General features: G+C 41.5%; 4 protein-coding genes and 1 non-coding gene across 6 annotated transcripts; 3 read left to right on the top strand and 2 right to left on the bottom strand.

Annotated features, from left to right (window-relative positions):
* Window positions 1-86: 86 nt before the first annotated feature.
* LOC110488224 (gonadotropin-releasing hormone II receptor-like) lies at window positions 87-16,385 on the top strand. The gene is made up of 3 exons (XM_021560359.3): window positions 87-629; window positions 12,036-12,237; window positions 13,080-16,385. The coding sequence occupies exons 1-3, from the start codon at window positions 87-89 to the stop codon at window positions 13,490-13,492; spliced, it is 1,158 nt and encodes a 385-aa protein (XP_021416034.3). The 3' UTR covers window positions 13,493-16,385.
* A 67,860-nt stretch (window positions 16,386-84,245) lies between these two features.
* On the bottom strand, window positions 84,246-109,114 carry LOC110489420 (immunoglobulin superfamily DCC subclass member 3-like). Its single transcript, XM_090228342.1, has 15 exons — window positions 109,096-109,114; window positions 106,469-106,522; window positions 104,321-104,632; window positions 101,659-101,803; window positions 100,745-100,875; window positions 100,224-100,361; window positions 97,870-98,028; window positions 89,771-89,936; window positions 88,471-88,721; window positions 88,055-88,219; window positions 87,058-87,246; window positions 85,884-85,997; window positions 85,504-85,633; window positions 85,112-85,247; window positions 84,246-84,350 (listed from the first exon to the last, which is right to left on the bottom strand). The coding sequence occupies exons 1-15, from the start codon at window positions 109,112-109,114 to the stop codon at window positions 84,246-84,248; spliced, it is 2,214 nt and encodes a 737-aa protein (XP_090084468.1).
* A 22,024-nt stretch (window positions 109,115-131,138) lies between these two features.
* Window positions 131,139-135,156, top strand: ssrb (Translocon-associated protein subunit beta). Of its 2 annotated transcripts, none has more exons than XM_090227420.1 (6): window positions 131,139-131,191; window positions 132,224-132,381; window positions 132,539-132,637; window positions 132,958-133,066; window positions 133,673-133,750; window positions 134,466-135,156. In XM_090227420.1, exons 1-6 carry the CDS (start codon window positions 131,189-131,191, stop codon window positions 134,574-134,576), a joined length of 558 nt encoding a protein of 185 aa, XP_090083546.1. In that variant the 5' UTR covers window positions 131,139-131,188; the 3' UTR covers window positions 134,577-135,156.
* LOC118946547 (small nucleolar RNA SNORA57) lies at window positions 134,052-134,183 on the top strand. Its single transcript, XR_005041418.1, has one exon. It is a non-coding gene; the product is annotated as a small nucleolar RNA SNORA57 (small nucleolar RNA).
* LOC110489419 (uncharacterized) lies at window positions 135,027-143,625 on the bottom strand. Its single transcript, XM_036970818.2, has 9 exons — window positions 143,297-143,625; window positions 140,434-140,636; window positions 139,268-139,419; window positions 137,986-138,075; window positions 137,726-137,900; window positions 137,288-137,539; window positions 136,804-137,182; window positions 135,850-135,998; window positions 135,027-135,651 (listed from the first exon to the last, which is right to left on the bottom strand). Exons 1-9 carry the CDS (start codon window positions 143,322-143,324, stop codon window positions 135,490-135,492), a joined length of 1,590 nt encoding a protein of 529 aa, XP_036826713.1. The 5' UTR covers window positions 143,325-143,625; the 3' UTR covers window positions 135,027-135,489.
* Window positions 143,626-144,179: the final 554 nt, after the last annotated feature.

The raw sequence follows: 144,179 nt of genomic DNA, 5'->3' as shown, positions 1-144,179 counted from the left end.
TTAATTACAAATGAAAACTATTATGATGAGGATAAGAATGATGAAGATGGGGAGGAAAATGACTTAATTATTTTCTTACTTCCAGGATGTCGGATGACAGGATGTTGGGAAACTTGACACTTTGGTCGGCGACTCCAATGTTCCCGCCAGAGAACTCCTCCTTCAACTCCTCCCTCCCTCCGTCATTCACGGACTGGGAGGCACCCACCTTCACCGCCGCTGCCCGCGTCCGCGTGGCCGCCACCATGGTCCTCTTCGTGTTCGCTGCCTTCTCCAACCTCTCCGTGCTGATCAGCGTGGCACGGGGCCGCGGGCGCCGCCTGGCCGCCCATCTCCGGCCACTCATTGCCAGCCTGGCGTCTGCAGACCTGGTGATGACGTTCGTGGTAATGCCGCTGGACGCGGTGTGGAACGTCACCGTACAGTGGTATGCCGGTGATACCATGTGCAAGCTGCTGTGCTTCCTCAAACTGTTTGCCATGCACTCGTCTGCCTTCATCCTGGTGGTGGTCAGCCTGGACCGCCACCATGCTATCCTGCACCCGTTGGACACGCTGGACGCTGGGCGAAGGAACAAGAGGATGCTGCTCGTTGCCTGGGTCCTCAGCCTGCTCCTGGCCTCCCCACAGGTGGGTGTACATACGGTAGCATCTACATCATTCTCAGACTACAGCATAACAACATGAATAGTAAATTAGTAAGCCTTGTATTGATGGCTGATCCACTATCTTACTAGGCTGTTATCCACATTGAATATCACTCCATTTCACTATGGTTTGACTTCACTGAATCATTTTGCGCCCACATTCAATTAGTCATTTGTGCCTATGTTTGTAATGGTTATGCATAACAATGCAGTCCATGACTGGATCACCATTTACGAATATTTTGATCGACAACATTTTTCCACGTGGGTCTTAAACTAAACCATAGTTTCTTAGAGGACTACTTTCTAGCTGATCAAAGTGTCCTTCTACTGGAACAGGTCCAGACTGAATCAGTGTATAGGAGCAATAGTGAAATGGAGAGCTATTCAGTTTGGATTCCGGGCTAGTAAGATAGCAGGGCTGCAATCGATCATAAGTTGGTCACTGTCTTCCTCACACAATAGAGCATACAGTCAGTGATCTGCCAATCAAATGAAGTCCTATGGGTAGGTGTGTGGTGCATTGTGAGGAAATGATCTCTCAGCAAAAAAAAAGATAATTTTTAAGGTTGGTGTAGTCAACTGTAATTCTATAGGACAAACACACCAGCTCTTGATTGTTGGCTGTAATAATGTGAATAGAATGGCTTAGAAGAGGAAGCAGCTGAAGCAGTCGTCAGCTTGGTTACAAAGTGTTTCTCTGGTCAAATAAAATGATCAAATTGGCTGAGGAGGTCAGCTGCATATTGATTATAGTCCCACCCCAATCCAAACAGTAGTGCTGTGAATGATATAAGCCTTTACCCACCCTGACAGGTAGGGAGACAGATAAGGCAGGGAGAGAGAGAGAGAGATTGCTTTCACTGTATATGCAGTGCATGCGGAAAGCATTCAGACCCCTTGACTTTTACCACATTTTCTATGTTACACCCTTATTCTAAAATGTATGAAATTGTTTTGTCCACTCATCAATCTACACACAATACCCCATAATGACAAAGCAAAACAAGTGCAAATGTATAAAAATTAAAAGTATTCAGACCCTTTAATCGGCTATTACAGCCTTAAGTCTTCTTGGGTATAACGCTACAAGCTTGGCACACCTATACTTGGGGAGTTTCTCCCATTCTTTTCTGCAGATCCTCTCAAGCTCTGTTGGATTGGATGGGGAGCATCGCTGCACAGCTATTTGAGGTCTCTCCAGTGACGTTAGATCGGGTTCAAGTTCGGGCTCTGGCAGGGCCACTCAAGGACCATGGTAGACTTGTTCCGAAGCCACTCCTGCATTGTCTTGGCTGTGTCTTTAGGGTCATTGTCCTGTTGGAAGTTGAACCTTCAGCCCAGTCTGAGGTCCTGAGCGCTCTGGAGCAGGTTTTCATGAAGGATCTCGCTGTACTTTGCTCCGTTCATCTTTCCCTCGATCCTGACTAGTCTCCCAGTCCCTGCCACAGCATGATGTTGCCACCACCATACTACACATTAGGGATAGTGCCAGGTTGCCTCCAGACGTGACACTTGGCATTCTTGCCAAAGAGTTGAATCTTGGTTTCATCAGACCAGAGAATCTTGAGTCTTTAGGTGCCTTTTAGCAAACTCCAAGCAGGCTGTCATGTGCCTTTTACTGAGTGGCTTCCGTCTGGCCACTATACCATAAAGGCCTGATTGGTGGAGTGCTGCAGAGATGGTTGACCTTCTGGAAGGTACTCCCATCTCCACAGAGGATCTCTGGATCTCTGTCTGAGTGACCATCGGGTTCTTGGTCACCTCCTTGACCAAGGCCCTTCTACCCCGATTGCTCAGTTTGGCCGGGCGGTCAAGCTCTAGGATGAGTTTTGATGGTTCTAAACTACTTTAATTTAAGAGTGATGGAGGCCACTGTGTTCTTGGGGACCTTCAATGCTGCAGAATTGTTTTGGTACCTTTCCCCAGATCTGTGTATCGACACAATCCTGTCTCGGCTCTCCACAGACAATTCCTTTGACCTCATGGCTTGGTTTTTGCTCTGACATGCACTGTCAACTGTGGGACCTTATATAGACAGGTGTGTGCCATTCCAAATCATGTCCAATCAATTGAATTTACTACAGGTGGACTCCAATCAAGTTGTTGAAACATCTCAAGGATGATCAATGGAAACAGGATGCACCTGATCTCAATTTCAAGTCTCATAGCAAAAGGGTCTGAATACTTTTGTAAATAAGTTATTTCAGATTTTTATGAAGAAAAAAAACAGTTTTCACTTTGTCATTATGGGGTATTCGGTGTAGATTGATTATGATTTGAATTTATTTAATGAACTTTAGAATAAGGCTGTAAAAACAAAATGTGGAAAAAGTCAAGGGGTCTGAATACTTAATAACGCACTGTATATATTCATTCATATGTATTGTCAATTGGTCTTTATAAAGAAAGCATGTGGATTTTCTCAATTTCCTCCTATTTACAGTGCCTTGCGAAAGTATTCGGCCCCTTGAACTTTGCGACCTTTTGCCACATTTCAGGCTTCAAACATAAAGATATAAAACTGTATTTTTTTGTGAAGAATCAACAACAAGTGGGACAATCATGAAGTGTTGACCTAAATGACTAATGATGATAAATACAATCCACCTGTGTGTAATCAAGTCTCCGTATAAATGCACCTGCACTGTGATAGTCTCAGAGGTCCGTTAAAAGCGCAGAGAGCATCATGAAGAACAAGGAACACACCAGGCAGGTCCGAGATACTGTTGTGAAGAAGTTTAAAGCCGGATTTGGATACAAAAAGATTTCCCAAGCTTTAAACATCCCAAGGAGCACTGTGCAAGCGATAATATTGAAATGGAAGGAGTATCAGACCACTGCAAATCTACCAAGACCTGGCCGTCCCTCTAAACTTTCAGCTCATACAAGGAGAAGACTGATCAGAGATGCAGCCAAGAGGCCAATGATCACTCTGGATGAACTGCAGAGATCTACAGCTGAGGTGGGAGACTCTGTCCATAGGACAACAATCAGTCGTATATTGCACAAATCTGGCCTTTATGGAACAGTGGCAAGAAGAAAGCCATTTCTTAAAGATATCCATAAAAAGTGTCGTTTAAAGTTTGCCACAAGCCACCTGGGAGACACACCAAACATGTGGAAGAAGGTGCTCTGGTCAGATGAAACCAAAATTGAACTTTTTGGCAACAATGCAAAACGTTATGTTTGGCGTAAAAGCAACACAGCTGAACACACCATCCCCACTGTCAAACATGGTGGTGGCAGCATCATGGTTTGGGCCTGCTTTTCTTCAGCAGGGACAGGGAAGATGGTTAAAATTGATGGGAAGATGGATGGAGCCAAATACAGGACCATTCTGGAAGAAAACCTGATGGAGTCTGCAAAAGACCTGAGACTGGGACGGAGATTTGTCTTCCAACAAGACAATGATCCAAAACATAAAGCAAAATCTACAATGGAATGGTTAAAAAATAAACATATCCAGGTGTTAGAATGGCCAAGTCAAAGTCCAGACCTGAATCCAATCGAGAATCTGTGGAAAGAACTGAAAACTGCTGTTCACAAATGCTCTCCATCCAACCTCACTGAGCTCGAGCTGTTTTGCAAGGAGGAATGGGAAAAAATGTCAGTCTCTCGATGTGCAAAACTGATAGAGACATACCCCAAGCGACTTACAGCTGTAATCGCAGCAAAAGGTGGCGCTACAAAGTATTAACTTAAGGGGGCTGAATAATTTTGCACGCCCAATTTTTCAGTTTTTGATTTGTTAAAAAAGTTTTAAATATCCAATAAATGTCGTTCCACTTCATGATTGTGTCCCACTTGTTGTTGATTCTTCACAAAAAAATACAGTTTTATATCTTTATGTTTGAAGCCTGAAATGTGGCAAAAGGTCGCAAAGTTCAAGGGGGCCGAATACTTTCGCAAGGCACTGTACATGTATTTCATGCCAATACGCACTGATTTTGAATTTGAATTGAGAAATGAGGGAGTAGATTTCATCCCATGCTCACAGATCAATTTGTGACCAAAAGTACAGTACTTTTGATTTGAGTTCAGCGTTGAAGGCCCCATTGCACTGCACTGAGAGAAAATTGCTTTCCCTCCCCGCATGGCTAGATTTCTGAGTGTTCACTCTTTTGTTACTGTCACAGAGAGAGAGTTTACCACAAATCCAATCCCCTTAATGTCAGCGCCTCGGAGAGATGACATTTCTGGTTGTCAGTGGACACAACCTTGGAGATGCTAGTCAGTGGCTGTTGTTCCAAATGAATAGGAAGAAGGGAACAACACAGAACTTCGGCTGTAGGAGGGAGGGAGAAACACAAGGCGGGGGAGTCAGTCGACAGTGGACAAGGGAGAGAGATGTTAGCTCATTGAAAGGTAGGGTGGGTGGTGAGTTGTGGAGAGATCAATATGGCCCCTTTACCAACCACACATATACACTTGACATGGATGGCCATTCTATGGGAAATACATGTTCCTGGTTAAGCAATTAAGTCAACCCATCTTCTGGTGACTGAACACAGCACTGGTGACTGTGAAGAGAAATAAATGGATTATTGAATCCATCTCATTTACTATGTACGCAGGCACGCACACATACACACACTTTAAATGATGATAATCATGGTGCAGATATTATGTGCAGACAGAAGCCATCTCATATTGAGCGTTTCCATGTTTATGCTTACCAATTGACCAATGATTTTCAAGGATTGGTGGAGTTGGTCAGTGGTTCAATTCATTCAGCACAAAACCTGGTTGAATCAACATTGTTTTCACATCATTTCAACAAACTCAATCTACTGTATGGGATGACATTGAATCAACGTGGAAAACTGAAAGAAAAGTCATAAATTTAAGGGAATTTAGTATTTTTCTTCACCCGACTTTGAACCTAAATCCAATGACATGGTGAGTTTTTGATGAATTCATGTTGGTTGACTTTACCAAATGTACACTGAACAAAAATAAAAATGCAACATGCAACAATTTCAAAGATTTGACTGTTTAATCTGCTACTTGATATGCCATACCTGTCAGTGGGATGGATTATCTTGGTAAGGAGAAATGCTCACTAACAGGGATGTAAACAAATTTTGGCACAACATTTTTGAGAAATAAACCTTTTCTGCATATAGAACATTTCTGTGGTCTTTTATTTCAGCTCATGAAAAATAAAACGAACACTTTATATTTTGCGTTTATGTTTCTTTAGTATACATTTAATTATGTTTGTGCCCAGTGGGAGGTGACTGAAAGCAGTTTTTATTAGCACTTCAGTACAGCAGAACGATGGCAAAGGGTACCCTCCAAGGTCCTCATCAAAAACACTGCCAAAAATAGAATAGCGAAGTGAAGCTCTCCCAGCAGGCAAAACTGGTTGCAGTGACGTTTTTCTGACATCTTCTGTAATGTCATGGTATACTATTTGTAATAGTTGTATTTTCCAGAAAGAAACATCTTTACCTAGGTGTAATACTGCTGCCTTTTCTACAACCAGAAACTTTTTACATTCATAAGTCATCATGATATTTTCTCAACTTTTGTCTGCTACGATAGCTTTAGATATGAGAACATTTTGATGGAAGATGTTACAAGGGAAGGGAAGCTATTATCTCCTGGTTCCCCATGCCATTTGCATTTGTGTAATTATAGGAGATACGAGTGTCCGAGAGTTATGTCTGCAAACAGTGCCTTCAGAAACTATTCACACCCCTTGAATTTTAAATGGATTAAATATAAAAAAAATTCACTGGCCTACATACAATACCCCTGTCGTGTCTTTGGCATCATTAAACTGAAGACTGTTTAGTTTATCAAATCAATTCTCTGTAATTATTATTACGTGATTAACTAATCAGGTAGGTGTAATTAACTAGGAAGTCGGGGAACCAAGGAAAATACACAATTACAAAGTTATAATTTTCCTAATATAACTTTCAGATATTTTAATACCTGATCAATTAGTCTTCTAATTAATGAATTATTCTTTACCTCACGTTAGTCTCATTCCAAACGTTGTAAATTGTTGGTTATCTGCACAAACCCAGTCTTCACTATGAGTCATTAATACATCAATTGTCTCAATCATTTATTTATTAACTAACTAAATAATCACAGAAATGCACACACACAAACAAACAAGTAGATATGGTTACAAGGAAATGATAGGAGAATGTGCCCTAGTGGGCTAAACCGGCATGGCGGCTTGTTAGACAAAGGGACTGAGAAGTGCACGAAAGATAAGATACTACAAAGTTGATAATTATAACAATTGAAATGCTAATCCTTTGCACATGAACGCTCACTCATTCGGGAATAATTGCAATAAATATATATATTCACGCTCAGTGTGTCGTCGTGATCTCTGTTGGAAAGTTAGTTTCTGTTGGAGAGTTTGTCCGCCCTCCCTCTCTCTGCCATGGTTAGATTGGATAGTTCAGAGTAACATTCAGCGATGTTGTTATAGAATAGATGTTTCGCCGGTTGTCGGCCTTCGCGTTCACAGGTACATAATTCCTAGCTGCAGACTAGTAATTAGTATCAAAGATTTGTTCTTATTCTGTCGGTATCAATGGTCTCAGAGTTTAACCACGTGGTATGGTTAAGATTTCAGCAATCTACTCAAACCTTAGCCCTCTCATAATTGAGAGAAGCATGGTCTGAAGGGAATTCCTCCTGGTGGGGGTTATATTCGTAACAGTAGAAAGGGGCTGTCCCATGACGCCAGATCAATGTCTGTGCTCATGGGGCGGGCCAATGACTTAGTTAACTTTAAAGGGAATTGGGTTCCCTTTCATTAAACAGTTTAAAATCACATTACATAAGTTCACAAATAGTTTAATCTTTACTCATTCATTTTATACAACAATTAGATGCAAGCCTCATAACTGAGACTCTTGTATACACAGGGTTATGGTAATGTGGCTGTATTGTCTCTCATGAGTTTCACAAACATTAAACGAAATGGACCGGTCGTAGCTGGATTCTTCCCCGACCGTGTACACCTTTTCCAAAACATGTACATTGCTCATTTCTCAAGTTCTATGCTGGAGAAGAGGTTCCTTTGTTCTCATGTGAAAACTTTATTCTCTCTCTCTATGTCTGGCCATGAGGAAGAGAGTCTCCTCCAGGAATTTACGACCTGAGATAACAGCAGCCTGGGTGTAGGCGAGAGAGAGGGGGGGAAGGCATGCTATACCCAAAGAGGGCCACGTCATGACACCCCATAATGTCAAAGCGAAATTATGTTTTTCAAAATGTTTACAAGTGAAAAGCTGAAATGTCTTGTGTCAATGAGTATTCAACCCCTTTGTTATGGCAAGCCAAAATAAGTCCAGGAGTAAAAATGTGCTTAACAAGTCACATAATAAGTTGCAATAATAGTGTTTAACATGATTTTTGAATTACTTAATCTCTGTACCCCACACATACAATTATCTGCAAGGTTCCTCAGTCGAGAAGTGAATTTCAAACACAGGTTCAACCACAAAGACCAGGGAGATTTGCCATTGCCTCGCAAAGAAGGGCACCTATTGGTAGATGGGTAAAAAAAAAAGAAGCAGACATTGAATATCCCTTCCCTTTGAGCATGGTGAAGTTATTACTTACACTTTGGATGGTGTGTCAATACACCCAGTCACTACAAAGATACAGGAGTCCTTCCTAACTCAGTTGCCAGAGAGGAAGGAAACCACTCAGGGATTTCACAATGAGGCCAATGGTGACTTTAAAACAGTTGCAGAGTTTAATGGCTGTGGTAGGAGAAAACTGAGAATGGCTCAACAACACTGTAGTTTCTTCACAATACTAACCTAACAGACAAAGTGAGAAGAAGGAAGGAAGCCTGTACAGAATACAAATATTCAAAAACATGCATCTTGTTTGCAACAAGGCATTAAAGTAATACTTCAAAAAAATAGGCAAAACAATTAACTTTTTGTCCTGAATACAATGTGTTGTATTGGATTTGCCCCAAACACACATTACTGAGTCCACTTTCCATATTTTCAAGCATAGTGGTGACGGCATCATGTTATGGTTATGCTTGTAATCTTTAGACTGGGGAGTTTTTTTAGGATAAAAAATAAAGGGAGTTACAGTTTTGACTTAAATCTACTTGAAAATCTATGGCAAGTAACAGAACTCAGGATAAGGCCAAGATGCAGACAGCTAGAGTCACAGATGTTTATTGACCCAAACAGGGGGCAGGCAAAAGACTGGGTTTCCTCTATCGTAATCACTCCTCTTTCACCCCAGCTGCCAAACTAACCCTGATTCAGATGACCATCCTACCCATTCTAGATTACTGAGAGAAAATGTATAGATTGGCAGGTAAGGGTGCTCTCGAGCAGCTAGATGTTCATTACCATTCGGCCATCAATGCTCTTTATAGAACACATCACTGCACTCTATACTTCTCCGTAAACTGGTCATCTCTGTATACCCGTTGCAAGACCCACTGGTTGATGCTTATTTATAAAACCCTCTTAGACCTCACTCCTCCCTATCTGAGATATCTACTGCAGCCCTCATTCTCCACATACAACACCCATTCTGCCAGTCACATTCTGTTAAAGGACCCCAAAGCACACACATCCCTGGGTCGCTCCTCTTTTCAGTTCGCTGCAACTAGCGACTGGAACGAGCTGCAACAAACACTCAAACTGGACAGTTTTATCTCAATCTCTTCATTCAAAGTCTCAGTCATGGACATTCTTACTGACAGTTGTGGCTGCTTTGTATGATATATGGTTGCCTCCACCTTCTTAACCTTTGTGCTGTTGACTTTGCCCAATAATGTTTGTACCATGTTTTTGTGCTAGTACCATGTTGTGTTGCTACCATGTTGTTGTCATGTTGTGTTGCTACCATGCTGTGTTGTCATGTTTTGCTGCCTTGTTATGTTGTCTTAGGTCTCTCTTTATGTAGTGTTGTGTCTCTCTTGTTGTGATGTGTGTTTTGTCCTATATTTATATTGTATATATTTTTTTATTATCCCAAGCCCGTCCTCGCAGGAGGCCTTTTGCCTTTTCGTGGGTCTTCATTGTAAAGAAGAATTTGTTCTTAACTGATTTGCCTAGTTAAATAAAGGTTACATTTAAAAAAGACAGGTCAAAGGCAAGCAGAGGTCCGTAATCTAGGGCAGAGTCAATAAGGTACAGAACAGCAGGCAGGCTCGGGGTCAGGGCAGGCAGAATGGCCAGAACCAGGGAAACAGAACTTGAGACAGCAGAGAGACAGGAAAACATGCTGGTAAGACCTGACAAGACAAGACGAACTGGCAACAGACAAACAGAGAACACCAGTATAAATACACTGGGGATAATGAGGAAGATGGGCGACACCTGGAGGGAGGTGGAGACGAGCACAAAGACAGGTGAAACAGATCAGGGTGTGACAGCAATACCTGAAAATTGTTGTCTAGCAATAATCAACAACGAATTTGACAGAGCTTGAAGAATTTTGAAAAGAATAATGGGCAAATGTTGCTCAATCCAAGTGTGGAAAGCTCTTTAGAGACTTACCCAGAAAGACTCACAGCTGTAATCACTGGCGAAGGTGCTTCTACAAAGTATTGACAGGGGTGTGAATACTTATGTAAATTAGATACTTCTGTATTTAAGTTTCAATAAATAAATAAAATAAATCAAACAAACATGTTTTCACTTTTTCATTATGTTGTATTGTGTGTAGATGGGTGCGATTTTTATTTATTTTATCCATTTTGAAATTGAGGCTGTAACACAACAAAATGTGTAATTCGTCAAGGAGTATGAATACTTTCTGAAAGCACTGTAGCTGACAAAGCCAAAGAAAATACGCTGATTAACATTGATTTGTGTGCGTCCTTGTGCATTTAATTGATATTGAGTGCTGGTGATGGAGGAAGTGGAAAACAGCGAGCAAGAAGCGGTGTGTATGACAGTCTGTCATGAATTGCATGAAATACTGAGAAAGTGCAAGAATTTGCCTTAACAGGAAATAATAATACAGCAAAGGGAAGAAAACAATGTTATGCTAATTAAAATATGTATTTTTAAACTATTTGAAACCTAAACGGATTGAAAGTTAATTTCCTCCATTCCAGATAGGAATGCAGGACCAGGGTAAGATGTGAGAGCAATAGGAACCCGATCTATGGACCATAACTGGAGTGAAGATAATGAATTTGTTTCCAGCCTCAAGAGTAACAAAGTATTGGCCTAAACATTCACAAAAGCACCCATGGGCTATCACACTTGTGCTCAGTGTTAAAATAGAGGAGCTGGCAGCCTGTTTAGTTGGTGTGGAGCAGCAACAGTCGAGACAGTCAGTAGATCAGATGTAAAAATCGGTGGTATTTATTTACCGTACAGGTAATGGAGGAGACTGGATCCAGAGGTTGAATTTACAAAATATACAGATGCAGAAACATTATACCAAAATAGCTAACAAAAATATATACTTAATACCTAACTTGTTATATTTATAAACATAAGCATTTCCAATAAACAGGTAAAACACCCCAAAATGGGAGAGACACGCAACCTGTGTCAAAAGTCATGAACATGACTGGCGATCTGTGCTTGTTCAGTACTGTACAAGACAACTGTATTATACTGTATTATATTACAGATTCCTGATACGCTATAACAAGGCAATTTAAAAACGATAGAGATCAAAAAATGATAGAGATGTATCACTTCTATGTCATATCACCTCTGGTCCATAAATTGTTTTGAAAGGAATCATCCTTCTAACAGATTAGAATAGATAGATTTTGCTCTAGATTTCTTAATAGGCCATTCAAAGGCTGCTGAGTGCGTAAAAATGTCTGTCCTATGTTATTATACTTTTATTCACCCCATTAACATGTGTATGTATAGTAATTCTGTACTTCTTAATGCATCATTGCCCTCATAACTGAGCGATCAATTTACCACACCAGGAGACCAAGTTAACGTGGTATTTTATTTCTGATGGGCGCTACATGAATGTACAGCCAGAGAATGGGCCCCACCCTCTGAGGGCTCAATCCGTATAGCGGAAGTTCAGTACTATAGCGCAATTGGAATTTAAAGGACATTTCTGATTGAGCCGGATTATGCATTGTTTACTGTGAATGCAGTCTCCAAGGATCAAGGAACATTGCCTTTAAACCTCAATCACACTATAGCGCTGAACTTCTGTGATACGGATTGAATCGAACCCAGAGTCTCATTCGTCTCTACAGTTTCTTCCCTCTAGGGAGCTTTTCCTTGTCACTGTGCCTTGTATGCGCTTTGCTGGTCAATAGTTCAGGTTGACTTTAAAGACCTGTTGCTGTCAAGGGGGCTTGAAATACATTTTGTATTGATTGATTAATAGACCTTTATCATGATTTCTCACGACCCGTTTGTCTTTCTTTCTCTCATAGCTGTTCATTTTTCGGGCAATCAAAGCCGAGGGAGTGGAATTCACTCAGTGTGTGACGCATGGAAGCTTCCACCATCGCTGGCAAGAGACGGTCTACAACATGTTCCACTTTGTCACGCTTTATGTGTTCCCCCTGTTAGTAATGAGCTTCTGCTACACCCGCATCCTCATCGAGATCAGCCGTCAGATGCACAAGGGCAAAGGTGTGTGTCTGTTTGTGTGTGTGTGTGTTAGTGTAAAAGGTGACGAGACTATGCACACTGCATTCTTTGCTTTCGTGATATATTTGACTATTGGACGTTTCAACAACACATACTTGATTGTCATATTTAGAGCCCAAAGTTGTTACTTTCCACATGATCTGACCAAGAAAATCTCTTATTTTTTTGTACCTTTATACACGGAGCACCTTCCTAATATTGAGTTGCACCCCCTTTTGCCCTCAATTCCTCGGGGTATGGATTCTACAACGTGTCGAAAGCGTTCCACAGGGACGCTGGCACATGTTGGCTCCAATGCTTCCCACAGTTGTGTCAAGTTTGCTGTATGTCGTTTGGGTGGTGGACCATTCTTCATACACACAGGAAACTGTGTGCTTTACAGTTCTTGACACACTAAAACCAGTGCACCTGGCAACCTGTTCAAAGGCACTTCAATATTTTTTCTTGCCCAGTCACCCTCTGAATGGCACACATACACAATCCATGTCTCAATTATCTCAAAGCTTAAAAAATCCTTCTTTAATCTGTCTCCTCCCCTTCATCTACACTGATTGGATTGGATTTAGTGATACAAATAAGGGATCATAGCTTTCACCTGGTCAGTCTATGTCATGGAAAGAGCAGGTGTTCCTAATGTTTTGTACACTCAGTTTTATAATCTCACTTTTTGTACATCTAATACATGAATCAATCAGCCATAGTCAGGTCCTGATCAGGTTACATGGTCAGGAAAACCCAGAGCTCTTGTTATCATCAACATCTTCAACTTACATAGTACCATTCCATATCTCCTCACATACTGTGTGTATCTGTTATCACTTCAGGTGGGGAGCCGTGCCTGAGGCGAAGTGGTGCTGACATGATCCCCAAGGCGCGAATGAAGACCCTGAAGATGACCATTGTGATTGTGGCGTCCTTCGTGATTTGCTGGACGCCATACTACCTCCTAGGCATCTGGTACTGGTTCCAGCCAGCCATGCTCCAGGAGACACCCGAGTACGTCCACCACGCCCTTTTCGTCTTCGGCAACCTCAACACATGTTGCGACCCAGTGATCTACGGCTTCTACACGCCCTCCTTCCGGGCCGACCTGGCTGATGTGGTCGCCTGCTGCTGCCGATCGCAGAACATCTCCCCGAGGTCCTTGGACCGCCTGGCGTGTCAGAGGGGCAGGGCAAGCAGAGAGGCAGAGTCTGACAATCCCAGTGGCGACCAGCCTAGTGGAAACCTCGGGTAGATATCCGTGGGCCTCTTGTTCAACTGCAGTGTAAAAAAATACATATGTTGATTTAACATACAATTGTAAACCAACCAGCTGCAATATGATTGTGAGTTTGCTCAACATTTGGGCATACAGTATACAGTAGCTGAAGTAACATACATTCTCAAGTTGAATTGTATGTTCACTCGACTTTGAATTTTAGGTTGAGTAAACATACAATTTAACTAGAAAATGTATTTAACCTTATTTGCATATTTCCCTGAGTGCCTTGCCTTTTGAGTGAATTGTATTTACCACCCATGACTGTATTTGTTAGCGACAGAGACATGGTTGATGTATTCAATGGTTTTCAGTACTGTAGCTATCCCCAAGTGAATGTCTAAGTGAATATGTCATCTTTAAAATGTAACTATTTATGATAATATATTGTATAAACCCTAACACAATGGCCTGAAACTGTTAGTTTATAGGTCACATCAAGCCTGCATGTCACATTATGCTGGCTTGCAAAGTGGTGTGTAATTCCTGTTGGAATCGAGCCAGAGTGAGGATATCCAACAATTGGAAGTTTTAATAACCCACAACTTCCATTCAGAATGACTGCCGGGGTAAGGAATGTTGATTATTGAGACTATCTAAATCATATAAACTAGAACAGACATCTCAGAAACAGGTGCAATAAGTCCAACTACTAACAGATTAGATTAGTTTAGAAACATTTATGTTATTTATGTTTGTGTAGCATAAGATGAACCAATCAAAGTACATGCAAAAACACAAGTATTGAAACAAACCATTCTGAAATTCAACCTGCAAGAGAGCATGCTGGGAAATATGAATATGTTGGTGTGGTTTTGATTTGTTTTGAGCAAACATGAATTTGTAAGTTTACTCAACAAGCTTTTTCAAATTCAGCTAACTTCGAGCAGAGAGTGTTGAGTAAACACACTTTAACACATTAGATCAGATGCCACTCAACTCACAGAATAACGCTTGGTTAAATTGGCTGGTTTACAGTGTGTGGGATGCAGATTCTTTTACTCCCTGATCTCTTTAGTGTCCGTTTCCCAGACCCAAATTAAGGGCTCTATTCAATCTGTATCGCTGAAGTTCAGCTTTACAGCGTAATTGAAATTTAAAGGCAAAGACTGCATTCACGGTAAACAGTGCATATGTCGGAAATCACCTTTAAATTTCTATTGCGCAATCTGTAACGCTTCAGTGATACGCTTCAGCGATACAGACTAAATAGAGTCCTAAGACTACATAACCAAACACGTGGTCAATTGAGACTCCATTGAAATAGCTTTTTAGTCTAGGTTTTGGCTTAATCTGGATCTGGAAAACTGTCCCTTTGACTATTTCCTGTGTCACATACAGCTTCATAAAGCTTGGTAATGGAAGAATGGATTCTAGAACATTACCTGTATTATTGAGTGGGTCCTGGCAGTTCCACTATGAATGTAAAGACCTCCTTAGACAGAACACTCAAACACTTCCTTTAAACCAGTCTCTAGGGGAATATCTAGTTAACTAGTACCTTGGATTAAGAGTGCAGTTCTTCAATTAATGACTTTGTACTTTGGGATTTCAGTGAAGACCCTGGTTGCAGTACATTCATAGAAAGGACAGCCGTAGAACCCTTTTGGAACCCTTTTTTCTAAGAGTTTAGATATATCCACAGAACAGTATAGACTTCCTAGAGAACTGCTTCGCTTCTGACACTAACCAAACAACTCTTATGTACCCAAGGAGGATCATATTGAACATCAAATATTTGGACCACATACTTTGGGTCTTTGGCCAGGGAGGACAGAACCTTGGGACCTCTTTTGAATTTCTATCCTCTGGATCATCCCACGGGAATTACTACAAGATGAACTAACTGGGCATTGTTGATGTCTCAGCAAGAACCAAAACACTCATTACAACTGATTCCTGAGTAAGAATGTCCACAGGCTTCTGTATGTCTTAAACAAATCCTACTGTATCAAGACAGATTGTTTTTTTGTGATGCAGCGGTAGGCTCAGTTGAACTGTTTCTGAAAACTTCTTAAGTCAAAGGGAAGGCAATTACAATGTAGGTCTCTATGGAGCCAGTGACGTTATAAGATGGACCCAGAAAAACAAATGCCAGTGAGTAGGCAACGGGGTCAGTGTTTAATAAGGAACAAATTCATATACAGAGATTTGTGTTTTCTCTACGTCTTGTGTTGTACTCAGCCTAATCATCTCTGTTTACACACCGGATGTGTTCAACTCTTGTAATCATTCCATGCATGGCTAAAATGTTCCACATAATGTTATTGGTCCAGTATGTATTGTGATTGTTACAGCACGAAAACCCACATGGACAAATTCCGCTGTTTGGATCAGGTTGTCTTATTTTTCCCCCTTTTTTGTTTGTCACGGGAAAAGGGTTTGTTGACAAAAATATGGCAAACAACTACTAAGTGCTATCTCAAGTACTTATTGAAAGGGTCCAGGACAAACGCCATATTCTTTTGGAAACCTTCCGTTGGGTAATCTGAGTACATTCCCACATATTATACTAGCAGTGGATAGACGGTCATCACTGAACTCTATGCAGAGCTGTGACTGTATCCCTGAAGGAGGGATGCAGTTAAGTCCAGTCGTAAAAAACACCACCTCTTCTAGTGTCAACTCTTCTCCTGAACCCTCGAGATTGGACTGGAAATTTCCCCAAGCTTCCTGTTGCTTCCATCGTCGACAACCTCTTGACCAAGAGCGTCTCGATAATCTCAACAGTCTGTTTGATGTCGATGAAACACATTGTGCCACATAATAGCTCTGGGTGCTTCTCCAACGCCTCCGATTAATTCATCTTCAAACTTAGCGATGGCTGCTTGATTCTTCATGATGAAATGCCAGTAAAGGTACTCTGAAACCACCTTCCTCTATTATGTGTCCTTGATTTTCTGTCGGTAACGGTAGCACACAGCGCTCTTGACATCTGGATGTTCTCCAGCATGGTGCAACTGAAAGTGTTAATGTCCTTTGACTGGAAGAGTTTATCCAAGATTTTCCTGACACCCAAATCCAACATTTATTTAGTGTCAGTGTTGAATTTCACAGTTTCTTTGTCTTTGTGACCTCCGTTGTCCACTGCCTCTTCGTTAGTGCCATTGACTGTTGTCTGTAAACGTCACTATAATGACATGTTACAGATCTTTATCGGGCCAGACTACAAACAAAACAAACACAACAATAATGTGGTTTTAATAGTAAGTGCAAGATACAGTGCCTTCGAAAAGTATTCAGACCCCTTAACCTTTTCCACATTTTGTTAGATTACAGCCTTATTCTAAAATGGATTAAATATATATTTTAAATAAATCTACATACAATACCCCATAATAACAAAGAAAAAAAACTGGTTTTATAGATGTTTGCTAATTTATTAATAATAAAAAACTGAAATATGTAAATGTAATTAGTATTCAGACCCTTTACTCAGTACTTTGTTGAAGCACATTTGGCAGCGATTACAGCCTTGAGTCTTCTTGGGTATGACTCTACAAGCTTGGCACACCTGTATTTGGGGAGTTTCTCCCATTCTTCTCTGCAGATCCTCTGAGGCTCTCTGTCAGGTTGGAAGGGGAGCGTTGCTCCACAGCTATTTTCAGGTATCTCCAAAGATGTTCGATCGGGTTCAAGTCGGAGCTCTGGCTGGGCCACTCAAGGACATTCAGAGTCTTGTCTCGAAGCCACTCCTGCGTTGTCTTGGCTGTGTGCTTAGGGTCGTTCTCCTGTTGGAAGGTGAACCTTCGCCCAAGTCTGAGGTCCTGAGCTCTCTGGAGTAGGTTTTCATCAAGGATCTCTCTGTACTTTGCTCCATTCATCTTTCCCTCTGTCCTGACTAGTCTCCCAGTCCCTGCCACTGAAAAACATCCCCACAGCATGATGCTGCCACCATCAAGCTTCACCGTAGGGATGGTGCCAGGTTTCCTCCAGACGTGACACTTGGCATTCAGGCCAAAGAGTTCAGTCTTAGTTTCCTGAGACCAGATAATCTTGTTTCTCATGGTCTGAGAGTCTTTAGGTGCCTTTTAGAAAACTCCAAACGGGCCGTAATGTGCCTTTTACTGAAGAGTGGCTTCCGTCAGGTCACTCTACCATAAAGGCCTGATTGGTGGAGTGCTGCAGAGATGGTTGTCTTTCTGGAAGGTTCCCCCATCTCCACAGAAGAACTCTGGAGCTCTGTCACAGTGACAGAAGTGACCTCCCTGACCAAGGCCCTTCTCCCCCGATTGCTCAGTTTGGCTGGCTAGCCAGCTCTATGAAGAGTCTTGGTGGTTACAAACTTCTTCCATTTCAGAATGATGGAGGCCACTGTGTTCTTGGGGACCTTCAATGCTGCAGAAATGTTTTGGTACCCTTCCCCAGATCTGTGCCTCGACACAATCCTGTCTCGAAGCTCTAAGGACAATTCCTTTGACCTCATGGCTTGGTGTTTGCTCTGACATGCATTGTCATCTGTGGGACCTTATATAGACAGGTCTTACCAAATCATGTCCAATCAATTGAATTTACCACAGGTGGACTCCAATCAAGTTGTAGAAATATCCCCAGGATAACAAATGGAAACAGGATGCACCGCAGCTCAATTTCAATTTCGAGTCCCATAGCAAAGGGTCTGAATAATTATTTTTAATACATTTGCTAACATTTCAAAAAGCCTGTTTTCCCTTTGTCATTATGGGGTATTGTTTGTAGATAGATTATCTATTTTAGGTTAAGGCTGTAAAGTAACAAAATGTGGAAAAAGTCAAGGTGTTTGAATACTTTCCGAAGGCACTGTATATCAAAAGCTCTGGGTTTATCATACACTTTTGTTATCAGTACATACTATTTTAATTATTATTTTTGTTTTACAGATTCGATTTCTAAAGCCTATTCAATTGCTTGAGACAATTTATTGTATTGTTGCAAGCTTGATTTTCCCAGTTCAACAACATCTAAAGAGGATGTCCAGATCAGGTCATCTTGATTGATTGAACACAATCTGTAACAAGGGAGCGGTCGGAATGTACACAATTGTTACCCGGAGCATAATGAGGAAGGGGTAGGGTTTAATGTTTTTTCATTTAGTCCAGGGGAGGGTCATGTAATTTGTAATCTATTAAATGTTATATTGCTCAGGGTTTCAGAATGAGTTGCTTATTATAGTATCTCGATGTGTGCCCGATGATGCCCCTCATCTCTGATTCCCTGCTGGTCGTGCAATATCAAGTGCTCCTAGTGTGGTCTCAATAGCATTATCTATAGCCTATACTATAGGCTATAAGCATAGGCTATACAAAGAACATGCTCAGAGAAGCAAAGAGCAAAGTTATAATTCTAAGAAAATGCACTTCATTCCCAAGTTTTGCGCTGCTGGTATGGTGTACAGTATATAAAACTAGGCTACACTGCATTACACACACTGCAATGGATAGGCCAGGCCTGCCCTGCTCTTGCTGATATAAACCATTTTTAGCTGCCTATGGTGACACTTCAGGAGGAAAGTCAAAGGTTTCTTCCCGAAAATAATGTTTTATATGTCCAAAAAATTCAATATCTGTGTGTGCCGAACTAGGTCTACTGATGTCCTGTTCAGTTTGAAAGGGAGAACACGGAGATGAGAAGGAAGACTGGAGGTAAGCTTGCTACTGCTATAATTCTGAAGCTATTTATCAGCGTTGTTGACCTAACCCTAAGCCATATTTGAGGAATTGACATAACTTGCTGTGATGAGCCAGCTGCGGAGATGGACAGCGCTTGGGTGCTGATAGGAGGCTAATTCATTTAAATAGTCTTCCTTTTATTTTGACTTTAGGCTACTAACCACAAGATGGCTTTGTGTTGGAGCCTATTTCTTCCTATTCAAGAAAGAGCTTGTTGTGTTAAGTTAAAACCAGGGCTAGAATTGAGGAGATATGTGAGTGTATTGTGGCTTTGTTAAAGAAAATGGCTCAAAGCATAGGCCTATCCCTTGTTAGCTTTAAGACTTTGAAAATACTTACATGGACCTGATTATATTAAGCGATCTATAACGACCCTGTAGTCCGCAATGCTTTATGCTATAAACTATGTAAAATGCTGGGAAAGACGTGACTTTGGTTTGTTTCTATGACATTTAGAGTTTGCACTACAAACTTCGATAGACTAGGAGACAAAAAAATGTACTTTGCTTGGGAAGTAATGTGCGATTCTGTCACTATCAATTGACGTTGGACATTTAAACAGGCTATTAAACAATATACTAACCATAAATCAGTCAGGGGCAAGACAGGTAGCCAAAAATGAATTATTTAGGCTATATTATTATTATTATTTCAACTATAGACTGCCATTTAAGAAATCAATTGTGAAGCATTTGTGATATGCTACAGGCTGGCAGGAGCACTCAACATTTCAACACATCAACAACTGCAATCCATAAGGCTATACAGTCATTCTACACTGCCTTTGAATTCACTTTTAGAAACATGAGTTTGTGGATCATACGGTGAGCTATGCATGCCTAGTTTGTTAATTTAGCCTAGCAGATGCTCTTATATTCCCATGCCCTAATCACAGTCAAAACAAATCTATTTTGTAACAACAATATAATGGAGTAAAACAGAATAAATTAGAAAATGATAATTTCCCAAATTACCAAGTGCATATAGGCCTACCTGATGATATGCAGCTGCTGTGTTAAACAACACTTGTGTTTTTCTGTTGCGTTCAATGTTTATAGTTGATAGACAACTTTAGCACTCTTCCAAACTTGGACTATCCTCTTTTTTTAGCAATAGCTTGTTTTGATATCAAAACGTCTCCGGTGCCGATGCTGAAGCATGCGCTCATACGTTGCCATGCTCTGTTGCATTACTCTAATATATTCTGCTCTTCTTCAGTCGTGTAAAATGACCTATAATTGCATGAAATGCGTTTATAAAAGGTTATTTTTTCTTCTCGGAACGCAAATCATATGATAGATTCATGCAGTGCTTTCATTATAATGAATATCTTTTCACCCTTACCCTCGTCGGAGGTGGTCTGCGAATCCACAACCTTCTGGTTACTTTGTTCTTCGTTTTCTAAGCATTAAATGGCAGTCTCTAAAACTGAATTTCGGCACTGGTCTGACCTAGGAGTGAGGGTAAATGGTTGGCATGTTCTCTGCTATCCACTTTATGTTTTCATTATTATTTTGGGTACAGTGGAGGGTCACTTTTTTTCAAGCATTCAGGAAGGGTCGGGAAAAAAATATATTTTTTCTTAAGGGAGTGCCATCCATTTTAATTTCAAAGGGGTCCGATTATAAATAGAGGTATCCATCATTATTTAATGAACAAAAATAAAAAACGCAACATGCAACAATTTCAAGGATTACAATTACAGTTCATATAAGGCTTAATCTATGGATTTCACATGACTGGGCAGGGGCAGGTTATGGTTGGGCCTGGGAGGACATAGGCCCACCTACTGGGGAGCCAGATCCAGCCAATCAGAATGAGTTTCTCCCCACAAAAGGACTTTATTACAGACAGAAATACTCCAAAGCACTGCAGGTTAAGAAGCCAGATGTGGAGGTCCTGGGCTGGTGTGGTTACACCTGGTCTGCAGTTGTGAGACCGGTTGGACGTACTGACACATTCTCTAAAATGACTTTGGGTGTAGCTTATGGTAGAGAAATGAACAACAGCTCTGGTGATCATTCCTGCACTCAGCATGCCAATTGCACACTCCCTCAAAACGTGAGACATCTGTGGCATTGTGTTGTGTGACAAAACCGCACATTATAGAGTGGCCTTTTATTGTCCCCAGAAAAATGTGCACCTGTGTAATGACCATGCTGTTTAATCAGCTTCTTGATATGCCACACCAGTGAGGTGGATGGATTGTCTTGGCAAAGGAGAAATGCCCTCTAACAGGGATGTAAACAACTTTAGGCACAATATTTGAGAGAAATAAGATTTTTGTGTGCATGGAACATTTCTGGGATCTCATATTTCAGCTCATGAAACATGGGACCAACACTTTACATGTTGCATTTATATTTTTGTTTAGTAGAAATAAAGTACAGTCCCTAAATGGGTTTTGAATATTGTCCCTCATTACAGATTTCGTCTCACGGTTCCAATGAAGAGATGCCCAGACTGATATTGTAAAGTGGAAATTCAGTTTAGATCCAGGCTAGAATTGTGATGCTTGATTCTACCAACCAGCCTATGTTATGAGTCCCAAACAAGGTTAGTCATTCAATTAAACTATCAAAATAAAGAAAGTTACACACTCCATATATAAACTCCCAGCAAATGAATGGGTATGTACCAACGTTTGGGCATCACTGTGCCTTCCCCAAGTCATTCCATTAAACATGGTATATTATATGATCAACACAACATGCAACCATAACAATGCTAATGCGAGTTCTGGATGTTGTGTCTCTTTAGTATATGTTCAAAGTATATTAATGTCGATTGAAAATAAAAGTCTATGCTCCATCACAGGAGAACTGCGTACTCTGATTTTGCTCTCCTCAGCGGAACCATCCAATGTTCTATCAGGGTTTGTTACCATGCTTGTTACAAATGTTACATTTCTGATATCATCCCAATGCACCGTATTTCAGCCTGCACAAACCTTGTGATACGTGTTAGCCAATTGAAAACCGAACACCTCATTGATACAACTCTGCAATGAAGATCTGGAGTCTGATTCCAGGCACAATGGCAAAAGTGGGTCCACAAACAGTTTACATAAAAAATACTTTCAATTGTTCAGTCATTTGATGGTGCATTTAACAGTGGGTCAATTACTTTAACCATCAATCATTTAAAAAATGACACAAACAGTTACGGTTAAAATTGTGAGATAGTCATTCATGCTTGGCAAATTGTATGCCTCTTAAGCTTGGTTGAATAATGGTATATAAATGTGCTTAACATGGTCATAAGACAAAACTCTTATTCCATCATGTAACCTTGCAAGGGTTTCACTGTTGAGGAATATTCTCACTTTTGGATGGGATGCATTGGTGAAATGATTTATTATGGCATTATGTCAAGATCTGCCCATCTACGCAACGCGCTCTAAACAACAACAACCTCGAATGTGCCCACGTGTTGCCACTGACGCCATGTGACAGTGCACAAAGAACGGGGTCAAGAAGGTCAGTGTGCAAAATCCACAAAGATCACCGAAAAAGAAACAAAGTGTTGTGTGTCAAAAATGTCAACACAGGAGTGAGAAAGTAGGCTTTCCATGCAATCTGTTTTGCTTTTTTTGGGATACATGAATACATGAAGCCTTTGGAGCTTTCACCAAATTGCACGGAAAAACAGTTAATTACTCTGAACATGAGGCACATTAGTAACATCTGCTGGTCAGCAATGCATACAGTGTCAGCATTTGATGTTCACAGAAGTTTTACGCCCCACAATACTCAAACTGGGGTGCAGCACTTAGTCGTGGGCCTTAGTAGCCTACAGTTAAAATAATATGTTTGCATCATACATCATGCTTCCCTTTTTTGCCTTCAAGTTTACATAGATTTTTAAAACTAAATCTATGGCATTATTTAGGATGTTTAAGACAGAATCTTACACTATACTAAATAAAGCAAATTATTTGAACAACAATGTGCAGAAAGTGTGGTTTAACATAAACTAACATTAACTGCAGATTTTAGAGTGGCCTTTTATTGTTTAATCAACTTCTTGGTTTGCCAAACTTGTCAGGTGAATGGATTATCTTGGTAAAGGAGAAATGCTCAATAACAAGGATGTTAACATATTTGTGTGCAACATTTGAGAGAAATAAGATTTTGGTGCATATGGAAAATGTCTGATCTTTTATTTCAGCACATGCAACCAACATTTAACATGTTGCGTTTGTATTTTTGTTCAGTGTAGTTACCATCTACAGAATTGACTTTCCATGCAATCTGTTGAGTTTTTGGTGATTAGCTAGCACACTAGCTAGCTAGTTTTCTAACCTTGACTAGCTAGCTAGCTACCTAAAGCGGACAAATATGCTATGGTCGCTACTCACTAGCTAACTAGCTTGCTAACATTAGCTGGGCTCAATTTTCTTATCTTCCTTGAACCTTGTTCTCAGGGTATTACGTGAAACACACCCAGCATGTTAACATCAGCTAGCTTGCTAACTAGCTACTTGGGTCAACACAAGCACTATAATTGCCAACTGGATAACACAACAATTAGCTTCTCTACCACAGATTCTCACAAGGTCTCAGACTCCAGAATGGGAAAATGCTTACAAGAAAGAAACAGATTAAGACGGAGACAGTTGTCGATTTCCATTGTTAATTGTACTGTTAAAAAGGGAAGAAAAAGACAATCCCATTTTCTACATTAGCAAGCCATCTCGGCTACTCACCATAAAATACACTACAGATTTGAGGCACCACTAGAATAGTTATTTTTATGTTATTGAGTAGGCCTGTCTTTGTTTAATCTAATTAATCAAATTATTAATCTAACAATAAAAATACTTCTTATTTTATAGGAAATTTAAGGTATTTTTACATCTTGCAATAAATTTGACAAAAGTAGAAGCTCATCTTTTGTTTGTGTGTATTTGCACTTGGGGAAAGGGGGATACCTAGTCAGTTATCCAACTGATATGTGTCCTCCGAATCAGAGAGGTACGGGGGGGGGCTGCCTTAATCGACATCCACATCCACGCTCTAACCATTAGTGCATCTGCCGCCTCAATACTTGGTAATTAGTAATAAGTAATTAAATGACAATTCACTTTAAATAGCTAAATCATGTGTAACAACTAGCGATAACCTTGTACTCATTCAAATAGTATAGACATGTACTCTGTGGTGTATTACTGTGTTTATTTTCTCACTCGGATGGCACTTTCAGAAGCTGAAGATTAGATTGTCAGAATGGGTAATGTACTTTGTAGGTCCACAATAATTACAAGTAAGTACACCTCAAGATACTCTTCATTTTAAATCCTGTGTAGCACCTAGTAATTACATTGTACTTATGCAGATATTACATGTAGTCTGTGCACTAGTGTGTTTATATTCTCACTTGGATGTTGCTTCCGGAAGCCTTAAAATAAATGCCAGGTTGTCAGGATGGGTAATGTACTATATAAGTACACATTAGTTACAAGTGCCCCTCAACATACACTTCTTTACAACTATCTAAATCCTGTGTAACACTTGGTACTTACATTGTACTTATGCAGATATTACATGTACTCTCATGTACTAGTGTGTTTATCCTTTCACTTGGATTGCAAGGAGGTTCAGGTTGTCATAATGGGTAATGTACACATTAATTAAAAGTTATTTTTGTATTATTATAATCTGTGATGACACCCATATGGTAGACCCCAGTCAGTGAGGTTGAAGTATATTTTATCTGTTTTTGTAAACTCAATCAAGTTAACCCAGATGGTACACTTTTTGGGGGAAAGTGCGAGCAACAACATTGAGTGGAGATTGAGTGCGCATTCACGGGTAGGTAATTAAAACTTATTGAGCCTCCAACCTTTGTAAAAATCAAACACCCAGCGCATCAGTCCACAAGAGATTACATTTTGTGACAGTTATTACTGAATCAAATGCAGCTGAGAAGAAACTAAACACTTGTAACAACCTCTGTAATTAGACTGCAATTACCACCAGTTACATGTTGTTATTACAGTGTAACTATGAGTTATTACAACCAACTACAATACGTGCTACAGTGTCATTGCATGTGTAATTACACTGTAATAATTGTGCTAGCGCTACAAAACTGATTCAAATCATCATCAGGCTTTGATGATTTAAATCAGGTGTGTAGTGCTAGGACAAAAACTAAAATGTGCACCCCTTTGGGTCCCCAGGACCAGGATTGAGAACTACTGCCTTAAAATGAAGTGTAACCAAACATTATCTGCATCAGAATACCCTCTGGGTAGCCAAGACAAATTTTCCCGATTTCACTAATATCATCAAAATCAATAAATCACAACACGTTTTGGGGTTCATTCAGTAGTTGTTACCTGAAAAGTTAGACTCAAGTTGAAAAATAATGTTAAAAGTACCATTTATATTCCTAAAACACAAGTTGAAAATGATACAGCTGCTGCTTCCTGTTGTGGTGTATTTTTGATATATAGCCGACTGTAAAAACACAGATTTTAAATGACCAAATGTATTATCAATATGCTGACATAAATCGTGATATGTTGAAGACCAATACATAAAAATGACTGCCTATACACTCGTGTCACACTTTTATTTAACCTTTATTTAACTAGGCAAGTCAATTAAGAACAAATTCTTATTTACAATGACGTCCTACCCTGACCAAACCCGGACGACGTTGGGCCAATTGTGTGCCGCCCTATGGGACCTTCAATCACGGCCGGATGTGATGCAGCCCGTGTTCAGATGAATTTGCACTTGTGTTCAGATTACTGGTATTTTGCTAAATTAGTACCTTAAAAACTGCTCACAAATCAATATTTAGCAAGCGGTCACTGTCACGCTCTGACCTTAGAGATCATTTTATGTCTCAATTTTGGTTTGGTCAGGGCGTGAGTTGGGGTGGGCATTCTGTGTTTTGTGTTTCTATGATTTTCTATTTCTATGTTTTGGCCGGGTATGGTTCTCAATCAGGGACAGCTGTCTATCGTGATTGGGAACCATACATAGGTAACCTTTTTCCCACCTGTGTTTGTGGGAAGTTAACTTTGTTTGATGGTACATTACCTTAAGCTTCACGGTTTGTTTTGTAGTGTTTAGTCGGCGGCATTTCTTAAATAAAGTAAAATGCACGCTCAACACGCTGCACCTTGGTCCTCATCCTTCAACAGCCGTGACAGAACTTCCCACAACCAAGGGACCAAGCAGCGTGGTAAAGAGGACTCCTGGAGGAAGCTAAGACGGAGCGGCAACGTTATGAGGGAACACGACTGGCAAAGAAGCCCGAGTGGCAGCCCCCAAATGTTTTTTTGGGGAGAGCACACCGGGAGTCAGGTTGGAGACCTAAGCCAACTCCCCGTGCTTACCATGTCGAGCATGTGACTGGTCAGGTCCCGTGCTATGGGGTGATGCACACTGTGTCGAGGCTGAGCATTCACAGGCCGGTGTGCTCGGTGCCAGCGTCCCTCATTTGCCGGGTGGAAACGGGCATCCAGCCAGAACGGGTGGTGCCAGCTCTGCGCTCGAGACCGCCAATGCGCCTCCACGGCCCAGTGTATCCGGTGCCTCGGCCAAGGAAGAGGCCTCCTGTATGTCTCCCCAGCCTGGTGAGTCCTGTGCCCGCCTCCAGTCCGGAGCCTCCAGAGACGACGGCCTCCAGTCCGGGGCCCGCTAAGAGCCGCCGCCACGAATAGATGCCCACCCAGACCCTCCCCTATAGGTTTAGGTTTTGTGGCCGGATTCCGCACCTTTGGGGGGGGGGGGGGGGGGTGTACACTGTCATCCCTGACTGTCACCCTGACCTTAGATCATTTTATGCCTCTATTTTGGTTTGGTCAAAACAACTCACGCCCTGAGTTGGGGTGGGCATTCTATGTTTTGTGTTTCTATGATTTTCTATGTTTTGGCCGGGTATGGTTCTCAATCAGGGACAGCTGTCTATCGTTGTCTCTGATTGGGAACCATACTTAGGTACCCTTTTTCCCACCTGTGTTTGTGGGAAGTTAACTTTGTTTGCCTTAAGCTTCACGGTTTGTTTTGTATTGTTTATTTTGTCAGCGTAATTTCTTAAATAAAGTAAAAATGTACGCTCACCACGCTGCACCTTGGTCCTCATCCGTCAACAGTCGTGACAGTCACCCCAGACTGAAATTGATTAGTTTGTTCTACTATAATCAATAGCTGTGCAGATTAATGATTCACCTCAATATTGTAGGGAAACCAATGGAACTGGGACAATTTACTGCTGCTACATGTGCTATTTGCCCTCTTCTAAAAGACAAACCACAACGAACTTGGGTATACTACATATATACCTGTTAACTAATCTCCTTCTGGGACAATGTTTATGGTAGATGGCCAATAAGAAAAAAAACACTTTTGACTGGATAATTTTATCGAATCATCTCTCGTAGGGTAGGTCTAAATAGTGACAAGGGTTGTCTCTTCCTTGAGTGATAGCTTGACTGTCAAATCGGTGTATTTTGTTTGTGGCCAGTTGCTTTTATAAGTTCTGCGACGGTATGATCAAATCAAAGATATGAATCTGTTTAAAGCAATCAATTTATTTTAATCTGGATGACTATAAACTTTTCTATTATCACCACCAATCTGAGGTAAAAATGGTCTAATTTCACTCAATTGTATGACGTGAAATTCAAGCTTGTAAAGTAGTAACACAAACGGTCCACATTAGGATTTTTTTTTGTTGTTGATGTCCACGAACAAACTATTCCAACATTGACATCTCTTTCTTACTCATTTAACCCTTTAGAGAGTTTAAAAATGCTCTCCAACACAATTTAACTGGGCCCGGTAGACTTTCTATAATGTCTATGCAGCAGCCTGAACGTTCGCAGTCCCTACTATGGATCTCGAGCTGCTGACTTGGAGATCAGACCTGGCGCTTTTGGATGATGTTTTAATTCGTTTCTCACCGTGTGTGTCTGTGCCTGTACAAAGAGGGAATGAAGGGGTGAGGGTAGAAGTTAGAGAAAGCAGTGGAACGTTAAAGCTTTCTGTCTCGTTCTCCCTGTCAATCTGACAGAGGGACACGCCATTACACTCTGGGTGGCTCTGATGTGCTGTCCCAGTTCTAAGGGGATATAAATCATTATTATAATCTCTTGCCAAAAATATAATGCATATGTGTGTTGGTGTGTACAGTAAGTGTGTGCGTTTTTGTGTCTGTTTCGGATTGAGGGCTTTAGTACCATAAATCACAGGAATCACTGTAGGCTTGTTTTTGACACAATAGTTAGGAAGCATCCTGCACAGCAACGGATGAAACCGGTCTCACCATGGCCATCCAGTTGAATCAACCCAGGACAGTAAGTGGCACCTTATCTCCAAGGATCTTGCCACAGCCACCCATCACTGTGTGAGACAATGGGCAACAGAACTTCACCCACCGACCTTCACTGCTCCGACCCACTGACACAACTATCACCAACACAACTCCTATGGGGTGTCGGCGTGACCTGAATAAACATCACATCACTCCTAATTTGCGTTTATAGTTATTTCGCTTCCCCTGGTGAAATGCGGCCTTATTCGCTCTTCTCCACGGATTCGTGGTTCCAATTTACGGAGTCAGTGGATGCTACTGAGGGGAGAACGACTCGTAATAATGGCTGGAATGGAGTTAATGGAATGGTTCAAACACATGGTTTTCATGCGTTTGATACAATTTCATTCACTCCATTCCAGCCATTATATTCCATTCCAGCCATTATTATGAGCCGTCTTCCCCTCAGCAGCCTTCATTGGTGGAATTAGATTAGAGTAAAATGGAAGATGAATATAATGTGAAGGCTCTGGAAGGACCTCCTGTTTATACTCCTAATCCAGCCTTAATCATACTTTAATGAAATCAACTGACATCAGAAACCACGGCTAGCTGAACGCTTTATTTTACCAGTAGCGCTGCGTGGGTAAAATCCCTGAGGAAGCCAAGCCATAAAAAAAGCCATATTACAACCTGTGTTGTGATAATTGGGCTGTTTGCTCTATAACCTGTTAGTTCATACGCCTTGCGACCGTGATATATAGGCCTAAGGCCGAGACAATAAGAAGATAAATTCAACCACACCTTTGCTTCATCACAAAACCGGAGAGCAACCTGTCGGGTGAAGTCAACAAAGCATATTGCATGTAACAAACAGTTACATGACCTACATCATGGTCAAGCAAGTTAATGTTTCTGACATTTTATGACCACTAAACAACCTCCACTATTCCAGCACCATTTCAACTTCAACATTTCAACATAATCAAATCACATGTGCTTAGTCTAATACAGTGACAAATGAAATATACCAAAAACTATTTAGTCCAATCAACGTAAGCTAAATATGATGTGGCTGTCTGTGGTTCTGATTGCTGTGTGTGTGCCTGTGTATGTTTGTGTGTTTGCGTTCAAGTGGAAAAACATGTTGACTCACCCTACTTGTAGAGAAATGCTAATGCCATCCTCCTCTCTTTCATGTTGAAGGAATAGTCTATCACTCTGTCATGCGGTACACACTTTCATTTTTGTTGTCCCAAGGCTACCTGGCTAAAAAGCTTGCTCGCTAGCCTAACTTCCTTTCGTGGAACAACGTTAACATTATGCTTCTACATCTAGCTATATATTGAACTTCCATCCTCTCAGGCCGATTGGCGTTCATTGATGCCAAGGGAAGCCAGGCTTCCCCCAAATACTTTCATTTTTTAGATTAAAAACATTAAATAATTTATCTTTCGTCTCTCTGTGTTATCTGATGTATCTCATCAGAAAGCGAAACAGTGCCACTCTGTCTCTGTATGTGTAGGCCATCTATCTGATGCTGTCTGGTCCAAAAGAGTATGACATTGTGCCGCCTGCAGCATTGAATGCAAGGGAAGCCAGCGAGCATTTGGCCTCCTTGATAAAAAAAGAAAGTGTTGAGCTAAACTGAGTGAGCTAAACTGTGAATGGTCCTGGCGCACAAACAAAAAGTGTCAAGGGAAGCCAGTTTGGATTTGGCTTCACTCCAATCACATCGCATTGAGAGCATATGTCACTGACAGAAACTAGTTGTGCATTTTGTTGTGTTGTCCTCCAGTGGCCAGCTAGCTAGCTAAAATTGTCCCTTTCCTAAATTAGCCATGGATAGAGATCGGGATTTGGACTTGTGGGTTTACTTAATTCTCCGTACTGGCCAAAGATTATAATGGTGATTCTGATCCAACCATAAATTAATACGTTCCTCATTACAGTGTTGTTTGCCTGGCTACCCAGGCTCCTTGCTCTGGGCAAACGCTACGCTACGCCACATCCACAGACGTTAGTTTCTTCTCCGCAAAATGAGGTTGGATCTGAGTGCCTCAGATCCATTCTTGATTTTTTTAATGATATTCACACTGAGGTTGAAATTACACTGAAATTGTGAAAATGATGAAAGCCATTTAGTGATATTGGATAACTATGCACTAAAGATTTATTCTACTGAGGCTTTGTGCTCATGGGACACCAGTAGAGCGGAGTCATCCGCATTCAAAAACAAATGACGAAAGCAGGCTGATTTCATATCGTTAATATACAGTAGGAAGAGAAGTGGGCCAAACATGCTCCACTGTGGGACCCTACAGCTAATCTCCTTTGCACTATAATGTTTTTGACATCCACCATTTGGTCTGTCAGACAATGGCCCTGCTGTTAAAACCAATGGTTATTTACCTGTAGAGCATGATACTATGATCAACCGTGTCAAATGCCTTCTGCAGATCCAGCATTACCATTCCACAGAAATGTCCCCTGTCAACTTCAAGAATGATTTTCTGGTAAAGTCAATTAAAAATAGACATGTCAGTGGGGTGGGACTTTCTAAAACCAGGCTGTAGAACATATAAAGTATTATTCTTGCTAGCATATTCCTCTATCTATTCATAAATGACTTTTTCCATCACTTTAGACAGCATGCTAAAAATAGATACAGGTCTATAGTTACCAGTGTCTGTTTTATTCGTGGGGATTCCACCCTGCTCAATAGAGATATTGATTAAATGGGTGACACAGGGGGCATTACGTTCAGCACCATTTAAAAACCTGGCAGGGATATTGTTGAGGCCTGTAACGTTAGAGCAGTTTAGTTCAGACAGTCTCTTGACAACTTCAGCATGAGACACTGCTGTAGAGGAAAACGCGTCAGCGTGTACACCGATCTTGGAGTAATAGTGTAGGACCTGTTAATGATGGCAAAGTTGTTTCCAAATGATTATTTGCCTACTTTAGCAGTCATCGTATGTTCAGGCCAGTATAGTGTCTCCTCATATAACGTTAGCTAGATTGCTAGCTACCAAAGTCAAGCTAGTCTGGTGACTGTTGTTCAAGGTCCAGTCAGTCAGTCACCCAAAACGGACCAAGGTAGCCTACTTAATTTAGCTTGTGTCTCGTCTTTTTGATAATGTTTTTTTTATGACTACAAAATAAAATGCTCAAATAGACAAATTCAAGAGTATTTGCCATTAGGTATTTTCTCAAATGAAGAACTGGCTTATGGTTGGATTAGTAACTAGTAGCTACTAGCCTACCGGCCAGAAGAAAGATAGGATATATTATTATTAGCTAACTATATTATTATTAGCTAACTATATATCATTAGGGGTATGTCCATTTGTGATATAATTCCTAAAAAATAGTATGGCTGTAGAATGCAAGAATTAATGTATAACCACTATGATAGATCAAATTACTTATGAAAGCTCAGGCTGGAGGTCTAGCTGGTTTCATCATTTTGCAAAATAGACTTTAATGATACTGAAATGTATAACTTATTTACATTTTTCTAATGAGTAAACACTCTTGAATGACACATTTTGAAATGTTTTCTGTTTAAAAGGTAAATAAAGAAACCAGACTGCAATGAAAGGTTGTCATTCTTCATAAATTCTCGTCAGTTATTTACATAACATAATAAACATGTGCTCAAGGTCTGGAAGGCTGTGAGAGGAAAACAGTTCATGGTGAAAGTAAGAGTGTGTTAGCTAAACATAATCGGATAGGAAGTATAGTGCAGCAACAAAGTAGTCAAATCAAATCAAATTTTATTTGTCACATACACATGGTTAGCAGATGTTAATGCGAGTGTAGCGAAATGCTTGTGCTTCTAGTTCCGACAATGCAGTAATAACCAACAAGTAATCTAGCTAACAATTCCAAAACTACTACCTTATAGACACAAGTGTAAGGGGATAAAGAATATGTACATAAAGATATATGAATGAGTGATGGTACAGAGCGGCATAGGCAAGATACAGTAGATGGTATTGAGTGCAGTATATACATATGAGATGAGTATGCAAACAAAGTGGCATAGTTAAAGTGGCTAGTGATACATGTATTACATAAAGATGCAGTAGATGATATAGAGTACAGTATATACATATGAGATGAATAATGTAGGGTATGTAAACATTATATTAGGTAGCATTGTTTAAAGTGGCTAGTGATATATTTTACATCATTTCCCATCAATTCCCATTATTAAAGTGGCTGGAGTTGAGTCAGTGTGTTGGCAGCAGCCACTCAATGTTAGTGGTGGCTGTTTAACAGTTTGATGGCCTTGAGATAGAAGCTGTTTTTCAGTCTCTCGGTCCCAGCTTTGATGCACCTGTACTGACCTCGCCTTCTGGATGATAGCGGGGTGAACAGGCAGTGGCTCGGGTGGTTGTTGTCCTTGATGATCTTTATGGCCTTCCTGTGACATCGGGTGGTGTAGGTGTCCTGGAGGGCAGGTAGTTTGCCCCCGGTGATGCGTTGTACAGACCTCACTACCCTTTGGAGAGCCTTACGGTTGTGGGCAGAGCAGTTGCCGTACCAGGCGGTGATACAGCCCGACAGGATGCTCTCGATTGTGCATCTGTAGAAGTTTGTGAGTGCTTTTGGTGACAAGCCGAATTTCTTCAGCCTCCTGAGGTTGTAGAGGCGCTGCTGCGCCTTCTTCACGATGCTGTCTGTGCGGGTGGACCAATTCAGTTTGTCTGTGATGTGTACGCCGAGGAACTTAAAACTTACTACCATCTCCACTACTGTCCCATCGATGTGGATAGGGGGGTGTTCCCTCTGCTGTTTCCTGAAGTCCACAATCATCTCCTTAGTTTTGTTGACGTTGAGTGTGAGGTTATTTTCCTGACACCACACTCCGAGGGCCCTCACCTCCTCCCTGTAGGCCGTCTCGTCGTTGTTGGCAATCAAGCCTACCACTGTTGTGCCGTCCGCAAACTTGATGATTGAGTTGGAGGCGTGCGTGGCCACACAGTTGTGGGTGAACAGGGAGTACAGGAGAGGGCTCAGAACGCACCCTTGTGGGGCCCCAGTGTTGAGGATCAGCGGGGTGGAAATGTTGTTGCCTACTCTCACCACCTGGGGGCGGCCCGTCAGGAAGTCCAGTACCCAGTTGCACAGGGCGGGGTCGAGACCCAGGGTCTCGAGCTTGATGACGAGCTTGGAGGGCACTATGGTGTTAAATGCCGAGCTGTAGTCGATGAACAGCATTCTCACATAGGTATTCCTCTTGTCCAGATGGGTTAGGGCAGTGTGCAGTGTGGTTGAGATTGCATCGTCTGTGGACCTATTTGGGCGGTAAGCAAATTGGAGTGGGTCTAGGGTGTCAGGTAGGGTGGAGGTGATTAAGTACAAAAAATAAGTGGTTTTATTTGCATTGTCATAACCAGCTTTCTCCAACACTGACATTACTATACACAACTACGATATTATAATGTCATCCCCTGAGAGGAAAAGTTGCAGTGTTGCACACATACAATTACACTTAGCAACTCACCAATACATTTTGGCGGAATCTACCGGAGAATGGATCTCCAGGAGGATGTTTGGTGCCACTACACACTACAAATGTGTCTTTAAATAATAATTCAGTCAAACAGATAGACATAGCCCCTACTCATTGATAATTCCTACTAATCAGTTATAGGGCATGGTTTACCACTTTAAACTCTCTGAAAAAAGTAATAGGACATGGGGTGATGTACTGCCAGGAGTTGCTGTCGGTGAGAAGTCGGGCTGCAGAGTTTTGAACCATTTGGAGTTTATGGAAGGAGGTTGTGTTGATGCCAGAGAGTAGGGAGTTACAGTAGTCTAGTTGGGAGGAGATGAATACATGAATTAGGGTTTTAGCACCAGGACGGGAGGGGGAGGACCTGACTGGAGATGTTGCGGAGGTGGACGAATTAGGTTTTGACAGTCTGTCGGATGTGGGGGTTGAATGAGAGGGTGGAATCCAGGATGTTGCCACGGTTGCATGCGTGCGGGGGAGAGAGAGACTTGCCAACTTTGAGTGTGGATTTAGTGCCTTGTCTGCAGAAATAAATTAACAAATACAATGACATTCAATACATCTAAATCACTTTCATACTCTTAACATAATTTGCAACATCTTTTGACTTCTAGAATGTGGTGAAATAAAAATGGCTATTTAGTCCATTTTAAAGATCGGAAAAATGGGCCAACCAGATTTGGCTGTCCAAGAGGGTTGGGTAGACACCCATTCAATATTTATAAGTTGGTTAATTGCATAAATAGTTATAACTAAGTGACTCCAACTGTAAATTAGTTTTTCAATGCGGCATTGATGATGCTGCTGCTAAAACATAGCTAGCCAATTACTGTTTTTGCCAAAATTACACTATGGTCACCAGAAAATATGACATTGATAAAATAATTAGTAGTAAAAAACTATGCAATCATTATGATGTCATCACATTTGATGACAATGTTGCCATTAGCTAGCCAAGTTAGCAATGCTAATGTTAGCTAGTTAAAATCTGGTGCAGTCTCCTCAATTTTAGCTAGCTAGCTAAAGTCATGCCACACTGAAAGTCAATCTGGCGACATAACAATGATGACAAAAAGTTTTCGTATTAATTATATGCCTCGTGTTTCCAAATCTTCATCAGCGCCAATTGAGAGTAACGTTACAACTTTTAGTCAGGCATCAGTCTTCAAAAGAACATTTGAAACAAAAAACGTGGAACCCTTGAATAGCATGTTCTTTACTTAATAAAATAATAACTATCCAGACACTTACTTCTTGAATAGTTGCCGCCACTACCGGGTACAAGGTTGATGGGATGGAGGACCAAGCTGCTAGCAAATCCACATATGTGTGTATAGCCTGCAATGCAGTCCAATGTTTTTTTTCTTTCTTCAATGCAGTCCAATGTGACATCAGTGTTGCCAGCTAATTTTCAGGGTACGTTGCTAGAGGCAGGTTGATTTGTCGGTAAAAGCTGGTAAATGACATTGTGATGTCATTGCGTGACAAGGTAAAACTGCGTCATTATGTAGAATAAACAATAACGTTACTCAAATTGACTGGCCATCTCTGCAAAAAATATGAGTTGACATTTGTTCAGGCACAGACTCTCACTCTTTTCTGTAGTTCTGGCTGTACAATATTGATTGAGACATGTTGATTGATGTTGTAAGTTCTGTTCAAGATCAAACATTCGTGACCAACTATATCCATTGGGTTTGGCTCTTCGAACTGCTGCTGCAGTCAGTTATTCACTAGGGTTAATGTTTTAATAAGTGAATTAAATTCAATCAGAAAAATGTGTAACTTTGGTATAGAATTTTGGAATTTTTGTTTGTGTGTAAAGTATTTGGCAACAATAATTTTAAAAAAAGAACAATAATTTCAGTGGTTTTGTTATCATTGCAATAGTAACATATATCTTTCATGTAAAAAAATATAGGCAGTGTTCATAATGGTAAATAAGTACTTGCTTTGTTTGCAAGGTTTTCCCAGAATTCGGACACAAATTCACATTCAAAGAACAAGTGAGACAGATTCTCACCTTTTTCCACGGAAAACGCAGATATCAATAGCCACAATTGTGGAAATCATAGAATTACATGGATATATCTTGTGTAAAATTTTGAAGTGCACTTCCTTAAATTTGTTTGGTATACAGTATATGTATGGCTTTGACCATGCATTTTTCCAGACAATGTCAAGAATAAGCATGTTCCAGAAAAACGTTCCTCTCTGTGTAAGTTGGTTTTGTGAATGAAGAATTTGTCTTATATATTTATTACAACAAGATCTCTCAAGTGAGCCCACACCTTCCAGTCTGAGTTCTGGATAAACTTTGTGATCATTCCCAAAATGAAGATGAGTTTTCATAAGTGTAGTTAGACCACTGGGAACGGCTTTGATCACAGAAATAAACTCTCTGAAAGGTATTGGAAACCCTTTCAATGTTATAAATTGTTCACATGTGAGAATATTACCCTTGTTGTCGAAAATATCAAGAACAAAGTCAATATTCCTCTCATGCCAGCTGGGGTACAGTTATGCCTGAATTATTCCACAAAATAACTATGTGGAGAAAAATTGTGCAGGAAACATATTTTCCAGGCCGTTAAAGCTTGTTGGTGAAATCTAGCCAATTTAACAGGTAATCTTTCAGGAATATAATTACATTTCAGTAAAATTTGAAGACCTCCCAACTTATTAAACACATTATTTGGAATGAAATACCATATTGAATCAGTAATGATCAAACATTTTTTTAACCAGTTTATCTTGAAAGTGTTATTTACGTCAACAAAATCCAACACTTCTAGACCGCCTTCAGCTCATTTGTTAGAAAAGGACAGATTTTTTTAGTTTGTAAGACTTATTTTTCCAGATGAAGTCAAGAAAGGTCTTATTGATCTCTTTACAAGTAGCTGGATTTACACAAAACGAGACAGTCCCTCTGCCTTGGACAGAAGTACTCTCCCAAGTAGAGAAAGGTCTCTTTGTAGCCAATTATTAAATATATATTTTTAGTTCCCTTAATTTAAGGAGAGAAATGCAAATGTCTGACTAAGTGTTTTTTTGACAGATGTATTCCTAAATATTTAACACAGTCCTTTACAGGAATATTTTCTATTTCTTTATCATCAGAGTCAAATAAACATAAGATTTCACATTTAGAAACATACAGCATTAATCCTGATGCAATAGAAAATGCAGTTATAGCATTAAAGGGCATGGGCGACCTGGTCTTTGTCTCTTAAAAGAGTAGGATCATCAGCCAGTTGGGAGATTTTGATTTCTTTGTTAAAAATAGTTCAGCCATACAAATTTGCATTGTTCAGAATATCTAGAGATAGAAGTTCCACAACCAAAATGAATAAAAATGGTGAAATTGGGCATCCCTGTCGTACACTTCTGTTGATACTGAATCTTTTGGAAGTATTAAGGTTTAGTAGCACAGAACTATTTACATATTTGTAAAACATGCGAATTAGTTTAATAAAATGTTCACCAAATCCAAAAAGTTTAAGAGACCTAAAGAGAAATTCATGTTCAATTGTGTCAAAGGCTTTACAGAAGTCCAAAAATAGGACACACGTATCTGAGTCAATTGCATCTGAATAATCTATAAGGTCCAAGACTAAACGAATGTTAGAGCTTATGTGACGGCCCTTCATAAATCCTGTTTGAGTCTCATTTATAATGGTATCTATTCCTTTGTTTAATCTTTTGGCATAAACCAGAGCAATCAATTTGTAATCAACATTTAATAAAAAGTCTTTAAGGGTCTTTATCGGGCTTCGGAATCAATGAAATAAGGCCCTGTTTCCCCATTTTTTATGCAATCTTGAAACATATGGAAAATCGGGTCTTCTAGTAACCCCCAAAACTGTCTATAGAATTCAACTGACAGGCCATCAGGGCCAGGTGATTTCCCTTTTTTCATTGAATTCAGAGCCTCTCTAATTTCTTCAATTGACACAGGTGAATCAAACTGAGTGGAAATCATCCTCAATTACTGGGACATAATTCTGAATGTGGCAAATGTAGCTTTCACAACCATCTTCCTAACATTGAGAGCTGTAAAGGTTTTCATAAAAGGAATTGACAAATGATCATATTGTAATGGGATCTTTCAATCAAACATCGTTAATTTTGAGTGCAGTTATAGATTTTCTTTTGTATAGTTTCTCTTTTCAAGTGCAAAAAAGTGACTAGTGTTTTTTTCCCCCTCTTCAATCCATTTTGTTCTTGACCTTACAAAGGCACCCTTTGCCAGATCCGTGTAAATCTGTTCAAATTCTAGTTGTAAAGACCTGAACACAGACTCCTCTTCTTCAGATAGATCATCTTTCTTTAGAAAACTGTCAAGCTTGCTCATCTCCTTTTCTCTAAGGTTCTTTAATTGCATCTTCTCTTTGGCGAGTTTAATGGCTACCACTCTGACTTTATATTTGAAAAATTCCCATCTACTTCCATGACCCATGTCTTTTCTTGCAAAAATATCTTTAGCTAATGATTTGATGTTTTCAATGAGAGCAGTATCTTTAAGAAGTGTGTTGTTTCATTTCCAATATTCTCGAGTACCTTTTGATTTTTTAGTAGCTTGTAGATTCAGGGAAATCAAGTGATGATCAGAAAAGGGAGCCAACTGATGATCTACAGCTATAACAAAAAAGGGGAAATTAGGAGTAAATCTATTCTAGATTTACGTGACAGTTTTGTTGGTCCAGGTATAACCCTTAGCATCCGGATTAAAATAACGCCAGGCATCCTCAACACAGAGATCCTTGCATAATGTAATGATAATGTTACTATTTTGAGGGTTTTGACTCGTTCTAGGAGTCATTCAAATCACCTGAAATAATTAGAAAAGCCTCAGTATTTGTTGCTTAAATTCTGTACTTTCCTGGTAAATTGGGTAAAAAGGGTCTTATTAGGAGCATGTGAGTTATGTCCGTATACATTACAGATGATGAAAATAGCATTGTCAAGTTTAACAGCTACTATGACCCATCTGCCGTCTTGTGAAGATGTGGATTCTAGAATGTCACATTTAAACTTGTGAATAAGTGTCAAAACACCAGCAGAACGATTTGATCCATGACTGAAATAGGCCATATCTCCCCATTGTGCTTTCCAAAATTTCAAATCACTTTCACCTGAATGGGTTTCCTGAAGAAGGACCAAATCTGCGTTACTGCGTTTACAGTATAAAAATAAAGCTTTCCTTTTTGTAGGATTTCTCAAACCCCTAGCATTCAGACTAACGATAGAGTGAATTGAAAACAAACTCCTGCATTAAAAAAGAAATAACACAAATTAGATAACAAGTATTAATGTGAATAAAACAAACAAACAAACAGTGAACCTAGAGAGGATTACTCTGACGGAAAACTACGCTCAGCTGAGGTAGCGGTGGTTAACAGAATAACAAATCTATTTACTTCCTTTTCTTTGGTTAGTGTTCATCAGTTGTAGTTCAAACGGTACATTTATTCGTGGCAGTACATTAACTGTACTCATGGTAGTACTCACAGTTCCAATTTGGTTAATGTTAACAGAGTTACCCAGTAATCATTCTTCCTTCGAGAAATGCGTGTGGGCCCTTGAACCCCGCCTTCTGTATAAGAGGCCACAGTTTCTCTCTGGCAGCCTGATCCTGCGGTATCAGAGCTTCTTTGATGCGGAGCTTCTTCTCGTCCAGAAACTTGTTCCCCTTGGCCATTTTCCATATGATGTCCCTGTAATGGCGCATAGTTAAGCTTAAGATGATATTGCGAGGGGGTCCATCAGATCTTCGTTTCCCAAGTCGATGTACCATATCAATCACGTCTCTTAGTCTGTCTTTGATGCACAGAGCCACTTTTCCCAGGATATTAATGACTACTTTTCTAATATCCTCTCCCTCTACCCATTTTTACACCTTGGATTTTCAGATTCCACCTGCGAGAGTACCTTTGAAGTGCAGCTACATTCTCACACAGCTCATTATTTTTGGATGGCATATTCTTCAACACATTCTCTAGGAACGTTATCTTTCCTTGTTCTCGCTCTCACAATTTTGTGTAGTTGATTGACCGTTTGACAAATTAGCGATCTTCTTTGATGTTTCTTCGGTAGCCCGCTCTATGATGGACACTTTGGAGAGTCTTGTTTAGTAGACAGGGACTGGATTGCAGAGAAAAGTTCCGATATGGTAATTTCTTCTTTTACTTTTTTCACCGGTGGATTTTTACTTGGGGTCTGAGGTAAAGAGGTTGCAAGGATCTCATCCTGGTCAGCTTTGTTCTTTCTCTTGCTTGAGTTCGCGGCTTCTTGTTCACGTTGTGGCTAGCTAGCATGTCTGCCGTCTTCTGTGAGACTTGGATATTTCTTCTACTCTTGTCTTTGTCGTGTTCTTCCCATTCAACTTGACAAAAACTAACTATAAACTTGTCCCATGTCCATAAAAAAGTTATAGTTAAGTTGTTTTCAATATTAATAGCCAATATTTGACTGTTAACCACCTAACCTAACCAATGTTGCTTTGAAGAGTGAGAAAACACTCCCTCTCACAGCGACGCCATCTTGGCCACCTTGCCTGTTGTTGCCTGTGCACGAACTGAGCGCCTGCTGGTGACGTCACTCACAATGCACTTTTGCAGCCAGGCATGTATGTTGTGACTGAGTGTGTGACAGAGAAAATCGTTTTTGTGTCATTTAGAGGGAAAATGCAAAAATCACTTTTTTGACGGCACTGGGCCTGGACGATCTTATGGGAAATTGTTTGTTCACATCAACATTTGTAATTGGCTGATGAAGAATTTGTTCGAGGATGTTATCACTTCCGCCTGGTGAAGTTCGCATAGGGCTAATGTGCGCAATGTTATCCGATGGGACCAGCTACAAGTGAAGTAAATAGACAATATTTTTTGCCGGAGAAACTGTTGTTTACATTTAAATGATTGCTTATGTTCGCAAGTATGGCCCCTCGGTTAAAATTATCATTTTGATATCATGGATGGTCAGTCCTTGCATCCATAGCTCTTTCTATGAATTTGAGGGTGGTTACATTTCTCCAGCTCCATCCCTCAGCTTTTTTTCCCCTAAACAGGGGCATTTGCTGCTTTAACAAGGGTCACACTCTCATACATCAGTGAGTTCCATTGTAACATAATTCAACTCTGTAGCTCATTTGGAAGCTCCGTTATTTAAGCATGGAGCTTGCTACACCAGGTTAGTGGGTTCTATTCCCGGGACCACCCGTACATAAAAGATGTGCACACATGACTAAGTTGCTTTTGCTAAAAGTGTCTTCTACATGGCATACTATATTATAAATCGGATGGACTTGGTCCCCTGATCCATACCAGCATATTGGGGCTGCATGTATCAATAAATAATTTATCCCTGTAAAGTCCACCTCTACAGCCACTTAAAAATGCATTGGTACTTTTGATTGGATTGTTGTAGTTGTCAAGGTTAATTTGGAATTAAATGCATAAGGTGTCTAATGTATCTAACATAGTAAAACAATCCCCATCAAAATCCATCAGTTTAAACTAGAGATATCTGGGGTTTTTGCATAGGCTGCTGCATCTCAATCCACTGCTTCCACCTTTGATAGCTTTCCACATCTGTTGATAGCTTTCCACATCGGCCGAGCTACATCAGCGTTTGTCAGACGATAAGGTCTTCTCATGAAAACATCTGTAGCATCCAAACAATTTGGGCTACAAACTAGTGGAGGCCATCACGAGCACGATGGTGTTCTCCATTTTTCTCTATGTATCCCACAAATATCACTGGACTCGTCTGAATGTAACCCATACGAATGAATAGAAGTATGGAGGTTGTTTTGTGCCAATAAAAATAAGGGGTTAAATTTATGTCCAAAAAACTATAATATTTTCTGAGTTCTCTTATATCTCCTAGATATAGGTCCAGTGGTAACCTGTCATTCAGAGCAGGTGGGGCAGAGCCATTTTTAGCAAACATCTTTGGGCTTGCCTGTTTTGCATGTTATTTTAGCATTAATACATGTCACATATCAGTTTGTAAACAATGTAATATATATATATATATATATCTAATTGATATCTATCCATATCTATCCATCTAATCGATATCTATCCATCTAATCGATATCTATCCATCTAATCGATATCTATCCATCTAATTGATATCTATCCATCTAATCGATATCTATCCATCTAATCGATATCTATCCATCTAATCGATATCTATCCATATCTATCCATCTCTATACATCTATACGATATCTATCCATCTATACGAGATATATATATATATATATATATATATATATCATTGAGTTAATAAATCCGCAAAGAAACATTATCTTTTTTTTGTTTTCTTGAAGAAGGGAACTCCAAAATGCAGGTGTTTCAGCCTAGCTCAGTGCTTTCTGTGGTGGTGGTGGGGAAAGCCAGCAGAAAATATTGGCTCAGTGTTCTGTCATTCATGTCACCCCTTGGGTGCTGCCATAGAGTTACATTAGAAGTGCCCACCCAAGAAGGCTCAAGGTCATTGGCCACATATAAAATGACATTAAACCATGTTATATCTACAGTAGCTTTGATTGGACTGATCTTGTCAACATCATACTTTCAAAATCTTAGCTAGCAGTCATCATCATGAATCAAGTCGACAATCTACTGGCAAATCCTTTTTAATCCTCGTCATATGAAGATAAATAATGAAGAGAAACTATAGATAAAACATATCGGTTCTCATCGGCTATTGGACATAAACATTACACAACAATTTGGAAACCGCAAATTCAACAATGAGTGGTTTGGAAGGAATCAGTGGCTAACTGCAATTGCAAAGCAAACATTAGCCTGCTATTCAGTGGAGTGGCTGTGTGGTCTACGATTTAAGGTTTATTTTCCTAGTTTAAAATGATAAATAAACATTCAACATTGGTCATGCTGTCAATGAAGCATGATTTGTGCCGCGCTCAAAACAACAATTAACTCAGAACTGCAAAAACTGACTTTAGTGAGTTCAAGACAACTGGAAACTCAGGAAAAATGAGCTACGACTGGGAAAATACGTTTTGAACTTTCATCCAACTCGGAATAGTAATTTGGGAACTCTGGCCTCTTTCTAGAGCTACCACCTGAAGATCACTGACGTTATCATGATTCAACCTTTTTTTGAAAGCACCATAAATCCAGAGAATTCCAGACTTTGTTGACAAAGTTTGCCTATGAATGGACTGCCGTTGTTTGCCTCACCAAGATTTACATGGAAAATTGGCACTGCATAGGACAGACACATCAAAACCTTATTCCTTATAATACATTTTCTACTGTCTTTTTTGCCATTTATGAACGTGTTATTCAATGTTTCTATGTGTTTCAATGTTTTATACCTGAAGGGGTCCTAAAATTCTAAATCAAATATCTGAATGATCCATGGTATGATCAGGGTAACACTTGTTTTGCTTAGTCTATCTGTAGATGCTCTACAGCAGTGGTCACCAACCGACTGGTCAATCTCCAAGGCATTTCTAGTTGATCGCCAAACATTTCTGTAAAAACCCAAATAGGTGCACCCAATTCAGCTGCCCTGGCACCGGGTAGGCAAAGTGTTTCCATTTTTTACCATTTCATGTGCCTGAAGGTACAAACTCTGCCTTCCCGGCTGCCCAGGGGGAGCAAATCAAGTGCATTATAGGCCTATCTAGGGCTGTTGCAGTGATTGTAGGCTAGGCCTACTATATTTATTTCTCAACTTTCCTAATAATATGCACATTGTTTATCTTTACAACAGGAGTATAGCCTATCTGGCTGGCATAAAAATTAACCAACGGAAAAACGTCCTCCATTCGCTAATTAAGTACATAGAGGTGCATGACAATGGTCCATTCTAAATCAAAACCATTTTTACACATACAGTATATTATTTAGTATATGTAAAGACATGGTTAAATCAAGAACAGTCTGATGGGTGACAATATTAGCCTATCACTTGTGAATTATATACAGTTGAAGTTGGAAGTTTACACACACCTTAACCAAATACATTTAACCTCTGTTTTTCACAATTCCTGACATTTAATCCTTCAGATAGGATCACCAATTTATTTTAAGAATGTGAAATGTCAGCATAATAGTAGAGGGTGATTTATTTGAGCTTTTCTTTATTTCATCACATTCCCAGTGTGTCAGAAGTTTACAAACACTCAATTAGTATTTGGTAGTATTGCCTTTAAATTGTTTTATTATTTGGGGGTGCACGTGTTGCCGCGGAGCTGAGCAGACATTGACAAACCAAGCTCTTCAAAGTTATTCTATTATTACCTAAATAACAACGTTGAAACAATATTCTAACATCGGCTGATAAATTGTCAAGTTAATAAATTGTCATGGCTCCCAAAGAGCCATGGACCTCTGACCGGGAGGCAAGAAGGACGACCAAAACGTTGTTGATTCCCAAGATAACGATAATGCAACAGCTAGCAAGACTAGCATTAGCCCTCATAACAGACGACAGTTCCAGACTGTTGCTCTCGGCAGACTCGCAACATGCTGGCTACTCTCCTCCGGGAAATTCAGGATGGTGTCAAAGGTCTCTCTGAAAATTGACAAGAAATCGGCTGAACTTCATTCTTCCATTGACGACCTGAAATCCTCCATGAATGATCTCCTTTTGAGAACAACTGAGGCAGAGTTGTGCATTAGCACAGTTGAAGATACCATCGCTCGACATGACCAGGTTCTGATACAACTGCAGCTGGATGAAAGTTCATAACAAAGGCCGAAGCCATCTCTTCAACACACCGGTAGAAGTGTTCACTTTTCTCAAAGTACTGAACCGCGTCTGAACCAGGATGGTCTCCCTGGGGGATAAGAAGCAGTTTGTTTGTTTTCTCTTATCCGGGCTGTCCTGGGACTGAACTGCTTATCCGGGCTGTCCTGGAACTGAACCTTCTTGGAGTTTGGAATTCGTTTACCCCGCTATCCGGTCGCAATAATTGATTTGCAGATTTTCAACTAATCGTTTTTTCCCCGGGGTGAGTTCTATTACATTTACAGGAGAGTATATTTTGGTTTAGTCAATATCCACTGGGCGAAGCAAATGAGTGGGCTTAGGCCCACTGCTTTCCCCCCTTTTTGTTTCTCCTCTCCCAAAAAGAGACTCAAGCAGCCCTTACCGTGGGCAGTAAATATTCAGCCATAAATGTCTCTTCACAACATTTGTTTTCAACTTAGAGAGCTCGCAGGTTTTAGTTTACGCCAAGGTTTAGCTAGTAAGAGCAAGATGGAAAGCGAGCAGCAACGTATCTCTACAAGTGTATTCATGTTTGATTGTTGTTTTAGTCTGACAATCTGGGTGGGATTTCTATGTTTATTGTTGTTTCCTTCCTAAAGAGACACATAGGTCACTTCTGTGTTCAAACTAAAGTTTAAACATTTCCTGACTTTACATATGAGAGATTTCCATTCGGTTACACATTTGAAACCCAACCTATGCTTAATCCACTAAAACATGTCACATTCAACGTAAAAGGTCTTAACATCCTGATTAAAAGGAAAAGAGTCTATACATACCTTAAGAAATTAAAGGCTGACATTGTGTTTTTACAAGAAACGCATCTTGCAGCCAGTGAACACAAGAAATTGAAGAGGGAATCGTTAGGACAAGTTTTTGTATCCTCTTTTAACTACAAAGCAAGAGGAACTACAATTTTGATAAGTAGACACATCCCCTTCTGTGTCAGCAACACCATCGCTGATCCCTCGGGCAGGTTTGTTTTGGTGCAGGGGCATATGTTTTCAGAGTCTTGTACCCTACAAGTCCATGCTAGGTAAAGCTCCGCCTTATCTCAGTTCACTGGTCACGATGGCAACACCCACCCGTAGCACGCGCTCCAGCAGGTATATCTCACTGATCATCCCTAAAGCCAACACCTAATTTGGCCGCCTTTCCTTCCAGTTCTCTGCTGCCTGTGACTGGAACGAATTGCAAAAAAATAAAACATAAAAATCGCTGAAGTTGGAGACTTATTTCCCTCACCAGCTTTAAACATCTGCTATCTGAGCAGCTAACCAATTACTGCAGCTGTACATAGTCCATTGGTAAATAGCCCACTAGCCCAAGCTCAAAGTATTGGCATGGCAACTGAAAGCAGAGGAAAGTAAAGAGGACAATTAATGTTATACTCTTATTAATGAGATATCTTTCGACCCTACTAAAATGAATAATACTTTAAAGAAATACTATAAAGACCTCTACACTTCCCAATCAAGCGATGATCTATCAGAGATCGACTCCTTTCTCTCCTCTCTCAACCTCCCATGCCTGTCAGGGGAAGACAGCGAGCGCCTGAGTGAACACTTCTCAGTTCCTGAATTGTTGGAGGCCATTAAATCCTTACCTTCGAATAAATCTCCTGGGGAGGATGGCTTCCCTCCAGAGTTTTATAACGAATTTAGGGAGCTGTTGGATGCGCGCTGTGTTAAGAAGTAGTGCGGGCTTGGTTGGGTTGTGTTTCGGAGGACGCATGGCTTTCGACCTTGTAGCGATGAGACAAGATAGTAACTACTAACAATTGGATACCCCACAATTGGGGAGAAAAGGGGGTCAAATTAAAATTAATTTTTAAAAAAATGGTCTGAGAAGAACAGCAATGCATTGGCAGGGCAATTAAAGTAAAGCCAATATGTGGTGATAATGTATTGGGCCTATAGCTTACTGCACAAACGTCAAAATGTAAAAAGATATATCTGAGCTGTATATCTTGTATTTTGACTCAGAAAGAGATCTTGACTCAGATAAGGTTTGTGACCACCTCTCTAAAGACTATCAGTAACATTTCAACTAACTATCTGCTAACTCTAACCTTACCGCTAATCCTAACCATAAACTTAGCAAGCAGTTGCTTATCAACAGATAGTATGACCATCTGTAGAGCATCTACATCTAGCCATCTATTGCAACCATTGTAGACATGCGTGGGGGAATTGTCAATATAAATATCACTGATTGTGGAAATCAGTATAAAGAATTCAATGACTCACCTGCCTGCAACATGTTTTTAAGGCATCTGCTGTGCTTTTAAGAATCCGTGTGTGCCGATATTATTGGATATTTAGTCACTAAGGCTGCGTTTGCACAGGCAGCCTCATGATATTTGTCCATTAATTGACCGGTCAGATCAGCTCTTTTGTCAATAATTGGGCTGCCTGTGTGAATGCAGATTTATGCTATCTGTCTCAGGTTGCACATTTAATAAGCAACCCATATGTGCATATGTTCAGTGACTGTTACTTACACTCTTAGAAACAAGGGTCCTATCTAGAACCTAAAAGGGTTCTTTGGCTGTCCCCATAGGATAAACCTTTGAAGAACCCTTTTTGGTTCCAAGTAGAACAGTTTTGGGTTCCATTTAGAAACCTTTCCACAGAGGGTTCTACATGGAACCCAAAAGGGTTTTATCTGGAACCAAAAAGGGTTCTTCTACGGGGACAATCGAGTGTATGTAATAAAAATACACCTTTTTTAACAGCTGGTCCTGCTGGAAAATGTGTCCTCAAATAACCTACCCTTTAAAGCTCTGTAAAGAGTATTTTCTATGGCACATTTCATTGGTAATATGCAGGGCGTAATAGCTTCATACTCTCAGATGAGCTAATGTAATGTCATTGAGCAATGTTGAATTGCAATGGGGAAATTCTCCTTGGTGGGACCATGGCTGGGCAAAATGGAACAATTTGGATTGATGAGAGACTTAACTCAAGTGAAAGTGTCCGGGGAAACGAATAAGTGACAAATGCATTTCCAGATACACGCCTCATAACGTCTGAGATGTCATTGTGGGTGCATTGAGTTCACGTTGTCTTAATGTCAGCTAGTCTTTTTTTATATTCTCTTTATCCCTCGAACCCTCAGGACGTGTTGCGCCACAATTTTTCAGCTGTCATGACATTGAGCGTGACATTGAGCTGTGTTCAGTTTCTGGCCTTTTACGGCTGTAAGTGTCAGCTGGCAAGTGTCCTCACTGACATTTTCAACCTCCCCCTGACCCAGTCTGTAATAATTACATGTTTCAAGCATACCACCATAGTCCCTGTGCCCAAGAACACCAAGGTAACCTGTCTAAATTACTATCACCCTGTAGCACTCACATTTGTAGTCATGAAATGCTTTGAAAGGCTGGTTATGGCTAACATCAACACCATCAACCTAGATACCATGGACCCACTCCAACTTGCATACTGCACCAACAGATTCAGAGATTATGCAATCTATTGCACTCCATACTGCCCTCACCCACCTGGACAAAATGAATACCTATGTAAGAATAGCTTTTCATTGACTGCAGCTCCTCATTCAACACCATAGTCCACTCCAAGCTCATCACCAAGCTCAAGACCCTGGGACTAAGCACCTACCTCTGCAACTGGATCCTGGACTTCCTGACGGGCTGCCCCCCAAGCAGTGAGGTAGGTAACAACACATCTGCCATGCTGACCATCAACTCGGGGGTCCCGCAGGGTTGTGTGCTTAGTCCTTTCCTGTACTCCCTGTTCACCCACGACTTCACCCGTGACTAACTGAACAAATCCTCACTATTAGTAGCTACAATTTGATGGGGTGGCAGGCAGCCTTGTGGTTAGAGCATTGGGCCAGTAACTGAAAGATTGCTGGATCGAATCCCCGAGCTGTCAAGGTAAAAATCTGTCGTTCTGAACATGGCAATTAACCCACTGTTCCCTGATAGACCATCATTGTAAATAAGAATTTGTTCTTAACTGACTTGCCTAGACAAATAAAGGTTAAAAACATAGCTTTACTGAAAAAGCACACCATGCAATAATCTGAGTACAGCGCTAAACCACAACAAGCCAAACAGATACACGCCATGTTGTGGAGTCAGTAAAAGTCAGAAATAGCGTTATAAATATTCACTTACCTTTGATGATCTTCATCAGAATGCACTCCAAGGAATCTCAGTTCCACAATAAATGTTGTTTTTTTCGATAAAGTTCATCTTTATGTCCAAATACCTCCTTTTTGTTAGCGCGTTTAGTTCACCAATCGAAATTCACAAGGCGCGGGCAAGTCCAGATGAAAGTCCAGACGAAAAGTCAAAAAGTTCTATTACAGTTCGTAGAAACATGTCAAACGATGTATAGAATCAATCTGTAGGATGTTTTTATCATAAATCTTCAATAAATGTTTCAACCGGACAATTCCTTTGTCCTTAGAAATGAAAGGGAACGCAGCTCGCTCTCACGGCTGTGCACGTGACTTAGCTCAAGGCATTCTGCCAGACACAAGGTTCAAACAGCTCTTATTCGCTCCCCCTTCATAGTAGAAGTCTGAAAAAAAGTTCTAATGACTGTTGACATCTAGTGGAAGCATTAGGAAGTGCAATATGACTCCATTTACACTGTATATTCAAAACGGCAATGACTTGAAAAACTACAAACCTCAGACTTCCCACTTCCTGGTTGGATTTTCCTCAGGTTTTCGCCTGCCATATGAGTTCTGTTATACTTACAGACATCATTCAAACAGTTTTAGTAACTTCATAGTCTTTTCTATCCAAATCTACTAATAGTATGCATATATTAGCTTCTGGACCTAAGTAGCAGGCAGTTTACTCTGGGCACGCTTGAATGAAAATACTGCCCCCTATCCCAAACAGGTTTTAACATCTCAGGTTCCCTGTTTCACACTGAACCGGCTCTAAAACAATGCTGACATAGTACTTCCTATCCTTCTCTACAGAAGGGGATCCAAAGGGTATCAAAAACCTTGTGAAAGAGGAGAACACAAGCCAACATTTTCTGGGGGATTGTCTTTTGCTGCCATTTACTTAAAACCAAAAGTGGTGAGTAGATCTGAAGTTTAGTGTGGTAAGGACTGCATGTATGGAATATTAACAAATAGCACAAAGCCAGACTGATTCCATCTATAGAACAAGTTTTTAAAAAATGTGTATGGGTAACTTAACCAAGATGGAGGGGGACTGACATTTGGAGGTGGCAAAGCTACAGGATTGTTGCTGCACAAGAAACTGCAGGAGGGCTGTCGTCAAGAGATAATTTATAGTCAAGACAGAAGCTCTCTCTTTGAACACAGGTATTCTTAGGGCAGCATTGTATTCTAGACAGGTAATCTAAGCTGTGACACTTAGACATGGCCTCCAGCTTGATGTCAAACCCCTTTGAGGAGGCAGTCAGCCTGTGATTAAAAGTGCTTGTCTCCTTGTTGACATAGATTTGAATTTGAGATTTGAACTTTCCTTGAACCTTTCGGGATTGGGAAATATTTCTCAAGTCATAGATGCCAGATTCCTGTGTCTCTCAGAATAAAAGCCTGCAGATAATTCTGGGACCTGGCATTGATTAATGAAGCATTATAGGGGCTCTGTGTCTGTATACCTGAATACAGTGGGCCATGTGGTGCATTTGAAATTATACATGCTGTATCAAGGTAGAATGGCAGAGTTTAAAGAGCAGGAACTTCCAATCTTTTGTATTTTTGAGGGAAAGGCTTGTGCCAAAGTACCGGATTCGATCTCATGCAAGATATGCACTGAAAGGTGGTGGTGTTACCAGTAGACACATTTTCGGCCACACAATAGCAGTAATTTCTTTCAATATCAGTCATCCATTGGGTATCCTAGGGTCTGTGTGTTTGCATATACAAATGGTTGTGTAATGACTGTGCAAAAAGTTTGTTTTATTCTTGCCAATCTGAATAATTAGATTGCAAAGTCATATTCTGGATCCTATAGATTTTCTTTCCTATAGCGAGGGAATAAGAACACATCTCCATTAAACACCTTTGATTTGATCTGAGAAAAACAGGACAGCTGTTCAATTTAAGAGTATAAAAATACACAAGGTCATTAGGCTCCATCCTCCTACCTTTAGGCACACTCCTACCTTCACTTATAATAACTTTTGAAAACAATGCAGAGTAGAGGAGGGAAATCAATAGGGAACTCTACCTTTTAGAACATACAACCGACTCAACAGCCACAGATCCCAGATCAAATACATTTTATCTCCACACTGTTTTCACAGGACCGGTTACCCTGGGAACCCCATCCTTCACACACCACACACAAACACACACACATTCAGGTTGACAATGAAAAAGCGCTGCATATTCATGATGCATGTAGAGTATAAATGCATCCAGTTATACTCTGTAGCAACATTACGGTTGACTTTCATGAATAAGCCATTGCAAATCCTTACAACTGATTGAGTTGTATTGTTTATTCATTTTTGCAATTAATTAAATACTCATTAATTAATTGATCATATTACTTATACTTATTCATGAAAGTTAAATAATTAAAATGTGATGAAAGTTATTATTGTACAATGTGATTGATCATTCAATATATCTCGTTTTTCTCTTCTGAAAATATATAGTATGAGGTGAATACCCAATTTAGCATAAAAAAAAGTACATGATCAAAAAATGACATTTCAGAACTTGAATCTTGCCTTCCTCAAGCTTCTGAGTCCAGCCTTCCTCAAGAAGCTAAACTGAAGATGACAACACAATAAAATTACCTTCTGAACACAGTAGTTAAGCCCTTTCCTACTGTTTCTGGGTGACCTTTAGACAAAGGACAGAATGTGTTCAATGTCTCGCCTATGATAGGAGTTACAATTCCCGTGCTCATCCAATCGGACATTTAAAGGGATAGTGTTGTTATAAATCTTGGAGAGAGGAATTCCCACCCAGGATAACTCACTTGTGTCACACCCTTATATGTTTCACCTGTCTTTGTGCTTGTCTCCATCCCCCTCCAGGTGTCGCCCATCTTCCCCATTATATTTATACCTGTGTTCTCCGATTCGTTTTGTTTATCAAGCCTCACAGCGGTTTTCCCCCATGCGCCTATCTTTTTCTAGCTTTCCCGGTTTTGACCATTCTGCCTGCCCTGAGCCTGCCTGCCATTCTGTACCTTGTTACACCGCACTGGATTATTGACCTCTGCCTGCCCTGACCCCGAGACTGCATGCCGTTCTGTACCTTTTGAACTCTGATCTGGAATACTGACCTCTGCCTTCCCTTGACCTGTCATTTTTCCTGCCCCCTGTTCTAGTAATAAACTTGTGTTACTTCGACAGTGTCTGCATCTGGGTCTTCTCCTAAAACGTGATAACTTGGACTGAAGGATTCTGGCCCTAACACATGATGTTTGTACCCGATGTCAATGGATAGATTAAAGTAGTGGTCAGAATTCCTTCTCTCTTTACTTTAGAAGGCTGGTGAATGAGTGGTGAATGGTGACTTTGACCTCATTCACATTGAATGGCGATTCTAACCATTGTACCACACATTTATGGTTGTAGCACATCAGATAACTTTAAATCCGATCAAAATGTTCCACAATATTTACAGAACAGTTGTGGCAAAACCACTTACAGGAGATAGTGTACAACTCTTCTAGTAGTCTTTGTCACAGGCTTTCACTTCACCTTAGGTAAAGAAAGCCTGTGGAAGTTCTTGTCAGAAAACTAATTGTATTCTTGCATATGCATACTTGTGTATGGTATCAGTTAGGTTTTACAATTAACACACCAAAACAAGCAAGATTTATATAAGGTAGGTCACAACACCTCCAAAGCTGGAATAATTCCATCAGATCCTGAATGTCCAGGTTACTAACCCTTAGAAGCCTCATCTGCCTGACACTGTGGTCTGTTCATGTATAGCAAAGCCCCCACCACCTGACCCCCAACCTAGTTGTTTTCCAGTGAAAGAATGGGAAAAAAGGAATTTGTCCGAATGGGATAGGGCCAGTCTGACAGCTAAGCCACAGCTTTAGCGATGTGGTCTATGATGCGATTCCTGTCATCAGTGGACACATCTTTTATCGTTAACCCAAAAACATGTCACTGGAATGCACGATTTGAAAGGTATCTTCTCAGTGTGTCACACATCAAACCACGGAGGGGAAGAGGTCTGTTATTCGCCATTGAAACAGGGGTTGGCGCAGGAGAGTTAACAGGCCAAATATGCTTGACACACTGCTTCACCAGTATTGTCAGACCATTTCCTTACCCTTTGTTTGTTCCAGCTACCTCGTAATCATCTCGCCTCTATCAAACCAAATCCATTTTTATTGGGCACATACACATGGTTAGCAGATGTTAATGTGAGTGTGGCGAAATGCTTGTGCTTCTAGTTGACAGTGCAGTAATATCTAACAATTCCACAACAACTACCTAATACACACCAATCTTAAGTGATGGAATATGTACATATAAATATATGGAATAGCAATGACAGAGCGGAATAGACAAGATGCAATAGATGGTATAAAAAACAGTATATACATATGAGATGAGTAATGTAAGATATGTAAACATTATTAAAGTCTCATTATTTAAAGTGACTAGTGATCCATTTATTAAAGTGGCCAATGATTCAAGTCTGTATGTAGGCAGCAGCCTCTCGGTGTTAGTAATTGCTGTTTAACAGTCTGATGGCCTTGAGATAGACTGAAAAACAGCTTTTCGGTCCCAGCTTTGATGCACCTGTACTGACCTCGCTGTCTGAATGGAAGCAGGGTGAACAGGCAGTGGCTCAGGTGGTTGTTGTCCTTGATGATCTTTTTGGCCTTCCTGTGACATCGGGTACTGTAGTTGTCCTGGAGGACAGGTAGTTTGCCCCTGGTGATGCGTTGTGCAGACCGCACCACCCTCTGGAGAGCCTTGCGGTTGAGGGTGGTGCAGTTGCCGTACCAGGCGGTGATACAGCCTGTCAGGATGCTCTCAATTGTGCATTTGTAAAGGTTTGTGAGGGTTTATGTGAGCCAAATTTCCTCAGCCTCCTGAGGTTGAAGAGGCGCAGATGCGCCTTCTTCACCACACTGTCTGTGTGGGTGGACCATTTCAGTTTGTGCATGATGAGTATGCCGAGGAACTTAAAAAACTTTCCACCTTCTCCACTGTTGTCCTGTCAATGTGGATAGGGGGGTGCTCCCTCTGCTGTTTCCTGAAGACCACATTCATCTCTTTTGTTTTGTTGACGTTGAGTGAGAGGTTATTTTCCTGAGGCCACACTCCGAGTGCCCTCACCCCCTTCCTGTAGGCTGTCTCGTTGTTGTTGGTAATCAAGCCCACTACCGTTGTGTCGTCTGCAAACGTGATGATTGAGTTGGAGGCGTGCATGGCCACGCAGTCATGGGTGAACAGGGAGTACAGGAGGGTACTGAGCACGCACCCCTGTGGGGCCCCAGTGTTGAGGATCAGCGAAGTGGAGATGTTGTTTCCTACCTTCACCACCTGGGGGCGGCCCATCAGAAAGTCCAGTACCCAATTGCACAGAACCAGGGCCTCAAGAGCTTGGAGGGTACTATGGTGTTGAATGCTGAGCCGTAGTCAGTGAATAGCATTCTTACATAGGTATTCCTCTTGTCCAGATGGGATAGGGCAGTGTAATGGTGATTGCATCATCTGTGGACCTGTTGGGATGGAATGCAAACGGATGTGGGTCTAGGGTGGCAGGTATGGTGGAGGTGATATGATCCTTGACTAGTCTCTCAAAGCACTTCATGATGACAGAAGTGAGTGTTACAGGGTGATAGTCATTTAGTTCAGTTATCTTTGCCTTCTTGGGTACAGGAACAATGGTGGCCATCTTGATGCATGTGTGGACAGCAGACTGGGATAGGGAGTGATTGAATATGTCCGTAAACACACCAGGCAGCTAGTCTGCGCATGCTCTGAGGACACGGCTAGGGATGCCGTCTGGGTCAGCAATGTTTAAATGTCTTACTCACGACGGCCATGGAGAAGTAGAGGGTGGGCCCGCAGTCCTTGGTAGTGGGCAGCATCGGTGGCACTGTATTATCCTCAAAGCGGGCAAAGAAGGTCTTTAGTTTGTCTGGAAGCAAGACGTTGGTGTCTGTGACGTAACTGGTTTATTATTTTTGTAGTCTGTAATTGCTTGTAGACCCTGCCTTCCCAGTCCTCATGATCAAACAATCTTGAAGCGTGGATTCTGATTGGTCAGACCAGCGTTGAATCGCTCGTGTCACGGGTACATCCTGTTTGAGTTTCCTATAGGACGGTAGGAGCTAAATAGAGTTGTGGTCAGATTTGCCCGAAGGGAGGGCGGGGGAGGGCCTTGTATGCATCGCGGAAGTTAGACTAGCAGTGACCCAGTGTATTGCCTGCGCTAGTGCTACAATCAGTATGCTGATAGAATTTAGGTGGCCTTGTTCTCAAATTTGCTTTGTTAAAATAGCCAGCTACAATAAATTCAGCCTTAGGATATATGGTTTCCAGTTTACATAGAGTCCAGTGAAGTTCCTTGAGGGCCATCGTGGTACCCGCTTCGGCGGGGATATACACGGCTGTGACCATAACCAAAGAATTCTCTTGGGAGACAATATGGTCAGCATTTGATTGTAAGGAATTCTAGGTCAGGTGAACAAAAGGACTCGAGTTCCTGTGTGTTGTTATGATTACACCATGGGTAATTAATTATGAAGCACACACCCCCGCCCTTCTTATTTCTGTTGGCGCAACGCATGAAGAAACCTGGTGGCTGTAATGACTCCGACAACATATGTCGAGAGTCATGTTTCCGTGAAACAGAGAATGTTACAAAAATCTCCGATGTCTTTCTGGAAGGCAACCCTTGCCCTAATTTTGTCTACCTTGTTTTCTAGACTGGACATTGGCAAGTAATATACTCGGAAGCAGTGGGTAGCAGGCACGCCTTCGAAGTCTGACCAGGAGGCTACTCCGTCTACTTCTTCTGTGGCACCAATGTTTTGGGTCGGCCTCTGGGATTAGATCCAATGTCGTATTCTTGGTCGTAATGTTGGTAAATTGACGTCGCTCTTATATCCAATATTTCTTCCCGAAAAAAAAACAAAATACTGCATAGTTTTGTAAGGACTCGAAGTGAGGTGACCATCTCTGTCGACACCGTCTTGCAAACTCTTCACCTGTCATACTCTTCAGATCTTTCCCAATGTAGCCTATTTGACACTTCATATTTATGTTCTGCTTTTTCTCTCTACCTCGTCCCTCTATTCTGTGTGTGCTTCACTCTCTCCCTCTTGCTTTCTCCGACTCTTGTCAAAAATGTGCCTGAACATAGTTCCTAACATTTCTCCTCTGTCTCAGTAAATGTCCACCCTCCCTCAATGTAGGATCCCTGACACTCATTATCACTCTGATGAACTGTCTACCTGCTGTCTACTCTCCTTAGGATTAGGGACAATAATAATAATAATAATAATAATAATAAGGTTGGACCAATGTCGCTAGTTCAATGCCAGTCCATTAGAACTGACCTGTTCACACCTCCCTGGCATTACCATGACAATGCATGCCTTCTTTTAATGAGAAATAATGGTAGCAATGCTATGTTGAAATTCTATGCCAATCTAGTCTTATATTCTTTGAAATTCTTCTTACAGAGTTGCTATGGAAAGTTTACTTCATTAATTCCATCCAGCATCTAGTCTAGATAAACTAAGGCTGAATAGCTAAAAGCAAGTAAAACAAAATGACAGCATGCTTATTTAAAACAAGTATGTCTAGTTGGTGATCAATGCTTAATGCTCGATTGTTTCAACCAGGGTGCAGGAGGAGCATCACAACTAGACAAATAGTGTCAAAATAGCTCTTCTTTGCCATGCCATGTCTCAGTCTCTGACAGCTTGAAAAGGGGCTTTCAGGTTCACTGACTGGACAATTAATAGATCAACAAATGTTGTCGGCTGGCCTTTCTCTCAGCCAATATATTAATGCCTGCTATTTGCTGGTGACAGACCACTAAACCCATTTGCAGGCAATTGGATCCACACAGGGCCGAATAATTCTGTCTGGGTGACATTCTACATCATCCGCAAATTGGCAGTGTAGCATTGATTACATTGCATTATTTACACCAAAACTAACGAGAGGAGTAGGGAAGACCGGGGTCAATCGTAACAGGGGGAAATTGTAACACCTCGAATTTCTCCAAAAAGAAACAAGCTAGAGTGATGAAACTCACTCAGTACATGCCAATTTAGGTTCTCTCCCTGCTTGAAAGGGCAATTGTTGTTTTTTTAGGGCTGAAAGTATTTTTTGTACCGTTAGTATATTTTTTATTCTGTCCAAGAATTTAAACTAGCATAAATGTCATCCCTATATGTTGGCTAAACATTGATATGATTGACATATGACACTATTATTGTCTCTTGCTAGGTACATGAGGTTTTGTCATGGCTGCTAGGCTTGGGTTGGGGGCAATTGTAAGGCAGTGTTAAAATGACACTGAGCCAAGCAGACAAATTATGAAAATAAGTGATTTTAACTTTAAGATTGCATGAATTCTACATTAATTATACAACTACTAAACTTTAAATAACCTTTGTGTCCTGTAGAAGGCCAAATGGGTTGTAAACAGATATGATCAGACTATTCTAGATGCTTTTGAGAGGAACCAAATGGCCATTTACAAACAAGGGTGTTACTGTAAATATTGGTTACGTACATAAAGATTATTATACACTACCAATCAAAAGTTTTAGAAAAACCCTTGAATGAGTAGGTGTTCTCTATTTTGATTATTTTCTACATTGTAGAATAATAGTGAAGACATCAAAACTAGGAAATAACACATGTAGGAACCAAAAAAAGTGTTAAACAAATCAAAATAGATTTTATATTTGAAATTCTTCAAATAACCACCATTTGCCTTGATGACAGCTTTGCACATTCTTGGCATTCTCTCAACCAGCTTCACCTGGAATGCTTTTCCAACAGTCTTGAAGGAGTTCCCACATATGCTGAGCACTTGTTGGCTGCTTTTCCTTCACTCTGCGGTCCAACTCATCCCAAAACATCTCAATTTGGTTGAGATCACGGGATTGTGGATGCAAGGTCATCTGATGCAACACTCCATCACTCTCCTTCTTGGTAAAATAGCCCTTACACAGCCTGGAGGTGTGTTGGGTCATTGTCCTGTTGAAAAACATAGTCCCACTAAAGCCAAACCAAATGGAATAGCGTATCGCTGCAGAATGCTGTGGTAGCCATGCTGGTTAAGTGTGCCTTGAATTCTAAATAAATCACAGACAGTGTCACCAGCAAAGCACCCCCACACCATAACACCTCCTCCTCCATGCTTTACAGTGGGAAATACACACACAGAGATAATCTGTTCACCCGCACCACGTCTCACAAAGACACAGCCGTTTGAACAAAGAAAAATCTCAAATTTGGACTCTAGACCAAAGGACAAATTTCCACCAGTCTAATGTCCATTGCTCATGTTTTTGGCCCAAGCAAGTCTCTTCTTATTATTGATGTCTTTTATTAGTGGTTTCTTTGCAGCAATTCGACCATGAAGGCCTAATTCATATAATCTCCTCTGAACAGTTGATGTTGAGATGTGTCTGTTACTTGAACTCTGTGAAGCATTTATTTGGGCTGCAGTTTCTGAGGCTGGTAACTCTAATGAACTCTACCTCTGCAGCAGAGGTAACTCTACGTCATGCGTTCCTGTGGTAGTCCTCATGAGAGCCAGTTTCATCATAGAGCTTGATGGTTTTTGCGACTGTACTTGAAGAAACTTGAAGTTTTTGAAATGTTCCATATTGAATGACCTTCATGTCTTAAAGTAATGATGGACTTGAATTTCTCTTTGCTTATTTGAGCTGTTTTTGCCATAATATGGACTTGGTCTTTACCAAATAGGGCTATCTTCTGTATACCACCCTTACCTTGTCACAACACAACTGATTGGCTCAAACACATTAAGAAGGAAATAAATTCCACAAATGAACTTAAAGCACACCTGTTAATTGAAATGCATTCCAAGCTGGTTGAGAGAATGCCGAGTGTGCAAAGCTGTCATCAAGGCAAAGGGTGGCTACTTTGAAGAATCTCAAACATAAAATATATTTAGCTTGTTTATCACTTTTTTGGTTATTACATGATTCCATATGTGTTATTTCATAGTTTGTCGTCGCTATTTTTCTACAATGTAGAAAATAGTAAAAATAAAGAAAAACCCTTGAATGAGTAGGTGTTCTAAAACGTTTGACCGGTAGTGCATGTCTTGCAAAATCATTACATATGTCTATGAGAATTCATAAACATTCACTTTTTGAAGTTAAGTGAGTTTATTTGGTCTATTTGTACAATTGTGATCCAACTGTTTTTATGTACAGACCTATAAAATGGTATGAATGGTTAGGAGACAGATGTATGTTTTCTATATCAAAGAAATGACTGGCTTAGTTCAAGTGGTCTCTGAGCAATAGTGTAAAAGACCCAACAAATATTGAATTGCCCCCAGTAACCCCTACCCATGATGGGAGACTCACAACTGCAGATACACTCTGTGGCTAGCAATTGGATGAGGAAGAGACTCAAATCAACATATATATTGTCTCCAGGCATTCACGACTCAAGTCACTTGGTTTCACATTTGTGGCGAGATAGGAATAGGAATACGAAGTGTGGATAGCAATACATAGACTTATTCTACTGTGTGTGTGTGTGTGTGTGTGTGTGTGTGTGTGTGTGTGTGTGTGTGTGTGTGTGTGTGTGTGTATGGCTGTGATCAAGCAGAGCTAAGGCACTGTAGTACCTTTACATGTGGCTAATAAATGTTTTTAGTTTTACATTATTCAGCTTTCACTGCTTGTTTTAGGGTGTTTTACTTAATTGAGTGGTTGTTCCAGTGACTTGTATTCATGGATGCCAAATTTACCACAAATAAAATAATGTATCTTTCTTCTCTCTGTGTCTCATACTTTTCCTTCAATTCACAAGAGGCGGAAAGCATCAGAGCGAGTGAAACCACGCTCCTCTGTCTCTGTTTCTGATGCTGTCTGGTCCCAAAGAGTTTGACATCGGTGCCATCCGTAGCATTGAACGCAATGGAAGCCAGCAAGCATTTGACCTCCCTTGATAAAAAGTGTAAAATCATAGCCAATCAGCATTGAGCTAAACTGTGAATGGTCTTGGCTCACCAACAAAAAAAAGTGTCAAGGGAAGCTTGGGACTTGGACTTTGGTTTTACTTAATTCTCCGTACTGGCCAATGATTATAACGGTGATTCGGATCCAACCATTAATTCATACATTGTGCCCCTGTCCTGAGAGGATGAAAGTTCAATATGTAAGCTACATGTAGAAGACTAATGCTAAACTAGCAAACGTTGCCCATGAAAGGAAGTTAGGCTAGCCAGCAAGCATTTCATCCAGGTAGCCTAGGACCACAAAAAATAAAAGTGTGTACTATATGACAGAGTGAGAGGCATTGATGTTCCGCATTGATGTTCCTCTACAAGTTGGGGTGAGTCATGTTTTTTCTACTTGCACGAACAGACACACGTCAGAACCATAGACAGCCACATCATATTGTCACACCCTGATCTGTTTCACCTGTCTTTGTGATTGTCTCCACCCCCCTCCAGGTGTCGCCCATATTCCCCATTATCCCCGGTGTATTTATACCTTTGTTCTCTGTTTGCCTGTTGCCAGTTCGTCTTGTTTGTCAAGACAACCAGCATTTTAGTGTCAGCTCCTGCTTTGCCCCAGTCCCTTTTCTCGTCCTCCTGGTTTTTGACCTTTGCCTGTCCTGACCCTGTACCCACCCGCCTGATTACTCTGCCTGCCCCTGACCCTGAGCCTGCTTTCCGTCCTGTACCTTTGTCCCACCTCTGGATTACCGACCTCTGCCTGACCTGACCCTGAGCCTGCCTGCCATCCTGTCCCTTTGCCCCTGTTGCTGTAATAAACATTGTTACCTCGACACGGTCTGCATCTCGGTTTTACCTTGATACATACAAAGTTGATAAAGACAAATTAATTGAGGAGAACGCTCAAACATCAGAGAGATGTTATAATGATTATTTTACAAAGTGGACAGCTTGTTTCAAGGTTGGACATCGGTCACTACGGTCCTGTTCAAATACTTTAAAAAACTATGAATGCTTAAACATTTGTTTCCTTGAGGTAATCACAGATCAAAAGTGACTAGATAGGTGAACGTAATGTTGCCACTCAATTGCTTCCCCAATCCAACCAATTCAGATATGATTACTTCAAGGGAGGCCCCTGGCTTCCCAAAAAATTTTATATAAATACAATATGGGGAAGGACCAGGTGGGGGAAGAATACGTGTGAGACACCAGCTATTCAGATGGATAATTGTGAGATGATCAGCCCGGGGTCTCATCCAGTTCTGTAGCTCTGGTAAGAACTTGTTTGCAGCTTCACCTGACACCCTGTCCAATGCAATTTTTGTGTGTATTTTATTAGGTTCTCCATTGGCTGTTGCCAAGGCAGCAGCTACTCTTCCTGGGGTCCAATGCTGTCAAAAGCTATGGAGGTGTTTTCAACATTGCCTGAGGTGTAAATTCTGGCACTTGAGGAGGCCATTAAACTCCTTGGGGTTCTCTGATTTCTCAGGTGCAACTGCTACAGACAATAGCTATGATTCTGGCACATATTAACTTTGCTATCAAATGCAAATGACATATGCAATGTTTGCATACTACGTTTATCAACAGTAGATCTGTGGTCAAAATCTATGAGTAGTATTGTCAATGGCCATGACTGGAATTTTGTTACCCTTTTTGTCTTAAAAATATCTGCACTGTTTCTTCCCTATAGCCTTCTGCTTTCCTGCAAGGTTTTTCCAGGACAAACTTTATGTACAGTGCCCATTTCAGCACATTCCTCCTAAAATTACCATTGTGCATAAAGTTGGTGTCCTGGAAAAACCTTGAATTTACATTTTTGACAAGATAGATTTTCCCCCCATCAATTGCAAGTAGTCATTCCCCTCCATGTGCTGTGAATGTTGCATGCCTCAGGACCAAAGTTGTTCAAAACAGCTTCTGAATTTCCTTGACTATGGCAATGGAGACACAGGTTCTTTTCAGGACACAGCCATCTCCAAATCCTCTCTGTCAAAGCCAATGAGGAGTGAACTAGCAAACAGAGAAAGATGATAAACTCATAAGAAAATTGCTATGTCAGATGAATGATGGAAAATGGCAAAACAAATTTAGCTTGGAGGCAGATGAACACAACATTAGGAATGGGTGTACTTGCTCTAACATAGCTATTGAAAAAAGGATTGTATTGATAGTCTTGATTGCCATACCTGGGTGAATCCCTGTGTAAACGTTGGTAATTAAATAGCAGTTTCACTGTGGACATGCGCCACTGATCTGGGAGTGAAGTGGGGATAGGGAGAGGAGAGAACAATAAACAGAAAAGGGGAGGGAGGAAGGGCCAAGACTGCATCACAATACTTTACAGAAGCTGCATACAATCTACTTGCAACAGCATTTAAATATACAGTGGGAATTGACAGAGGGAAGGAGGCGAAGGACTGTAATGAAGTATGGAGGCAAGGAAAATGGAGATGTGCAAGGACTCCCCTGTTGATTGGAACAGTATAGAATCACACATTAGGGTCTTATCATAGCCTCCTTCCACACTTAAGACCATTAATGATGCCCGCATTCCTTCACAGAGTTAACAAATCCGTCCATTATTTCCACCCATTGCCATATAACAACTGTTATTTCAGCTGTTAATGAGATTTGTGATGAAGGAAAAAGGCGAAATATTTCAAAATGAATTATGATGACCGCTTTTAAGATCTTCCTTCCTGTGATCTCTGACAATCCCTGTAATGATTTCATCCAGTGTTATTTTCCACACCTGCAGATGTGATTTGTAACGAATAACTCACTGTGCGACAGCTCCCTCCACCATTGGGGCATTCTCTCTCTCTGTATCTCTCTCGACAGAGTGGTGAAGCAGACTCATCTACAGAATGTGTCAGTGCACAGATGCCTAATGGTCTCAAAGTGAATTCGCAGCCACCATAAATAACTGCAGGTTATTGTAGACTGTGTACGTCACTGTCTTTCTTTGTGGCTGTGTTTCTTTTCCTGGCCACACTGTCAACAATAACTGCCAGATGCAATAATGTTGTGCCTGATCTCTGACTCAGGCTTGATCCTATCTCCAGTTCAGGTTTTATCTTAAGACCACAGATTATTGACAGAGGAGAAAGACAACAGATTGAAGAGATACTGCAACCCGTGAAGCAAGGGAGGCAATGGTGTGGTGTATAAGGTGGACAGTGCGTTATGCCCCTAGGTTACATTGCTGGACCAGTTCTAAGAAAAAAACTGTATATATTATGAAATTGTTACAGTTGTGTAGTGGCATTTCAGTATTTTCTGCAGTTCAGTTTTGGTTTGCGTGTGTAAAATGGAACCAAAATACTTTCTGTGGTGCCACACAAACTGAATGAAAACCATGATTTCAAATCTATATTCTCAGTGACATTTATTCAGAAACGGAATTATAAATACATTTCCCAGAGCAAGAAACCATCGTTACTAAAGTAGAAGGGCTGCGATTAGATTCCAAAACTACATACATTACATTCAACAGAACAACATAAATACATATGTTTGATATTAGCACATTAACATTTCAAAGGTAGTACAACCTTGTTGCCACATTAAGAAGATTCAAAGAAATGTGATGTATGGACAAGGCGGTAGTCCTATGATTTCTCCACGTTGATGGATTTGAGGACTGGAAAGTCATGGATGTTGTTCAATAATTTACAGCTTTGAGGCCTTCAAATATTCAGGGCTTCAGGGCTGAGTATATTGCCATCTCCTAATTTCACCAACGCTTTGAGTCCTTGAGCTGCAGTGAACCAATATTTTGCCAAAATACATTTTATGTCTGCTTTGGCTATTGTTCACTATTGCACCCTGTTAAAAATGCATAAGAATAGAAAACTGTGAATGAGTCATATATATATATATTTCTATGATTGACGTAATCAGTAAGAAGAAGACTTTCGGTGCAGCAGCACTCTTAAGTACAGACTTCAATATCAGAGATTTGGGCCGGGATTAAGTCCAAGGCGCATTGTCGACAGGCGCACTGCACTTGATTTAAGGTCATTTACATTTTAGATGACTTCCGCAGCATTGTCTTTTTAAGGCACATCGCAGTGCACTTGTCGACAACACACCTTTGATTGAATTCCGGCCTCAGTACAAGCAATGCAATATCGTTGAGTAGGTTTGTAGAAACAGGACACAAGGCGGCTTGTCTACACCTAACATTTAAATGCAGCTTTCGTAAGACGAACCTATCACATTTCGATCACAGCTCAGTGCATTTAAACGTTGTGTCAACATTGTGTACGGATTTCCATTTTGGGCGCTATATTAGTCTCTCGATTGCTAAGACACCTTTAACAAAACTGGGGTGAGCACAGCAGTATTATTTATTCGCAGAACAGTAAGTAATTTCTCATTGCTTTCACACACACACACACACACACAATGAAAATGCTAAGTGCATTTTAGCAAAACAGTAAACCACTCTCCACAAAAGACGCACAACTCAGTTAAGTAAATAATGTCAAACAAAATGAAAACATGGTCACAACTGATACAAATTACTACCACAATGTGAACCTCTTCTGCATGTGTGCAAAACGTATTTTCCCTATTGTCCAATCAGTTATCAGTCCTTATTCATGAATTAAAGTTGTCACCTTTGAGTTGCTGTTTGCAACAATGGACCAAGTAAGAGGTCGAGGGGCCCGTAGAGGAAGAGGGATTCAGATGGGTGGAGGTGTTGATGATTACAGCCCACATGACCAATGCCAGTTGACTGGCATTCACTGCAGAGTTATCAACATGCAGTGTGATGTAGATGAAAACATGTGGCCTGATCGACAAGAACGAATTAACTGAATGTGGTGTGCATTGTAGTTGTGTAGGCTTTGTCATTGCTTTGTTAGCTTAGTGTTTATTCTCTGTATATAAAAATGTACAGCATCATCTCATTGGTAAAGGACAAAATGGAAAAAAGGTCAAATATAAACTGGGTAGTTCGAGCCCAGAATGCTGACTGGCTGACAGCATTGGTATAACCATGTATACCACATGTATGACAAAACATTTTTACTGCTCTTATTACTTTGGTAACTCCAGGTTGTGCTTATACCACAACCCCTCGGGTCTTATTCCTTAAATAAAGCCTTTTGTTTTTGGACGTGCATGCTCGAGTGACATTATTTCCGTATTGATCATCTCTGGTAAAAATATTTTTCAAAATTAGGTACAAAGAATACTGCCAATTGCTTTGATAATGTTTACTTGCCTGTTATGGTGCATACTATAATTATAGTATCAAATGGCAGACATACAAAAGAGGATTAACCATGTTATATCACGCAAAGTGGAACCCAAGAACAGACTCGGAAGAGGAGACTGGGATGAGGTAACCAAGTATTGAAACACAATCACATATTTAGCAGCTGTTATTGCGGGTGTAGGGAAATGCTTTTGAGGTTCTATTAAAGAATAGTATATCATTTTCTACTTGATTACATCACCATTTCAGTTTAACCCATTTTGAACTCAGGCTGTAATGCAACAAAATGTTGAAAAAGTCAAGGGATGTGAATACTTTCGCAAGGCACTGTAAAATGAAGCATTTCTTTTACCCACAGGGTTTATCTCACTTTGGATTGGCTTCTAGTAGTTGAGACATGTGCACAAAGTTAGAATTCTCTCATCCTCACACAACTGACTTAGTTGGGGGTAAGCTTCTCAAAACACGGAGGAAGGTGACACACAAACCAAAAGGTCTGTACTAATTTTTCATCCTCTGCCTGCTGTAAAAAGCTAATTTTTTTTACAAAAAAAAAGTAATTTTGTATGCTAACCACTCATATTTTTTGCGTTCTTTAAAAGCCTTGTAGCACTTTGTCATTTACCTCAACAGTCCAGGCATATGCCACTATCCATTGGTTATTCATGGTTGGTCAAAATAAACAAAGCACCACTTTTGCTATGAGGTTACTGGCATAAAAGCTAGACATGAAGGAAGCTTTATGTTGACATCTGTTCAGTTCTGCCTTAACAACCACTAGCCAACCGTTTGATTAAACACCCTCCCAATCAAAATCTGTGTCATTTTAAGATCTCTGATAAGGACACATTGTACAAACAATGGCGCTTAAGGTAATAGGTTTTAGTGATATGCTAATAAAAGACACCCGTTGCACTGTCGCTGATGTTCTTCATTTGTCAAAGCACCAGAAAGCCAGCATTCTGGAGTCGCCCCTTCACTGTTGAGACTGGCGTTTTTCGGGTACTTAGAGTCGGCCAGTTGAGGACTTGTGAGGCGTCTGTTTCGCAAACTAAACACTAGTGTACTTTTCTTCTTGCTAAGTTGTGCACTTGGGCCTCCCACTCCTCTTTCTATTCTGGTTCGAGCCAGTTTGTGCTGTTCTGTGAAGGGAGTAGTACACAGCGTTGTATGAGATCTTCAGTTTCTTCATAATTTCTCCCATGGAATAGCCTTAATTTCTCAGAACAAGAATAGACTGACGAGTTTCAGAAGAAAGTTCTTTGTTTCTGGTCATTTTGAGCCTGTAATCGAACCCACAAATGCTGATGCTCCAGATACTCAACTAGTCTAAAGAAGCATTAAATCAGGACAACAGTTTTCAGCTGTGCTAACATATTTGCAAAAGGGTTTTCTACTGATAAATTAGCCTTTTAAAATTATAAACTTGGATTAGCTAACACAAGGTGCCATTGGAACACAGGAGTGATGGCTGCTGAAAATGGGCCTCTGCATGCCTATGTACAGTGGGGAGAACAAGTATTTGATAACACTGCCGATTTTGCAGGTTTCCTACTTACAAAGCATGTAGAGGTCTAATTTTTATCATAGGTACACTTTCACTGTGAGAGACAATCTAAAACAAAAATCCAGAAAATCACATTGTATGATTTAAGTAATTCATTTGCATTTTATTGCATGACATAAGTATTTGATCACCTACCAACCATAAGAATTCTGGCTCTCAAAGACCTGTTAGTTTTTCTTTAAGAAGCCTTCCTGTTCTCCACTCATTACCTGTAGGAACTGCAACTATTTGAACTCGTTACCTGTATAAAAGACACCTGTCCACACACTCAAACAGACTCCAACCTCTCCACATTGGCCAAGACCAGGGAGCTGTGTAAGGTCATCAGGGATAAAATTGTAGACCTGCAGCAAGGCTGGGATGGGCCACAGGACAATAGGCAAGCAGCTTGGTGAGAAGGCAACAACTGTTGGCGCAATTATTAGAAAATGGAAGAAGTTCAAGATGACGGTCAATCATCCTCGGTCTGGGGCTCCATGCAAGATCTCACCTCGTGGGGCATCAATGATCATGAGGATGGTGAGGGATCAGCCCAGAACTACACGGCAGGACCTGGTCAATGACCTGAAGAGAGCTGGGACCACAGTCTCAAAGAAAACCATTAGAAACACACTACGCCATCATGGATTAAAGTCCCGCAGCGCAAGCAAGGTCCCCCTGCTCAAGCCAGCGCATGTCCAGGCTCGTCTGAAGTTTGCCAATGAACATCTGGATGATCCAGAGGAGGAATGGGAGAAGGTCATGTGGTCTGATGAGACGACAATAGAGCTTTTTGGTCTGAACTCCCCTCGCCGCGTTTGGAGGAAGAAGGATGAGTACAACCCCAAGAACACCATCTCAACCATGAAGCTTGGAGGTGGAAACATTCTTTGGAGATGCTTTTCTGCAAAGGGCACAGGAAGACTGCACCGTATTGAGGGGAGGATGGATGGGGCCATGTATCGCGAGATCTTGGCCAATAACCTCCTTCCCTCAGTAAGAGCATTGAAGATGGGTCGTGGCTGGGTCTTCCAGCATGACAACGACCCGAAACACACAGCCAGGGCAACTAAGGAGTGGCTCCGTAAGAAGCATCTCAAGGTCCTGGAGTGGCCTAGCCAGTCTCCAGACCTGAACCCAATAGAAAATCTTTGGAGGGGAGCTGAAAGTCCGTATTGCCCAGAGACAGCCCCGAAACCTGAAGGATCTGGAGGTCTGTATGGAGGAGTGGGCCAAAATCCCTGCTGCAGTGTGTGCAAACCTGGTCAAGAACTACAGGAAACGTATGATCTCTGTAATTGCAAACAAAGGTTTCTGTACCAAATATTAAGTTCACCTTTTCTGATGTATCAAATACTTATGTCATGCAATAAAATGCAAATTATTTACTTTAAAATCATGTGATTTTCTGAGTTTTTGTTTTAGATTGTCTCTCACAGTGGAAGTGTACCTATGATAAAAATTACAGACCTCTACATGCTTTGTAGGAAAACCTGCAAACTCGGCAGTGTATCAAATACTTGTTCTCCCCACTGTAGATATTCCATTAAAAAGCTGCCATTTCCAGCTACAATAGTCATTTACAACATTAACAATGTATACACTGTATTTGAGCAATTTGAGGCTATTTTAATTAAAACATTTGCTTTTCTTTCAAACAAGGATATTTCTAAGTGAACCTAAACTTTTAAACTGTAGTTTCTATTTAAAATAAGCCACAATCTAGTTGCAAATCGTAGCCACCCTCTTTTTTTAAATAAATAAACGTTATTAAGTTGTTTTAATAAAATTAAGACTACGTTACCCATCGGGGGACAGGTGGTTGAAGAATGTCTTGCATGCTAAGCAAGGAGTTTAGTAGAAGTATATGTTCATTAAAAAGTAGTTACACCTACGCCCTGGTTTGTCATTATACAAGGAGCAAACATAACATTTTGTCCGATTAGTAGTCGCTATGACGAGACAGAAAATTAAGTAGTAACTCTGCAAATTTCCGCGACGAAAATGAAACATTCTACCACAAGAGTGATAGCAACGAGCCGCAGCAGCGAGTGACAGCAGCGAGAGCGAGTCTGCATTGGAATCTGTTGACAGGCATGCTGATGAGCTACATACCGTATTAAGAGAAATTGACACTCCACCCGTTTCCCGACATGGATAGGCTTAGTCCTCCTATGTAGTCAACAGGCAAGCTATCTGACAATTGGAAACGTTTCAAGCAGAGATTAAATATCTACCTAGCAGCCGGTGGAGCAGGGGAGGTGACAAATTGAAAGCTTCCATTTTTCTGCATGTTATTGGAGAGTATGCATTGGACATTTACAATAGCTTTCAGCTAGATGAGGCAAACTTGACATTGACTGTGCTAATGGCAAAATTTGATGAGTACTTTGTACCAAGCCAGAACGTCACGTCAAGTTTCTCTCTCAAGATAAGAAACAGGGAGTCCGTTTTGACCAGTATTTGACCAGACTGAGCTGAATACTGAGCAAAACGTCTCACTAGTGAAAGACAGGATAGTCTGTGGTATACTTGATAATGTACTCAAGGAGAGATTGCTGTGTGAGTAAGATTTAACTTTGGATAAAAGCAGTGAATGTGTCAAGCAGCTGAAACAAGCTAGCAAGCTAAAGAGCTGCGTAGGGATGAGACGTCAGTGCATGCAATAAAAAGAGCCACACACGCAATTCCTTCCAAACAAAAACAAGCTAAAGAAAGAAATCAACACTACATGTGGGAAATGTGGATTCATCCACAAGCCAAAAAAAATGCCCTGCATATGGCAAATCATGTAACAACTGTGGGAAAAATAATTTCTCAAAATGTTGCAAAGTTGAGGCTGCAAAGAAAAAGGTTCACACAGTCGAGGAAACTGAATAATTCTGTTTATTCTGTGGAAATATGCAATGCAGTAAAGGCTGAATGGATTGTGCCATTGACTGAATGAAACTATAATACCATTCAAGCTTGATACTGGAGCTCAGGTAAACCTGTTGTCGCTGGATGAGTACAAAACACTGAAAGTGAAGAGCAAAATACACCCGGTGAAAATCAAGGTTACTGGTTATACTGGGGAGAACGTACCAGTCAAAGGAAAACAGTTCAAAATACACCCAGTGAAAATCAAGGTTACTGGTTATACTGGGGAGAACGTACCAGTCAAAGGTAAACAGTTCAAAATACACCCAGTGAAAATCAAGGTTACTGGTTATACTGGGGAGAACGTACCAGTCAAAGGTAAACAGTTCAAAATACACCCGGTGAAAATCAAGGTTACTGGTTATACTGGGGAGAACGTACCAGTCAAAGGTAAACAGTTCAAAATACACCTGGTGAAAATCAAGGTTACTGGTTATACTGGGGAGAACGTACCAGTCAAAGGAAAACAGTTCAAAATACACCCAGTGAAAATCAAGGTTACTGGTTATACTGGGGAGAACGTACCAGTCAAAGGTAAACAGTTCAAAATACACCCGGTGAAAATCAAGGTTACTGGTTATACTGGGGAGAACGTACCAGTCAAAGGTAAACAGTTCAAAATACACCTGGTGAAAATCAAGGTTACTGGTTATACTGGGGAGAACGTACCAGTCAAAGGTAAACAGTTCAAAATACACCCGGTGAAAATCAAGGTTACTGGTTATACTGGGGAGAACGTACCAGTCAAAGGAAAACAGTTCAAAATACACCTGGTGAAAATCAAGGTTACTGGTTATACTGGGGAGAACGTACCAGTCAAAGGAAAACAGTTCAAAATACACCTGGTGAAAATCAAGGTTACTGGTTATACTGGGGAGAACGTACCAGTCAAAGGTAAACAGTTCAAAATACACCTGGTGAAAATCAAGGTTACTGGTTATACTGGGGAGAACGTACCAGTCAAAGGAAAACAGTTCAAAATACACCCGGTGAAAATCAAGGTTACTGGTTATACTGGGGAGAACGTACCAGTCAAAGGAAAACAGTTCAAAATACACCCGGTGAAAATCAAGGTTACTGGTTATACTGGGGAGAACGTACCAGTCAAAGGTAAACAGTTCAAAATACACCCGGTGAAAATCAAGGTTACTGGTTATACTGGGGAGAACGTACCAGTCAAAGGAAAACAGTTCAAAATACACCCAGTGAAAATCAAGGTTACTGGTTATACTGGGGAGAACGTACCAGTCAAAGGTAAACAGTTCAAAATACACCCGGTGAAAATCAAGGTTACTGGTTATACTGGGGAGAACGTACCAGTCAAAGGAAAACAGTTCAAAATACACCTGGTGAAAATCAAGGTTACTGGTTATACTGGGGAGAACGTACCAGTCAAAGGTAAACAGTTCAAAATACACCTGGTGAAAATCAAGGTTACTGGTTATACTGGGGAGAACGTACCAGTCAAAGGAAAACAGTTCAAAATACACCCGGTGAAAATCAAGGTTACTGGTTATACTGGGGAGAACGTACCAGTCAAAGGTAAACAGTTCAAAGCACAGCTGGTGAAAATCAAGGTTACTGGTTATACTGGGGAGAACGTACCAGTCAAAGGTAAACAGTTCAAAATACACCTGGTGAAAATCAAGGTTACTGGTTATACTGGGGAGAACGTACCAGTCAAAGGTAAACAGTTCAAAATACACCCGGTGAAAATCAAGGTTACTGGTTATACTGGGGAGAACGTACCAGTCAAAGGTAAACAGTTCAAAATACACCCGGTGAAAATCAAGGTTACTGGTTATACTGGGGAGAACGTACCAGTCAAAGGTAAACAGTTCAAAATACACCCGGTGAAAATCAAGGTTACTGGTTATACTGGGGAGAACGTACCAGTCAAAGGTAAACAGTTCAAAATACACCTGGTGAAAATCAAGGTTACTGGTTATACTGGGGAGAACGTACCAGTCAAAGGTAAACAGTTCAAAATACACCTGGTGAAAATCAAGGTTACTGGTTATACTGGGGAGAACGTACCAGTCAAAGGTAAACAGTTCAAAATACACCTGGTGAAAATCAAGGTTACTGGTTATACTGGGGAGAACGTACCAGTCAAAGGTAAACAGTTCAAAATACACCTGGTGAAAATCAAGGTTACTGGTTATACTGGGGAGAACGTACCAGTCAAAGGTAAACAGTTCAAAATACACCCGGTGAAAATCAAGGTTACTGGTTATACTGGGGAGAACGTACCAGTCAAAGGTAAACAGTTCAAAGCACAGCTGGTGAAAATCAAGGTTACTGGTTATACTGGGGAGAACGTAGCAGTCAAAGGTAAACAGTTCAAAGCACAGCTGGTGAAAATCAAGGTTACTGGTTATACTGGGGAGAACGTACCAGTCAAAGGTAAACAGTTCAAAGCACAGCTGGTGAAAATCAAGGTTACTGGTTATACTGGGGAGAACGTACCAGTCAAAGGAAAACAGTTAAAAATACACCCAGTGAAAATCAAGGTTACTGGTTATACTGGGGAGAACGTAGCAGTCAAAGGTAAACAGTTCAAAGCACAGCTGGTGAAAATCAAGGTTACTGGTTATACTGGGGAGAACGTACCAGTCAAAGGTAAACAGTTAAAAATACACCCAGTGAAATCAAGGTTACTGGTTATACTGGGGAGAACGTACCAGTCAAAGGAAAACGGTTCAACATACACCCGGTGAAAATCAAGGTTACTGGTTATACTGGGGAGAACGTACCAGTCAAAGGTAAACAGTTCAAAGCACAGCTGGTGAAAATCAAGGTTACTGGTTATACTGGGGAGAACGTACCAGTCAAAGGTAAACAGTTCAAAATACACCCGGTGAAAATCAAGGTTACTGGTTATACTGGGGAGAACGTACCAGTCAAAGGTAAACAGTTCAAAATACACCCGGTGAAAATCAAGGTTACTGGTTATACTGGGGAGAACGTACCAGTCAAAGGTAAACAGTTCAAAATACACCTGGTGAAAATCAAGGTTACTGGTTATACTGGGGAGAACGTACCAGTCAAAGGTAAACAGTTCAAAATACACCCGGTGAAAATCAAGGTTACTGGTTATACTGGGGAGAACGTACCAGTCAAAGGAAAACAGTTCAAAATACACCTGGTGAAAATCAAGGTTACTGGTTATACTGGGGAGAACGTACCAGTCAAAGGTAAACAGTTCAAAATACACCTGGTGAAAATCAAGGTTACTGGTTATACTGGGGAGAACGTACCAGTCAAAGGAAAACAGTTCAAAATACACCCGGTGAAAATCAAGGTTACTGGTTATACTGGGGAGAACGTATCAGTCAAAGGTAAACAGTTCAAAGCACAGCTGGTGAAAATCAAGGTTACTGGTTATACTGGGGAGAACGTACCAGTCAAAGGTAAACAGTTCAAAATACACCTGGTGAAAATCAAGGTTACTGGTTATACTGGGGAGAACGTACCAGTCAAAGGTAAACAGTTCAAAATACACCCGGTGAAAATCAAGGTTACTGGTTATACTGGGGAGAACGTACCAGTCAAAGGTAAACAGTTCAAAATACACCTGGTGAAAATCAAGGTTACTGGTTATACTGGGGAGAACGTACCAGTCAAAGGTAAACAGTTCAAAATACACCCGGTGAAAATCAAGGTTACTGGTTATACTGGGGAGAACGTACCAGTCAAAGGTAAACAGTTCAAAATACACCTGGTGAAAATCAAGGTTACTGGTTATACTGGGGAGAACGTACCAGTCAAAGGTAAACAGTTCAAAATACACCTGGTGAAAATCAAGGTTACTGGTTATACTGGGGAGAACGTACCAGTCAAAGGTAAACAGTTCAAAATACACCTGGTGAAAATCAAGGTTACTGGTTATACTGGGGAGAACGTACCAGTCAAAGGTAAACAGTTCAAAATACACCTGGTGAAAATCAAGGTTACTGGTTATACTGGGGAGAACGTACCAGTCAAAGGTAAACAGTTCAAAATACACCCGGTGAAAATCAAGGTTACTGGTTATACTGGGGAGAACGTACCAGTCAAAGGTAAACAGTTCAAAGCACAGCTGGTGAAAATCAAGGTTACTGGTTATACTGGGGAGAACGTAGCAGTCAAAGGTAAACAGTTCAAAGCACAGCTGGTGAAAATCAAGGTTACTGGTTATACTGGGGAGAACGTACCAGTCAAAGGTAAACAGTTCAAAGCACAGCTGGTGAAAATCAAGGTTACTGGTTATACTGGGGAGAACGTACCAGTCAAAGGAAAACAGTTAAAAATACACCCAGTGAAAATCAAGGTTACTGGTTATACTGGGGAGAACGTAGCAGTCAAAGGTAAACAGTTCAAAGCACAGCTGGTGAAAATCAAGGTTACTGGTTATACTGGGGAGAACGTACCAGTCAAAGGAAAACAGTTAAAAATACACCCAGTGAAATCAAGGTTACTGGTTATACTGGGGAGAACGTACCAGTCAAAGGAAAACGGTTCAACATACACCCGGTGAAAATCAAGGTTACTGGTTATACTGGGGAGAACGTACCAGTCAAAGGTAAACAGTTCAAAGCACAGCTGGTGAAAATCAAGGTTACTGGTTATACTGGGGAGAACGTACCAGTCAAAGGTAAACAGTTCAAAATACACCCGGTGAAAATCAAGGTTACTGGTTATACTGGGGAGAACGTACCAGTCAAAGGTAAACAGTTCAAAATACACCCGGTGAAAATCAAGGTTACTGGTTATACTGGGGAGAACGTACCAGTCAAAGGTAAACAGTTCAAAATACACCCGGTGAAAATCAAGGTTACTGGTTATACTGGGGAGAACGTACCAGTCAAAGGTAAACAGTTCAAAATACACCTGGTGAAAATCAAGGTTACTGGTTATACTGGGGAGAACGTACCAGTCAAAGGTAAACAGTTCAAAGCACAGCTGGTGAAAATCAAGGTTACTGGTTATACTGGGGAGAACGTACCAGTCAAAGGAAAACAGTTCAAAATACACCTGGTGAAAATCAAGGTTACTGGTTATACTGGGGAGAACGTACCAGTCAAAGGTAAACAGTTCAAAATACACCTGGTGAAAATCAAGGTTACTGGTTATACTGGGGAGAACGTACCAGTCAAAGGAAAACAGTTCAAAATACACCTGGTGAAAATCAAGGTTACTGGTTATACTGGGGAGAACGTACCAGTCAAAGGAAAACAGTTCAAAATACACCCGGTGAAAATCAAGGTTACTGGTTATACTGGGGAGAACGTACCAGTCAAAGGTAAACAGTTAAAAATACACCCAGTGATCGTGGAAAAGAGTGTGCAGCCTATTCTTGGAATGAATGCATGTTATGACGGCTGCGTGATCCCATGGTGTTTATACTTGCATACTATTGTTTGTACAGATGAACGTGGTACCTTCATGTGTTTGGAAATTGCTCCCAAGGATGAAGCAGACTTGTGGAGGTCTACAATTCTTTTCTGAGGTCTTGGCTGATATTATTATTATTTTTTTCATGTTGTCAAGCGAAGAGGCACTGAGTTCGAAGGTAGGCCTTGAAATACATCCACAGTCCAATGGACTCAAAAAATGTCAATTAGCCTATCAGAAGCTTCTAAAGCCATGACATAATTTTCTGGAATTTTCCAAGCTGTTTAAAGGCACAGTCAACTTAGTTTATGTATACTTCTGACCCACTAGAATTGTGAGACAGTGAATTATAAGTGAAATAATCTGTCTGTAAACAATTGTTGGAAAAATGACTTGTGTCATGCACAAAGTAGATGTCCTAACCGAATTGCCAAAACTAGTTTGTTAACTAGAAATTTGTGTAGTGGTTGAAAAACGAGTTTTAATGACTCCAACCTAAGTGTATGTAAACTTCCGACTTCAACTGTATGTCTCTATAAGAGTGGTATGCAGTGCTTTGGCTGAAGGAAAGACGAGGCAAGGAGAGTGCTGTAGTATCAAATTCAAAGAACATGTGGAGAAATGTGGCGCTATTGTAGGTCTCATACCTCCTGCTGCCATAGCCAATAGATGTGCTGCTGCGTCTGCTCCATACTGCAGCACTGCAGCAGCATACCCCCCCCCCCCTTTTGTTTGATTGAACAGAGGATGGATAGAGCGGTATGGCAAGGGACTGAGAGATTCAGAAGATAGAAGACCAATGGCAATATGAAGATATTCCAAATCTACCATGAATAAACAAACTGGCATCAGATTGATGTAAATCAAGGGCAGGGGACATGAAAGAGACATAAAAGTGCACAAACATGAAAGAGACATAAAAGTGCACAGATAAATAATGTCAGATTCTCCTAATTTTTTTCCTGAAATTGTGGTCAGTGTTTTGGTTTGGTTTTATGACACTGAAGGCACTCAAAGCTCTATGACGCAAAGTGCAGAAAGCTGGAGGAATAGCTTGCACTTGATGGTTTGAAGATGGCCCGTTTTCTCCTTTCCTTGCTAGAGACTTCATGTTTTCTGACTCCTTACTGATTGTGGGACCACCACTGGACACAGTGGGAGACAGAGTTTGAGACTACTCTGTCAACACCCCTCAAAGGCCACTGTGTCCATAGTAACACAATGTCCATGTCATGGTAATGTTTGCATGTTCACTGTGTTGGATGTGTGTGTGTGTGTGTGTGTTATGCTCTATTACATGTAGGTAAGAAATAGCCATATAAGCTTATATATATTTCAAAGATTAAGCTCGTCTCAAGCAAATGCCTGTATATGAGAGAGCGAGAAAGAGAGCGAATGCAAATGCTTGTGCGGCACCACAGAGCCAATGGAATAGTCCCAAAAGGCAATTTTTGAAATACGTATTTGACAGCTCTGCAGTGACTCACGATAAGCGATAGACATGTTTGAGTGTGTCTGCTCTTTTACAAGGGCTCCCTATGAGCCCTTGTGTCATTATCGGTCCCCCGGCGCCGATTAAGCCCCCCGTGTTAATAACGAATGGCCCCAAATAATATTTATCGCCTTGCAAAGGAACTGTAATTGGAATCACCTAGAGACACTGCAATGACTCACTGTCGAAGACTCTTCACAGGCCCTCATTACTGTCAACCTTAATGACTTGTTAACAACGTCCTTCAGATAACCTTTAGCCAGGTTATAAGCTGGTGCTGGATCAATGCAGACCACTGGAACTCTCCCCCATGCTGATGTAGGTCTGGAATGTCAGGTATTCTGGTGCAGTATAGAACCTGCTTTGTGTCGGTGACAATTATAGCCAGGTATCTGGGATTGAGCAAGTTTGATTGAGATACTGTATGTGGGGATGGAACATTGGCAAATAGGCTAACTTTCAGCTGGGAACTGAATGTAAATCAGGGGCCAACCATTCCAACTGGTGGAGAGTGGATATATAGGTGTCACTGGTAGGAAGTAATCTCACTTTTCTGGTTCCACAGATTTTTACCAGGAAAGGAAATTAAACTCCTGCACCTTTGATTATGGGGAGCGCTGGGGATGTAGGCTGTGAGCTGAAACAAAGTTGACTTGTTTGTACACTAAATTCATGTGTACGATAAGGTTTGAGGAAGCACAATATCTCAAATGTCTATGGACATGAAGAAAGATGTGTATATATTACACAGGTGTCACTTTGCATATAAAACATTTCATGCAAAAACGAATTGGCAAACTTTCAAATCAAATTCTAGGTTTGTAAATCGATCAAATTCTACAAACCAAGATCAAATCTAAAACGTTTATTAATGATGCCCCTGGATCCACAGCTCATGGATTATGCACACAGAGGGAACCAAGGTATGGATGGAAATGAACCAAACATGACTGGTGGTCCAATTAAATTACATCCCTAGCTCACCGCAACACCAATCCATAAAACGTACTGCTCTCGCATTGCTTGCTCTCGTTGATGTTTCCTTTGCACTTTACACAGTCCAATTTTTAATCATCTCAAAGGAATGCACAGAATACACAAGGTCCATGTTTCCCAGTGCAATGAAAATAGATTTACACAGCCCCCGAAGATGAAATATCAATGGGAGATAGGAAGTATTGGATATTAGTCATTGGACTTAAAAATGCTGCCTTTTTACTTACATGGTGTTTAAAATGTCTCATCATTTGATAACCTCTTAACCCCTTGCAAACACGCCCCTACTCAAATAAGCTTGAGAGTGACTATCTGCTCCTGAGAGAGATTAATTCTCCACAATGTTTCTCTTGGCACAAAACACAATTTCTCGTGCAATTAGGAGCTGCTAATGTAACACTAAGCATTTTCACATGAATCACAGACCACCACTTTATTTTCCACTTAGGGTGTTTATAAAATACCACTAAAATGTGTGGCTTGATTTCTCTGTATTTAGAAGCCCTCAGAACATATAGGCTTTATTGAAATTATATCATAATAAAAAAGCTGATGCAGTGGGCCTATGGGATACATAAGATATTGTGTTGGATATGGTTTAGGATAGGTCAGTTTGGAACACCATAACACTATTTCATAGACAAAATTCCACAAGTCTCACACAGGCAAGCACTAGAGCACCTGCATTGCGCTCACCTGGCTCTCTAAGGTCCCACGCCTGACTCAGCAGTAGCCTAGTCTGAGGCATTAATTGATGGGTTTTGTCGTCGGCTCTCCATCGTGCTGATGTTGCTTTCACCTTGATCCTTTTTTCATTTGGCAGTGGGCCTGCATGGTCTCCGACCGAGAAAAACAACATCCAACCGTCTGCCAACCGTGAGTAGGCCTATGTCAACCATATCCAGGACTTGGCTTGTGCAAGTGATTTGGGTGATCGAGGTGCCAGGTATGTTAAGCAAACTTTATTTACAGTTTGCTGATCAAAGAGAACAACCGCAACACTTTGACTCTGGCATTGAAAAACATTTGACTTTTCAAAGTAGGAAAATCATTTGCACATCGGAGTAGGCCTGTTGCAGGTGCGTGGGAATAATTGATATCAAAATAGAAACTCGCACACTGCTCTTTTATTCGGTTTAATTATTGGCCTTTGTCAGAGCTTTTCTTTTGTTTCTTTTTCAAAAGTAGAAATAGATCAAGTTCTAAGTTTGTTTGCAGTATTGTTGTTGCTTATTATGTCGTTTAATTAGTAGCATAGTAATGATTAGGGTAACTTGAAAGTCATTTCAGGTCATTGGTGGTTTGACTAGACAACATTCTAGCTGTCCATTGGTCCCTCTAAGGAAAAAAGGCAATGAACTTATAAAAAAAAGAAAATGAAAATAGCTTTCGTGTTGTTTTTCCTAAGGGGTGATGTTTTGGGTCACTAAGACCCCCCTTTAAGCACTACATTTTTTGAGCACATTCAATCAGTATGAACAATCAAATGGACCATGACCAGCAGTTCAGCATCTGTATTATTCCAAGGTAGGTTGCTCCCATTTTGAAAGGCTATTAATCAAATCAATCATATGGGAAAGCTTGGCTGCAAGTACCGAATGCTTGAAACAAAAAAAATCTTTCAGTATAAGAAAATGATCAGGAATCAAGGTAAGACCCAAGTGCAGACTGTGTGAAGTTACAATGCTTATTGTAACCACAGGGGCAGGCAAACGACAGGTCAAGGCAGGCAGGGGTCAATAATCCAGAGGGGGAGCAAAGGTACAGGACAGCAGGCAGGCTCAGGGACGGGCAGAGCGGTCAGGCGCAGGGTCAAAAACCAATAGGACAAGAAAACTGGAGGCTGGGACAATACAGGCGCTGACAGGGCGAACGCTGGTAAGCTTGACAAATAAGACGAACTGGCACAGACAGACAGAAAACACAGGTATAAATACCCAGAGGATAAGTGGGGAAGATGGATAACACCTGGAGGGGGTGGAGACAAGAACAAGGACAGGTGAAACAGATCAGGGTGTGACAAAAGTTGGAACATAATTGTGTTCATATGGTGCATGGGGTTCCAATGGTACATTTGTTATATTAGCACCCCCTTCAGATCAATTTCCCCAAAATGTAGGAACTCCAGTTGGGGTCTCAACTTACTGTTGCGAGTTAGAATAGTAGAATACACATGGTGCAACTTCAAAATTTGGTTTTGCATAAGCAGTTTTACTCTGTCAGTCACTGGTAGTCAGTCAATTAGCCCAGGCCAGCTAATTTATTTTTATTGCTAAATTAGTTTAGCGGCCAGCTATCTAAACTTGTTATCATGGTCGAATTAACGGCTGGGGGGGCCCCCATTGATTTTGTTAGTCAGTCTCACTATTGATACACCAGTGTGTCAGTCTAAGTAACATAATACAAAAATCCACATCAAAATCTGTGAGTTTAAGCTAGAGATATCATGTTTTTTTTTGCAAGGGCTGTGTCTCAATCCACCACATCTGCCTGTGTCGGCCTTCCGCATCAGTCGGACACCTCCATCAAAGTTGCCCTTCCCTGTACTAGCCTATGATATGGGAAGAGGGGGCAAGATAATGTTAATGTCAGTATGAGTCAGCATGACTGATGTTATGATAAAAAAACGATATAATTAAAATAAAATTGCATCCACGTGAAAAAGACAAAGAAAATGACTGGACACAAATAGGTTTATTTGGTTTAGGCATTGGAATCTGAGCATGGAAGAAAAGAGTAGAGGTACAGACATATTAAAAGCCTTTTAAACAAATACATCACCATATGTAGAGACTAAGCTGTATTACCCCATGTGATAATTCCAGAGGTTTGTATAGAAATGTATGAGTTTAACCCTGAGAAAATAGAAATCTTATAAGCAGCCATGGGTAGCAAGACTTCTAGTCAGTTGTAACCTACCAGGGGGAAGAGGAAAAATAGGAGCTTTCATATTTCAACTATGTGTGCGAGCAGATAGCAGCCTTAGAATGAATGAGCAAGAGTTGACACACTCTGATGCCTCTTAAAATGTATCGGGCAATTGAGCTCCTGGACACTTTGTATTTCTCTCATCCACCATGGATGACCAGAATACCAATGAGGGTAAAGCAGGCAGTGTAAGAGTGCCTGAGTGAGTACAATAGTGTGTGAAACTTGTGTATGTTTTTTTTTCTTGAGTGTTATGTACTAAATAGTCTCAAGAAAACATTGTGTCACCAAGATGGCCGACTTGTTCTATTTTTTTTACAAGGTTAAGAGATAATGAGCCAGACAGCTCAATTCATTTAACTTCTGTGTGAATATGGTGACAGAAGCACGGGATTCTCGAGCTGATTTATGTGATTCTGTGTCTTGAAATAATTAAATAAATACATCTGCAATGACGTTTGCTTTTTGTACCACACGGCCTGTGAAATGATCATGCAGAAAATGAGACAGCTCGGTCTCCGTGTGTGGCTACAGCTTTCAAACACATTACGTTAGTCACCCACTTTCTTTCTTGGCCCTGAGACAAGGACACATCCTCGTCTCTAAACAGTGTCGTATTACAGTTTCATGTTATATACTCACCAGAGGTATGGTTTCAGAAAGCAAAAGAAATCAACTTTAAAGCATTGTTTTTTTTTCTCATTGGTCCTAGCAATCAGTTTCTAGTTCTCTACATTTGTTTTGATTTGTTTCTATCCGATGGGCCTCGTGGGCAGATGAGTATCACTTTGTAAGGCTTTGCCAAGAAAAAACTTGAATTTGTTTAAAAGCTCTGTTAGGGTACACGTTATCTTTAAAGTATTATGTTTTCTCACCAAAATCCCACCTTCTTGCCCAAAACCCAACACGTGTCCGTGTTTTTCTCTTCATTTCTAACAAATTGTTTTACATCATCCTTACATTTCTACAAACCAAAAAAATGGGAAAGGGGTTACGATAAAAAACTTTTTTTTTTTTAAATTCACATAAAGTCTCAGTTTTGGTCACTTTTCCTGTCTACAGCAGTCAGAAGAAAATGTTGAGGAGGATAAATACATTTTTAAAAGAAGAACCAGCAAAGATTTGTATTAATGAGATATTTAGTTCTGCCGCTAAATGGCTTCAAACTAAAAATAAAAATAGTTTAAAACATCTCCCAGATCACAACACTTTTTTTTTCTTTCTTTTGATATCACATTTGTTTCACCCCTTTCAATTCTAAAATAAGAAACGAGACCTGGAGTAAAAGTCTTTGTCAGACTTTTATACTGCAGTGTTTTTGCTAAACCTTTGACATGAACCTTGAGGACTGTAGAGCTTTATTAGGAAACCACCTCTTTTGGTCCTTTTCCTTGGAATATGGGAGCCACTGTGGGCCTATACAACCGTTTTTATTTTGTACCAATATACCCTGTTAAAGACTTTAATAACAGTTCAGTTGCATGTTTAATACAACCAAGTGCGAGTAACAAGCACTTGTCTGATACTTAGACCTAAAATAGTTATGTTCTTTGGTTTATCCCGTTATCTTCTGTTAACAATTTAAAGCTGTTTTAGATGATTCCTGTTGGCATATTTTGCCCTCAAGGTTCACAAACTGTCACAGAGTACACACATATACATACATACTGTCATACATACACGGATGATCCTGTGCTTTGGTCATGAGTAAATGTCATCAAAGGTAAAGACTATGAATGTTAAAATATGTAAAAGGTATTTGGTCACAATAGTATTTTTCATAAGACAGCTAGTTATTTGGCAATTTCAACTCTACTATTAGAAAGAGAAAGTAAGTACTCATTTTTGTATCAACATAGAACATCTCCTTGAAAATATATCCCATTTTCATTTGGTTACTCTTTAAAGGTTAAAAGTCATATTCAACAAAATGTGATAGTTCCATGTCAAAAGGGGCAAGCCAAGAAAGCCATACAAAAGGACTTGCTTCTATTAAACAAGGCTAATTCACGTATCCTATAATGGCAATTAAATCAAAAAGAACGTTTTTGGCTTAGGTTCAGTTAAAGCACTCTTCATACTGGCTACCCCTTAATACAGGAACAACAAAAAAATCTGAAAACAATGGCGTAGTTTATCTCTTAAAGGAAGGTTATGAAGGAAAAAAACGAAAACCATTACAAATTGTACATCTTTGGACATCATTCAGCTTGGTTTTCATATAAAAACTTTTTGGGATAGGCTGACGAGGTGTTCTATAGTGGAAAGTAGTGCCATGTCCATGCCAGGTCAGTATCTCCATTAAACTCCCTGGAAACAACATTTTCAGCCGTCGGCTCAAAGCACCCACAAGTTCCCATGGAAACCGATTTGGCATCTGGAGAGCCAACCAATCAGTATGGCCTAGAACAATCACCTGTTTGGCTTTGTGTCGGAGACCTTTCGAAATTCCATCGGGTTTGTGTGGACAAAACAAGCAAGTGAATTTACCCTTTTTTTAAGGATGACCACCTCTTGTTTTTTTTTGGAGGACTCTATGAAAAAGGCCAGAGCATATCTAATTTCCTTTCATAACGGGGCAAAGGATCGTAGATACATTCTTTCGGGTCCATGTTTTCCATAAGGTACCATCCAATCTCACAAATACATCTTTGGAGATGGACATTGGTACAACATAGGAGGTGTTGTCGCAGGTATGATCACCAAAACGGCATGCCTACATCTTGAAGGAAATTGACGGAGAATTACCAAACCTGTTGGACCCCCTCAGGCTTCGAACTGGACGGAGTTCTGCCTCAGCAGGTCCCTGGTAAGGACAAAGGCTTGTGCTCGTGACAAAGGATGGAGTGGGTTTGGCTAAGGCAAGTGGACAGGGTGTGGGGATGGTAACGCTCAGCCACTGCCACAGTTTGGCTCTCCATGGCAGTCATTCAGGTGGGCATCCTGATGCTGGGCGGTGGCTGGCACGGGACTCTGGCATTGGCACAAAAAGTGAGGGGGAAGGGGGGATCAAGGGTATAGGATTTATTTTGGGGTTCTGAGGTAGGCTTGCTAAAGCAGCATCCATCAGGCTAACGTTAGCCTCAACTGTGACTTGGACAATCACATCAGACTGAGGTAGCTATCTTTGGAGGTAGATTTTGGTTAGAGTGGTTTGGGTAAATGTGGGGGAGGGTTGTGGTTGCCTTAAATGGTTCCTCCGGACATTGAGGCTAGTATGGTGATAAAGACAATCAACTCAATAAGGCTATTAGCAAGGCCGCGTCGTCACTTGTGTCTATTAAGTATTGCAGAGCTAAGGCTAATTAAAGATAATGTAATGTTCCCTGACAAGAAGTTAGCAGGAATTCTCAGTGGAGTTTAGAACACTTAGTGCAAAGATTTCCTAAGTGGACCGGAACGTATATAGAGATCCTAAAAGGCCCCAGTAAGTCATTATATTTGGCATCAGCTGGGGCCTTATTAGCACAGTGTGAATGCATGTACTGTTACCAAGGGGACATAATTGAAACAGAACATTTTGGTTATATCTGCTCCCCTTGGCAAGATAAGAAAGCCCAACATAATAGGACGGCATCTGTAGGAGGAGGCATTTCTCAAGGCTAGCGTTCTGAATTCACATGTGCACGTGCACAGAACAGACTTTGGTTTAAGAGGAGGGAAGGCGAGAGAGTACAGTGGAAACATGGAGCCTTTTTTTTTGTTAGCAGCAGCAGGTTTGTTGGTGGATGGATAGAACTATGGCGGACCCCTGGCATCACAGGACACTAGGGTGGCGTGTGGATGGGGATTTGGTTGGGCAGGCGAGGTGGAGTATCCATCAAGAGGCAAACTGTTGGGATGGAGGGTAGGTAAGGGTTTGGGGAGTTATTGGCCAATGTTAGCCTGTGCCCATGCCAGGCAGACCAGACGAGTGCTGCTCGATGAGGACCTGGCATTGGGCCGGACGCACCGGAGCCCCCCCATGACAGGTGGAGTCACGACTCTGGAAAAGAAAGAAAGACAAAATACAGAGTGTCAGTCTATCATTTATTCCTCCTTTTGTCCACTGATGATTGCTTCTGCATTGTTGTTGACCAATCATCTTGTTCACAATTTCTACTCCTGGACTTAGTAACATCGATATTGTTCAACACAGCTCTGGGGATCCAATTCAATCAAATAAAAAAACGAAGTGCCACGTTAACCCCAAAGCTTTTGAAAAACACACCCTAGTCTCTAGAACACCTTGAAGTAATATCCTTTTTGCTTGACGTGGTAACAATGTTTCGTTCAGTGGTAAAAAATCCAGGCTTGATTGACTAGAGCCCTGAGGCTTGTAATCTATCATGGGGTCAGAAATCACAGATGGATGAGATCTAGATCTCAGATCGAATAGTTGGATGAGCTTGTGACAACAGAGAGATGGGAGTGCGAGCATGATCGATCAATTCATCCTGAGATATCGGATGTCCTGAAGGTGTCAACTTTGTTTTAGAAACTGAGTTACAACTGGAGGCCAAACTACTGTGACGTCAATGCATGTGTCCTGGCAACCCATATCCTGCAGCTCTGATGTCATCGATGATTCAATTATAAGACTACGACCTCTATTTAGCCACCTCCTATCTGTTACAGGGATGAAAATAGCCAATAGAACCGTGGGCGAACAAAACGAATGGCCACATTGCGTGAGAGGTTAGCTTAGTGTTTGCTGTGCAGTGAATGAGTCAGTATGCCAATGTCTCAGCGCACCGGCCCTCCTACCTGAGGCACTAACTCCAGGGTGACTTCTACAGGACGAGTGACCCCCTCTTTGGGGATCCCGTTTTGTCCCAGCTGTCCCCGGTCCTCCCCTCTTGGAACAGACCAGCTGTACTGAGTCCCTTTACTGCAGAACAAACTGGGGACATTAATACATTTCAATATAACATGCATACAAGTCCACTGTAAAAAAAACACACACGGCTTCACAAATACAACTAACATGTAATGTACCAAAGTTGACGTTCACAATCTCACACTGACAAGATAAATCATAGGCGATCAGGATATATCTAAAGTTTACCTGGCCTTAAAAACCCAATCTTATAATGAAAGTACAGTACTAGAAGCAAAGCAACACCTAGTGGTTCCCAACAGGTAGGGCCCCTCCTTACCTGTGACGGTATCCAAACATGAGGAAGAGTACACAGAAGATGATGCAGGCCATGCCGATATGAATGCCCACCACTATACCACCCATCGAGCCCTCGCTCTCCTGTCTACAGGTACACTGGTTCTCCCCACCTGCAACCAAGAAACACATGATGAGTACATCCATACATTCATTAGCCCGCACAAATACAGAGCCAGAAACATTATGAGAAAACATATTCTATCCTTGTGGCAATGCCAAACACAAGTCTAACTAAGAGATTCACCCCCAAATAAACTTAAAGCAAAAAGGACAGAAGATTACCAAATAATTAATACTTGTCTTGAAAATAGTGTTTATTATGCAGTACTGACTCGACTCTAATATTTATTGGAAACTCACCACTGGTTTTGGCACTGCTGCCTTCTTCTGCCAGTGACACCAGCCTCTTGGAGCAGTCGCTCTCGCCGTTCCCGTTATAGGCCACTAGTTTGACTTCATACACCGCGCCGGTTTCTGCAAGAACAAGTCATAAGGCGACAGTGCCACATTATAAAATCCCTTCGACAATTTCGAAGGTCATATTTTTTTTAAATGGGGAGATATTGAACAAGTTTTATTGACTGCTTGCACGATATAAGCCAAGCTATTGATTGGGCGATTGAAAGAGATTGAATTTTGGGAACATGTCGTTTTTCACTCTTCCCTGGAATGTTCCTTTCCCCTAATGCCTCCCTCCCTAACCCACTTACAACTGTCTTTCCTCTCACTCTGTCATCTCTATCTTGATATCTCCAACATCCTCCCATGTCTCCCTCTTTTAATCTCTCAATATAGATTTAGTCATTGCTACAGTATGAGAAAGCTTATGCAATGCAACGATGCCGATCAGTAGTTGACACCAACCCATCCAGTAATTTTCCACTAGGTGGCTTTACATGTAACATCTCTTTTTTTTTTTTTACAGATCCAGCAAAACATGTCAGAAAAATAAACTAAAGGAACATTCGAAGGTCTCCTTTTCACATTTCGTGAAAGGATATTACGTTTATCTTCCATGCGCATGGTAATTAACTCGCTGTCTCATGATCATTCAAATATGGGGTAATTGTTATTCTCGGCACCACTACAACCTTTTAAATCCAGCACTGGCCTGAAGATAACCTCATTGGAAAATCAATATCACATTTCATCTTCTTCAGAATTTTCTGACATTCAGTTATAGGAATAAAACATGTGGCGGCAGTGCAGGAGTATAGGAGTATAGGAGTATAGGAGTATAGGAGTGATTCAAGGTCCACACATGAAAGATTGGACCCCAGATGGGTGGTTAAGAAGACTGCTATGAGGGGAAAGAAATGAAAACTGCTGTATTACACGAGGTGTAAGGTCAACGTATTTGAATGATGACAAAGTCTTTAAAAATTATTTTCAATTGTAACACTTTTTTATAATTTAATATATTATTATTTTATACCATCAAATATAATAAATGTAATCTCTCACTCTCTCTCACTCTCACTCTCTCTCTCTCTCTCTCTCTCTCTCACTCTCTCACTCTCACTCTCTCACTCACCAAGGCGGGAGATGGTGTGGGCATTGACGTGGCAAGGGAACTGAACTGGCCCCTGGAAGTCGGCATGGGGGACCCTGCGGTAGGTGAGCCTGAAGCCCTCTGCCTTGCCAGGCTTGCTGGGGAGCTCCCATAGCACCTGGACTGCAGTGGAGTTCACCACCTTGGTGAAGAAGGTAGGGGGAGAGGGCACTACAGGAGGACAGATGAAGATTAGAACATTGGATGTGAAAAATAGAAATGAATGAATGATTGAAAAGGTCAGCGGAAAGATAGAAAGACGATAGAGATGGTTAGAGAAGCAGTTTGAATGAGAGATTGTGTAGTAATTCAATTCATATAGAGAGAGAGAAAAAGAGAAGGGTGAGGATGAAATGATGATAGAACTCAAAGAGATAGTAAGACAGGGAGGAAAAACAAGGGAGTGTTTATCAGTGACCGTGGATGATTGGAATAGTATATGGGAAATGAAATAAGTGCACAGACGTGGAGAGAACAGATGAGAAAAGTGGGATGTGAGATGTAAAATTGATGAAATTACATAAAGAGGGGGAAGAGGCGATAAGCACCTTTGATCGATCACAGGTTGTAAATAACCAGGCAGACTATCAGACCGTAGAACCATTTAAAAAAAAATCTCAATCTTACCCCAGCCATATTCTAAATCTTATACTAGTCTAGCTACATCATCCTAAGCACTCTGCTGTCCGCTTTGTGCAATATACATGGAGCTACTGTATTTGGGGTAGGGGGAAGTACAGTTTGACATTTTCTCCCATAATATAATAGATGTTTAATTATTAGTAATGTAATATTATCTATGTTTAGGAATGCCTATAAATGTGAGTACATGTTTTCAAATGTTTGCAAATAATAAAATACTCATTTATTAATAGTATATGTACACTATAGGTATCATACACCGTTTATAAATGGTTATTGTTGAAAGTAATTATGAAGTGTAACTGATCGTAGCAATAGCATGTTCCTGGTGACTTACCGCCCCCTAGTGTTGTGGCCACCACAGTGCTGGACTGCTGGCTGGCACCCAGTGGGGAGTAGGCCTTGAGGTAGATGGAGTAGGTGGTGGCTGGCTCCAGGTTGGTGAAGTCATGCTGGAAGGTGGTTTTACTGACTGCCTCCTGCAGCTCTCTACTGTCTGGCTCTGGGGGGAACAACAAGCAAGTGTTATCATTAGGGTTAGGTTCCATTGCAGCAGGCACACTCAGTCAAGTGCAGCTACAGTGTTTAAAAGAAAACAAAATACTATCTCAATTGCTTAAACATCTGTCCTTAGTAAACATATCATTAGGCTGGCTTTCACCTGGCCAGGTATTTTACATCAGCACAATGGAGGAGAAGAGGCTAGCTTTGCTTTGAACGCTGACAGAGTATCACACAAAGACTCTCACTCACCGCTGATCTTGCGGATGTGGAGCACATAACCGATGATGCCGTCGGTGAACTCTACGGGCGGCTGGATCCAAGCGAGCTGCAGGGCGCTGGGGGAGAGGGCGGTGGCCGTGAGGCCCTGGGGGGAGTCGGGCAGATCCTTGGCCAGGGACACGGCCAGACGGGCGCTAGCCTGGTTGGTGCCGGCCATGTTCTCAGCGATGCACTGGTAGATGGCCTCGTCCTCCGAGGTGATGCGCGTCACGGCCAGGGTGCTGGACGATGGAGATTAAAGATGATTTTTTTCATCATTTATTTGAGTTAGGACATATTAAAACATTGGTATATTGGGTAAACAACAAGGGTTCGTTTCTAACAGATGGGTTGGTTGGTTGTATGAATATGCATTCAAACAAATATTCAGATATACAACGGAATTATTTGTGATTCAAAACATAATCAGGCAGCTAATGAATCCCATCCTCTCGTGTTCAGTGCAAATGCAGAACTTCAGCCTACTTAACAGAGAGATATGTCAGCCACTGTCGAACAGTGCCACCTTGAGGTGGAATATATGAACTGCTCTTCTGTAGGTCTGACCAGTCTTGATGAGAATGATATCATACCAGCACTAACTGATTTATATCAATTGAGAGAATGGGACCATGGTCCCAAAGCGTACACATCATTCAGTTAAATTGGTAATTCATAAATAATGTCTCGGATATGTCAAGGCAAAAACATTAAACACAGGATAATGGAAAGATCAACATTATTTAAAATTAGATTTTACACATATTTCACAATTTCTGATCATGGACTTTAGCCTAAATCAACTGCTAGTATGTGGGAATAACAAAATCATCTCTATTGCTGCCCAACAAAAGTAGTTTGTTTCTGCTTTCAGTGGACAACCTTGGTTCCAGAGAATCTGGATATTGATTTGGGGGTCTTTACGATTCCCCTTGGAAAAAAATCTACAGGAAACGCTGATTTTACAGATTTAGCGTCTATTGTCGACAAACGTTTTACTTGCAATGATTTTGATATGTGTTTGTTTTACATACTTAAGCTGAATGCACTGACTGTAGGCCTAATTCACAATAGATAAGACTAAATGACAAAAAAAACATACATGTAAACCCAGGGGTGTATTCATTATATAACCTGCTTACCGTTTAAGAACGGAAGCAAACACAACAAAACAAGAGTTTATATTGTACAAATTCAGGAAGGCCCCTCCCCGTTTCATTCAGTTTGCTTCCGTTTAAGAAATGTTTTGCAACAGAATCGGCGGAATGAATACACCTCTGGTGTACAGTACCTGTTGTTGTTGGTGAGCTTGACATTGTCACCGGGCATCAGGATCTTGCCATTCTTCAGCCAGATGAGGTGAGGCTCGGGGACGCCCTGGGCCACACAGGTGAACACAGCACTGCCTCCCGCTGGTTTTGAGACAGACTGCGGCCACTGCATGAACTCAGGGGGAGCTGGTGGGAAGAGAATTATGTAAATTCAGCAAAAAAAGAAATGTCCTCTCACTGTCAACTGTGCTTATTTTCAGCAAACTTAACGTGTAAATATTTGTATGAACTTAACAAGATTCAACAACTGAGACATAAACTGAACAAGTTCCACAGACATGGGACTAACAGAAATTGAATAATGTGTCCCTGAACAAAGGGGCAGGGGGTCAAAATCAAAATGAACAATCAGTATCTGGTGTGGCCACCAGCTGAATTAAATACTGCAGCGCATCTCCTCCTCAAGGACTGCATCAGATTTTCTGGTGTTACCCCACCAGAGATGTTACCCCACTCTTCCACCAAGGCACCTGCAAGTTCCCGGACATTTCTGGGGGGAATGGCCCCAGTCCTGTCTAGTCCAGCAACGGTGGGTTTGTGCCCATAGGTGACGTTGTTGCCGGTGATGTCTGGTGAGAACCTGCCTTACAACAAGCCTACAAGCCCTCAGTCCAGCCTCTCTCATCCTATTGCAGACAGTCTGAGAACTGATGGAGGGATTGTGTGTTCCTGGTGTAACTCGGGTAGTTGTTGTTGCCATCCTGTACCTGTCCTGTAGTTGCCATCCTGTACCTGTCCCGCAGGTGTGATGTTCTGATACCAATCCTGTGCAGGTGCTGTCACTGTCTCCTTTTAGCGCTGCCTTAGGAGTCTCACAGTACGGACATTGCAATTTATTGCCCTGGCCACATCTACAGTCCTCATGCTTCCTTGCAGCATTCCTAAGGCACGTTCACACAGATGAGCAGGGACCCTGGGCATCTTTCTTTTGGTGTTTTTCAGATTCAGTAGAAAGGCCTCTGTAGTGTCCTAAGTTTTCATAACTGTGACCTTAATTACCTACCGTCTGTAAGCTGTTAGTGACCGTTCCACAAGCATGGGAAACAGTGTTTAAACCCTTTACAATGAAGATCTGTGAAGTTGTTTGGATTTTTACAAATTATCTTTGAAAGACAGGGACATTTCTTTTTTTGCTGAGTTTATTTGTTGTAAGTGTATTGTGTATGTAAGTGTATTGATTCATCTTTGTATCAATTGCATTTGCTTGTGATACTATGTAACTTTGCATGAAAGTAAAATATAGGACTAGCACTTTCAAAAAGTCAAGAGGGGAGGTGGAGGATATGAGGAAAATGGGAGGAGGCCCATAAGAGAGGAGAAGAGAGGAGAGGAGACGAAAGGAGAGTAAGCAGGTTAGTGATTTGGAGTGATGAAAAGGTTGTTTGGAGAAAAGATAGGAAGAAGGCAGAAGAACAGTTGTACAAAAAAAGAGGAGGATGACAATAGAGGAAATATTTTGAGGGTGAAAGTAGAGAGAGGGAAAACGGCATTGATTAGAATGACAAGGCCTTTTGGGGGAGAGCATTGAGTTCTATGTGCTGTCAGTCTCATAATGAACTATAGAGGGCAGTACTGATCATGTTTTTGGGCAGCTGTACTATCATATAAAGGTGGTTATGATCATTGCAGTCCTTATAGTAAGGACCTTGAGAAGTGAATGTGATTTGATCCTATCTCTAGACCCTATAGTTTTATACAGTTTCCTCTAACTTGGTAGAAACACAGCTCTCAAATCTAACTATCTAAATACACAGTAGGTCCCTGAGTTTGTCCTGACCATGTGACCTGACCAGGAAACACTTTGTCCTTAGTTATTGTAGCCTATAGCATACTACCCACATTACATATACGTCAATGTGTATCAATACATACAAACATCTCTACATCTACCACAACAGATCGATAAAAACATTCCCAATGATTTCCCCTCCTCTTCCCGGAGCTTGAACTTAACACATGGAGAGCCTAGACTTCCAGAGGACAGCCTAGCCTAATCTAACCCTAACCCCAGTTCCCACTTCTCTATCCCCCTTTGACCCTGCCTGGCCCTCTGGTGTCCCCGGGACAGATGCAGGGTTCGTCGTCCCGCCTGACACCAGGCTCAATAGCAAACAATGGGACATGCATATATGTAGAGACCCCCAGCCCCTTTTCCCCTAAGCATCTAATTGATCTATTGACACTGACACCCCCTGAGCCCCTGTCCTTACCCCTCCCTGGCTGAGACCCAGAGAGACTGGGCCTGGGAAGAGAGAGAAACAGGGTCCAGTGGGAGGTAGAGAGGGAGGGAGGGAGGGAGAGTATGAGAGAAGACAGAGAGAGAGTGCGATAGAGAAGGGAGAAATATAGAGAAAGGGAGCGAAAGAGATGGAGAAAGAAAGAAAGAAAGAAAGAAAGGGAGAGAGATGGAGGTAGGGATGGAGAGATGAGGTTGTGAGTACTGGAGGGTGTGTGTGTGTGTGTGGGGGGGGGGGGGGGGGGGGGTCAAGGGTCATAGAGACACCCATTAAAATAGAAGACCATTAATCAATGGAGGCATAGATTTTATATTCCCCAAACTGCTTTCCCTCTGATGGGCCCCAATTTCTTTAAACATACGGACACCAATACAGATCCCCAGGATCTATAAAAGGCTTGGAGGGAGTTGTTGTTGAGCAATGGCCGTCAAAGTGTCTTTTGTCTTTTGCTTGTTTGTTTAATCGGTAAGAGGAATGTTGAGGGAGATGTGAGGACATAGAGAGACATTAAAAGAAATTGAATTGCAAGAGAACTCATGGAAGTTAATCTGAAGTTCACTTCAGCCTGTCTTGTAGCTAGCTGCCTGTTTGAGTTTGTCATTAAATCTAAGGCATTGCCAGCTGTAGCACTGAGCACTGTAGCATTTAGGTTAATGGCCTTCAAATATGTCTACACTATGTTTTTTCCATTATATTTCACACCGAATTCTCACAGAGCTCTAATGGATGATGTACAATAACTTGAAATTGAGAGTGACTATATCATGTCACTACTATGTCATGTCACTACTATATCATGTCACTAGCCTGATGATGTATCATTTAATTATTGGAGATGATAGCATGCACTGGTTTCAAACACCCAGCCTGCTGTTGTTCTGTGAAAGGGTTGAGTTTATGTTAGGAGAGATGATGACAGCAGGGAGGGACTAGTGAGGGATAAATATTGGGCCGATTGTTGGGAGGGGCGACTGGAATGGATGTCTGAAGCACAAAGGGGGTGTTTTTTGTGTGTGTGTGTCACGTGTGTATGTGTGGCGGTGAATGTGCGCGCATGTGTGTGTGTAACTGTGTCATCAGTCTACACCCAAATAGCCTTCTCTCGCCAAGACTCCAGGTACACTTCACACTTCAGCAAAACAAAATTGGTTTAAGTGGAATGTAGAAAAACTCATTTTCTCACTCTTTTTAATACATGGTCTGAACACCCAATAGAGGTGGAGCCAAGGAGAGAATTGCTGTCCATCCCTTCAGCTGATCAACTGTGTCTCTCCAGCTGAGATCTAACTGTCAGCTTCAGTGTCCATACATCAGGCCAATCCATAGCACGTATTGATCAATTAGACTTTTAGCAGAGTCTTAGACCTGACCTTGAGTTTCATCACCAGGGACATTCCTCATCACCTTCCTTGCTTTGTTTAGCTTTTTTGTCTTTTGTGGTAGGAGTATATTTTTGAAATATATCACGTAGGTTATGTTGTTACTAGTTATAGTTTCCTAGATAGTGTGAATCAGAGTTGTATAGAGATCCTTATACAGTATGACTTGAACATGGCCCTCGCCTCAGTTACTTCATATACATTGTGTGAAGTATATTTATCAAAAAGTAACTGATTTAGTTCTAACACAATTTATTTTGTAAATCGGGTTTTGGACTATGTTATACATGTTTACATAATGGACACAATTTGGTATGTTTCTAACATGTGTTTTATAGTCCGCTTACAAAGTATGACGGTGATGTTTTTAAGTTTCTACATTCTGATGTTTATTTTTTTCTAATCCATGCGGTGTGTTCTGTCACTGAAGTGACACATTCATGAAATAATGCCCTATTTCCAAATATGTATGTTCTACTTTCTGACATATATCCCGTTTGGTTCTGACACTCATATCTAACATGAGCAAGTCCCCCTCAGTAAGCTGACAGCTGTGGGATATGCATTTTAAAGCATTTCAACGATTCCAACCTTCTCCACATTTTTCATATCAAAATGTTCTACCCCAAAAAAAAGTCTATGGATGAGGGGATGGTTATAACTGGCGCTCCATTCAGAGAAAGCAGTCATCACACAATGGCCTGGCACCCTTTGTGTCCCCCCTCACTCGGTGTGTCCCCCTGAACTCTGTCCCCCACCTCCTGACCACCAGCTGTGACAAGAACAACTGCCCCCCCACCCCCACCCAAACACTGCAGTAACGAACGACAGGGGGTGGGGACTGGGGGAGTGGTCACCTTCCTCCCTCTTTGGGGATGCATCTGTCTTACCCTCCTCCACCCCCTTCTCTCTCTCCTTCCATATCTGTCCAGTCCGGTACAGTGTCCCGTCCTCTCTCCTCCCTGACTTTGACGATTTTCCTGTAGCAGGCCCTCCAGGACAGGGACAGGGGTAAGGGATGAGAGGTGATCCCTCCCCTCCCCTCCCACACACAATGACCATCTTCACCTTCTGCTCCTTTTTTCTCCCTCATTCTTTCTCTCCTCTCTCCCATTGTTCAAATCTCTGGCCTTGCATCTGTCCTGTCCTATCCTGGCTGTCCTCCTGTCCTGTCCATGACCATGACCATGACTGGTTCAAGAGCAGAAGGGAGAGGGAATTGGAGTGTCTGTCATGAGGACAGTGTGTGTGAAAGAGCAGACCTCTATGCCCTCCAATAACCTTTAAGCAGTGCATATGGCTAAGGGTTTCCAACTTTAAAGTAGGACTTTCAACTTGTGTGGAGTCTGACATCATAATAACAGCATGATATCTCAGGGTATTCCATATTATTCTATATTATCAGACTTGCCTTATTGGTAGAAATAGGGAACAAAAAATAGATGAATGAGCTAAAAATAGATGAATGAATTAGTCCCATGGTCATTGCTATTCTATATGATTTGTGCCTAACCAATATGTTTGTATTATTATTATTGGGTGCAGTATGGCAATTCTAAGTCCATACTATGGTGGTGGATTGTAGCTACAGTATCAAGTATCATAGAAAATATTGAGAGGACATTCTAGCTGAATATACCTCGAGTATCACACTTTGAAAGGGACTAAGATTTTAGGTCACTTTGGGCCTCCATTTGACATTGACAATGTCCATGGACCAATAATTTCACCCATTTCATGTGACCACCATCCTAAAAAGCTCTTTGTTCTTTTTTCTTTAACAAATAGAGAGAAATTAATTAATTAATTAATTAATACATTAAAGACCACCTCGTCCAGGGCCAATCCACTTGTGAAAGACTGATAGGGAGAACTATTGATTGACCAGGTCAAAGAGGCTGACACAACATGGATATGGGAGAGCCTTAACAGCTGGGTGCAAAGTAGAGTGATTTAAATGGAATACGGGGGTGAAGGGATATATGGATATCTAGGTTACATGACTAAGATGTAGGCCTACCTTCTTTTAGTTTTTTACTTTCTAAGTAATATTTTGCTAGCTTGGTATCAGGTAACATTTTGCTAGCTATAGGTTACATTTTGTTAGGTATTATGTAAGGTGTTGGTAGCTAGGGATTGTAACTGTTTGCTTACTACTAGCTATTGTAACTAAGCAAGCAAGCCTTGTCGAAACCAGAACGCCCATAAGGGCAAATCAAATCAAATCAAATCAAATTTTATTTGTCACATACACATGGTTAGCAGATGTTAATGCGAGTGTAGCGAAATGCTTGTGCTTCTAGTTCCGACAATGCAGTAATAACAAGTAATCTAACTAACAATTCCAAAACTACTGTCTTGTACACAGTGTAAGGGGATAAAGAATATGTACAGAAGGATATATGAATGAGTGATGGTACAGAGCAGGCAGGAGCCTATCTCCTGTTTCTGTAGCTTGAGGCAGCTTTATGTATAAGTACACCCCCTGGGCAGGACGCTAGCCTATCACGGGTATTGTCACTAGGTATTGTAATAAGTCCTTCAAAACAACTATATTTGGCTAAATCATTAAGGAAAAGCTAAATACATTGTAATATACTGATTGACTTTGAAAGTGCAAATGCATTATTAGATATATTACATCAACATCAATATATTGCATATACAGTATCAGTTACATATTCAGTGGCAATTATTGCTTCTAGAGAGGCAGGGGAGAAAACGCATGATTACATTCTGATATACAGTGCATTCGGAAAGTATTTAGATCCCTTGACTTTTTCCAGATTTTGTTTACGGTAAAGCCTTATTCTAAAATGTATTAAATTGTTTTTTTTCCCTCTGATAAATCTACACACAATACCCCATAATGACAAAGAAAAACTGTTTTTTTTTACGTTTTAGCAAATGTATTAAAAATGGAAAAATGAAATATCACATTTACGTAAGTATTCAATCCCTTTACTCCCTTTACTACTTTGTTGAAGCACCTTTGTCAGTCTCTGAGCTCTATGGACAATTCCTTCATGGCTTGGTTTTTGCTCTGACATGCACTGTCAACTGTGGGACCTTAAATAGACAGGTGTGTGCCTTTCCAAATCATGTCCAATCAATTGAATCTACCACAGGTGGACTCCAATTAAGTTGTAGAAACATCTCAAGGATGATCAATGGAACCAGGATGCACCTGAGCTCAATTTCGAGTCTCATAGTAAAGGGTCTGAATACTTATATAAATAAGCTATTTCAATGCATTTGCAAAAATTACAAAACAAACTGTTTTCACTTTGTCATTATGGGGTATTATGTGCAGATGAATGAGAATCCATTTTAATCCATTTTCTAATAAGGCTGTAATGTCACAAAATGTGAAAAAAGTCAAGGGGTTTGAATACTTTCCAAATGCACTGTAATCCTATCCATAGTTGTTTATGGTAGGGCAATTTTTTTCTTATTATGTTGTTGGTCACTCACATTACCCAGAGATGGTCCTTAGTATATTGGTCAACCCTTAGGATAGCCAATTAAAATGGGGGAGAGTGAAATATGAGGAGGGTGAACATATGGACAGTTCCTGGGTGATGGATGGGCCTGATGGATGAGGTATTGGTAGCAGTGGACACACACACACACACACACACACACACACACACAAGTCCAGCTGGAGACCAGTGTCAATGTTTAATTACAAGTGGGAACTCAGGGTCTCTCTCGCGCCAATAGTATCACCAAAAACGACCAACCCCCATCCCCACCTGCACCTCACCCCTCCCTTCAAAGCTCTAAGGGGGCCAAAGGTGAGGTGAAAGGGTGGAGCTTGGGTATCGACTCCTCTCTCCCAAACTCACCCATTTTCCTTCCCTTCCCTGGCAGAAGTCATGGCCAATACAGGTCATGTGATGGCATCAGCAAATCCCAATAGCCCAAAGCTCAAACCCTACACCCATACACCCCCACCCCCATCACCACCACCACACTTTCTGGACATGGACCCCCCCATCCCCTATCCTGCTCCTGTGATCACGTGTATCTGTCAGTGTCATGGTCAGTTGATGGTCATTTACTGACCCAGGATAAAGCTTTATCAATGTGATCAGCAGCACTGGGTTGAAACGATAGAACCATTGGCTAAGGCTCACTCTGTGACTTGTAAAGCTATTCTTGGAGGATATCACTTACTGTATAAATGCTTAATTAATAATTTAAACTTTACTTTGACTCAGGCTCTGCCTCTTAGTGAGGTGAGGCAGGTACAGTATTACCGTTTGCATACTATTGTGTTGACCTTAACTGTACTCTCCTGGCTCTGATATTTTATTTTCACATTGTCATGTTCAGCACAGTGCTAATAACATTGGTGGATGTGAAACTAGGCCAGCTCAGTACAACCTGGCTCGGGTTACTTCGGCATAGTAGTGTGAAAAGGGTTAGGAGGGAGCTCACCTTGCACCACCAGTCTTCCCAGTGCAGTACGCCTCATCCTGGTCCCGGGGCGGTTGGCGGCGCACACGTACACCCCTGAGTGCTGCAGCGACACGTCCGAGATCATCAGGTTTCCAGTGCCCAACACCTGGATGCCCTCCACCCCGATGGAGCGCCCATCTGGAGAGAGCACACACACACAAAGGAATAAGACATAGGCCAACCAACATAATACAAAAAAACACAGGGTTTAATGAAAATCAAGTTTGAAACCTTAAGTTTATAGGAGGGTTGGTTGTTTAGCAACAAAATCAACGCGTGCACAACTATGGGGCAAAACAGGTTTGGCTTAGATTGTTGACAACATGTAAACTAGATTTCATATCCAATGTTTATTAAAAACATAAAGTTGTACAATGAGCACTTGTTGTCTCAAATACAGCATTACAGTTGTTGGTTAGCTAGCTTTCACATTTTTGCCATGTTAGCACAGTCAAAACACCTCAAAACAAGATATGGTATCAAGAAGAAGATAAAACTAACTAAAACGAGCCACTTACGATTCCCTACACGGCAGTTTATTGTCATTGTTGCTAGCTATCTGGCCATCCACAATCACAACAACAACAGCCTTCTGCCCCATTGAAGGGGGCACATTGTTTTCGTGACGTTCTCAGCTCACTCACCTATAGAGCAATATAGTGCATAATACGCAGAATAGCTAATACAGAGATCAACTCATTGTTTAGCTACAGTCGTGGCTAAAAAATTTGAGAATGACACAAATATAAATTTTCACAAAGTCTGCTGCCTCAGTTTGTATGATGGCAATTTGCATATACTCCAAAATGTTATGAAGAGTGATCAGATGAATTGCAATTAATTGCAAAATCCCTCTTTGCCATGCAAATGAACTGAATCCCCCAAAACATTTCCACTGCATTTCAACCCTGCCACAAAAGGACCAGCTGACATCATGTCAGTGATTCTCTCGTTAACACAGGTGTGAGTGTTGAGGAGGACAAGGCTGGAGATCACTCTGTCATGCTAATTGAGTTCAAATAACAGCCTGGAAGCTTCAAAAGGAGGGTGGTGCTTGGAATCATTGTTCTTCCTCTGTCAACCATGATACCTGCAAGGAAACACGTGCCGTCATCATTGCTTTGAACAAAAAGGGCTTCACAGGCAAGGATATTGCTGCCAGTAAGATTGCACCTAAATCAACCATTTATCGGAGAGGAGAGCGGTTCAATTGTTGTGAAGAAGGCTTCAGGGCACCCAGGAAAGTCCAGCAAGCACCAGGACCGTCTCCTAAAGTTGATTCAGCTGCAGGATCGAGGCACCACCAGTACAGAGCTTTCTCAGGAATGGCAGCAGGCAGGTGTGAGTGCATCTGCACGCACAGTGAGGCAAAGACTTTTGGAAGATGGCCTGGTGTCAAGAAGGGCAGCAAAGAAGAATGTTTCCATTACATTTTTCTCTCCAGGAAAAACATCAGGGACAGACTGATATTCTGCAAGAGGTGCAGGGATTGGACTGCTGAGGACTGGGGTAAAGTCATTTTCTCTGATGAATCCCCTTTCCGATTGTTTAGGACATCTGGAAAAAAGCTTGTCTGGAGAAGACAAGGTGAGCGCTACCACCAATCCTGTGTCATGCCAACAGTAATGGTTGTTGATGTGTGGGTTTGCTTCTCAGCCAAGGGAGTGGGCTCTCCCACAATTTTGCCTAAGAACACAGCAATGAATAAAGAATGGTACCAACACATCCTCCGAGAGCAACTTCTCCCAACCATCCAGGAACTGTTTGGTGATGGACAATGCCTTTTCCAGCATGATGGAGCACCTTGCCATAAGGCAAAAGTGATAACTAAATGGCTCGGGGAACAAAACATCGATATTTTGGGTCCATGGCCAGGAAACTCCCCAGACCTTAATCCCAGTGAGAACTTGTGGTCAATCCTCAAGAGGCGGGTGGACAAACAAAACCCCACAAATTCTGACAAACTCCAAGCATTGATTATGCAAGAATGGGCTGCCATCATGTGGCCCAGAAGTTAATTGACAGCATGCCAGGGCGGATTGGAGAGGTCTTGAGAAAGAAGGGTCAACACTGCAAATATTGACTCTTTGCATCAACTTCATGTCATTGTCAATAAAAGCCTTTGGCACTTATGAAATGCTTGTAATTATACTTCAGTATTCCATGGTAAAATCTAACAAAAATATCTAAAGACACTGAGGCAGAAAACTTTGTGGAAATTAATATTTGTGTCATTCTCAAAACTTTTGGCCACGACTGTACTATCATTAACTCAGTGTGGTATAAATTAAGGCTAATGTATGCCATTCTGATTGTATGAGAACAGTTGTTACCCAGCCTGCTCCAGGACACAATGGGCCGGGGGTTCCCTGTGGCAATGCACTCCAAAATGGCTGTCTGGTGGACGGTGATGGTCAGATTCTGGGGCCCAGAGAGGATAACTGGCTCCTTGTAGATCCTGGAAGCCTCACCTGTAGAGAGGGAAAAAGGACATGAACAAAGAGAGAGAAGATAAGACACTACTGTTAAACAGGTTCGTCGGCTGAACCAGACCGACCATGTTCGGACTTTGGCTTTAGCCTATAGGGATTTTGTCAACATTTATGTGATTAGCATAAACGTGGCCAGTTTAATATTCTTTATAGTGTCCAAAACAACTAAAATATAGATTGAAAAGCTACGTGCACTATTGACAGGTCCCTCTAATTATATGATCTATACTGTAAGGGCTGGTTTCCCAGGAACAGATTAAGACTAGTCCTGAAATAAGATGCGCTATCAATGGAGAGTCGCCATTGAGCATGCTTTTTAGTCCAGGACAAGGCTTCATGTGAGTGGGGTCAGTACCACTCACCGGTTACATTGAGCACAGCCTCATGGCTGAAGCGTGTGTTGGCGATGTTGGAGGCCACACAACGGTACACCCCGGCATCAATCCGCCTCACACCAGTCACCTGGAGGATACCCATTGGCAGGAGAGTGTACCTGGACAAGGGAAGGGGGAAGGGGAGAGGGTTTAGAGAGGTGTGAGTGCACAGGTAGATGTGACATATAGTTCGGCTGAGAATTTTAAAGTTAGCTTCTTTTTCAAAATCTCTGTCTGCAGCATGGTAGCTACATCGCTAATGTAGCAATTTATCTTGCAGGGTGACACCAAGCGCCAAGTTCATTAGCAATCATCCCAAAATAATAACATTATGAACCGTGTGTGTCTGTGTGTGTGCATATGAGTGTATAGGCCTATATACACTGAGTGTCCAAAACATAAGAAACCCCTTCCTAATTTTGAGTTGCAGACCCTTTTGCCCTCAGAACTGCCTCAATTTGTCAGGTTTAGACTACAATGTGTTGAAAGCGTTCCACAGGGATGCTGGCACATGTTGACTCCGAAGCTTCCAACAGTTGTGTCAAGTTGGCTGGATGTTCTTTGGGAAACTGTTGAGCGTGGAAACCCCAGCAGTGTTGCAGTTCTTGACACACTCAACCCAGTGCACCTGGCACCTACTGCCATACCCCACTCAAAGGCACTTAAATCTTTTGTCTTGCCCATTCACCCACTGAATGGCACACATACACAATTCATGTCTTAACTGTCTTAAGGCTTAAAAAATCCTTCTTTAACCTGACTCCTCCCCTTCATCTACACTGATTGAAGTGGATTTAACAGGTGACATTAATAAGCTTTACCGTGGATTCACCTGGTCAGTCTATGTCATGGAAAGTTGTTCGTAAATGTTTTATACATTCAGTGTATTATGATGATGTTACCTGTTGTCGGTAGTAGTGAGTGGGGTTCTGTCCCTTTCCCAAGTGATGTTGGCCTCGGGCACACTATTGACCTGGCACTTGAAGCGAGCCACACCGCCATCGTCCACTGACATGGACTCTGGGTGTGTGTGGAACTTAGGGAGGGCTGAGGAAGAAAGAACAAAAGTTATATCTCCATTTAACATTTATTGACACGGGATATTCGAATTGAGAGAAAATCTCTCTTTTGCAAGAGGAGACCTGGTCCAAGATGAGCAGCAGAGCCTACAATATTATACAAAAATATATATCTATAAGATGTACATATAATTAATATGCACATGCACAACATATGAAAGTCGTTCATTCGGTCACGTGTGTGTGTGTGTGTGTGTGTGTGTGTGTGTGTGTGTGTGTGTGTGTGTGTGTGTGTGTGTGTGTGTGTGTGTGTGTGTGTGTGTGTGTGTGTGTGTGTGTGTGTGAGAGAAAGAGAGACAGCGAAGGGAGAGGGAGAGAGCGAGAGAGAGAGATGGGGGGGCTTTGGGATTTGTGTGTTGAACAATATGTGTAGGACAGTTTGTGTCTGTACAGAATGCACGTGTTTATCTTAAATCATGTCTGAACACAATGCTTTGTGTGCGTGTGTGTTTTGTGTGTGTCAGTACACTTAGTGGGGTGTACCATTCACCACCCACAATGTCACAAAGAAACACAAGAGATGAAAAAGTCTGAGGTGGTCTCAGGTTGCCAGATATGCAATTAAGGTGTTCTCAGCGTGGAGCATCATGTATAACAGTCTATAGATTCCGATGGGGTTTTGGGTTGCCAGGTATGTGACAATGGTGTTCGCAGTATGGAGAACAGAACAGACTCTCCTGTTTTGACAGAAGGGGGACTACATGTAGTGATCTCCTATAGATAAGACAAAAGCCAGTGTTTGGCCTCCACTGTTTTTATGACTTCTGAGTAAAGCAGGGACATATAAATAATGTCTGGTAAAATGACTGTAGCATTACACTGGAGTGAATGGGAGGACCTGGTAACATTCACTGCTGGTTCTCTCCTAAATCACATTCAGAAGGGAATATTATTGACTAATTGTGTGTTTGTGTAGCCAGGCTACACATTGAACATATTACTCATTGTAAAGCCCTGTTCACATTACCCATAAGCACTCCGTTACGAATTTCATGCATTTCAATGGGGACGTCCACAACGGAGGGAAAATGAAACGCCCCCTTGCGTTTGACGGCTCCGTTGCGAGCGAGACGTCGCATACTTTGACATTTTCCAAACTTTGCTTCGTCTTCAATCCAGCCAGAGTCCGTTGAAGAACAGAAAGTTACCAAACCACAGCAGATGGTGAAAATATTTGGTTTTCGGCGATGTCTTTCTGGGATAGCTAGAAACATATAAACCATTACCCATTATATTATATGACTGTTGCCTCCCGTTTAAGTTTATTGTGATTGTAATTATATTTTTTTAAATTATAATTATTAGGTGGAGGTCGCTAGCTACATTGAGGTCCTGAGTGCTCTGGAGCAGGTTTTCATCAAGGATCTCTCTGTACTTTGTTCCATTCATCTTTGCCTCGACTAGTCTCCCAGGCCCTGCCGCTGAAAATATCACCACAGCATGATGCTCCCACCACCATGTTTCACCGTAGGGATGGTGCCAGTTTACTTACAGACATGACGCTTGGCATTCAGGCCAAAGACTTCAATCTTGGTTTCATCAGACCAGAGAATATTGTTTCTCATGGTCTGAGAATCCTTTAGGTGCCTTTTGGCAAACTCCAAGCAGGCTGTCATGTGCTTTTTACTGAGGAGTGGATTCCTTCTGGCCACTCTACCATAAAGGCCTGATTGGTAGAGTCCTGCAGAGATGGTTGTCCTTCTGGAAGGTTGTCCCAACTCCACAGAGAAATTCTGGAGCTCTGTCATAGTGACCATCGGGTTCTTGGTCACCTCCCTGACAAAGTCCATTCTCCCCCGGTTGCTCAGTTTGGCCGGGCGGCCGGGCGAGTCGCCACCATTCTTCCATTTAAGAATGATGGAGTCCACTGTGCTCTTGGGGCCCTTCAATGCTTCAGACATTTTTTGGTACCCTTCCCCACAATCCTGTCTCGGAGCTCTACGGACAATTCCTTCGACCTCATGGCTTGGTTTTTGCTCTGACATGCTCTGTCAACTGTGGGACCTTTTTATATACAGGTGTGTGCCTTTCCAAATCATGTCCAATCAATTGAATTTACCACAGGTGGACTTCAATCAATTCGTAGAAACATCTAAAGGATGATCAATGGAAACAGGATGCACCTGAGCTCAATTTCGAGTTTCATAGCAAATGGTCTGACTTAAGATAGGTAATCTTTGCATTGATACAGTCTTTAAAATTAGTTATTTAGCTACTGTATTTCTAAGTGAAATTAGCACAAGTAGTGATTGGCTGGTGGAGAGCAACCATGCCAGAAAGAGTAAATTAACCATTTCCTTTAATACTCAATACTATCATGTCTTGTGTTGTGTATGGATAGATAGGTGAAGTGTTTTCGGTTTATTGTACTGTATGTGTATTGACTGTTATATATGCCCTCTACATAAGTGACTGTTACGTAGGTCACCATTACATAAATAACACTAGTGAAACATAAAACAGTATGTAAGGCAGGTGAACTCACATGCCAGCTGAACCCGGGCCTTGCGGCTGACCAGCATGCCAAAGCGGTTCTGAGCGGCGCAGTCGTATTCTCCAACATCTGTCTCACTTCCGACTCTGTCTAGTCGTTTCTGGAAGCTCTGGATGAAGAGGGTCCCATTGGGCAGCACTTGTACACGCTCCCCCACAACTACGGGCACCCCGTTCTTGCGCCACGTGATCGAGATGGAGCCCTCGCCCTCTACCCGGCAGTCCAGCATCAGCGGCCGATCCCGCACAGCGATGACGTCACTGGGCTCCAATAGGATCGCCAGCTCCTTGGCACCACATACATCTAGAAAGGGGCGTGAAGAAGATCATTGGCTGTTAAGGTTGAGAACATCAGTGTTGGTTCATTTTGTAGACTAGTACAGTGGGGGTGATGCTATTGCATGTGTCTAATCACCCACTATGAGTGAATTCACTAAGGAACTTAATGTTGGCTATATATAGTAGCTTACCTGTTCACCCGATCACTTTAAGATCAGTTAAGAGGACCAGTAAGGGAGATTGATACTCTGACCCTATGGGACAATCATTAAAGGAAAAACTTCAAACTGAATTTGTAAACTATACCTCACAGAACTTTGTACTGGGGCATTGAACATGTCATGGCGGGAGCCTTGCCTGTCTCTAATACATTCATACACCAAGATTCCTATCCCATTCCCTATGTATCTGTGTTTACAAGCAAAGTCTGAGACGCAACAACATAAAAGGGGACCGGAATAGAGATGGACAGCCACGTTCGTCAGGGGACGAACTCTTCCAACCCCAAAAACTGCCCTTGACACTCTACACTGGCCAACTGATTGATGGCTGTGTTAGTTCCGCGTCCAAAACACTTTTACTGAAACCGGCCACAATAATAGGGCTGAATGCCGGGGAGTCATTGAGCCAAAGAGGGCAGGAACAATGGCTGAGATGGAGGCAGAAGACTAGAGAGGGTTAGTGGGGTCAAGTTAGGAGAACTTCTATTGAACCAAGCGCAGACCGGCAACAATGGCGCAGTGACGACACTTACACTTGTTTTTACCCTACCTTCCGACAACCCCCTAGAAAGTCCCATCACCATAAACCTACACCCCCACCCCCTATGGGGGCCATCTGCCCCTCTTATGCCCCCCCCCTGCATCCCTGCCTCCCTTTCACCAAGGCTCCGGGGTGACTTTCCCATGCCACTGGATCACCCCATTCGCCTCTTGAAGTTGACCCCACCAACATGGCAAGTCTTCCCAAAAACCGCTGTCCCGCCCTGACCCCTTAAGATGGCCGTTCCCTTTCTCCCAGCTGTTGAAGTGGGGGAGGGAAAGGGAGTCAGAGAGTGACACACCCGAAAACCCTCAATGCCCCCTGCTCTTGAACTTGCATGATAACCCGCACCATCAAAATAATGGAGAACTTTTGCATAAGTTTATCTGAACTGAATAGTCATTTACACCATTAAAACTGTCTACACTGTATTTCTGATCAATTTGATGTTATTTAATGGACCAAAAAAAGGCTTTTCTTTCAAAAAACAAGGACATTTCTAAGTGACCCCAAACTGTTGAACGGGAGTGTAGCTCTCGCTACTTTGCACAGAAGGATACCTGTTTTCTAAGGGTACCTTGCCAAGCCTTAAAGAAAAAACACTTTTCATTAGTCCACTGTTGATAGAGCCAAACAAAAAAATGTGACACCAGCTGTCATGGTTTTCATTTTGCATCATCATGATGTTGTCGCCGGTGATACTTTGCTTCATGCAAAACCTTTTGGGACTGTATCAACAGTTAACTAATGAAACAAATACCAAACTATATATATATTTTTGGTTGTTGTATTCCACCCCTTTTTCTCCCCAATTTCGTGGTATCCAATTGGTAGTAGTTACAGTCTTGTCTCATCGCTGCAACTCCCGTACAGAGAGGCGAAGGTCAAGAGCCATGCGTCCTCCGAAACACAACCCAACCAAGCCGCACTGCTTCTTGACACAATGCCCATCCAACCCAGAAGCCAGCCGCACCAATGTGTCAGAGGAAACACCGTATACCTGGCGACCGTGTCAGCATGCACTGCGCCCGGCCCGCCACAGGAGTCGCTAGTGCGCAATGAGACAAGGATATCCCTGCCGGCCAAACCATCCCCTAACCTGGACAGCGCTGGGCCCCATGGGCCTCCCTGTTGCGGCCGGCTGCGACAGAGCCTGGACATGAATACAGAATCTCTAGTGGCACAGCTAGAACTGCAATGCAGTGCCTTAGACCACTGCTCCACTCGGGAGGCCCTCAAAATATAGTTTTTGAGTGGATTTTCCATTTAAGCTTCTACAGGCCCAAATTGGTAAGGTCAGGTTCCAAGTTCAGCTCAGAACAACATAATGTATCACATCCAGGCTGCATCACATCCGGACATGATTGGGAGACACATAGGGTAGCGCACAATTGGCACAGCATCGTCCGGGTGTGGCCAGGGTAGGCAGACATTGTAAATAAGAATTTGTTCTTAACTGACTTGCCTTGTTAAATAAATAAAAAATAAATACAACATATATGGTATTCACACTTTTCCCACATTTTGTTATGCTCCCGCATTAATTTAAAATGGACTAAATTGAGATGTTGTGTCACTGGCCGACACACAATACCCCATCATATCAAGGTGGAATTATGTTTTTAGAAATGTTTACAAATTAATAAAAAATTAAAAGCCGAAATGTCTTGAGTCAACAAGTATTCAACCCCTTTGTTATGGCAAGCCTAAATAAGTTCAGGAGTAGAAATGAGCTTAACAAGTCAAATAAGTTGCATGGACTCACTATGTGTGCAATAATAGTGTTTAACGTGATTTTTGAATGACTACATCATATCTGTACCCCACACATACAATTATCTGTAAGGTCCTTCAGTCGAGTAGGGAATTTCAAACACAAATTCAACTACAAAGACCAGGGAGGTTTTCCAATGCCTCGCAAAGAAGGGCACCTATTGGTAGATGGGTAAATGTAAAAACAGCAGACATTGAATATCCGTCTGAGCATGGTGATGTTATTAATTACACTTTCGATGGTGTATCAATACACCCAGTCACTACAAAGATACAGGCCTCCTTCCTAACTCAGTTGCCGAAGAAGAAGGAACCCGCTCAGGGATTTCACAATGAGGCCAATAGTAACTTTAAAACAGAGTTTAATGGCTGTGATAGGAGAAAACTGAGGATGGATCAACAACATTGTAGCTACTCCACAATACTAACCTACAGAAATTACTGAGTGAAAAGAAGGAAGCCTGTACATAATAAATTATTCCCAAACCTGCATTCTGTTTGCATTCTGTCCAACAATGATCAACAACCAACTTGACAAAGCTTGAAGAATTTTTTTAATACTAATGTTTAAACATTGTACAAAGCTCTTAGATAGTTACCCAGAAAGACTCACAGCTGTAATTGCTGCCAAAAGTGATTCTAACATGTATTTAATCAGAGGTGTGAATGCTTACGTAAATTTGATAATTCTGTATTTAATTTTCAATACATTTTCAAACATTTCAAAGAACATGTTTTCACAATGTCATTATGGGATATTGTGTGTAGATGGTGGTGAAAAAAATGTATCAATCCATTTTTATTTCAGGGTGTAACACGAAGAAATGTGGAATAAGTGAAGGGTAATGAATATTTTCTGAAGGCACTGTGTCAGTATAATGGACCAACATATTTTAGATATATGGCTTTCTAAACCCAGTTCAAATTGCTAGGCCACAGCCCAACTTTGCACTGAATAGCCACCATAATAATATGCATCTCTATACGCATCGACAAAGAGATTGATCAAGGGTCCCCTTCTTTTGTGTCCGGATAAACGTATTCACAATGCTCTAATCTGGGTGATGTGATGCCTTCAAGGCAGCAATGCAATCACTATGGCCACGGCTGCTACATATTGCTAGCTAGCGACAAGAAATTGGGTGCTAGATTAAGGCCTTTGAAGTTAGCCCACATGTGCTCTCTCTCTCTAAAACAGTCAAATGTTGACCCAACTATGCTACTTATCCATTATTACCACGTGGTCTGTTCTTATATGGATATGTGATGGAGTGCTCAAATTAGAGGATGAATTCAATTTCAGAGGTGGGGGGTCCGAAAATAGTTTTTGGGGGTTTTCCTGAGCAGCAGGGATCCCCCACTCTGTCCTCACCCTGGAGGCTGTGACCCTAATCCTTCAGGGGTCATGAGAGAGTTGGAGAAGAGTTTATGGAAGGGAGGAGGGGATGGAGGGATAGAGGGGACACTTGGATCCGGCCACCAGGTCTGTCACATTCACCCCCCCCCCCCCACTCGGTAACCAATGTCTCCTGGGCCGCTGGCCCTGAACTTTACAAGCTATTGTGACGTGGACCAGTGATCTTCTTAGCCAGGCACCCACACCCCAAAAAGAGAGGGAGAGAGAGTGAAAGGGGGTCCTGAGCGCCGGGATAAGGCAAACCTACGCAAATCCCCTCATTGATTGCGTTATGCTTTCCTCTAGCATTGCCTTCCCTGTCTCTCTCTATATCTGTTTGAGTGGCAGCCAGCTACGGCTAGACTATGACTGAAGAACCAGTATATTAAAACTGGGCCCTGGACCAACCTTCCACACAAAGTACTATAGGCTTTAATAAGGCAATAAACATTCTATTGAATGGACTTGGATGGAGTGGTTGGCTGAGAAACTCCTGCTTTACAGGGCTGTAACAGTGCAATGAAGTTTTGAGGCAAGGAGAGAAAATTTGGTCTCACATTCGTAATCAGGTGGCATATTTGATCAAAAAAATACACTGACTATTGGCCTTAGTGTTGTAATCAGTAGTGCATCAAATGTAGGCTGCACTTGTGCTGAAAATGTCTAAAAGTAGAAAACACATTTTTAAGCTTGCAGGCATAATGACTTAAAGCCTGCAGGCATAATGACTTAAAGCCTGCAGACATAATGACTTAAAGCCTGCAGGCATAATGACTTAAAGCCTGCAGGCATAATGACTTAAAGCTGCAGGCATAATGACTTAAAGCCTGCAGACATAATGACTTAAAGCTGCAGGCATAATGACTTAAAGCCTGCAGGCATAATGACTTAAAGCCTGCAGACATAATGACTGAAAGCTGCAGACATAATGACTTAAAGCCTGCATACATAATGACTTAAAGCCTGCAGACATAATGACTTAAAGCCTGCAGACATAATGACTGAAAGCCTGCAGACATAATGACTGAAAGCTGCAGACATAATGACTTAAAGCCTGCAGACATAATGACTTAAAGCCTGCAGACATAATGACTTAAAGCCTGCAGACATAATGACTTAAAGCCTGCAGACATAATGACTTAAAGCCTGCAGGCATAATGCTTTATAACTTTTATAATGTCTGGTAATAAGTCTTGCAATATCTTATGTGGGGAAAAGTATAACAAAATATACTGTATATATATGTTCGAAGACTGAATTGTAACCACTTTCTTTGGCCACTTTGTTCATCCTCCACAACTGATTATCATTTCAATTTCTGTGGCCAAAAAGGATGAAAAAGAGTTAGAAAAGCTATTGAAACTATCCCCCTTTCCTTCCTATCCAAAAAGTAAACCCGGGCTTTTGTGTGGGATTACAAATGTATTCTATGCACCTTGAAAAAATCCTCCCCTCCCCTCTCCCCATTAGATCCATTACAGCAGTGGGGGAGCCGGCGTAAACAATGCCTGAATGCAGAGCTAGGGAGCTAGGAGGAGAAATCCTGAAGGAACGGGGTGTGGAAAATGGGAATCGCTGGGAGGTGTGAGGCTCAGTACCCAGCGGCAAGCCCCTTTGTCTCGCTAATGGGAGTTAAACTCTCTCCCTCGCTCCGTATCCCCATCTCCTTTTAGTGGTTATGCAAACATGCTATTGTCGCGGGCTACCGGCTTGCGAGGCGGGGGCACCCAAATTGCTCAAGTGTTTTGTTTAAGGATCGTCATTATCTGGCATATGCCAAGTTCAAAGTGGAGTAAACACGACACCACTGTTTCCGATGTTGAAGAGGAAGTTAAGCATGTGCCACCCATGTTTGGACTCCTCCCTCACAGATGTAAATGTGGCAATTAACTAACACTGCATGCAAATTACTGCACTGATTTTGATTGTAATGGCCACATATTGTCCATTCATTGGGAGAAGAAAACAATGAATCAGCTAATTTAGAGCTTGGCTTTCTTAGCTGTGGGTTTGTTTTCATGCCTGGAGACATTAACACATTTCATTGACAGCCTTACATTTCAGGCTATTTGCTTGTTTGGATCAACTACATAATCCAGGCCCAATTTGAAACATCTCCACCTCAACTCAAAGAGCCATGAAATCAGAACGGTCTCTTTTTTAGAACTATTGATCCTCTCAGTTCTTATTTATATCACCAGAGAAGGTCCCCAGAGGACAAAGAGGAGAAATGACCATCTGCATTTGGAGATTGGATTGTTTCTGATGGGGATGGACAAACACACCGGTCTTAAAAGGGCCTGGACAAATTTCGGCCTACTCTGGACCCCTTGTTGGATCAATAAACAATAATCTCCAATGCGATGGGGTTGGAGACCTCACTGCTTCCCCTCCCGTTTTTAATCACTTGGGTGTGGGCCAGCAGAAGGGGACACAGTTTATTCCTAGTATCAAGGAAATCTCATTAAACAGAGAAAGGCATTGTGGGCCATGGTGGGTCCTCCTAGGACATAACATAATAATCTACACAGAGGATGCTATCTTTTAAGGTCCTACCACACTGAACCTGAAGGCTTTCGTTAAATCGATCTACTGGTATATCTGCAGTACCTGGGTGGTGTTCAGTTGGGCACGCTGCAGCAAAACGCTTTGCAACGGAAAACAAAAACAAGCGTTTATTACTGGATAAGTTCAGATAGTCCATGAAAGTTCGGCCCAGAGTTAGCAAACTATTGTCTGCTCATTGATAGGGTCATTAATGCTTCTCTTCACCTTTTCCATGTCTGAATGTCTGTTTGAATTTAACACTGGCTAAAGTTTCTAGAACCTCTATGGTCATTTTGAGTACAAAGTCTTCCATTTTGAATTTGATACCACAGTCACGACCACTGGATATGGCTTCAGAAAATGGCACCAAGCAAGGTACCATGTTGGTACCGTGGTAAATGTCATTGACAAGTCTGTGCTTTATTTACCTAAACGATGGTTTGGGACTTAATGAAAACCTACAATGATGCAGCCTTTTAATTCAAAACACCAGCTCCTCTGTAAAGGTTACCTCACACTCAGGGTGTTTTAATTAAAATAACGGATGTGTGTACTATACACTGCCGCTCGGGTTAAACATTGAGCATTGGCCTCCCAAGTGGCACAGGGGTCTAAGGCACCGCATCACACTGCTATCCAGGTTCGGGCTCGATCTGTAGATCCGGGTTTGACCCGGCCGTGACCGGGAAACCCATGAGGCGGCGCACAATTGGCCCAGCGTCATCCGGGTTAGGGGAGGATTTGGCCAGCTAGGATGTTCTTGTCCCATTGCGGTCTAGCGACTCCTTGTGGCGGCCGGGCGCACGCACGCTGACTTCGGACGCCAGCTGTACAGTGTTTCCTAAGACACATTGGTGCGGCTGGCTTCCAGGTTAAGCGAGCATTGTGTCAAGAAGCAGTGCGGCGTGGTGGGGTTGTGTTTTGGAGGACGCACGGCTCTCAACCTTCGCCTCTCCCGAGTCCGTACGGGAGTTGCAGCGATGGGACAAGACTGTAACTACCAATTAGATATCATGAAATTGGGGAGAAAAAAATAGATAAAAAGTACCCAAAAAATAATAATAACATTGAGCATTAATACCAGAGAGAATTAACTAACCAGGTGCTCGATCAGGCCGCTCATTTTCTGGCCGACTATTGATAAAAACCCAGGCAAAGAGCGATGTCTAATGTCCCAGGTGCCCTTGATGATAGACACACACAGAAGCTGAACTGGAACATCGGAGTGTGTCAGACAGTGTTCTGTGTTTGTCACCAACTTCAACTGACTGTTTGTCTCGTAGTTCTGTATAGAGTACCTGTTTTGGTCTCATTAATTGCACACCAAAAGCAAATGGTACAAAATATAACTCTCGTCAGATAATGGCTTGGATGGCTAGGCTAGGTGAACTCACACCATTAAACACTCACACTATTTAAGCACCTAGAGATGTAGGATATTGATTTGATCACCCTGTTGCAGGACAACTTTCCTGCAATTCAGGACATGTAAAACGTGTAGTTTATTTGAAGGTTTAAAAAGGTTTCTGAAGTATGTGATTTGCATTTAGAAATTTCAGACTTGATTTTCCTAAATGAAAAATGTATCAACCTCTACAACAATGTCCATTGATTATAATCTACATTTCCTGTTGCTGCAGGATTATTTTCCTGCCGTAGCAAAATGGCTCAAATTAAGATCCTACATATTTATGGATTGTGACATGCTAATATCATTCACTTCCATTCCGAATTGATCTTAAAAATAATGGTAGGTTGTATTTTGAGCGGAACATCCCTTTAAGAGATTAGTGACACTGGTTCTACATCTGCTTTACACAGCACAGTGGTAGAAAACCCACACACCATGTCATCAGCACGCTATCAGTGTCTCTGTGTCAGGTTTCACACGAGTCGCCCTGCATGCATGGGTTATGGGGTGGGATTAGCTCTGTCAGATCTGTGCTGCGATAGGCCTGTCACGTTGGCCCCCATAATTGTATCTTCAGCAGGGGAGATCTGCCATGTATTACCATAAGCCCAAAGAGGATAGAGATGTTTCCCTCCTTTAATGCTGGATGGAGGGATGGAGCAGTGGCCCAGCACAGGGTTATTGTCCCTGTGTGGATTACACCAATGGGGTGTCTTGTTGGACTTGGAGGGGTCCTATGGTCCTATCCCTATATCTAGGTACCTCTGGATGGTGTGTGTGTGTGTGTGTGTGTGGGGTGCGGTGGAGGGGGGGAATATGTGATGTGGACATGGTCCCAGGCAGCTGTGGGAGGATTACCCTTGACGGACACACACACACCCTTTTTAATAAGGTCTCTGGGCCAGACTCACAGAGAGGGAGTGGGGCCAGTGTTATGGAGATGACGGTGTGTGAGGGTCAGGTCACTACTGGGGCGGGGTGAGGCGCCTGGCCATTGTCTCCCTGGCTTTTCTTGTTCCCCCATTACCAACCACTCTATTGACCAGAAGGGGACCCCAAAGGTTAAGTCCCCCACCCTACCCCACCACCCTAGGTCACAACAACCCCTCTTTCTCCCTAAAAGGTCATAGGTCCCTCCCTAAACCCCTTTCTCTAGTCCAACTCTCCCACACACCTTCTGTTCTGCTCCTTCACTGAGTTGTTGTTTAGACTGGATACTTACTATATGTTGCCAGATTTGATTACAATACAAAGGACCCCAACACACTGGGCCTAGGGCCTATTTTAAGTTAGGCCTTAACTTTCTAAATCATATGAAATTCTATATCTTAGTTTCTTTATATGAAGTCTTCATATGAGTTGTTAGGCCTATTCATGTGTTTGTTTGTTACAAACTTGGGGGGACATTTTTAAGAGGCAGATGATTTTTTGGTATTGTTCTAAAAGGAGCTGAAATGAACTTGACTTTGATTTGATCATCACATTTTAGGGTTGAGGAGAGTTGTTTCCTATCTGTAATTCCAATGTGGTGTACTTGTTAGGCAAATTATATATGGGCCTAATCAAACTACCCTTGGTCTCTTCAACTCATTTGATATCACCAGATTTGGTTTCGATATTTCTCGATTGACTTGAAAAAAGGTAGCAAAGTTGGAGTTGGAAGATGAACTCTACGTCAGCAATGGATGGAAGGGGAAGTGATCATATTATTTTGTAGGCCTATAACTGAGAGGGAAAGGTTGTATCGAAAACGTTTTCATATTATCACATAGGCCTACCTTAGCTCCAAAATAAGGAGAACACACGTGTGTATTCAATGTTCTCTGAAAAGGAACATATTACATTTTACCCTGAAAAGAGCAACATTGTTGTAACCGGATTAACCATACATGAACAGATAATGTTTTATATCTACGTGTAATAGCATCGCATTTTAAATCAAGAGAGAAAATACTTTGTCTAAGGAAATGTAGAGCCGACATAAAGAAAATGCATATGCTTACACACGGCCATTTAAACAGCATAACCAGATGTTGTTCAATGAGACAAGCTAAACAATGAACAAAACATTATTTCGATTCGACATTATGCCGTTTCCATGAATTATAGGCCAACTGTTACGTCCTAATTTATTAAACACATAGACAGAAGAATGAACCGCTGAACCATTGTAGGCCATCAATAGGTCCCCAGTCCCCCACTCCATCAAAGTTGTAGTGCAAAAACAACAAACCCATATAACCGCATACATATTATAATAAAATGCATACTTACTCAAACAGATATAAGCCGCCAAACATGTGAGCAGCATCCCTGGCTTATTCATTTTTTAAAAATAAAAAAACAAGTATTTTGGTCTTGCTAAAATGTCTTCTGACCCCCCCAACATAAAAAAATATATATATTCCAATTGCTGAGATGTGTCTTCTTTCAAAGCATTTGCTGAGATATGCTCTTTGGAGAGGTTGCAATAAATTGGATTCACTTTAATTAAAACATTTCTACTGTTCTTTAAAATCCCTTGGCCAGCATATTGGCAGGAGCTGGCTACTGGTCACGTCCAAAGCTACTTTCAGAATAGTATTTTGTCTATTCAGGAACCACGGAAGGGACAGCGGACATTAGGTATGTAGCGTTATTGTTGTCCCCGCTGACACCTACGGTCAGTGAATGGACATTGATACAACAGCTTTCGCCGGCGCTGGCAGGTTGGTCCCCACTGAACCAATCACAGACCGCGGGGCGTTCGAGGGGAGGGGCGTTTTGCATGATTGATATTCATTTGAATGGAGGCCTGGCCACTTCTCCGCTCCGCTCCGCTCCGCTCCGCTCCCCGCTCCGCTCCGCTCCGCTGCTCTGTCTTGATGTCACATAACAGAATCACCACCGACAGCTGTGGCCAACCTGGAGAGCAGTGAGGTGTCATGCGCTCTGTTTTCCTCCACCATATATTGGTGGCACAGGTCTTTTGACAATATTTTCAGCCTGCAGATATACATTAATGATGTGGTTATAATGCATAATACGACTTAGAATATGACTATATTGTAATATGTAATAAGGTGAAGCTCATAGGTTTATTTTAATTTGTGAAAAACAATATCAGCAGGATGCATATTTATTGAGCCCTTTCACATAATCCCTTTAATGTTGTGCATTGCCATCATAAACCATAAGCCATATGACCTCAACCAAGTCCTTCTCTGAGCAGATCCTGTGACATAATAGTCATACAGACCCTTATCCTGGTATATGTCCTATGGCAAGAAATCTCATGACTGTGTGTTATGTAATGAAAGGCGAGATGAACACAGTGCAGTCTAATATACTGAACAAAAATATAAACGCAACATGTAAAGTGTTGATCCCATGTTTCATGAGCTGAAATAAAACGTTACTTCTGCACCGCAGGATCCATGGATCGAGCCCACGTTACAGCTCTCTCTCTCTCTCTCCACATCAGTCTGTTAAAGTAATAAGGAAAAGACTGTGGCACTTACACAGACAAATATTTTTGGGAAAAAGCTATACAATGTGTGAGGGCTGTGTTAGGCAGTCTGTGGGAGGTGTAACCAGTGGGAATTAAACCATGTCTCCCGGTTGCCAACCCAACCTGTTAACCATTAGAGAGAGTAAATCATCAATGTTTGAGGGTGACATTTGGTCTTAAACAAGGCTACCTCATCACAAGAGCGTGATTCCAAATGACCTCCGCTACAGAGGTACTAAGGACAGTAGAGAGGACCTCTCAATAGGGGTTTGAGTTGGCTGTGAGCTAGTGGTAATGGAGCTGTTTATAGGTTTCCTTGCAGTGAGGGGAGGCTGCATTAAATGCCCTTGGCCATGGCCGTCGCCAAACGAGCCCCCGGTTCCCCTTATCCCATTAGCTCCATAATGGCCGCCTGGTTACCCATGGACATCAACCACCCAAGACACGGCCTGTTCACTTTTAATGTTCACTTTTAATGAATGTCCACGTAACATGCTCCATGACACTAATAAGAATAGAATATAAACAAACATGGGTACGAGGACCCGTCACGCACCTATACAATAAACACAACACTGACAATAAACAATCTCTGACAAAGACATGAGGGGAAACAGAGGGTTAAATACACAACAGATAATGAATGGGATTGAAAACAGGTGTGTGGGAAGACAAGACAAAACCAATGGAAAATGAAAAATGGATCAATGATGGCTAGAAGACCGGTGACGTCGACCGCCGAGCACCGCCCGAACAAGGAGAGGCAACGACTTCGGCAGAAGTCGTGACATTTAATTTTAGATTTGTCTGTATTGTTGTGAATTGTTAGATATTACTGCACTGTTGGAGCTAGGAACACAAGCTTTCCGCCACCCCCACAATAACATATGCTAAATATATGTATGCAACCAATAAAATGTGATTTGATTTGATTTCAAGATCACAGCGCTCTAATCCGTGCTCGCATTCAGGCGGCAGGCCCCCACGCGCATTTCACACTATCACTTTCACAAGCTGTTGACTCCATTCTACACAGGCAAAAAGAAAGAGAAAGGGGGAAGGAAAAAGGTAGTGTAGGTGAGCAAGAAGAGAAAGAAGGAGCATTGAATTGAGGGAAGGAAGAGAGAAGAAGGGAGCCCAGGCCACCATAAAAGCCCAGGAGGGGAGAGAGGCACACAACTGTAAAAGGGGAAGCAAAGAGATGACAGGATAAAGGAGCTTGAATGAGAGAAGAGAGAGACGACAGGGTAAAGGACCTTGAATGAGAGAAGAGAGAGATGACAGGGTAAAGGAGGTTGAATGAGAGAAGAGAGAGATGACAGGGTAAAGGAGCTTGAATGAGAGAAGAGAGAGACGACAGGGTAAAGGAGGTTGAATGAGAGAAGAGAGAGACGACAGGATAAAGGAGGTTGAATGAGAGAAGAGAGAGACGACGGGGTAAAGGAGCTTGAATGAGAGAAGAGAGAGACGACAGGGTAAAGGAGGTTGAATGAGAGAAGAGAGAGACGACAGGGTAAAGGAGGTTGAATGAGAGAAGAGAGATTACAGGGTAAAGGAGGTTGAGTGAGAGAAGAGAGATGACAGGTTAAATGAGGTTGAATGAGAGAAGAGAGATGACAGGGTAAAGGAGGTTGAATGAGAGAAGAGAGAATAGTGAGAGAGGAGGGGAGAGAGGCAAGAGATTGGAAAAGAGGGGAAAGAGAAAGCAGTGAGGGACAGAGGGAGTGTAGGAGAGAGAGAAGAGAGAATGAGCCTTGAGGGACAGAAGAGCGAAGGGTGAGAAAGAAGAGGAAATAGGAGAAGGAGGAACAGAGCAGAGTAGAGGGAGAGAAGAGGCTGCTCAGAGAGGAGTGAAAAAATGAAACGTTCTCAACAAAGTTTTAAAGAGGTTGAAAAATGTCACTGCATTTGTTTATTCATAAAACACACTTAATACAATATAACTCATACAATGATGAAAAGCATCTCATATAAATACAAGCTAACACATCAGGTGAATTGTCAGAGAGCTACAGTGCAAAGATGTGTAACCAATACATTAAAATGCAATGTCTTATATAAGCTAGCCTATATCTTGTACATGTGTAACCTACAGGTGGATTCAAGTGAGGGGTTACGACAATGGGCATGGCACCTTTCAATTACAGTAACTTTAAGCACAGACCATCACTGAGATAACTTTAGGGGAAGACAGGTTCAAGTTCAAGTCCACTATGTGGCACAAAAATATTAAACTCTACAATTGAATTCCATTGTAATAGCACATTGAATATATTGTAATAGCACGAGACACAGCTTTATGTAACTGAGCCAAGATCTAACTGTAAACTCACTCCACAGCTAGCTTTAAATGCCAATGGAGCAATCCAATTGGATCTCTTTGTACAGCTCAATCGGTTCACATGTTGTCAAGTGGGCGTTCACATGTATTGACTGGTTCAAGCCCAGTCAGACGCAAGTTAAGGGAGGCAGCACTCTATGCCGAGCTACTACGCTGCGGCCGGTTATATTTACACATTTGAAAACTACTGCTATGTTATAGCCATCTAATATCCAAGACTGTTGTCCCCTCATTAAGTCATTTAGATCACATGTATAATGGGGTGTAATCTTAGCAACCCCACGTTTCTGTATGGCACCTCTGAACACATTGAGAATACAGTGACAGACAAGAGTGACATGGTCAACTCTAACCCTTTGCAGATCAATAGTGGCTCATCAACCGAGGGGGTGCATTGAAGACAGGCACGTCCAGAGACGGCAACAAAACATTAAAGGGACGGTGACATTTCACTCGCGGCAATTTAATGGAGAACGATTCAAAAATATGGGTATTGACATGTGACATGTGGCTAAGACCTCCTGGTGTTACCCTCAGTCATTGTTAGAGCTGGTCTTTTTTGCATGACTGCCTTGTACCTCCTCCAACTCCCACTTCTCTCGTGACACAGCCCAAGTAGTGTAAAGTACAGTGCAGACAGCTACAGTTTACAGAGCAGTAAAAAATGCCATTGAACATGATAATTAAGTTATTTCTGGTTGTAAATTTATTTTTGGGTTGTAGAGACGTCAGATTGACTTACTTGCTTACTTACTTAAACCTCTTGGCCCCCTTGGGAGCATAGGGCATCCACCATGGCTCTCCACATTACTCTCTTCTGTACAAGGGCTTTTCCCTCTTACCAGGAGATCCCCGCTTTACTTTCCTTTTTCCTTTGTGGGTTTTCCTTGTGTGTTTCATTGTGTTTTTCCTGAGTGTTTGTCCAATCCATCTCCATTTCCTTCTCCTGATCAGACTGCTTATGGCCTCTTGTTTTTCGTTTTCTTCCAGGTCATGGTTGGTTAATTTATCTTGCCACCATATCCTCAGTATGTAACGTAGGTAGTAGTTGATGAAGACTTATATTTTATTGATTAGGGGTTGTGTGGTTATCCAGGTTTCGCAGCTACAAGAGGTGGAACGATTTTACATTTGTTTTGAAGATGATGATCTTGCTGTTTGTGTTTCAGAGACGTCAGATTACCAGTTTACAACCATCTAGAATAAATGTCATATTTTGGTAATTATCTTTTCCAGGGCCGGCACTTCCAATAAGTGACATAAACGGCTGCTTAGGGCCCCGAGGCCGGTAGGGGGGCCCCCAACTTGATTAAAAAAAAAACAACTCAACTAACTGTTGAGAGATAGAATAGTAGAATACACAACCTCATGTCAGCATTTTTTTTATATTGCTAGGTAAGCTGTCTAGCCATGGCCAAATTAATGATCGGGCATGCAGGGCACTTGCCCAGTCCTCTAGGTGGCCCACATTGATTTAGTTAGTCACTCAGATATCATATGAAAATGGCATTTGTTTTGGCAAAATCTGTAGATTTGCAGGAAATTTGCAGAAAACTGTAAAATGTTCTCTCAACCCCATGGCAAAATGAGCTTGGTTTTAAAATGGTGACATTATCTCACCATCTAATGGAAAAATGTGTAGAATTGTAAAAAACATTCTTTAAAACTATAACATGTTGTACTCTTGGCAAAATGTGTAGAACTGCAGGAAATGTACTCTAAAATATATATTTCTTATTTTCGCCGCCAAGTGTTCACCCCTCAAATGGGTTGACAGCGAGGTGGGTGTGCCCTCCAACCAAATCTCGCTTGGGGCCCCAAAAAGGCTAGGGTTGGCCCTGATCTGGTCAGATAACAAGAATAAAACCAGTTAAATGTTTATACTGTTTTACAATCAGTATGCGACCTGACGTCCTCTTGGTAGGACAATGGATCTTTCATTTAAAAATAAAATTGTTTTGTATGTGTTACTACCAAGGTGTACGATCAAAACACATGGAGCCAGATTTACTAAGCATCTGCACCAAGTACAGAGGTCTGTTTAAACCGCAAGGGGTGAAACACGTTAAAACATGACATTGTGATGATTTAAAATGTAACTTACTGCTTCATCATTTCTTCTGTCTCCATTCTACCTTAACATGTTGACCTTTTGATTGTGCAAACATTTGCACAAAATGTTGTGCAAACATTGATTAAGCAATTTCATCCACCATGATCTGACCAAGATAACTCTAATCACTAATAAACCTCATTAACCTCTCATACAACTGTCCTCCAGTAAGCATATCTGTCAATGGTGAAACAGTTCATTCACTCCTGAAAGAAATGAGAAGAAGAGGAAGCACTCCCTCTACTGGGTAAGCAACACTTCAAGCAGCAGTAATAGGCCCTCATCCTTTCATCTCACCAACAAACCAAATTGTCACTTGTATCGCGGAATGCTACAAAGTGGAAATGTTACTTGAGGGATTACTTGATAAATAAGGATAACTAACATAGCCATACTATACCACTTTTTTGTATAATGAGGTGAGATTCTCAGAGCTAATTATTAAAAACACAAGTTCGTTAAAACCAGGAGCAAGGGAATAGTAGACATAGTTACAATGCAACATTAGTCTATTTAATTTCCATTTTCCAGTTCCCCATGGAAGGGACAAAAATGTTATAGAGTTCAGATTAGTAGGTCAGTCACTGAAAATCTCAGTACAATCAATGATGCACCTACATCTTTTGAATCTTCTTCAGAAATATTTTGGCACATTTTGGAAACATTCTTGCTTGGCCACTTTATAAGAGGTTTTACAGGCAGGTTCTTAATATAGCTATTTGCACTCCATTAAAAAAACTCTGAAGGTGATCTCCTTGTTGCTGCTACTTAATCTGAGTTTCATTAGAGCGACCAATAAGAGGTTCTCAAAGCTCAGACATCCACACCCTACTTCCACACTGCTCTTTAGACGGTTGAGAATCTAGTGTTCATTGCAGATCTGACCCATCACACCACTCACTAATCAAGAGGGCCACTACTGTCACGTCTCTTGTCAGAATGAGGATCGGACCAAAGCGCAGCGTGGTAAATGTTCATGATTTTTTATTACTCAAAACACTCAAACATAATAACAAAGAGGAAAAATGAACAGTTCTGTAAGGCAAATCAACTATACAGAAAACAACTACCCACAAAACACAGGTGGGGAAAAAGGCTGCCTAAGTATGATTCCCAATCAGAGACAACGATAGACAGCTGCCTCTGATTGAGAACCACACTTGGCCAAAAACAAAGAAATAGAAAACATAGAAATAAAGAAACTAGAATGCCCACACTAGTCACACCCTGGCCTAACCAAAATAGAGAATAAAAGCCTCTCTATGGCCAGGGCGTGACAACAACGCTCCAGATCGCCTTCTGTGCCCAGAGGTCCTTCATGAGGATCTACCCCATCACTCTTATTAATCATTAATACAATAAAACAATGTGTCTTTCTATGCATATGTAATGTCTGTGGATGAATTATGAAACAATTAGTGTATGAAGATGTGCAAAAAAAAAATGTGATGTAGATTTGTTTTTGCCATTGCTTGATCTATTTTAAATGTAAGAATATGTTGCAGATTTTCTGCAACAATACGTTCTCAACAAAAACTTTTTTCAGATCAGGTAGCGACTACTCTCTTCATTTGGAAGGGATGTAAATACAGCACTAAATAAATAAGTTAAGGACACCACCCAGTGCTCTAACTATCGCCCGCTATCTTTTATAAACACAGATATTAAACTATTTTCTACAATTCTTTCGTCACCTCTAGAAACATGCTTAACTAAATTGGTACATCTGGACCTGTTAAACTATCCTCAGATACAGTGCCTTGCGAAAGTATTCGGCCCCGTTGAACTTTGCGACCTTTTGCCACATTTCAGGCTTCAAACATAAAGATATAAAACTGTATTTTTTTGTGAAGAATCAACAACAAGTGGGACACAATCATGAAGTGGAACGACATTTATTGGATATTTCAAACTTTTTTAACAAATCAAAAACTGAAAAATTGGTCGTGCAAAATTATTCAGCCCCCTTAAGTTAATACTTTGTAGCGCCATCTTTTGCTGCGATTACAGCTGTAAGTCGCTTGGGGTATGTCTCTATCAGTTTTGCACATCGAGAGACTGACATTTTTTCCCATTCCTCCTTGCAAAACAGCTCGAGCTCAGTGAGGTTGGATGGAGAGCATTTGTGAACAGCAGTTTTCAGTTCTTTCCACAGATTCTCGATTGGATTCAGGTCTGGACTTTGACTTGGCCATTCTAACACCTGGATATGTTTATTTTTGAACCATTCCATTGTAGATTTTGCTTTATGTTTTGGATCATTGTCTTGTTGGAAGACAAATCTCCGTCCTAGTCTCAGGTCTTTTGCAGACTCCATCAGGTTTTCTTCCAGAATGGTCCTGTATTTGGCTCCATCCATCTTCCCAACAATTTAACCTTCTTCCCTGTCCCTGCTGAAGAAAAGAAGGCCCAAACCATGATGCTGCCACCACCATGTTTGACAGTGGGGATGGTGTGTTCAGGGTGATGAGCTGTGTTGCTTTTACGCCAAACATAACGTTTTGCATTGTTGCCAAAAAGTTCAATTTTGGTTTCATCTGATCAGAGCACCTTCTTCCACATGTTTGGTGTGTCTCCCAGGTGGCTTGTGGCAAACTTTAAACAACACTTTTTATGGATATCTTTAAGAAATGGCTTTCTTCTTGCCACTCTTCCATAAAGGCCAGATTTGTGCAATATACGACTGATTGTTGTCCTATGGACAGAGTCTCCCACCTCAGCTGTAGATCTCTGCAGTTCATCCAGAGTGATCATGGGCCTCTTGGCTGCATCTGTGATCAGTCTTCTCCTTGTATGAGCTGAAAGTTTAGAGGGACGGCCAGGTCTTGGTAGATTTGCAGTGGTCTGATACTCCTTCCATTTCAATATTATCGCTTGCACAGTGCTCCTTGGGATGTTTAAAGCTTGGGAAATCTTTTTGTATCCAAATCCGGCTTTAAACTTCTTCACAACAGTATCTCGGACCTGCCTGGTGTGTTCCTTGTTCTTCATGATGCTCTCTGCGCTTTTAACGGACCTCTGAGACTATCACAGTGCAGGTGCATTTATACGGAGACTTGATTACACAAAGGTGGGTTGTATTTATCATCATTAGTCATTTAGGTCAACATTGGATCATTTAGAGATCCTCACTGAACTTCTGGAGAGAGTTTGCTGCACTGAAAGTAAAGGGGGCTGAATAATTTTGCACGCCCAATTTTTCAGTTTTTGATTTGTTAAAAAAGTTTGAAATATCCAATAAATGTCGTTCCACTTTATGATTGTGTCCCACTTGTTGTTGATTCTTCACAAAAAAATACAGTTTTATATCTTTATGTTTGAAGCCTGAAATGTGGCAAAAGGTCGCAAAGTTCAAGGGGGCCGAATACTTTCGCAAGGCACTGTAACCTCCGTCATCTATTACATATCCTACATGCTTCATCAGAAACCAAAGCTCCTTGGGCAGTTCATACCTCAAAGCAGAAAAAGATTTTGATAGACTATAATGGTCATATCTTTGATCGACGTTGGAACATATGGGACTTGGCATCAATATCATTAATATTATTTAAGTACTAAATGCCAGTGCCTCAGCCATAGTAATAACAGGCAATACCTGCTCTTTTCCATTCAGAAGAACTAGAAGTAGCAGGCTAGTTCTCTGGCAAAGGCATTTCAACAATCGAAAGAAAATACACCAATATCTCTCAATTCTACAGATCACGTCATCTCATTAAAACAATATATCTTACATTATTTTTAATTTTTTTTTACCTTTATTTAACTAGGCAAGTCAGTTAAGAACATTAAGAACAAATTCTTATTTTCAATGACAGCCTAGGAACAGTGCCTGTTCAGGGGCAGAACGACAGATTTGTACCTTGCCAGCTCGGGGGTTCGAACTTGCAACTTTCCGGTTACTAGTCCAACGCTCTAACCACTAGGCTACCCTGCCGCCCCAGGCGGGGGGGGGGGCCCAACCCGGACAGGAATGTATCTCAATCCCTCCCAAAGACTTTCATGATCATAGACTAATTTAGCTCCTTCTCAAGTTATACAATGAATCTAACCAAATTGGCCCTACTGCCTCTCAAGACCCTGATGGAGGACTCTATCTCTACTTATGGAATCCCAATCGTTTACCATTTGAAATATTTGGGAATAGATATATTTCCTTCCTTAAATATCCTAAAATCATTGCCAGAAACTTTAACAGTAGATGGACTAAAGTCCCAGTTACTTTAACTGGCAGAATATAATAATATAATAATCTATTGTTAAAATGAATTTATTGCCACAGCTGAATTTCTATAGTTCAATACTTCCCTTCTGGCTATCGGGGGAAAAAAATCCATAGTGCGGTTTTGAAATTTCTATGGCAAGGTAAGCAATCCCGAATAAAACTCACAAATTTACAAAAAGAGAAAGACTATCCGTACCAAATTTAAAGTTGTATTTCCAGCTACTAGAGCTTCTTCCCATCCTAAATTGGTTTAGACATGATTCTACCGCTCCCTGGCTGAGTATAGAGAGACATATGGTGTATCCTATTGCCCTGGAAGAGGTGGTCTTCACTGATATATCCATTGAACAATGTAAACTACGCTTTGGTCCTATTATTGCTCACACAATCTCTAACTGGCGCAAAATTTAAAAACAATGTAACTGGGAATCAAGATGGCATGCCCATGCTCCAATATTTCAATAATGCCTTGTGATCTGGAGGGCAGACATTTGCATCCTTCCAATGGTCCAAATGTGGAACCCGTATTTACATTTAAATAATTTAGCAGATGCTCTTATCCAGAGCTACTAGGATTAAGTTATTTGCTCTTGGGCACAACAGAAGATTATTCACCTAGTCTGCTCAGTGAGCCAAAACAATGACCTTTTGATTACTGGGCCAAAGCTCTACGCTAGGCTATCTGCCTGCCATATCCTCGCTGATATCATGGGCAGTAAAGGTTTGAGAACATTCCAAAATTTGGAAGACACATACACAACTCCTTTTTTCTAATACTTACAACTTACTGTAGGTCAGCTATGCTGCCCTATGGAGTCCCTTGGGAAACGTAACTACCGAACCATCCAATGATAGGATTTATAAATAAATGATCTGGGCTCCAGAAAAAAATGACTTTTCAGTAATATACAAACAACTTTTGGAAAGCTCATATTCTGAGCTAGCCATTAAAAAGTATGGTCCACAGATCTAAGTGAATATGAACAACCCTTTATCTGGAACAGAATATGGAAAAATATGACCCTGGCATCGCATAGTCCAAACCATCAACTTTGTTCACAAACAAATCTGTTCCACCGCTCATTGACTCTGTGCTGGTACCCCCTGTATATAGCCTCATTATTGTAATTTTGTGTTACTTATATATATATTTTTTAAAATAAACGTTGGTTTATTTAGTAAATATTTTCTTAAGACTTATTTTTCTTAAAACTGCATTGTTGGTTAAGGGCTTGAATGGGTGGGGTTGGGGGAATAGGGTGAGAGGTTGGGGGTGGAGGCGAACCTCTTTTTTCCTGTCTGTGTATAGTTAATTTTTGGCTCTGTGATGCATTAAATTATATTAATTTCTGTATTGTGCATGTAGCCCCCCCCCCCCCCCCCCCCAACAGGAACAATTTAGAAAAAAAGCTAATAAAGATTGTCACAAAATAATATGTTGCTGATTTTAACTTTAATGGGTGCCTATGGAAACAAATATAACTGTAATGAACAATGTTTTCAATATCCAACTTTATCATCTGCAATAGTTTTTACAGTAGCTAATAATCTACAGTCAGGTGGTCATTACCAGGTAATCATGAGGTCTTAATCAATCAAATGTATTTATAAAGCCCTTTTAACATCAGCCAATGTCACAAAGTGCTATACAAAAATCTATCCGAAAACCCCAAACAGCAAGCAATGCAGATGTAGAAGCACGGTAGCAAGGAAAAACTAGGAAGAAGGAACCTAGGAAGAAACCAGGCTCTGAGAGGTGGCCAGTCCTCTTCTGGCTGTGCCGGTTGGAGATTATATGGCCAATATGTTCAAACATTCATAGACGACCTGCAGGGTCAAATAATAATCAGTGGTTGTAGAGAGTGCAACAGGTCAGCACCTCAGGAGTAAATGTCAGTTGGCTTTTCATGGCCGAGCATTCATAGTTAGAGACAGCAGGTGCGGTAGGTGCAGGCAGAACAGTTGAAACTGGAGCAGCAGCACGACCAGGTGGACTGGGGACTGCAAGGAGTCATCAGTCCAGGTAGTCCTGAGGCATGGTTCTAGAGAGAAAGAGAGAGGGAATTAGAGGGAGCATACTTAAATTCACACAGGACACAGGATAAGACAGGAGAAAAACTCCAGATATAACAGACTGACCTTAGCCCCCCGACAAAAACTATTTCAGCATAAATACTGGAGGCTGACACACTGTGGCCCCGTCCGACAATACCCCCCAGACAGGACTAACCAGGCAAGATATAACTCCTCCCCCACTTCGACAAAGCACAGCCACTAGAGGGATATCTTCAAACCACCAATTTACTATCCTGAGACAAGGCCGAGTATAGCCCATGGAGATCTACCTTACGGCACAAACCCGAGGGGGGCGCCAACCCGGACAGGAAGATCACGTCAGTGACTCAACCTACTCAAGTGACGCACCGACCCCCATCCCAAAGCACTCACAGGCGGCCCAGTCCTCGCCCAGCAGTCCCTCCCAGCTGCAGTCAGAGCAGGAGATGTTCACCCCTCCACGCCCAGACTGCAAATTAATCGAGGTTGCGGGAAGCCGCCGCTGGCTGACCCCACCCTGGCTTACATTCAGGGTGGGATGTAAATGTAAAATGTTCTTTGTCTAAAATAAAATCACTGCACAAAAATAAATCACTTCATTTGACTCACACAGCCTCAGTCACTTACTCACTTGTCCACTGTGTGCGTGCCTCTCTGTGACATAAGCTTAACATCTAGTTCAAATAAGATCAAATTTTATTTGTCACATACACATGGTTAGCAGATGTTAATGCGAGTGTAGCGAAATGCTTGTGCTTCTAGTTCCGACAATGCAGTAATAACCAATGAGTAATCTAACCTAACAATTCCACAACTACTACCTTATACACACAATTGTAAAGGGATAAAGAATATGTACATAAAGATATATGAATGAGTGATGGTACAGAACGGCATAGGCAAGATGCAGTAGATGGTATCGAGTACAGTATATACATATGAGATGAGTAATGTAGGGTATGTAAACATTATATTAAGTGGCATTGTTTAAAGTGGCTAGTGATACATTTTTACATCAATTTCCATTATTAAAGTGGCTGGAGTTGAGTCAGTATGTTGGCAGCAGCCACTCAATGTTGGTGGTGGCTGTGTAACAGTCTGATGGCCTTGAGATAGAAGCTGTTTTTCAGTCTCTCGGTCCCTGCTTTGATGCACCTGTATTGACCTCGCCTTCTGGATGATAGCGGGGTGAACAGGCAGTGGCTCGTGTGGTTGTTGTCCTTGATGATCTTTATGGCCTTCCTGTGACATCGGGTGGTGTAGGTGTCCTGGAGGGCAGGTAGTTTGCCCCCGGTGATGCATTGTGCAGACCTCACTACCCTCTGGAGAGACTTACAGTTGTGGGCGGAGGAGTTGCCATACCAGGCAGTGATACAACCGACAGGATGCTCTCGATTGTGCATCTGTAGAAGTTTGTGAGTGCTTTTGGTGACAAGCCGAATTTCTTCAGCATCCTGAGGTTGAAGAGGTGCTGCTGCGCCTTCTTCACAACGCTGTCTGTGTGGGTGGACCAGTTCAGTTTGTCCGTGATGTGTTCGCCGAGGAACTTAAAACTTACTACTTCTCCACTACTGTCCCGTCGATGTGGATAGTGGTGTGCTCCCTCTGCTGTTTCCTGAAGTTCACAATAATCTCCTTTGTTTTGTTGACGTTGAGTGTGAGGTTATTTTCCTGACACCACACTCCGAGGGCCCTCACCTCCTCCCTGTAGGCCGTCTCGTCGTTGTTGGTAATCAAGCCTACCACTGTAGTGTCGTCCGCAAACTTGATGATTGAGTTGGAGGCGTGCATGGCCACACAGTCGTGGGTGAACAGGGATTACAGGAGAGGGCTCAGAATGCAACCTTGTGGTGCCCCAGTGTTGAGGATCAGCGGGGTGGAGATGTTGTTACCTACCCTCACTACCAGGGGGCAGCCCGTCTGGAAGTCCAGTACCCAGTTGCACTTCCCGGGGTCGAGACCCAGGGTCTCGAGTTTGATGACGAGTTTGGAGGGTACTATGGTGTTAAATGCTGAGCTGTAGTCGATGAACAGCATTCTCACATAGTATTCCTCTTGTCCAGATGGGTTAGGGCAGTGTGCAGTGTGGTTGCATCATCTGTGGACCTATTGGGGCGGTAAGCAAATTGGAGTGGGTCTAGGGTGTCAGGTAGGGTGGAGGTGATATGGTCCTTGACTAGTCTCTCAAAGCACTTCATGATGACGGAAGTGAGTGCTACGGGGAGGTAGTCGTTTAGCTCAGTTACCTTAGCTTTCTTGGGAATAGGAACAATGGTGGCCCTCTTGAAGCATGTGGGAACAGCAGACTGGGATAAGGATTGATTGAATATGTCCGTAAACACACCAGCCAGCTGGTCTGTGCATGCTCTGAGGACGCGGCTGGGGATGCCGTCTGGGCCTGTAGCCTTGCGAGGGTTAACACGTTTAAATGTTTTACTCACGCCGGCTGCAGTGAAGGAGAGTCCGCAGATTTTGTTAGCGGGCTGTGTCAGTGGCACTGTATTGTCCTTAAAGCGAGCAAAAAGGTTATTTAGTCTGTCTGGGAGCAAGACATCCTGGTCTGCGACGGGGCTGGTTTTCTTTTTGTAATCCGTGATTGACTGTAGACCATGCCACATACCTCTTGTGTCTGAGCCATTGAATTGCGACACTACTTTGTCTCTATACTAACGCTTAGCTTGTTTGATTGCCTTGCGGAGGGAATAGCTACACTGTTTGTATTTGGTCATGTTTCTGGTCACCTTGCCCTGGTTAAAAGCTGGCTAGCTCATCATGTCTCAGTCTAAACTGTACACTCAAAAATACAGAAAGGAGTGGGAATCAAACCCTGAATTCAAAGGCTAGTTGAAGCTGTTTATTGGAAATGATACAAGGGCATACTGCCTGTACTGTCAGGATGATTTCTAAGCCAAACTTAGTGATGTAAAAAAACACATGACAACTCTAAAACATACTCAAAAGGCAAAGCCTTATAACAGTTCCACCCAAAACAAGCTGCCATTTCTGGTTTTTTTTAAAATAGACTCTGCAAAAAAGGCTGAGGCCACCATGGCATTAGCTATCGCTGAACACTGTTCCATGCTGGTGTAACCAATGTGAAATGGCTAGCTAGTTAGCGGTGGTGTGCGCTAATAGCGCCACGGCTTTTGTGGAGCGATGGGTAACGATGCTTGAGGGAGACTGTTGATGTGTGCAGAGCGTCCCTGGTTCGCGCCCAGATCAGGGCGAGGGGACGGACGTAAAGTCTATACTGTTACACTGGCATGTGATCACATCGGAGAAGCGTGTAGAGCTTCTTTCTCAGACTCCACTGCTACTACCCACTTCAAAATGCACAGGACAAAGTGCACAGACATGATTAATGGTGTTCTAGCACCATACTTTCTGAAAAAGTTGGTCGCTGATGTGGGTGACCAGCGTTTCAGCCTCCTCCTCGATGAGTCCACGGATGTAAGTGTTTCTAAGTACCTGGGGGTTGTGATAAGGTACTTTAGTGACACCAAGCAGACAATTGTATTAACATTTCTGGGGCTTGAGTTGGAGGGAGGAGATGCCAAATCTATAGCCCGTGCTGTTGTGGCTTTCCTCGAGAAGTGTTGACTTAAAAAATAAAAACTCCTGGGGATAGGGACTGACAATGCCTCTGTTATGACGGGGATTAACAATGGGGTCCATAAAGTGCTGAAGGAGGAGGAGTATGTCCTCAAATATCTGGTTCTTATTCACTGTGTGTGCCACTCTCTGCAGCTTCCTCATTTGTAGTTCTAAACATATTTTGGGTTTTTTACTCACTTTTTTGTCTCTCCCAGGACGTCACCTACAGCGTCCATCACAATTACATGCACATGGCAAATTATGCAAATTAGGCGATTACGTCATTTAACGCCTTTTAGGACAGCCAATGGCTACTTTCCTTACTGAGGAGTTGGCAACACTGCTTTTTGGGACGGCATGGAAGAACACTAGTAAGCCAGTGATTGAGCCCCGTAATAGGGTTAGAGGCAGAGAATCCCAGCGGAGAAAGGGGAACCGGGCCAGGCAGAGACAGCAAGGGCGGTTCGTAGCTCCAGTGCCTTCCGTTCACAACCCTGGGCCAGACTACACTAATCATAGGACCTATTGAAGAGATGAGTCTTCAATAAAGACTTAAAGGTCTCTCACATGGACAGGCAGACCATTCCATAAAAATGAAGCTCTATAGAAAGCCCTGCCCTACTACTTAGCTTCGGCTGGTGGAGGTCCTGTAGAACCATGTCCAGATAAAGCGTCCGGGGTGAAAAAGTTTCATGAAAAAAGTTGAGCGAGGGAAAAAATGTAACATTGGCAACAAACCGCACAACAGCACGTAAACCGGAATGACGTCACTGTCTACGTCACTCCAAACGAGGGCTGAAATACATTGAGCATGCGTGTTGATATTCTTTGCTGATTTGACAGGAAACGAAAGGAAGGTGAGACTGCTTTATCTGTTATGGTTTGTATCGTTTTATGTGTTTTACCCTGTTATAATATAAAACGGACAAAGGAATTCATGATTTTTAATACATTGTCAAAGATTCACGTATTATTTGTAAATATACTATTTGCAAGTTGGCTATGTTCTTGACTGCAAGTTGTCGACCCAGTTAACGTTAGTTAGCCAAGTACACGTAAGCGTAAACCTGCAGATATTTTTTTTGCTATCTAGCTGCTAACCGGTATCTCGTAATGTTAATTTTGTCAGATTGTGGTTAACGCTTTGTTGACCATGTGGTTTTTGTAATCCATTCAAGAAAATTGCAGCTAGTTAGCTAACTAAGGTTATCTTTCGTTTTAACATCTGGTTGTAGATAATCTAACTAGCAAGAACGTTAGCCACCGTAGCTAGCTAGCACATCTCATAGCGCCAAGTTCAAAGTTGACACCATGTACACGTATGCTTTGGCTGTTTAAAAAAAATAAAAAATCTGAATCAAATTGTACCACGATCAAATTGTGGTAGATTGGCCGATAATCTATAACGTCATTAGCTAACGTTAGATGGGTGTATTTAATTATCCAATACTATGTTGAAATCTTAGTTTTGACACGAATGGATCAAATATTGGTCCTTTTATCCTCACTTTGCATTGCTAGTTGGCACTTCGCTTTATCTTATCATACAAAGTGAATGAGTTTTACAATATTTAAAAATATTACGTTAGGCATATAGCCAGATGTGAGGCGGCAGGTAGCCTAGTGGTTAGAGCGTTGGACTCGTAACCTGATCGAATCCCCCGAGCTGAAAAGGTAAAAATCTGTTCGTTCTGTCCCTGAACAAGGAAGTAAACCCACTGTTCATAGGCCGTCATTGAAAATAAGAATTTGTTCTTAACTGACTTAGTAAATAAAGGTAATAAAAAAATATGCTACTCTTGTATTTTTGTCAGGGATCAATGATTATTTGACGGGGCTGAAGTACACACGGCACTTTTTCACTGTAATTTCACTTGAGTTTGTATTAACCACTTTTCCTACTCTATTGCAGATGAGGGCCCTGTACGTGTTTGCTCTACTGGGTCTGCTGGGTTTGGGGACAGGAGAGGAGGGGGCTCGTCTGTTAGCTTCCAAGTCCCTGTTGAACCGTTATGCCGTTGAGGGCCGTGATCTCACACTGCAGTACAACATCTACAACGTTGGAACCAGGTATTGAAAAATGACATTGAGTGTTAAGACAAGCCATTCAATGTCAGTCTCTGTGTGCTGAAAATTTGTATTTGTTTGCTTCCCAATTCTGTACCCTTATCCCAGAGTGTGAGGTTTCACAATCTGCCTTAACTCATTCTGAATACTCGTTCCACAGCGCTGCCCTAGAGGTTGAGCTGTCTGACGACTCCTTCCCCCCTGAGGATTTCGGCATCGTCTCTGGGATGCTGAATGTGAAATGGGACAGGATCGCCCCGTATCCTTTAAAGGCACAATCCTAAAATGTCTCAGCTCAACGACTCCTAAGCACCAATCTTTTACAACGAAGCCCACCGCATACTCTGAAGTTGTATTGCAGTTTCTCAAGTTCAGTTGTCAAACTCATTCCACGGAGGGCTAGTGTCTGCAGATTTTCGCTCCTTCCTTATACTTAATTGATTAATTAATTAGTAAGGAACTCCACTCGACACCTGGTGGTCTAGGGCTTAATTGAAGAAAAAAAAACTGTAGACACTAGGCCTTGCATGGAATGAGTGACGACCCTGCTCTAGTTGTTTATATCTTAACTGTCCCCAGTGCCAGCAATGTCTCTCATACTGTGGTACTGCGCCCCCTGAAGGCCGGATACTTCAACTTCACCTCTGCCTCCGTCAGCTACCTGGCTCAGGAGGGAGGACAAGTTGTGGTAAGGGAGAGCATAATCATCTATGCAGACCAGGGCCTGTATTCATAAAGCATTTTAGGAGTAGGAATAATGATCTAGGATAATGTTTTCCCTTTTACATCATAATGAATAAGATTGCATGGACTTGATCCTAGATCAACACTCCTATACGGAGATGCTTTATAAATATGGGCCCTAACCTGGTTTCAAATTATATTTGAATTCTTTCAGATACTTTGAGCGTTTGCTTAAGCACTGGCATGGGGTCAGGGTTTGAACTTTTTATGCTTTTGTATTGGTTCCATTGCAATAGGTAGTTCCATCAAGCAGAGCTGAAGTATTGAAAATGGTATTTGAACTCCAGTCTGATGCAGACATGCTCTGTTCTCTATTGCTCTCTCCAGTCTGGAAGTTTTTCTCTGCTACATTAACGTGCAGAATGTAGCTTAATAGCCTATTAGGCTGGTGTTGATATTTCCTGGCAATTGTTTTTATGCATTGTGCACTTGCACACATCCTGTTATGGATTTCAAATAATTGTAAACTCGTCAATTCAACGAGACTGATGCAGAGTAGTGATGTTTGTGACCTTTTGAGGAAATTAAACCCCCTTCTGTCTTCCTACAGGTTGGCTACACAAGTGCCCCTGGACAGGGTGGGATTTTAGCTCAGAGGGAGTTTGACAGGCGTTTCTCCCCCCACTATGTAAGTCATTTGTCCTTTCAAAGCATTATGGTTGTTATAGACCTCTTAGAGGAGTGTTTGGTGATATACCACATATTTGGAGGTAACTTGATGCCCTTCGGGCTGACTTCCTGGACCCAGATTACTCTTAATCCTAGTCTTAAATGCATGCTCAATGGCAAACCTTTATTTGAAGTGATTTTTACTCGAGGAATGTCTCAATCTGAGTCCAGGAAACCAGCCTTTTGTTGGACAGAGGCCTAGACTAAAATATCCTTGCAAAAATACATGGCTTTAGTATGTTCATCAGAAAGAACTAGACTCTCCATTTCTTGGCATACATATAGTTGCTCAGTATTTGTGTAATGTATCGAGGTAGAACAAAGCCAGTACTATGTTTTCGGTAGCAGTGTGTTATCGTCTCCTGGTCCTATCCTCAATTGCTGGCAAACTTGAAAATAAATGACAAGGCCTCCGTTTACCAACCAGTTACCAGCATCCCCAAACAAACTAGACTACAAACAGCCATGTTTAATTTTGTTTTCTTCTTCATGCCCTGTTTCTTTAAAATGGAACCCCACTTCAGTAGGGTTTTGCAAGACCCCCCCCCCCCCCTATTTTTAATGGACAAGAAGTACTTCCCTGTTTTCAAAATGGTTTCTTGCTGAATTTGACCCAAGCCTTGAATTGGCTGTGACCTCACATCTCCTTCCCTCACCCCCCTCTCTCTCTCCAGCTGGACTGGGCTGCTTTTGGTGTAATGACCCTCCCCTCCATTGGCATCCCCCTGCTCTTGTGGTTCTCCAGCAAGAGGAAATACGACTCGCCGAAGGCCAAGAAGAACTGAACACTACTCTCCACTGTGGAACTAGCTAGGGATGAGGTTGAGGTTTAATAACTTGTACCTTTTCACACTATTGTGTTGACACAAATGTGCAGGCTCAGATATTTTTTTGTCACCTTGTCCTTTCCAGCATAGTTATAGCAACCATGCTGGATGTGTAACCACACTAATGCTGTTCATCTCAGTTCTGCTCAGTGGTGTGAAAGGGGTATTAGTAGATTGGGAGGCGAGTGACTGTATTTTATTAAAATAGCATAATTACCCATATTGGGGGTAAACGAACATGTAATGAGTGATCGGGGAAGATGTGCTTCCTTGTGATAGGGAGATTGAGCTTTGTTGACTATAGCGGTCGATGATGGGCTAGAGGTTTCATTGCTGGTTTTTCTATTCCATACACGCACATGCATTCCATACGGTACACAAAGTCCCACTACAGCTACAATGCAAGAATGGCTGCATTTTGTTTTATTTTGTAATTCATTTGAAACCCTCAAAGTAATTTCTACAGAAAGTAATTTCTCAGGTGACTTGGAACTTCATGTTTGGGAAATAAACAAACCGGCTGGGTTTTATAAAGTGAGATTCTTGTGTTTACCATTCTGTCAATCTTTTTGTGGGGTAGTGTGCAAGTTTACTCTTCAAGGGTAGATTGGGGCACAACTTCTGTAGATGCATTTTTGGCACACAGAGACTTGACATTCAGGATGATCAAGCCTCGCGTTAAATAGAAAATATACCTTAATCTGGTAAGTGTACAGTAAGGCTTAAAATATATTGGGGTTGTCATTATTTTGTTAAATGATAATTGCAGAGAGGGTCTTGGGTGAAGTGTGCTTAGGGTTTATAGTTTGATATCGGGTAGTCATTAAGGTTTATAAGTGGAGTTGTATGACAGGGTCTTAGTAAAGAGTGGTCAGGGGTTGGGTGGAGGCAGTGAAGGCTTTGAGCTGGTTGGCCTCGCTGGGATCTGTTCGTAGATGCTGGTGCCTGAGTCATCAGTCAAAGGTCGTTCTGAACGAGGTGGCAGAAAGACCCCAGGTCGGGATGGGGAAGAAAAGATGGCATCTCCACATCGCTAGAAAAATGAGAGAAAAAAGATGGGCCTAACTTAAGTATTTTTATATGAAATATCTAACATTTTCAAAGTAATTTAGAGTAACTTAATCTACCAATGTATTTTTTTTTGTCAATGAAAAAGCTTTAAACATTTACAATCAGCTATAATTTATTGACAAAATAGATAATATGCACAACCATATGTTTGTTCCAGTACCTGCACACTTCCGTCTGATCGAGGGGGGCAGTTAATGGCCCTGCGGGGCGGTCGTAAAGGCCGGTTGGGGGCTGTCCTGGCAGGAAGGGGAACATGACTGGGGGCCTCTCTCCTTAGGTTCACCTCTGAATAGAGGTGATGCTGGGGGTCTGCAAATGAGAGCGGATATCGTAATACATGTAGACCGTCATACAGTGCCTTAGGAAAATATTCAGCCCCCATGACTTTTTCCACATTTTGTTCAGTTACATCCTTATTCTAGAATGTATTATTTCACCCCCCCCCCCCCCTGTCAATCTACACACAACACCCCATAATTACAACAAAAACAGGGTTTTATAATTTTTTGCAAATGTATTAAATATAAACTGAAATACACTACCAGTCAAAAGTTAACACCTAGTCATTCAAGGGGTTCTTTATTTGTACTATTTTCTACATTGTAGTATAGTGAACGCAACCAAAAAAAAGTAACGACGCAAATTTCAATTAACAGGTGTGCATTAAAAGTGAATCAAGTTGTAGAAACATCTCAAGGATCATCAATGGAAACAGGATGCAGCTGAGCTCAATTTCGAGTCTCAACAGCAATACTGTTTTTTATTTTCAAAACATTTGGAACATTTTCAAAATCCTTGTTTTCACTTTGTCGTCATGGGGTTTTGTGTGTAGATTGCTGATGATTTTGTATTTATTTAATCCATTTTAGAATAAGGTGGTAATGTGACAAAATGTAAAAAAACTCAAGGGGTTTGAATACTTTCCGAAGACACTATATGTACATTGTTCATTCTAGGCATGGATAAAAATGGGGCTGTATAAATATAACATAAAATTAAGGAGCAGCTAAAACTGTGTAATGGGTCATTTCAGGTCGAATCAGGCATGCCGTGCCTTGCTCAGGCCAATAACAATACAACCCCAGAAAGATAAGTGGCTGGTCTTGTCTTTCACCTTGCCCGCCTGCGCTCCTCTCGGCATCCCGCCAGAGCCCCATGGCGTAGAAGTCAATGTGTTCCTTTGCCTCTTCTTCTTCGTGTTGGGCCAGATGAGGGGTTTCCTCGTAGGTGTGCAGGGGCTCCAGCTTCCAGTAACTCGGGTCCTCGTCGGAGCCACTGCTCGTGAGCAGGACGGAGGACGCTGCCTCCGCCCTCTGGCCTGGTGGGTTGCCCACATTGACTTTGGGAGTTATGTCTGCCTGGGAAAGCATGCTTGGTGGCTTGTTGACCTGAGCGTACAGTGCTTCGGTGTCGTCATCACCTCTCCCACATGCTCCTAAACAGCTAACACCAGTTTTTGTCACATCTTGGGGGGGGGCGATCAGATTTGTCACCTGGAAAAAACATTGGTAAGGTAGTTCTGTAAATCCATTAATAACGTTGACTTTTTAAGTGGGTTTGTTTAATTTACAAATGTTAAAGTGGGGATAGTTCCTCACCTCCATCAGTTCCCTAAACTGGCTTTCTGGTAGAGAACAGGACTTCTTGAGCACCTTCCTGACCACAGCATACTCTGGCACCCCGTCATCTGTAGGGGCTGAGCTAGCCAATATCTCTTGAACTCGGACAGTGTCAGGAGCCGAGGGTGCTGTTGATGACCGTACAGTGGCTTCCTTTTCAGTCACTTTCGTTGTCTCTCCACCTTCATCCTGCAACCCCAGTTTAACTGTACTCTCAAAACTTTCATTGGACTGCGAGAGAGAGTAAAAGAGATACAGAAAGATTGAGAAACAAACTGTTGCATTTGAGTTTACCAAAAAGGATAGTTTGTCACAAAATGTGTTTGTTAGTTGTTTAGAGGCTAATTAGGTCGTGCCAATGATTATTTTCCTTTCGTTCATGAAGGAGGCATGGGGTGTGGAATATGTACTCGGCACCTCGTCACAGGGCGTGTTGAGAATCTCGTTGAAGGGCCCCACGGGATTCTGGGTGTAGTGGCTGACCAGCTCCTGCAGGCTTCTATGGTGACTCTCCTCCCCAGCGATGAGATAACATGCCCCTCTGCCACCCTCTTCTTCCTCTATGATGAAATGGCGGCATCTATCCTTTCCTCTGGGGGGAAAATGATGTGTCTATCTAAAGATGTCTTTAGGTATGTGTGTGTGTATGGTGTATGTGTGGTCTGTCATAACTTTACCTGTACGAGAGTACAAAACCAATCTTTGACTCGCTGAGCCTGATCAGAAAACAGCCCTGCTGCTTGTCCTTCAGAAGCTCCTCTGCTTCCCTATCCAATCAGTCGACAGACAGACAGACAGACAGAAAAATGAGAACAAACAGAGCACCTATGTGTGTACAATTGTGTCTTTGCTTTGACTCGTGTCTTTCTGAACTATTTTCTGTTTCGTGTGCATACTGTATGTACCCATAGCCGTGGGATTTAGGGGTGCTGTAGCACCCCCTGAATTTAAAAAATTATTTAAAGAAATAAAAAATATTATTTTTATCACAAAAGTTGTGTTCTTTAATAGTCCTGTATTAGCAGACCGATATAGCCTTCTGCTATGTTTTCCTCAGCAACCCCCGCCCCCTTAAGTATGTATGTGTGAATGTTTGAATATGACCTGTTTCATTGATTGCATTTATTAGACAATTTTATAAACATACATAAGAGAGGGCTCCAGCTTCAGTGGCTAAAAACAATGACAGAACAATATCTGTTCGTGTCATAAAATGAGTCAGTAGTACAGTCCCATTGCCATAAACAACACTCTCATTTACCTCTAATATATACAGTACAACAATCAATCCCTGATATATACAAGACAATCACTTTTACACAATATACAACACACTAGGCACCAAAAGTCAGTCCATATGCTATCCCGGGCATTATCTTCTCACCCACGTACTGTAGACCTACTCCTCACTTTCGTGACATGCTACTATTCAGCCATTTTCTCAGTAAGAACTTGAAACCGACCATGGAGGTTATGAATTTCAAGTTCTTTGGAAGACTATTCCGAAGAATGGAGTTCAAAAAAGTTTCCCTCCCCATACCATCCTTAACAATGTCAGTTTCACTTCTTCTAGTGGAATAGTTGTGGTTATCCCTGACCAAGTGAAAGTAGTTACCTAGGTACCTGGGGACCATACTGTGGACAATCTTATGGACAAGACACAATTTCATCTGAGTGAATCTCTCCTCCACTTTGAACCATCTGAGGCTTTCAAAGTGGGAATGGTCAAGATGAGTATGTGTATCCCTATATATGTGTTGTGTCATCTGTGGTCTTGTGTGTGTGCGTATGCATTTTATGTGTGTTTGAGTGTACGTGTGTGCATGTGTGTCTGTGGTCTTCTTGCATATGCACTTGTTTCCCTGGATGCGCAGTGTTTCTTTATTTCTATTGCAGATAATGTGTATACCAGTATATGTTTCTGTGTGTGCTAGCAGTCTGACAGACAGACAGTCTAACCTGCGCGTGGCGAAGCCATGTAGCCAGCGGGGTAGGGGGTGGCCAGGCTGACGCAAGCGGGGGAGCTGTGTCCTCTCGAACCACAGCATGGTGTGGGCCCGAAGGCCGGGGCCACCCAGAGTCAGAGCAGGAGACACCCTCTTCACTACTGTCTGAGATAGGGAGGGATAGAGGGAGATAGACATGGAGGGTTGTGAGATTTATGGTCATATTCAATAGTTTCTCTGTTGAGCTGTCTGGTATCTTTTCAAAACAAAAAAGGTGAAAAGGGAGCGCGAAAGAGAACAACGCCCGGTCCAGAAACAGCACCTACCAACTACCACTTTGTGTAGATCTGAAAGGAAAGCGAGAGAGGTAGAGAGGGGGGTGGGAGAGGGAGAAAACAGCTGTTTTTCACACACGTAAGCTTGAATATGTTCCCACAGAAGTTACCTCAGCAAGAGAAGACAGTTATATTTTAAACACTTGATATACACTTGATATGCTAATCCATGCCTTTTTAATTCCAGCATGCAGTCAACTACATGGAAGTGGCCTACATGCCTCCCATCCTAGACATTGGGCCTTACCCGCAGCTCATCCAGTTGGTGCTCTCAGTCACAAACAGCAAGACACTACAGTCAACGACATCTGATACAACATTACTGTGTTGTATCAGGCCTTTTCAGTAGGTGCGGTGTGTAAGTCAAAGTGGGTATGGTATAAACTTTCATAGGTCAATTCCCATTTATGCACATCAAACCGGTAGGATCTTCGAGAAGGCTCTAGAGACAGAATCTGAACTGGGCTGACCCACGCAACACTGAAGGTAGAGAGGTAACTTTCAGTTCTCTTTGTTTTAACGTTTCATGAAATGGCTTTTTAAAAAACCGAACCACAGGAAGTTGTGTGTCTCTAACTGTACTGTGTGGTTTAGGGTGTAAAGTGTGGCTGATGGTTTCAGACCTGACAATCTGACTGGAGGCTTACGGGAAATCCTCTACAAAGACACAGACATATGCATTTTAGAAACAAGCATTCACACACAGTAGAAATACACGTCAATTAATGCACAGATACTTGTCTGTGTCATTTCTACCAAGCATAGAAAACACTATTGAAAAGCATGCAAATTTGCTGATCTGGGATCTGAAGTTAAATCTAATTTCAGATTTTAATTCTGTAACCTCATTCTCCTGGCCAATGGTTTGTTTGGCTGGTAGAGCCGCCACCTCCTCTCGAGGGGTTTTGGGGACCTTTAAGCTCCTCCTGGGTTTGATTGGAGGAGTCTGCCGGGTGGGCGGGTCTTGAGCAGAATGCTGGTGTGGTACAAGCTTTTGGGGTTGGATAGGCAGGCAGCTGATATGCTCCTCTCGCCTGCTTTCAACATCTGCAAACCAACACAAAATAATCTATAAAGCTAACCAGTAACCATCACAAAAGTTATGGCTACATGAAGCATCTTTTTGACACTGAACTAACACAATGTACTGTATATATTTATATATTTTTTTATATTTAACTTTTATTTAACCAGGTAAGACTCATTGATATTATCAACATCTACAAACCAACATAAAATACATCTTATATAGCTAAACATTAACCATCACAAGTGACAGCCACTGACACAATATATTTTTTATTTAACCTTCATATAACCAGAAGTCACATTGAGTTTCACATCTCTTCTAAAAATGTGAACCCTAGCCAAAAAGCAGCATACATATAAAGTGCCTTCAGAAAGTATTCATAGACCTAGATTTATTTCAAAATTGTGTTAAAGCCTGAATTTAAAATGGATTATATTTAGATTTTGTATCACTGGCCTGTTAAAGTAGAATAACATTTAGAGAATTTTTTTGAAATGTATTAAAAATGAAAAGCTGAAATTTGTTGAGTCAATAAGTATTCAACCCATTTGTTATGTCAAGCCTAAATAAGTTCAGGAGTAAAAATGTGCTTAACAAGTCACATAAGTTGCATGGACTCACCCTGTGTGCAATAATATTGTTTCATTTATTTGAGTAGCGACAGATGCAATAACATTGACACATTGCAATTTACACCATAACATGTTAGCTTGCGCTAATTTACAGTGCCTGTCCCTTATCTTGTACATCATTTTTGGATGACTGCCTCATCTCTGTAACCAACTCATACAATTATCTGTGAGGTCCCTCAGTCAAGCAGTGAATTTCAAACACAGATTCAACCACAGGGAGATTTTACAATGCCTCACAAAGAAGGACACCTACAGTATTAGTAGATGGGTAAAATTTAAAAAAATAGACATTGAATATCCCTTTAACTATGGTATAATGATTGATGACACTTTGGATGGTGCATCAATACACCCAGTCACTACAAAGATACAGGGGTCCTTCCTAACTCAGTTGCTGGAGAGGAAGGAAACTGCTCAAGGATTTCACCATGAGGCCAATGGTGACTTTAAAACAGTTACATAGTTTAATGGCTGTGATAGGAGGATGGATCAACAACATTGTAGTTACTTCACAATACTAACCTAAACGACATATTGAAAATGTAGAATACATTCAAAAACATGCATCCTGTTTGCAATAAGACACTAACGTAAAATTGCCAAAACAATGTGCAAAGAAAGGAACTTTATGTCCTGAATACAGAACATTATTTGGTGCAAATCCAATTCACTGAGTACCACTCTTCACATTTTCAAGAATGGTAGAGGATGTTATGGGTATGCTTGTCATCAGCAAGGACTAGGGAGTTTTTTTTAAATAAAAATAAATGAAACAGAGCTAAGCACAGACAAAATCATAGAGGAAAACCAGGTTCAGTCTGCTTTCCAATAGACACTAGGAGACAAATTCACCTTATAGCAGGAAAATAACCTAAAACACAAGGCCAAATATAGACTGGAGGTGTTTACCAAGACAGCATTGAATGTTCCTGAGTGGCCTAGTTACAGTTTTGACTTAAATTGTCTTGAAAACTTATTGCAAGATTTGAAAATGTCTGTCACGCAATGATCAACAACCATTTTGACAGAGCTTGAAGAAGTTAAAAAAAAGAATCATGTGCAAATGTTGTACAATCCAGGTGTGTAAAGCTCTTAGAGACTTACCTGGAACAACTGTAATCGCTGCCATAGGTTATTCTAACATTTATTGGCTCAGTGGTGTGAATATTTATGTAAATTATGTATTTAATTTTCAAAAAATGTGCAAACATTTCTAAAAACATGTTTTCAAAAAATGATATTGAATAAATGATGAACCCAGGCTGTGACACAACAACATGTGAAATACGTCAAGGGGTATGAATACTTTCTGAAGACACTGTAGTAACACAACATAAAAAACATAACAATGAATGGAAGTTAAAATGGTTCAAAGTGCATACTTGCTCTGACAATAAATCGATTCAGATCACTTTTAGCATCAACTTCAGATGTAGATAATATTGTAGATAATGCAATTTTCACATTAGTGCAAAGGATTCACTTAGTAGAATAAACACAAATAATCAATTGTATAACAAGCACACGTCACATTGGTGCCGTGAGTAAGATTTGGTCAGTTGATGCCTATTATCTGTTGGTGTCTCAGAGGAGAAAAGGTGGAGTGTAATCAAGCTAGTCAGGTAACTACTCTTGTGTGATGAGTAACCTTTTTTATGAGACTTGCCTTAGCTCGCACAGCTAATGCCTGTAGGTTTTTAGCTTAGTGGGCTAACACAATCTTCGACTGCGCAGACAAACCTGTCTATCTCTTTCAGCCCAACAGCAGATCTGTCACTAGGTTTGGTATAAAGCTGAGTGATTGGGCTGGGGAAATGTAACTACTCTCAAATTCATAAATAGAGCCATGGCCAAGACTCACAGTCAGTGAGATAGACATGATCTTTCAAAAACTTATTTCGAAACTATACATAGTTTGTTAACAAAGACAACAAAATTGTAAGCAATGGTAAACATTAGCAATTATATTAAATGAGTTAGTAATGAAAACATTGTTCCTACATAGTTCTGACTGAATATGAAATTGTTAAAAGTTTAAGCCTGACCTTTTAAGCGCTGGTAGTCGAAGTCCATGTTGATGTTTAAAATAGGTTGTCACAAGACAGCTGTGAAAACGGTTGTCTGAACATCTCTTTCCTCCTCTACATATACTATAGTTTGTCTGTGTGTGTCAATGAGAGAGAAAGAAAGGGAGAGAGAGCGAGAGAGACAGAGAGAGTGATGAGGAAGTGGGAGAGAGGGAGGAGATATAATAGAGAGATAAACAAGAAGAGTTTTGTGGGTGGGGGAGGGAAAATGTCATCTTTACAAATTTCTTAATTACATAATGATGTCCTAAGTTGTGCATGCATCTACAATTGTCATGTATTATTTTATTTAAAAAACACACACGCACGCACGCATATACACACACACACACACACACACACATACACACACTTCCTTCCTTTCCACTTCCTTTCACCTAAAAATATCCAAGTGAGTCACAGCTGTGATTGTCTCAACTTGTCATGTGACTTGGCACTTACTAATTATTAAGCATTTAGAGATGTTTGTTTTTCTAAGAGCTCATACATATTATGTCCACAACTGTTCTGTTCCATCAATGTAGGTCTGCTTACTGTATGTTACTGTATAAAGAAGATACAAGAATAATAATTTACTACATTTATTAATCAGGTGTATTCCATTCCTTTTTTTATAATGAGAATTTGTCTGAATATTAGGCCAAAGACTTGTGGTTATTCCAATGTGAAAGACCACCTGAAAGGATGAAGGCAGAACTACAGTAGGCCTAAGCTACTTATAAAAAACAGTTCAATTTTACTTCCACAGAGTGGCGCAAGAGCCAAACGCATCCCACAATAATGTTTTGGTGACAGTACGGCAAACGTGCCATAATAAAAACATGACATCTTGTAATAAATG

The sequence above is a fragment of the Oncorhynchus mykiss genome, chromosome 30 (genome assembly GCF_057628025.1).
Source record: "Oncorhynchus mykiss isolate SJ-2025 chromosome 30, ASM5762802v1, whole genome shotgun sequence".
NCBI classification, from domain to species: domain Eukaryota; kingdom Metazoa; phylum Chordata; class Actinopteri; order Salmoniformes; family Salmonidae; genus Oncorhynchus; species Oncorhynchus mykiss.
This window is presented reverse-complemented; position numbering and strand designations above follow the sequence as displayed.

Coding starts and splice junctions, on each gene's coding strand:
- ssrb (XM_090227420.1), top strand. Junction 132,638..132,957: donor AAATGGGACAGGATCGCCCC/GTATCCTTTAAA, acceptor AACTGTCCCCAG/TGCCAGCAATGTCTCTCATA. Junction 133,067..133,672: donor AGGAGGGAGGACAAGTTGTG/GTAAGGGAGAGC, acceptor GTCTTCCTACAG/GTTGGCTACACAAGTGCCCC.
- LOC110489420 (XM_090228342.1), bottom strand. Junction 85,634..85,883: donor CAGCAGTGCCAAAACCAGTG/GTGAGTTTCCAA, acceptor TCTTGGTTGCAG/GTGGGGAGAACCAGTGTACC. Junction 84,351..85,111: donor CCCTGGAGTTAGTGCCTCAG/GTAGGAGGGCCG, acceptor TTTCTTTTCCAG/AGTCGTGACTCCACCTGTCA.
- LOC110489419 (XM_036970818.2), bottom strand. CDS start 143,324: ATGGACTTCGACTACCAGCGCTTAAAAG. Junction 138,076..139,267: donor CATGGCTTCGCCACGCGCAG/GTTAGACTGTCT, acceptor CTGATTGGATAG/GGAAGCAGAGGAGCTTCTGA. Junction 135,652..135,849: donor GATCAGACGGAAGTGTGCAG/GTACTGGAACAA, acceptor TCATTTTTCTAG/CGATGTGGAGATGCCATCTT.
- LOC110488224 (XM_021560359.3), top strand. CDS start 87: ATGTCGGATGACAGGATGTTGGGAAACTTGACACTTTGGTCGGCGACT. Junction 630..12,035: donor TGCTCCTGGCCTCCCCACAG/GTGGGTGTACAT, acceptor TTTCTCTCATAG/CTGTTCATTTTTCGGGCAAT. Junction 12,238..13,079: donor TCAGATGCACAAGGGCAAAG/GTGTGTGTCTGT, acceptor TTATCACTTCAG/GTGGGGAGCCGTGCCTGAGG.